The sequence below is a fragment of the Dipteris shenzhenensis genome, chromosome 21, assembly GCF_047967505.1.
Source record: "Dipteris shenzhenensis isolate YYH24624 ecotype China chromosome 21, Dip_SZ_1.0, whole genome shotgun sequence".
Taxonomy (NCBI): domain Eukaryota; kingdom Viridiplantae; phylum Streptophyta; class Polypodiopsida; order Gleicheniales; family Dipteridaceae; genus Dipteris; species Dipteris shenzhenensis.
Window position 1 is genome coordinate 26545879 of NC_141616.1, and position 127707 is coordinate 26673585.

The window sequence follows — 127707 nt, forward strand, 5'->3', positions numbered from 1 at the left end:
TAGGTAAAGCGATAACAAGCCCGAGGAAACAGGCATTACCTGTCTACCCAAACATAACTATGATGTTCTAACACCTAGTTTGTTTGGATGGTGGTAGGTAAGTGGACCCTAACCTCAGAACCTGCCTGAGGATTCAAGATCTTTTTTCAAGATTATGTTTGTCAAACTCAATATTATTAAAAACTCTTAATTTTGGTCAAAATGTTTGCAAACTCTAGTTCTTGCATTTTTTTAACTTAGATGTCTCAAATATTTTTTCCTTATATGTTTTTATTTTAAACTTTTTATCCAATTGACGAAATTAATTATTGTTGGTTCTTTCCCATGGCTTCCACGAGAAGAGCAGGGTATTCTCAGTTTGCAAGGTTCCGAGGCTTTTTGTCACCTACAGATATATTGAGGTTGTCGTTTGTAGTATACGTGTAGCTTAGGACCTCGAGTTGTGTTTCAGTGAGAGACGTAGGCTTAAGTGTGGTAAGCAAACATAATGCATCCATGTGTAAAAGGAACGTGTATCATCATGGTTGAGGTAATGAAGGCTTTCGTCTTCATTGGGGGTTGCAGAGTTTAGGAGGAGTTTAAGGGTTAGGAGGAGGTTCCAGGTGAGGTGATGACAGGGCAAGGAGAGAATCTGGGGACATGGGGGAGAAATATGAAAGAGTGTTAGTTGCGGTAGGGGGAGCAGAGGGGAGGGGTGGAAGAATTGGGCAAATGGTTTGAGCAGCTTGGTAATCCTCAAGGGTAGGAGTAGCAAGGGAGGGGAAGAAGCTAGGTGTGAGGGGCTCGTAAGTTTGTGACTGTTGGGTTAGTTGAAAATGGTGAGAGACATGAGCAAAGAGACGATGGAGGGAATAGATGTTAGGATGGAGCTCGGGGAAGGTTAAGAGGGTGGTAGCAGCAAGGGTAAGTGAGGTTATGAGGCTAGCAGAAAGAGTGGTTAGATATGGGAAGTTGGATGTGAGGCCATGTCATCTTCCGACACTTCTTTTTGCTGGTGTGATGGGATCATCGGTTATGTCGTGCCTTGCAAATAATAGTGATGGCCTTTGTAGCAATGGCAACAAACCTGCAAGAACCATGAGGGGAGGACTACCCATGAGGCATACATATGCAATGAAAGCATCCATCCTGAGTGCTATAAACCTGGCATGTGTAGACAGGTGGAAGATATTTTTCTCATCTTCGGACTAGTCTTGGCAAATTATGCATAGGGTTTTGGTCCCTATGGAACGTTCCCATTTGATTGTTGGATGAGCAGATATGATCCTGATTTGGAGTTGCTTCCGTTGGATAAGCACGCGTGCGTTGAGGTGATCTTCCACTTGTAGAGCAGCCACAAGCTCTTGGTACACCACCGTTGTGCATTGTAGTGGGGCTTCGTTGGTGTTGTCTTCTAATGCCTCATTGTTGTACATTAGTAATTGGAGTTCAAGCTTGGAGATGATTATCTTTTAGGAGTGCATCTCATTCATTTTTTCTTTGTATTGCTGGTAGATGGTTGTATATGCCTCCTTAAGCTTTCTCATTTGCAAGGTGACCTTTTCCTATTGAGGAATGTCTTCAGTGGTATTGGACCATTGGTCCAAGACTTGTGCTTGTGAAGTGCTGGCCTCTTGAGCGGTAGCAAGTTGGTCCTTTAAGATTCTGCATTCCCTTGTAAGCTCATCAATGCTGAAGGCACGTACTGCCAAAGATTATTTCATGTCTTCAAGCTTGTCTTTGCAATCCTGGAGCTCTTCTTCTTTGTGAATTAGAGCGAGTCGAGCTTGTGCCACTACCTCCATCTGTTGAGCATGTGCGGATGTCAAGGAGTTATAGTAGGTCTGTAGGATTGCCATTGCTTGTACTGCTGCTGTTAATTGTGTTTGACTTTGGTGGAGGTTGGAGGTCACATCCCTCACTGCCTTCTCTTGAGCTTGGAGAGCTTGGTTCATGCACACTTCTTCTACCTCCTTCTCATCTATTTGCGCCCGAAGTGCCTTGACCTCTATGGCGATTGCCTGGAATTGGTCTTCAATTTCTGTTGCAGTCTGTCTATCCAATTCTCTTGCATATTCTTCCTTGGCCAAGCTAGTGAATAGTTCTGACATTTGGATCATTTGGCTAGCTTGATGTTGGAGAATGACAGATGGTGATGAGGTCTGGCGATACTACTGATACAAATGGTGCCCATGTAGCCATCCTGATGACTCTATAGTACTTGGGGGAGGTTGTTCCAATGGTATTTCAGTCCCTTGTGTACAATAGTCATATTGTTGATCTGGCACTAGCTCCCCTTGGCTCATCGACTGGCATGGCATCGATGGGCAGTTCTAGTGATGATGTAGCCTCAGGCTCTGGTGCCGATCTTTCCTCAGGTTCTGGTGCTGATCTTGCCTCGGGCTCTGGTTGCTGCTATTGTTGGAGATATATTGGTTGCAGTTGTGCACCGAGCTGTAGCATCTTGTGGGGCAATTCCTCAATCCCGATCTCCAGAATAGGTATTTCTTCTAAGGCATCTGCATTATCAATGTGATAGTAGGAGAAGTTGGTGACGGCTCCCATACTGGTGAGAAGGGTATGTCCAACTCCTCAATTGGTTTTGGTGACTAGGGTAGAGTCATTTCTCTTTCTTGTAGTTCTTTTAGCTAATAAGTGTGGAATTTTACATTTTTGGCCTGATGAACCATCTAGTTTCTTTGTAAAGAAGATGACTAAGTGCTGGACCCAATCTTGTTTTAGCTTCCTACTTTAGCAAAACAAATGTGCAGAGTGGAAGGGATCGATTCTTGCCGCACTTAATCCCCAGGATTGTGGATAGGAATTGTGTTGCTTCCTTGAGGTGATGGTTAAGGATTGTGCGAAGCAATATGCTGTCCCTATGGAACAGTGTTCTCTTGGTGAGGAGAGACTGTACTTCGAGAAAATTTGCATCGGCAGGCCATGTAGGGTATTCGGCACCTTGTGTTGGTAGTGAGAAAGCCCTTTGAATGACTGTACTATCGAGGATAATGTTTAGTGGGCTCTGATGTATAGTGATTGTACCATACTTGCCAACCTTTGCATTGCTGGAGTGGTAAGAATGGAGAAGGTCCGTAATGTATGTGGTCATTGTAGGACTATCCTCCAAGGACTTTAGGCTTGCATGCAAACTGCCTAGACCCCTTTGCTCTAAGTAAGATGTTGCTTCCTAGGAAAGAGCATAAGTCAATGTGGGTGGCCAAACAAGTTCCAGTGACTGGGCCCCGTCAATGGTTGTGTAGGTCGGTGGTGATTGGGGTGGCATTTGTTCTTCTTGGTCATGCACTGAATCCTCTTCTGAGCTATTGCTCTGGACCACAAATGCCTATGGTCGTCGTGGTTGAGAGGATGTAGATGGCTGCGAACTCTGGAGGGGGTCTCGTGGTTGAGGCGATGGGCACTTTCTGCGCATCCTCTTTAGTGGTGTCATCTTTTCTGAACCTACATCCATGTGCATGTGGTGTACCATTGATCATTAGATTGGTTGGCATGCAGGTATGACCTTTATGTGTGTGTGTGGGAGATCTTATTTTTATACATGCTTTTAGAGTGTGGAATGAAAGTGTGTGGCACAATTATTCATGCAATCATCTGTGTCTAAGCGAAAGCGTGTGAGTGCACCTAACCTAGTAGCTAGGTAGGGACTAACTATATGCTTTTTTTGTTTGCTGGGATTTTAATAGGGCAGCTAGAACTGCACAACAAGATTCTTATATGAAAATGTGATCACCTGATTTGGATGCCCCATTGAAATTGTGTCAGATAGAGGCACACATTTTGTCAATGAGGTAATCCAAATACTCCTGTCTGGCTTCATGGTAATCCATAGAAAAAGCACACCCTACTACCCCCAAGGGAATGGACAGGCCGAATCCACCAACAAAATAATATGCATTATCCTCACCAAGGTAGTAGAACCACAGCATTCTGATTGGGCAGAGAAATTGAATGCAGCCTTATGGGCATACAAAACCACACTCAAGGTCAGTACAGGGAACACACCTTTTCAATTGGTGTACGGCCTTGAAGTTGTGGTCCCACTAGAATTTGTAATACTAAGCCTATGCATAGCAAGTACAGGAACGCATGGGAGACCATGAATCCTTGAAAGAAAGACTCTATCAGTTGGAGAAGCATACAGAGACAAGACTAGTTGCCTACCATGCCATGACAGCTTTTGGCATCGGCCTTTCTGACTACTTTAGCTTCTGCCCATTTTGTAAAGTAATCAGTGGCCACAATGATGTAGTGTGCCAGTGTTCCTTTTGCTGCTGGATGGATGGGACCCACATAGTCAATCCCCCATTTTTCAAATGGTTTTTGTGCAAAAACTGTTGTTAGGGGATTGAAGTCTTTCTGTTGTGGTTTAGTAGTCTGTTGGCATACATCACAACCTTTTATATATTCATAGGCATCTGCCTAGAGTGTTGGCCACCAGTAGCCTGCGAGGAGAACTTTTCTTGCTGTGGCTTCCCCTTGGAAGTGTCCTCCTGCAATGCCTTCATGGACTTCACTCAGGATTGGCATGATCTCATGAGGCATTACACATCTTCTTAATATCTAGTCCTTGCCCATCTTGTACAGTTGTCCTGTAATGAGTTGATAGGGTGCAGCCTTTAGAATCAATTTTTTGGCATCTACTGCTTTCATTTCAGGGGGTGGTCTTCCTGCCATTAAGTACCCAATGATATCTCCACACCACTTTGGAACAACATCTATTTGAAATAGTGTGGCGTCTGGTAAGTCGTCTTCTACTCTAGTGGCTTCTTCCCCGACTTGACACGAGACATGTGATCTGCAATGTAGTGTTGGGCACCTTTGCGGACCACTATTTTGAAGTTGAATTTTTGAAGCAAGAGGAGCCATCTAGTTATTCTTCCTGTTGTACATGGACGTTCACAAGATAGAGCAATGCTTGATGGTCGGTGTAGAAGACAAAATCATTTGCCAGTAGATAGTGTCGAAATTTCTTTACACTATACACCATTGCTAGGGCTTCTCTTTCTGTGGTGGTATAGTTGATCTCTGCATCATTGAGTTGTCGTGACTAGCGAAGTAGAATGGGTAGTCTTTCTTATGTTCACCAGGTTGACAAATCACACTCCCAGTTGCAGTCCCAGTAAGATTTAATAGGATTTTTTTGGAAGATCCAAGATTGTGAATTGAAGGGAAAAGCGGACTCCTGCGACCTTTGTGGACATGCCATTTACTATTCCTAGGGGTTTAGCCGGTGAATCATCGACAAGGCGTACCTTTTGCATTGGTGGGAGACCCCATTCAAAGGCACAGTAATGTTGCGTATGTCATCTCTCTCACCCATCCGCACAGGGATATCTTCGATGTCATTCATAGGTGGAGGGGGATTTGTGAGTTCCATCCATCCTTTGAAACTCTCCCAGAGATTGGGACAATTCCATCGAAGGATTCCGATGGGAATTGACACAGGGCAACTCAGGATGCTAGAGAATGCGGTTCCTTCAAGTTGACATGGCGGTACATTATGTTGTGGAGTTTGTTGTCGGAATAGAGGCTCGAGTATAGTATCAATACTTTGTGGGGCCAAGTCATGGATTGGGTCTTGAGCTTGTTTCTCAACCTCAAATTGAGCTTGTTCCTTTTGTACCTATTGTTGAAGTGCCTGAAAATGAGCCTTCTCCACCTCTGCATTTGGGTATGGAGCTTCTTTTATTTGAGGCTCGAGAGTTGATGTGGATGAGCTCAGCTGCTCATTGCTTGGCGGAGGTGGAGGCACTTGTGCTTTCTTTTTAAGAAGTCTCTTTGGTTGGATTGGAATGTTAGGGTCCTTGGTGGCCTCTTTATGTTGGCGTGTAATTACATTTAGAGGTTGTGATATTACACTTGCCGAACCCAGACTTTGATGGTCCACCCAATGATGCTGATTGGGACATCAGGCTTAACCTCTGTTTGTTGTGGGACTTTATTTTTCATGGGACAATCCATACAGGCATGTCCTATGCCACAATCTCCGCAGACTGGTTGGAAAGGAGGATTACCAAAAAGTGAGCGAAGAAAAGCAAGCAGCCCCAAATAAGCGAGCAAGATTAAATAGGTTTCAAGCGAGCGAGAACCTCATCTAGCATCTTATTCCCCTCAATATCATTGGAACAATTGATGTGATCATAAGCAAATTAAACATATTCCAACAATGAAGGCATGCCTGAAACTCACAATTAACTTCTCTTTCATCCCCATACTATCAATTTGAGTCGTTGTGGAGAGGTAGAGACATAACAATACATAAAATTTGCGATAAAAAAAGCAAACACTACTCAGATTGAACATCCACACATCAAGATAATGATAGATCACAAGGTAGAATATATGACTGAAAATATGTAAACATGATCATGTGCTACATATACATATCATGTCTTTTATGCTTGCAGAAGATCATCCATACATTCGATCCAAAAACATGGAAACAGAACTAACTATGTCAAAAGAAAAAAAACACATTCTCATCATAAGGATTAATTTTGCTTAGTGAAAATACCTATGTAATCTGGACAATACCATGCTTTAAAAAACTTAGGGAGCCAAAAAAGGATTTTAGCCCTCCATACTTCTATTATGACCAATGTCTGAATGATAGTTCTATCGGAACTAGAAATGAATGCATCTAACCACTATGTTGAGTGCTCATCCAGTATCCTATAGACTATTATGTTAAACTCAATACGTGACCACAAACTCAAGCATAAGAGGAGCATGATTCAAGTGAAATAATTGGCCGACACTCTGTAACTAGTATCCTGCTGCATTTAACAAAAAATATGCACTAGGCGTTAACAAGCTTCTATTTCCACCCCTATAAGCAAACTTGTATCCTGTAGTATGAAAAACTTTAAGGAAAACATTGCACTTAATGCATCAATTAAGCCAGTGGCTACTCATGATGCACAATCGAACAATCATCAAGGAAAGTCTAGTCAAGCAAGTTGAAGCAAAAAACCAAATATCTATTTGGATCTATGCCGTGGTGTATCCGCCAATCATGAGTAGCAAAAAAACCTATGAAAAAAGAAAAATAGGGATTATGCCACTCTACCATGATCACTTCCATGCTACAAATAAGGGAATACATAGTCGTTTTAGGGTACTTTTAGGGTTCATTCCCAACCACTAAAAAGAGAGCCAATGCTATCTATTTGTATTCATAAAATCTTTATGAACATTATGATGTTCAATATAAGGATAGGAGCTAGCTCAATGGGTAGTCTTAAACAAATATAAATACTATTCGAATTTTAACCTTATGCAAAGTAAGACTTGATTATACATATAGATGGGAATCAGGTCACCATTGTAAGTATGTATTTAGTAATTAAGTTGAAAATATTCCCTTAGAAAAATAGCTCAATCAACATAGTACCCATATTATATATCCAAAATTTATAAGATCTCATTCATACCATTAGATTGTTTTCATCACTTGTCATGAGTACTAACCTCAATTGGCATTATGTATTTGGGTCAAAATAGTTTTTAGTATAGGATATAATGGAGCAATACATTTATGTAATATCTAGTGATCATAGTTTCTAATATAGGATAAAATGGAGCATAGAGTAATCTTGTCATTCAAAAATGATAATATACCTTCCTTGACATATACAAGTATCATGCATTCATAAAAAAATTTAGTCATAAACTGCAATATAATGTGCCCATAATGCATGTACATTAAATCTTCACATGTTAGAATGTGAGAAAGGGAATAATTTAACTATGAAATCAGGGATCAATGTAGGAAATGGTCTTCTATGCACACATATATGCTAAGGGTCCATCTAATACAATATTGGAAATTGATGTGAGTATAAGTGTATGCATCCATCGGTGATGTATATGAGTGTATGCATCCATTTGTGATGTATATTGTTGTACTAATCCATGGTGCTTTACCGCTTGAGTTGTTTGTAGTGCAATTAATCACAACAATGTTGTATTTTTTAAAAGAAAAATGCCATAAAAATTTCATGCTGCAAAACACAAACAAAAAAATGGCATTTGTAGCATTAATCCAAGCATTTCCTACAAGCAATCTCCATCCCTCCCTTTCCTGCTTACTCTTTCGGCCACCTCCACCCTCTTGTTGCCCTTCAAGACTACCTCTTGCCTCCTCGCCTCCTTGCTTCCTCACCTCCTCACCTCCTTGCTTCTTTGCCTTCTCACCTCCTTGCATCATGCTTGTTGCTGGCAATTCCAAGGCTGTCCCTCCCCTCATTGGCCAGCTCCTCTACTCCTCACGTCATCCTTCTCCTCAATTTGATGTCTCCAATGAATAGCTTGGGGGTCTTGTTTTTGGAGGGGGGAAGCATAAGAATGGCAACACCTTAATGCACTGTCATTTTTCGTGCTTTTGCCACCCAAAAACAAGACCTACAAATCCCTTGCTTAAGCTTGAATGAGCCTCTTGATTTTGGGCGTGTTAAGCCATTTTTGACCATTATACCCCCAAAATCAAGAGGCTCATTCAAGCTTAAGCAAGGGCTTTGCAAGCATTGCAAGTCCAGTAAATGAAATCAATTAGATTAGGAATTGGCAAAGTCAATTTGGGAATGGTCAGAAATACTTTGTCTTTGAATAATGCCTTGGATCATGGGATGGGGTCCCATGAACTTGCTGCCTATGATGACGAATGGTTCTGCCCTCGACTAAAGGTGACGTGTGTAGTAGTAAAAGGATAGCCCTCATGGAATCTCTAAGGGTTCTTGATTTTGGCCATGATCTGCACATTCTAGCACTTGAGCCATACATCAATTTCCAACACTTGAGGCATATAGTGGCTTTGCCCACGCAACGTTTCCAGCTGCAATCCAAGCATCAAGCAATCTCATATTCTGTATCTAGAGACATCATGAGGCCCCATATGTATGCCCTTCAATACTACTTCTTAGTTATATTGTATAATAACCTCCATATGTACGCTCGTGAGACAACAAAAAGAGACCTGCCAACCCAAAAATGATAGCGCATTGATGCGCTGCCATTTTTGGGCTAGCAGGCCTCTTTTTTAATGTCTCCTGAACATAAGAACAAGCACTTGTGTTCCTTACCTTTCTTTCCAATGGGGGTCTTGATTTTGGGGGTGTATGCCAAAAATTGATAAACAACATTATTTGATGCATATAGTTTTATTAAATCGATAAAATAGGCATGAAAACATCTAAATTGGCTCTTGCCATTTGAATTGATGTATGACATGACCCCATTTGGATTTGTAATTCCAAAGATACGGGGTCTTAATTTTAGGGCTTGAATGCCTGAAATAGGCAGCGCGTCAATGCATTGCCTATTTCATACATTTAGGCCTCAAAAGTAGGACCCCATGTAGGACCAAATGAGGTCCTACTTTTGAGGCCTAAATGCACGAAATAGGTAGCACATTGACAAGCTACCTATTTTAGGAATTCAAGCCCTAAAAGTAGGACCCCGTATCTTTGGACTTACAAATCCCAATGGGATCATGTCCTATATCAAATCGAACGAGAGCCAATTTAGATGGTTTTCATGCCTATTTTCTCCATCAATCAAAACTATATGCATAAATATATACATCAAGGTATGCATCAATATATGCATCAATATATACATATGTATGTATGTATATATATATATATATATATATATATAGATACATACATACATGCGTGTGTGTATACACACAAACACACACACACACACACACACACACATATATATATACACATATAGATATATATGTATGTATATACATACATATACACATACTTACATACACACAACAAAATGGGGGTCTTGATTTTGGGGGGGGGGGGGGTATGCCAAAAATTGATAAACAACATTATTTAATGAATATAGTTTTAATTGATGGAGAAAATGGACATGAAAACCATCTAAATTGGATCTTGCCATTCGATTTGATATATGACATGACCCCACTCGGATATACAAGTCCAAAGATACAGGGTGCTACTTTTAGGGTCTGAATGCCTAAAATAGGCGGCGCGTTAACGCGCTGCCTATTTCATGCATTTAGGCCTCAAAAGTAGGACCCCATTGGCAACACAATGGGATCCTACTTTTGAGGCCTAAATGCATGAAAAAGGCAGCGTCGTGTTAACACGCTGCCTATTTCAGGCATTCAGGCCCTAAAAGTAGGACCCCGTATCTTTGGACTTACAAATCTAAATGGGGTCATGTCATATATAAAATCAAACGACAAGAGCCAATTTAGATGATTTTCATGACCATTTTCTCCATATATCAAAATTGTATGCATCAATATATACATCAATATATACATATATGCATCAACATATACATACATACATATATATATATATATATATATATGTATGTATGTATGTATGTATGTATGTACATGCATATATATACATACATACATACATACAAACATCAAAAGTAAGACCCCATTGGTTTCCCATGTCATGCATTTTGTTGTCTCATGAGCATAAGAACAAGCACTTGTGTTCTTTACCTTTCTTTGCAATGGGGGTCTTGATTTTGTGGGGGTATGCCAAAAATTGATCAACAACATTATTTGATGAATATAGTTTTAGTTGATGGAGAAAATGGACATGAAAATCATCTAAAGTGGATCTTGCCGTTTGATTTGATATATGACATGACCCCATTTGGATTTGTAAGTCCAAAGATGCGGGGTCCTACTTTTAGGGCCTGAATGCCTGAAATAGGCAGCGCGTTAACGCGCTCCCTATTTCATGCATTTAGGCCTCAAAAGTAGGACCCCATTGTGTTGCCAATGGGGTCCTACTTTTGAGGCCTAAATGCATGAAATAGGGAGCGCGTTAACGCGCTCCCTATTTCAGGCATTCAGGCCCTAAAAGTAGGACCCCACATCTTTGGACTTACAAATCCAAATGGGGTCATGTCATATATCAAATCAAACGGCAAGAGCCAGTTTAGATGATTTTCATGTCCATTTTCTCCATATATCAAAATTGTATGCATCAATATATGCATATATGCATCAACATATACATACATATATATATATATATATATATATATATATATAGATGTATGTATGTATGTACATGCATATATATACATACATACATACAAACATCAAAAGTAAGACCCCATTGGTTTCCGTGGTCATGCATTTTGTTGTCTCATGAGCATAAGAACAAGCACTTGTGTTCTTTACCTTTCTTTGCAATGGGGGTCTTGATTTTGGGGGGGTATGCCAAAAATTGATCAACAACATTATTTGATGAATATAGTTTTAGTTGATGGAGAAAATGGACATGCAAACCATCTAAATTGGATCTTGCCATTTGATTTGATATATGACATGACCCCATTTGGATATGCAAGTCCAAAGATACGGGGTACTACTTTTAGGGCCTGAATCCCTAAAATAGGCAGCGCGTTAACACGTTGTCTATTTCATGCATTTAGGCCTCAAAACTAGGACCCCATTGTGTTGAAAATGGGGTCCTACTTTTGAGGCCTAAATGCATGAAATAGGTAGCGCGTTAATGCGCTGCCTATTTTAGGCATTCAGGCCCTAAAAGTAGGACCCCATATCTTTGGACTTACAAATCCAAATGGGATCATGTCATATATCAAATCGAACAACAAGAGCCAATTTAGATGGTTTTAATGTCCATTTTCTCCATATATCAAAATTATATGCATCAATATATACATATATGCATCAACATATACATACACACACACACACACACACACACACACACACATATATATATATACATACATACATACATACATACATACATACATACACACGCACACACACACACACACACACACACACACACACACATATACACATATAGGTATATATGTATGTATATACATACGTATATACATAATTACATACATACAGCAAAATTAGGACCCCATTGGTTGCCTATTTCATGCATTTTGTTGTCTCATGAGCATAAGAACAAGCACTTGTGTTCCTTACCTTTCTTTGCAATGGGGGTCTTGATTTTGGGGGAGGTATGCCAAAAATTGATAAACAACATTATTTGATGAATATAGTTTTAGTTGATGGAGAAAATGGACATGAAAACCATCTAAATTGGATCTTGCCATTCGATTTGATATATGACATGACCCCATTCGGATATGCAAGTCCAAATATGCGGGGTGCTACTTTTAGGGCCTAAATGCCTAAAATAGGCAGCGCGTTAACGCGCTCCCTATTTCATGCATTTAGGCCTCAAAAGTAGGACCCCATTGTGTTGCCAATTGGGTCCTACTTTTTAGGCCTAAATGCATGAAATAGGCAGCGTGTTAACGCGCTGCCTATTTCAAGCATTCAGGCCCTAAAAGTAGGACCCCGTATCTTTGGACTTACAAATCCAAATGGGGTCATGTCATATATCAAATCAAATGGCAAGAGCCAATTTAAATTATTTTCATGTCCATTTTCTCCATATATCAAAATTGTATGCATCAATATATACATCAATATATACATATATGCATCAACATATACATACATACATACATACATACATACATACATACATACATACATATATATATATATATATATATAGATGTATGTATGTATGTACATGCATATATATACATACATACATACATACAAACATCAAAAGTAAGACCCCATTGGTTTCCCATGTCATGCATTTTGTTGTCTCATGAACATAAGAACAAGCACTTGTGTTCTTTACCTTTCTTTGCAATGGGAGTCTTGATTTTTGGGGGGTATGCCAAAAATTGATCAACAACATTATTTGATGAATATAGTTTTAGTTGAGGGAGAAAATGTACATGAAAACCATCTAAATTGGATCTTTCCGTTCGATTTGATATATGACATGACCCTATTTGGATATGCAAGTCCAAAGATACGGGGTACTACTTTTAGGGCCTGAATGCCTAAAATAGGCAGCGCGTTAACGCGCTGTCTATTTCATGCATTTAGGCCTCAAAACTTTCTCCCATTGTGTTGCCAATGGGGTCCTACTTTTGCGGCCTAAATGCATGAAATAGGTAGCGCGTTAATGTGTTGCCTATTTTAGGCATTCAAGCCCTAAAAGTAGGACCCCATATCTTTGGACTTACAAATCCAATTAGGATCATGTCATATATCAAATCGAACGACAAGAACCAATTTAGATGGTTTTCATGTCCATTTTCTCCATATATCAAAATTGTATGCATCAATATATACATATATGCATCAACATATACATATACACATATATATATACATACATACATACATACACAGACACACACACACACACACACATACATACATACATACATACATACATACATACATACATATATATATACACACACACACACACACACACACATATATATATATATATATGTATGTATGCATGTATGTATGTACATACATATATACATACATACATACAAACATCAAAAGTAAGACCCCATTGGTTGCCTATGTCTTGCATTTTGTTGTCTCATGAGCATAAGAACAAGCACTTGTGTTCCTTACCTTTCTTTGCAATGGGGGTCTTGATTTTGGTGGGGTATGCCAAAAATTGATCAACAACATTATTTGATGCATATAGTTTTAGTAGTTTTAGTACACATACATACATACATGTGTGTGTGTGTGTGTGTGTGTGTGTGTCCATACATACATACATACATATTGATGCATATAGTTTTACTAGATGGGGAAAATAGGCCCCAGATGTAAACTACATAGTCAAGTCCCAAAAAGTTGTGTCAATTCTTGCATTAAATATAGGGTGATGAATATATCCTATTTTATCATGGGGCCTGCAGAAGACGGAGGGAAAAAATTGAACCTCCAAAAAGACTTCTTTTATCGGTCTATGGGGCCTAGCTCTTACTAGCATTAAGAGTGGACAAGATAGCTACCGCTGGTGTGATATGGGAATCTCCAAGTCTCAAGTTTTGGGGTACATGAAATTAGATCATGCTAGCGGTAACTCTAAGAGGTTCCAAAGGCAGGCAATATTCTTCATCATAGCTAACTCAAATGCAAGGCAGTGAAAATGCCAGGAGAGTTGCTAGGTAGCATTGATTTTGGGAAAGGATATGATGATACTTTGTTGTGTTATGTAGGATATTAATTTCCATTAAATTTGGGACATTTTAGATATAACTTCATAAAATCCTAAGTCATGAAATTAATACATTACAAGTTCAAGCATAAATAATAGTCGTGAAGTTAATGCATTAAATATTCAAGCCTAAAGAAGAATTAATCAAGACCTAATGCACCGTACCAAAGACTTTGGCCTTACCCTCATTCCATAGACTTGCCAACATAAGGCCAAAATTTTCATTCTTAAGAATATGTGGAAAGACCTTACATTTGGCCCACTTTTGGCGAAAAAATTTCATTTTAAAGAATAGGTGGAGTGAAATTGTGTTTGATAAATACAAATCAATGCTCAAGTTTGGACATAAATAAAGGTATCCTTTTGAAGATATTGGAACACATGAGAGAAATAATATTGAAGATACATGAATTTTTAGACATACTATTAAAGACAAATGAACATATAATGGATGAAATCCTATTGATGATACATGAATTTTCAATAGAACTATTATTCAAAGATTTGATGGATTGAATGTAGCTTTAATACATTATCCCTTTTACAAGGGTGTTTGAGTTTGAGGCTTGAAACATAAGAATGAATCTGTGTTGAAGCCTAGTGGTTTGTTAAGGATATGTGAAACTTAAAGTAAAAGTACTTACAATGGAAGGGATTATATCAAGATCCTATTAAGGACATCTGAACATATAGTAGAATAATTCTACATAAAATCAGTGGATCAAACTTAATGGCTCAAAAGCAAAAAAGGATGATGGTGCAACCTAGGGGCTACTCTACGGCACTATGGCAGCAATCTTTGTAGTTACTATCAAAGGTAGTGTAACTTTTTTGTCAAGGAAAGAGACGTGAACCACTCCACATGATCTAGATCTGTATGACCTAGGTTGCACCGACTTGTTTCTTTCATGGATAAAAAGTGACCCTTAGGTGATGCTATAGCACTCCCTTTTTTGGTCCATTATTATAGCACAATTGGGGCCTTTTGACCTAATACTAGCTACCCATCAAATATTTGTTGTAGATGTTAGGGGTAATTACCAAACTACTAGTGGTAGTTTTATCACCACCATTAGTAATTTTATTTGAGTGTTCCTTAATGGTAGTTCTCCTACTACTACATACAATATTACCAATAGTAGTCCTAATCCCAATGATAGTACACATAATATTATTACGACCATCCAACTTTAATCATCATTATATCTATGAATGCATATATATAGGTCTATCTATATCTATACCTATTTATTCCTCATCCAATATGTTTGCATTTATTTTTGGTGCTTTGCTTACTTTGAAACTAAAGATAATGTGATTTCATTATTGTTTGCATTCTTGTCAAACATGAGGAGCTGGAATGCATAAGAGTTGGGAGGCACATTATAATTTCTGTGCAGATTTGAGCCATTGAATAGCCTATTGATTCTGATTGTTTTCTTTCTTATTAAATCCTTAATTTGGTTATTTCACACCGAACATCGCCATATCAATTCATATTTTTTTTGTTCTAGTAATGTCCTATCGCAGCATAGTCTAGGGTTGATCATACAAGATAAATGGGTGCTCACATTTAATATATTTTTCAGAGTCAGAGGATAGTGGATGTAGACTACAAAATCGTCACTTTGAATAAATTTAGCAAGATTATTCTGATAGAAGGAATAATTTCTATTGCATTAACGATGAAAGAAAATTATCAAAAGGCTGATACAAGGCTCAAAATCACACTGGTGCTACTAGGCTTAATAGTTGTAGGCTAGTAGTAGTACTAGTGTATTTACTAAGTAGTGTGTGTGCCTCTCCTCATTAAAATTCATAGTCTTCAAAAATATATAATACATAAGTCAAAATATTCTAATTAGTTTTATCATCCTAATGTTGAAACTGACTTAAATTCATAGTCTTCAAAAAGGTATAATACATAAGTCAAAATATTCCAATTAGTTTTATTGTCCTCATGTTGAAATTAACTTTCTCTTCCTTCGTCTCCTATGAGCTTCAAACCTTTAATCCATTAATCTCTCAAATAGTAAGAATGGTCTTGTATTAAGAGGCGATGATATCTAAAGTGATCTACAAATACTAAGAATGGTCTTATATTAAGAGGTGATGATATCTCAAGTGTTATACAAACCGTAAGAATGGTTTTGTATTAAAAGGTGATGATATCTCAAGTGTTCTACAAATAGTAAGAATGGTTCAAGTGTTCTACAAAAGTATTAGGTACCTCTTAGTGGCTGAAGGGAAGGAGTGATGATATCTCAAGTGTTCTACAAATAGTAAGAATGGTCTTGTATTAAGAGGTGATGATATCTCAAGTGTTCTACAAATAGTAATAATGGTTTTGTATTAGGAGGTGATGATATCTCAAGTGTTCTATAAAACTATTAGATACCTCTTAGTGGTTGAAGGGAAGGGGTTGGAAGTATGGGCAAAATCTCTAGGAACTATAGGATGGTTGCAAGAACAATTTTGAATGTCATAAATGACACTTGGGTTTTTCAACATACGGGTGAACTATTTTTAAACATTTTCTTTCATGGTTGATAACACTTTTAATAAGAAGAACCATTTTGAATTTTATAAGTGTTGATGCAATCCCATGCTATGAAGTCTACAAACAGTTTTTTTTCCCCGCATATGGGTGAAGTGATGTTTACGTTACTAAGTTCAACATATCAAGCAACACATTTGTTTTGATTATTGAAGGAGTTTGATAATAAGACCCATTTCAAATGCAAAATATTTGTTGTATCAGTAATGGAATCCGCTTTGGAGTGGAAATTCGGTTTCTTTCAAACCCACATATTATTGTTGCATGTAATGTGAGTATGGCTCCAATTGGAAGTTAAGGTAGACTATAATTCGCAATATTGGTATAGTTACACATAGTAACATAAGTTTTATTTTCGAGAATCTTCCCAAATAGTGGTTTCCACAAAGCTATGTTGAGTACCTCGATAAGGAAATTGTAGAAAAGCTCGCTCGCTTTTTTGGGCCCACTCGCTTTTCCTCGTTCGCTCTATCGACTACCTCGTTGGAAAGTAGCGGGGCTACCATGATGAGGGCACTCTGTGATCCGGTGATTTTTGCCACAACCGTAGCACTTGATTGGTGCTCGATATGTGTTGGGACATACTTGATTTGCATAAACTGGTATTAGACCCTCTGCACCTTCTACATAGTACACTGGGTACTCTGTTTCATACTTATATGATGAGTCTACTTCCTTCAGCTTGTAATTGATGTATTGGAACTGCCTGAGGAGTTGGATTTGGTGCTCTTGGATATGGTCATGGATTCGGATTCCTGAGTAGTTGTGGGACTTGTGTTCGAACAGGAACATAATTTAGCCTTGGAGCTAGGGGTGCTTGTGCAAGTGCCGGTTGCCTGTACACTAGCATGGGTGTCCCTTGGTATTGTTGAGGTCGAGGCGGGTTGTTGCACATGTTGAAGATGCAACTGTTTTCATCATGGCTGCCGATGACGCAGATATGGTACCACAACCTTGGTGGTGGATTTACTTGTGCAGTGATCTTGGCTCTTAGGACCGGGCACTCATTTGCTATATGATTGGCCATGCAATGTGGACACCAGACATTTTCTCGCCGTGGATATGTCTGAGTTGGCGGCTGCGACAAGTGAAGTTTTTGTTCCATGGCCTGCATCATGTCCTCTTTCAGCTTCATGGTCATGGCCTCTAGGCGATCTTCATTTGATGTTTTGGCAGTGGACTTGGATTTGCCTTTTTTTGAGCACTTATCTCATGTACTAGATTTGCCGTCATCACTGCTAGTGTCTGAGTCGATCATGCCATCCTCGATGTCAACGGCTGCCGCATGAGCAGCACTGAACGTTTCATAGCTGCTTATCTTTTTCATATCCTTTTGAATTTTCTTTCTTAGTCCTACAATGAACTAGGCCGTGAGGTACTTTGCATCGGGGCATGGGTCACATTTGGCGATTAATAATTTCATCTTACCCAAGTACGTGTGTACATCTTCTCGACGGCCTTGTTTGATCTTGCTTAGTTGGAGAGCGGGATCATCTTGTAGCCTCTCCATTTGAAAGCGTCTTTTAAATTTTGTTTGAAGTAGGTCCCATGTGGTGCACTCTTCCACTAGAAGGTCTAGGTAGGAAGTGAAATGATAAAGTTGTCTATAATAAAAAGAAAAATGACATGACTTTTGATGTTCATGTACTTAGTTATAATAAAAGCTAAAACTTAATTTAATGCAAAAGTAGGTACTGGGAACCAAAAAGTGAACACACCCAACCCTTTTTTGTAATGAGCAACATAAGGATAGGTGATGGAACTAGTAACAAGGATTGGAGTTAGTGGAAGGGTATCGGTTGAGATGTCGCATGGTGCTAGATACTAAATACATAGGCAATGGAAAGAACCTTATTTATTTTGTGCCTTGATTGATGAGTGTATCCTTCTATGGAAGTGGGCATTTTCAGTTAGCTATCAAAAAGCTATGCTACATTTCATGCATTGTTGCTTGGTTACATGGTAGGAATGCTTTTTACATGGCTAAGATTAATCTATCACTTTATTTTTTATTTTTATGGCACATTCTAAATAATCCAACATTCTCAAGATAAAGACATGATTCCCTTATGTCCTAGAGCCAATGCTACACTCCTTTTTATTAAGAACCTTGCTATTGTTAACAAAAAGACATTGATGAGTTCAATAGGTGTTTGCAAAAAGATAGATTGAACTTGTCATCGATTTATTAGGTAAAATTTAACCACCTAAAAGAAGTACAAGCACATTATTGACTTAAATTTTGAAATTCATTTCAATACAGCATTGTGCATATTTACCTTGAAATTCCTCCCATAACAAAAAAAGGCATGCTACGAATGTGTATACATGAGCATAAAATGTCAAGGGAACTTCAAGAAAGGGGCCAAATTGTAGTGGGATATTCATTTTATAATATGCATGATGATGCACAAATTTCAATGAAACTTTTAAAAGAAAACTCAAATTGTAGTCTATACAAATAAAAACTTTGCCTTTAATTAGGATGGACAAAAGTCTTTGCCATAGATTGATTGGATGAGTACTGAAGCTATGCTTTGCATGGGTAGAGATACATGACCATCCTCAACCACTCCCTATCTAAAGGTTGATGTTCCCTCAGCTAGCCAATAGAAAGCATTTTCTTCAAGGAGTCACGCTCCCATCGTTTGATCAATTTCTTATGTGAATGGTCTCATAACTGGCTTTGGCTTAAGAGTAATGCAAGAGGTTGCAAGAGTTTCACTTTGTGCATTGGAAGAGATGTAGGAACACGAATGGAGAAGATTGTGAGCACAAGAGAACAAGCAGTGAACACAAGTGAACTCCAACTGAAATGTTCAAATGAAATAATAGAACTACTTGGTATATAAAATACCCACAAGTACTGGTCAACCAAATAGTTGACTTATGGCCTACAACACCATATCATTGTAGAACTCTCTACAAATCCCCCCTCAATGATATGGCTAAAGTACTGTGGAGTCTAGTCTCAGTAGTACCTAAAGTACTGTGATTGCACAAATTCATCCACATGTGGATATAGAAACCTATGGGAGTACAAAAGAAAACAATGTCAGTTTACAACCCCCCTTGACATTGTTTGTATGTCTTGTATCCCGAAGCCATGATGATGTGTGAAAAGAGGTGTTGATAGGCTTTTGGTGAAGATATCGGCCACATTGTCCTAAGCAGAACAATATGTGAGGTCGATGAAGCCATCTGTAATACAATCCCACACAAAATGATAGTGATTCTCTATGTGTTTCATGTGAGCATGAAATATAGGATTGTTTCCAATAGCAATGCAACTCCGGTTGTCACAGAAGATCTAAGTTGTGTCACCATCCTGAAGCATGATGTAAGTCATGTTGAAGCTTCCTTAACCGCATACATTCCATAGTGGTTGAATTCACAGATTTGTACTCTAATTCACTCCTGGAGAGAGACAACTCGGTCTTGCTTCTTACTAAGCCATGAGATACATGTTGAGCCCAATGAGAAGAAATAGCCGAAAGTAGACTTGTGATCATCTATGTCCCCTGACCAATCTGAGTCTGTAAAGCCACTTAGAGAAATGTCACCATCTGGAGCATAATGCAACCCATAGGTAAGTGTACCATGTACATAACGGAGTACCCTCTTCATTGCATTCCAATGCATGACTATGGGGCAATGCATGAACTGAGATAGAAACCCTACCAAAATTAGCATCATCCTCAAACTAAATAATGTCTAGAGGTGTATCATCATATGGAGGCAACTCCTCACTAATGGGCTGCATGCTATCATGCTCTACAAACAAAACATCCTTACTTATTATTACTTTCCTTGTGGTTGAATCATAAAGCCTAAAGTCTCATCTTTCAGTGCTATACCCCACAAAGTTGCATTTAATGCTTTTATCATCAAGCTTGGATTGATTTTTAGCTAGTACCAAAGGATATGCAAAAGAACCAAAAACTCTAAAGTGATTCACCTTGGGCTTGTACTCATAAAATGTCTCAAAAGGCATCCTATCAACCAATGCTTGTGTAGGGCAGCGATTCTAAATATATGTGGTTGTAGCAATTGCTTCACCCCAAAATGCTTTTGAAATTTCAGCATACACTATGTCATCTCCATGAGAGTCCTGTTCTTCCTCTCTACAATTGGATTATGTTGAGGCATGTATGGCACTGTTTTGTGATGTTTTATCCCATGCTCTTTCAAGTACCCTTCAAAATCATGTGAAGTATACTCTCCCCCATTGTTAGAATTACAACCTGGCATGTTGACCACATGACTCTATGCATCACCTAGTCCCAGTTTCCCCTCCAGACAACACCCTCAGCATCAATAGCCCCCCTCCCCCTTTTTTTCCTTTCTTCCCTTTTTCCCTCTCAATAATTCTGACAACTATCAACCTGATGACCCGTTGCCTTCCTCTTATCTCGCCGGATCATTGCCTTCCTCCTATCCCACCAGATCATTGCCATACAGATATCTCGCTAGATTGTTTTCTTATGGATATCCCGTCGGATCGTTGCCTTACAACTATCTCGCTAGATGGTTGCCTTACAACTATCCCGTCAGATTGTCGCCTTACAGCTATCCTGCTCGATCGTCGCCTTACAGATAACCCACTAGATTGTCACCTTCCTCCTATCCCACCTGATCGTTGCCTTCCTCCTATCCCACCACCCCATCGCCTTATGCTATTGCCGCAACCATTGGGGTACCAAAAACTATAAAAAGTTACCCTATCCCCCCGGATCATCGCCTTAGCAAAAACTCTACCAAATTTCTACCAGATTTTTCATAGCTCCTTGCCCCTTCCCATTCTGCCTTCTAGCCACCCTTTGTGTGTCTTCATCCTCATCCTCCTCCACTGACTCATCTATCACTCGCCTGCCTTCTTTCTTCCCCATGGATCCCAACAATGAGTTTTCAAATTTGAAAGGCAGCTCGGCCTCCACCCCCCAAATCCATTGCCCACCAGCCCTTCTGAATCCCAAAGCACACCCTTAGGGACTATCAAAATGCCATCAGACATCTCGGCAGAGGAGCTTCAAACAAAAGATGAAATCTCGACCCTGACCTCCTTGAAGAACTAGATCTAGAGAAGAGGGAGGATAATAGCTACATGGAGGACATACTTCGCAATTGGATGTATGACTTGGAGTTGGTAAAGATGATGAATATTAATTTCCCTGGCTATCGTTTTTCCTACTCGGTTAAGGTACTTGTCAAGCTCACGATGTCGGTTTCTTTTGGTAGGACATGATGGTGGCACGAAGTTGTATAGAGTGCCAAGACCAGGATGAAGAGCACCCCGAGAAAAAGGAGGAGTCACCATGGGCATACAAGTCGATGGAGGCAAGCAAGTAATTGGTGGTTTGAGTGTGTAATGAGCTCTGCGATAGTGTATCAAACTAGCCTAACGAGCTGGGAGATGCTTGCTACAGAGAGGTTGATAAGATGGTTGGGAGTTTGGAATTTCCCTAAGCCGCAAAATGTCATCGTATTTTTGTTTTAGTAAAAACATTGCAGGCATTTCTTGGACTTGTGGACTTCTCAGGCTACCATCATCCATGATCTATGGTGCTTGTATTACTCGATTTTGTGTCAACTTGCTTCCATGTTAATACTTAAATGTCTCTGGAAAGACAATTGGTTTATTCTTAGTGTCAATAATATGCGAGCGTGATATTTTGTGAGCATATACGAATCATCTCATGTCTAACTGAGTAAACTATTAACCAATCTTATTTTACTCAACCAAAGTAAACTTGGATGGTTCTCAATTTAATACATGATTGCTTAATATACGAGGTGGATGAAGTGATGAAATAGGACTACTCTAATCTCTTAAGTAGCCTGGCTGAAATCTGACAATTAAAGATAAACAACCTAAAGGGGATTGTTTTAGTATAGCACTTTACAATGAATTTTAGGATAGCACAGCGGTAGTGCAAGATAAGTGGTCACCAACATGATGGTTGGATGCACACTAGGATATTATTAGCCACTAGCATGGTGGTTTGCTGAGCTATTATTACAAGATGAATGGCATATAGTTCATTCGGTTAGGATTTATGGATTAGTTATGGGATTTAATAAAACTAGTGCAGTGGTTGTTTGGGATATACTAAAAGCAAGCGTGGGATTTATCATTTGGGATTTACAAATACAATTACAAAAACAAGCACAATGGTTAGTTTGGAATTTATAAAAGAAGCTAGTGTGAAATACATTTTCCATTTTCCAAGATAAGTGGAATATTGTTTCCTTGCAATAAGACTACATTTTCTTAGTACTATCTTAGTTGTCCCCGTTCACTACTCTGAGACACCCAAAGATGTGCTCATGTGTGTCTAAACCCAATTTGAAGATACTCTTGCCCTTCTTTCATTGTGGCATAGGTTGCATCTGGGACTTAATAGCTCTTACTAGATGAGAGTACACAAAAGTTTGAGGACTCTTATGTAATAGAACCTGATTGTGGCCTCTCTTGGATGTTTTTTTGTACCAAAAGCTCAAACTACTACGTCCCACTTCTCGTAGGTTGTTCCCCAATCATTCTTAAATGCTTCCTCAACTTTGTGCTTAGGTTTTGTGCACTACAATACAAAGTATGGGTCATCTTCCACGTTCTCCCTAGAGGCAGTGATAGCTGCAAAGTTATCCCCCTCTTCCAAACAGCCAATGAGGTCATCAAAACTCTCCCCAAACTATGGCGAGTCATTGTTTGTCTCTCCATTCTTTGTCACTCCAGCTGAACGTAGCTAGGGAAAACTTGAACTCACTCCCATCTCTTCACAGTTGTGCATAATTTTCTGACAATTTTCATGATCTACTATGATGCACGCATTGCAAAAACAAGAAAATTATCTTGTTTCCATCAGGTGGTTGTTGGAAAAGCCCCATATGCTGAGCAAACCACGAACTCCTTTAATTTTCTCGCAATCATGCCAGCTTCTCCTTTGCACTTCATCCACTTTCACTTCATGGAACACTCTGCATACTACACTATTCTTAAGGCTTTGTTTACTGTATGTTGAATGCGTTGGCTGTAAGCCATGTCAGCATCAGGACAACATCATGGGCATCATTGAGCTTTTCTTGAGGTCATGTTAATTGGTATTTAAATAGATCTTGCTTAATAATAGCATCACATCCATCATGCTCACCCTTGCCATGGCAAGACCCAAAGAAATTCCACATCATGTCTACAGAGAGAGAGAGAGAGAGAGAGAGAGAGAGAGAGAGAGAGAGAGAGAGAGGGAAGACTGGTTTGCAAGGGAAACCACATTTGAGTCCATGATCTTTTTTTAATAAAACCTTGTCAAACTTAGAATTGTATCAAGATCTCGAAAAGTTTTTTTAATTTGTAAGAGTTTTTGATGCATAAAATAACATTTCTTGTTATAACATTTCCCAATTTTTTCTCTTTTTTCTAACATCCTCAACGTAAAATTGGTCATCTTGCCATTGGTTGAGAGCTATTTTTCACTTTGGCCAAAAACCCCAAAATGAACTCTGTTTTTTCCTAATGACATGTATACTAAAAATTAAAGTAGACATAAATACAAATTACTTGATCCCATTCCAAGTTACAAGTCATATAAGTATGTTCCTCATTTGGGACTTTTCATGTTAGCTTTGTTAATAAGAGAAAGTGTTACAAGGCTTGTGAAAGTTTATTTGCTCGTATAAAAATAAAAGCACAATATAATCAAAACTAGATCTGACAAAAAAGCTAAGTTTAACCATTAAGATTATAAAATTATAAATAAATTTAATGAAAATTTGTCAAAGCTTTATATAATAAATATCTATATTTGAAAATTTGCAAGTATATTACATATTCTCTTGGAAAATTAGCTTAGATCTATAAACGTAAGCACCAAAAGGATTCGTGCACAATCAAGTACAATTTGGTATTCACTTTCAATGTTTATAAGAATGATGATAATTTGTGGGTTTTATCTATTTGAACAAAATCCAAGGCAATAAATTGGATGTGTATATATCCAATGTCTCAAACCATGTGTTCTTAGCTCAAGCACTTTGTAACAATTAGAATTACCTATTGCTTGTAATCCATGTTAAACCATCTTTTATGCACTACCTATTCCTTGCAATCCATGTTAAACTATCTTTTATCTTTTTGTTTAAAATAACTTCATCATTCTTGACTCTAATATTTTTTAGAGTAAGGGTCCCAACAATAAGACACAATGATGAAGACACATACAAAAACATATTTAGAATAGGGATAATTTTATGCACTATTTTTAAACTAACAGTAGCTAGGGTGCATTTATTCCCAAAATATAAATAGAATTTTTTTTTGTATTTTTTGCCTTGAAAACATTTACATAAACCATCATTTTGAAATGTTCTTTGATTTGAGAAGGATTACCTAGTAAACCTTAATTTATATATCACCATTGGAAACATCAAACTCTTGGAATTCATCATGTTGATGACGTGCAATGCTAGAAGTGTTAGGGGTGAAACTTTAATGTTGAGTGACTTAGTCAAGTTTCCAAAAATCGATTAAATCTTGATTTACACATTGATTAATTTTTATTTTTCCAAGTGACAATACCGAATGTGTTCTAAATATCCATTTTCATTTTCACATGAAAATGGACTTGATAATACTATCATCAATATACATACTATGCTATAGGCATAAGGCTGAAGAATAAACTTTGCCTGTTTTTTGTTTCTCCTTATCTCACAGAGTGGGTTCCTTGCTCAGGAAAGTATGCAATGTGCGGAAACAAGTAGCTTTGCATTGTCAATCTCATTGAGAGCAAGCCTTGCTATAAGATGAATAAACCTTCTCCTCTCTTTTTCTATCTTCTTTAGTGGTAACATTATCATTGTGTGAGCCTCACAAATTTTCTCTGATAGTCACATTATGCAACACCAATTGACACTCGTTTAGGAAAATTCATTCCATCTTTTAACATCATTCTAGTGTGTGAGAACGTGGGAGAAGCCCTCTTCTTGGAGGTCAAGTCAAGAGTTGTGAGGGAGATTGTAGAGACTTGAGGACTCAAGGGTCTTGGTTAGTGACATTGAGGGAGTGTAGTTGTGTGCTTTTGACTCCTCTGTGCATCGAATAGGCGCGAGTGCCTCATATCTTGGTTTATTGTTGTTGGAAAAAATGGAGCTTTACTCTTTCTTATTGGGATTCTTCCTCTTATCTTGCATAGTGTGGGTGTTGCCATGTGTGTTGGCATATTTCTTTTATGGTGTGACATTGATATCTTTCTTTTATGAGGTGATATCATCTATTGATGTATGTTTCATTGTAGGACATTGGTTGTATGTTCACTTGCCATTGATTGTGTGTTCATTCACTCTTGACATATTGTCACCAAGAGGACCCTCTCTCTCCTTTGTGTCTCTTGACACTCATTATCACCAAGAGACTAACAAAGTGGACTATAGTTCCTCCATGCAAACACTTATTCTGAGGAATGGAAATTGGTAGCACTCCATTTGCATCAGAAGAAGTTTCATCTCATTTTGTAGCTCCGCCATGTAGAGGATAGAGTACTGCATCAGTTAGAGGAGTTCATTACACTAATCTTACCCAAGGATGTTCTTCCACCACCATGCTCATACCCTCGGCACCCTTTTCCTCATCCTCACATTCCTCGGACTCTACATCACTCTCCTCACATGACCAGGATGATCCATATTACGAGGATGAGGATGAGAGTGTAGATAACTCCCACTCCCAGTGTAGTGATGATGAGTAGGGCTCTCATGGTAATTAAGATGATATGTAGACTCCTCATAGTTCAGAGGCATCAAATGGATACGAGGAAATCCCACAATCCATCTAGCCTCATGGGATTTCCATCATGTAGCACTATAGTTATTTCACTTTATGCATTTCATTTCCATTTTGATTTTTTTCATGAGATTGTCCTTCATGGAATGATGTGGTTTTAATTATCATGTTGATTTCCATACATGTTGTGACATATTGTATCTCTTTTATCTTTAGTCATATTTTCTTGTAATGCAAATACCCCATGCTTGATTTGCCAAGGATAGTGAATGGTTTCACAGTGGGGCAACTATACATGGGTTTGGAGTTCTTCTCCTTAGATGATTTTATGTTTTACATATTTGAGGCCATGGTTGAGGCCCATGTGCACACATCTTGGTTGAGGCCCATGTGCCCACGTCCTTGGTTGTTCAAGTGTCCCATCCACTCCCCAAGTCCAAGACCAAGATTGCAATGGTCAAGGAGAGTGGGGGAGCAACCCTGATATGGATGTGGAGGGTTACATTGAGCATCATTATAGTGTCTGAGAAAGTAGGAGAGCCCTCTTCTTGGAGCTCAAGTCAAGAGTTACGAGGGAGATTGCAGAGGCTTGAGGACACAAGGGACTTAGTTGGTGATAGTGAGGGAGTGTAGTTGTATGCTTTTGACTTCTTTGTGCATCCAACAAGCATGATTTTGTTAGATCTTGTCGTATTCTTGTTGGCAAATACAAAGCTTGACTCATTTCTTAGTGGGATTCTTTCTCTTGTCTCGCACGACATGGGTGTTCCCGTGTATATTGGCACATTTCTTCTAGGTTATGACATTGATATCCTACTTTAATGAGGTGATATCATCTATTGACATGTGTTTCATTGTAGGACATTGGTTGTGTGTTCACTTGCCAATTGGTTGTATGTTTGCTCACTCTTGACATACAGTCACTGAGAGGACCCTCTCTCTCCTTTGTGTCTCTTGATGCTCATCATCACCAAGAGAGTAACAAAGTGGACTACAAGTATACTTGATCTAGAAGGTGTGGAGGTTATTTAAGAAGCTCTATCTGATAGAATATAACACAGAATCTCTCAAGTAGATGCAGTGAAAAAGAAGTTTGTATAATTGTATGTATATGCACGTCATGTGTGAGGGTTATGGTTTACACAATGTCTACACTAAACTCCACATGGTTATTTTTGGTAGGTTTCTTGACTACATGGTTGTCATGCATGCAAAATAGTAAATCATGATACACAATCATTTAATAGGCAGACCAACAAAAAGCATGCAACTTACATGACCACAAGGTCTACTTGCATGCAAATGCTTGCAAAATGACCACATGGTCATTCTAACATGAAAAGGAAAAAACAAAATCAAGGAATTTGTACAATGATATGAGAATGTGGCATGCAATTCTATACAAAACACCCACAAAGCCATTCTAACGTGTAATAACAAAACAAGAAAACTACATGAGCACATGGTCATTTTGTATACACCACCCTAAACAAACAAAAACAATTAAGGAAAACCTTTTGAAAAAAATTGGCCAAACTTTTTAACTTTTCCCCCTTCCAGCCTACTCCTCATCCATCCTACCTCGGTCGCCAAATGTCCCTCCTGCTTCCCATTCACGAATGCTTCTCCCTTTCCATTCCCCAATGCTTCTTTGTTCCCCTTCCTCCTCCCCCTTGCCATCCATTCCTTCCTCCTACTTGTTTTGCCCTAAGATTGCAAAAAATGAGGGGAAAGGAGAAGCATTGCCCAATGGTAATAGGATCTTGCACTCCCCCTTCTACTTCTATCTCCAATACCATCCAAATCATGATGGTCTATAAGCACTTTGTTTCTACCTCAAAAATCCATGCCCCAAAGTGGGAATTCAAGGAATTGCATGGGACTTTGGTGGCATGATCTTTGTTCTTGTCTACTGCATGGCTAGAATTTCAGGTGATTCTCTAGCTGACTGCCTAAATATAGATCTATCTTGTCTTCAACCTCCTCAAATCTAAGTTTATCGCAAGTTGATTGACTTAACATCCTCTTTTAGCTCTCATTCTAGTGCATTGCATCAATTTTTTTGTAAATGTTTGTGACTACCTTCTTGCCAGCCTTAAGCAAGTGCCTAGAGAATGGTATCAAAATCTTGATGCTTTCATTCGTTCCCAAGGTTTTAGAAGAAGTGAGATCCATTTCCCAAAAAAAAAAATTCAAGAAAAAGGGTCATTTGAATGGCTATTTGAATGACTTTTAAAAAAAATAGAATGGCTAAGCAGGGATGGAAGGGATTTAGGTCATTTTTAAAACTTTTAAAAAAAAAATTTGGGAGAGGGTGGTACCCACGAGATACTTTTTGGAAATGGGGACCACCTTGGGGTATAAAGAGGGTAGAATTCTTGCAAGTACAGGGCCCCTCCAAGTGGAAGATGGTGGAGCTGTACTTCTTGGGACCACCAAAGCCTAAGGAGATGTACCTTTTTTAGACTCATATGGCGGTGATGGGACCCTCTATAGGCCTTTCTAGTTCTTAATCAATTTTGCTAATCCACTTCTTATGAGTCCTTTTTTGAGTCCAAAATTTCCCTAATGGTAGCCATGTTTCAAATCGATATATATCAATTCTTGAACGTCACTCTTAAGATTGCGTGCACTAATTACTATAACTATGATTGTGATAGATTGCCATACCAATCTTTTGTTGCTTGGATAGTTTATCCTCTTAATTATAGTGCAAGGATGTTTATCAAAAGATGTTAGAAAAGTTTTCTACAAGATCAGTGGTATTGTCAGGTATGCTTACTATCATATCACCTTATATTTTATTCAATTTTGAATGATACACAATTTTGGAATCTTGTACGGGTATGTGAAATAGATGGATCTCCAAAAAGAGATCTCTTTATCGAGAATCAAGAAGGCTAGGGTACACTCTATCAAAGCTGTGTGCTTTCTTGAGAAGCACTTTCCCTCAAGCATTATGACAGCTTAGGTGCACTTGCTTTACTGATAGTAGAGGAGGTTGCCATTGTGGGAATCGTTCATAGTTTTGGATGTTTTTCCTCAAACAGTTTATGAAAAGTTTGAAGAGATTTGTAAGGCAAAATGCAAGACCAGAGGGAAGCATGGCAGAGGTTGGCTTGTGCAAGAGTCATTGGTATATATCATTGAGTTTTTACATCCATGGATCCTGATATGCCATACACTTGGCATAATAAGGATGATGATTTTATTATTGCTAAGGTTGCTTAAGGAAAAGGGATTCGAAGAAAGATGGGCAAAGAGCTGAGAAAAAAATTCAATAAGTTTTGTATCCTCAATAGCAAAGACATGCAAAAGAAGATTTAGATATATGAAGAGGCCAAAACAGAAAGAGAAAAAGTGAGGAGGAGATTTAGAGCCTTAGACATGTGAATGCAACCATATCCACAAGACCTTGGTCTTCTCCCAAAAGACATGTCACGTCATTGGCTACAACAAGCTCTTTGTAAAGTTGAAGGTGATGGAGAGATAGCTTAAGTTAACCATGAACACAATTGCTATAAAATGCAACCTCATTGTTTTATTTTACTTTTTGGTAGTACAAGTATAGTGAACTATGGTCATATGGATTTATGGGCATGTTTGGATGATATGAGGAACACTAGAGCCAAGGTCGCTTAGCAAATTGTGATCCTACCCCACGCGCAAGGAGAACTTGGCATAGTTGACCTTGATATGCAAAGCAAAACCCTTCTGGTCAAGTTATTGGCATGAGGTCTCGCCCCAAGCTCTAAGCATTGGAAGTCCTTGCTTCAATCAGGACTTCTCAGGAATACTCCCCGTATACGAGGGCAGCGACAATAGTACCATAGATGGATTTTCTTAGAGGCTCCCTTCATAAGGAAGGACTCCCCTTTGATGAAGAACCTCCACAGTGTTTGGCACTAATTGTATGGTAGACTCATTTGGGCCAGCCCCACATGCCCAAAGGAGTTTGAGAGGCAACCACTTATTTGACATTCAAAGGTGTGGGATCTAGAGGGACTTATACTAGGGAAGTGGACATATGTTTGTTGGGTACAATGGGACAGTGGCCCAATGAAGTGTTTTGGGACTTGGAAATGCCTTCTTGTGGAGGCAGAGGTATGAGGGCAGGCACTCTCTCATCTAAGGGGGGCAAGCACCCAATGATGGAGATTAATGCAGTGATCCCCTGGGCATGGTGGGAGGGATTGCATAGGGCCTCGGCCCCCACCACTAGTATGGATAGTTTTCGAGGATCAGGATGCCTCTCAGGATTGACTTTTGCAATAGCCCCTTAGCTCCTTCAGTACAAAGTCTACAAAGTAGGGCATGGGGGCCCCCTTTAGCTCAAGACACAAGGGACCTTAGGACGGACAAGGTTTTGGATACGCTCCAATGGTGGCTGAGGGACAGAGTAGTAGGCCACGTGGGCAAGGACTAGACCGTTAATCCACCTCCATTCTTGATTGGACAAGGGGTGAGGTGGCACCTTTGCTTATAGGAGGACCAACCTCTCCAAGAGATTCTATGGGATCGAAGTGAGCGGTTTTGGCCCGTTTGGTAGGAAACTCAGGTCTTACATGACTCAAATTGGGCGACATTTGCAGTTGGAGGTGGCAGCTTGGTTCCCCTTGAGAGAGTGTCATTGGTTGGAGTAGTAGGTTCCCCTTGAGGTTATCTCTCGTTTTTTCACATCTTTGGACCATCCTGTAGGCCTTAGAAGACATCATTTGTTCTGGATGGTCGTGCATGGAGGCTTACCCATTGGCCAATGATTGGAGCTAATACAAGTAGATGGTAGATGCCATTGTGCACAAACAAAGATCTGGAGACAATCCCACATTGTCTATGGGGCTTTCTGATAGTGTAGAGGATCTAGATGAGAGCTCTTTGGATTATGGCCAACACATAAAGGATGCAGCAAGACTTCACTTGGGGGATGGTGGCGTGGTTGATGGAGGGTGGTCATGTATTCTCATGGTGCTCGTAATACCTGATTTTGTATCGACCTACTTCCATGTTAGTACTTAAATGTTTTAAGTAGCCCGGTGGTTGAAATGCGACAGTTAACTATACCCAGTCTAAAGGGCACTAGCACTGTGCAACAAATTTTAGGATAGCATGGTAGTAGTTGTTGAGATATCGAGCTCCACTCGTGATATGCCAGGGTGACCGTTGTGCATTTATGTCATCGACTTATTAGTTGCAGATGCGGTTGGTACACCGCCCATGAATAATAGCTGGATGACAGCTATCCTTATCTACTCTAGTTCGTGGCTCAGTTAGTATGCCACCTTAGTTAGCTGAGTTTGGTTTGAGACCGTTCTTCTATTTCTTTGTACTAGAGTTCTTTTGGCTTACACTACTAAGAAGAGGAAAACTGTTTTCAGCCTCCACCTTTGTGTGTATTCCCCCATTGTGTATGTGAGAAAGCCGCAAGTGAGACTCCTTCCCTCTCTCCCACTATCTTCACATGGTATCAGAGCCTGGTTCGTGGTAAGGAGCTCAAGAAAGCAAACCAAGTTCACGGTGTCCTGGTAAGAGGACTAGTGTTGCTTTCCTTTTTCGAGTTTGGGAGAAAATCTCTGCAGGTAGCACAGACGGAAGTGCAAGAGTGCACTGTCTCAGATTGAGATGCTCTTCGCGGTGTGGCGAGAGGACAGTATATGCTGCGGGTTAGGGCAAAGCCCTTGGTGACTTTATTTTTCTGATTCGAGGCCATTTCGGGGCCCGTTTTAAAGGCGAAAGTTCTTCGCAGGCACTCAGAAAAAGGCCCGGTTTTTGTTGTGCGACCACTGCTCTGCAGGTCGGTGAAAAGTTGCCACAGAAATTACATCGTATGCATGTGCGCTGGGAGTTACAGAATCATCCTTATTGCCTGTTGATGCAAAATCGTCACTAGGAAGTGACTGTGTGGTCAAATACCACTTTCGTCAATTTTGCAGATTTGCCTGTGTGAGGTAGAAGCTGTGTTTTTTTCAGTGACAGAATTTTTTGCAGTGTTCTGTAATGGCTTCTGATTCTCTTTCACAGATTGTCACTGAAAAGCTTGACAAGAACAACTTCCAAGCATGGAAGTTTAGAATGACGAATTTCCTCATGGGAAAAGGCTATTGGGAGTTCATTATAGGAAATGAAGAAGAACCAGTTCTTCCTAATGTTCCCAATCAACAGGAAATGCAGGCATTTAAAGGATGGCATGAGAGAGCCAGAACAGTATTTCGGATTCTATGATTGTGCATATTCAGGATGCAAGTACGCCAAAGGAGGCATGGGATACATTGGCAAAAATGTACATCACAAATATGCAAGCCAGGAAAATGCAGCTCAAGCAGAAGTTGCACAATGTACAGAGAGAAAATATGAGCATCAATGACTACCACATGAAGGTGAAGAAAATTGCAGATGCACTTGCTTCCATTGGGTCGCCAGTGGAAGATGATGATCTAGTTTCTGTGACCTTGAATGGTCTAGGAAAGGATTATGCACAGTTCCGGACATCCATTGCCGTCCGTGAAAAATTTCCTGATTTTGAGGAGTTGTTTGCTCTTCTGATTTCTGAAGAGCAGAGAAATGGTGGTGCATCTTCTTCAGGAGGAACTTCAAAAGAAACTGTCTTCTACTCAAATGTTGGAAGAGGTGGAGGCAGAGGTAGAGAAGGCCGATCTGGAGGCCGTGGTAGAAATCAAAATATGCAGCAAACTCAAGAAAACCAGTCCTTTGGAGGAGGACGTGGTAACTCTAGAGGCAGGGCGAGCCAAACAGGTCGTGGTGGATGGCAGAGAGGCCAAAATGCAAACAGCAATGCTGAATGCTACTATTGTGGTAAAATTGGTCATATGGCTAAAGACTGCTACAAAAAGCAGAATGACATTATGAATGAAAATTTGCAGCAAGGCAATTATGCATCTTCTAGTAGACAGGGTGATGACAGAAATGAGCATCTATTTATGGTGCAGCACATGACCAATTCTGTGACAAGTGCAGAAGAAAGAAATGATGTGTGGTATGTTGACTCAGGTGCGTCAAACCACATGACAGGTCATGCAGAATGGATGCAGGATGCAAGGAAAATGGAAAGACCAGGATTTGTGAAGACTGGTGATGATACTGCACATCCTATTATGCAGATTGGTAAAATTCCTTTGTCTATGTAGGATGGAAAAAAGAAATACCTGTCTGATGTATTTCATGTCCCGAACATCACCAAGAACTTGGTTTCTGTTGGTCAAATGGTTGAGCAGGGCTTGCAGGTCAGATTTAATCCTCATGGATGCTTTGTTGAGGATATGAAAAATAACAGTCGCTTGATAGCAAAAGGAAAGAAGAAGGGCAGGATGTTTATGTTGGATGCGGACATGCCTGAATTGAGTGCAGCAATGTTTGCACATGGGACCGGTGTAGTTGCAGATATTGATATCTGGCATAAACGTATTGGTCATGTTAATGTACAGCGACTTAAATCAATGCAGGCCCAAAATATTATTGCAGGATTGCCTAAATTCAAGGTTGCAGAAATGCATAAGGTATCTGAAGCCTGTCAATTTGGAAAACAGGCAAGGAAACCATTTCCTAGACATGTTCAAGAGAGTAAGAAGCCATTGGAATTAATCCACTCTGATGTGTGGACTACTAAAGCTGCATCTATTGGAGGCTGTCACTATTTTGTTACTTTTATTGATGACTACAGTAGAAAAGTTTGGGTTTATTTTATGAAAAAGAAAAGTGAAGTGTTTGGGCACTTCAAAGCTTTTAAAGCTATGGTTGAAAAAGAAACAGGCCTGCAAATAAAATGCCTAAGGTCAGATGGAGGGGGAGAGTAACTCTCAAATGAGTTTGCAAGGTTCCTGCAAGAGCATGGCATAAAGCAACAATATTCATGCAGTCATACCCCATAGCAAAATGGACTTGCAGAAAGGAAAAATAGGCATATTGGAGAGGCATCTCGGGCCATGCTAAATGAAAAAGACCTACCATATTATTATTGGGCTGAAGCAGTTGCTACAGCAGTTTACATAATGAACAGGACTCCCACTGCAGCAATACATGGCATGACGCCAGAGGAGATGTATACTGGTAGGAAACCAGATATTTCTCATTTGAAAATTTTTTATTGCATTGCCTATGTTCATGTGCCAGATGAGTTGAGGTCCAAGTTGAATCCAAAAGCTGAGAAGTGCATCTTTATTGGTTATTCTCTACAGCAGAAAGGGTATAGATGCTATAACCATTCTACTCGTAAGTTTATAGTGAGTAGAGATGTTGTTTTTGATGAGATGAGCAGCTGGTATAAACCAGTAAATGTGATTGATGATGTAGATGCACAAAATGGTAATGCTGCATAGAATTCACAGCAGCAATCACAAAATATTAGTGGACCTGCAGTGTCCTCTAGCAGTGGTTCACATACTTCGCCATGGACAGGCAGATTGAGATCAGGAGAATCTTCGCAAAGCAATGCAGATAGTGGTATGCCGGTATCACGAAAAGAAAAAGAGAAGGTAGATCAGCCCATGTTTGATGCGAATGCAGGTCACTCTTATGTGGATAGTAAATCCAGTGGCTCAGAACATAGCATTGATGATGAGTTGGGTATTCCTTCTGTTGTTACACCTGGAGTAAGGAAGACCAGGGATGTTTTGAGAGCACCTAGAAGTGAGCCTATTTTGCGCAGGTCTATCAGAGCTAGATATCCTGTGTATAGGCTGAAATATGATGGATTTACAGCCATTCACTATGCCTATATGGTCAAAGTGATACAGGAACCAGAACCCACTTCTTTTGAGCAAGCCATGGAAAAAGAAAAATGGGAGAAAGCCATGGATGAAGAAATGGATGCCTTGGAAGCAAATGCTATATGGGAATTGGTGCCTTTGCCTAAAGACAAGAATGAAACTGGCTGTAAGTGGGTTTATAAGGTGAAGCACAATGCAGATGGTTCTGTGAACAGATACAAGGCAAGATTAGTAGTCAAGGGGTATGCACAGACATATGGCATTGATTATGAAGAAACATTCAGTTCGGTTGCAAGGATGGCAACTGTAAGAGCAGTCATTGCTATGGCTGCATCAAAGGGATGGTCTTTACATCAGATGGATGTAAAGAATGCCTTCTTGCATGGTGATTTGCAAGAAGAGGTGTTTATGGAGCAGCCACCAGGTTATGTTCATGCTGTTCATCCTGAGTTTGTTTGTAGGTTGAAGAAAGCCTTTACGATGTAATTTCTGTGGCAACTTTTCACCGACCTGCAGAGCATGGTCTGACAAGATAGGACAGTATCTTGTCACTATTGGCTTTCAGATTTCCAAGGCAGATTTCTCACTTTATGTAAAAAACAGAGAAAGGTATTATGCTGCTTGTCATTTATGTTGATGATTTGATCATCACAGGTGATAGTGATAAAGATATCCTTCATGTGAAAATGCTATTGAAGCAGAAGTTTAAGATGAAGGATTTGGAAGAGCTGCGTTATTTCTTGGGCATTGAGGTGATTAGATCACCAAGTGGGATACGGCTCTTGCAGAGGCAGTATGGATTGGACATGCTGTCCAAATATGGGATGACAGGCTGTAAGCCTATTTCAGTTCCTTTGGAGCAGAATGTGAAGCTGAGCGCAGATGCAGGTGAGCTTCTGGAAGACCCTACTATGTACAGATGCATAGTAGGAAGTTTGATTTATATGACTATTACCAGGCCAGATTTGAGCTATGCTGTTGGATTGGTAAGTCAGTTTATGCAGGCTCCAAGGAAACCGCATTTGGATGCGGCTAGACGCATACTCAGGTATGTGAAGTCCACATTGCAGTATGGACTATTTTATGAGGCTGGGGTTCAGATACAGTTGCATGGATACACTGATGCTGATTGGGCTGGTAGTATTTCAGATAGACGATCTACCAGTGGATATGTATTCTCTTTTGAGAGTGCTGCAATCACTTAGAGCAGCAAGAAACAGCCTACAGTTGCCTTGTCGAGCACAGAGGCTGAGTATAGGGGTGCAGCAATGGCTACATGTGAGGTAGCTTGGTTGCATAAGCTACTCTATGATATGCATCAGTCTACACATGGGCCAGTTGTCATTTATTGTGACAAGATGAGCAGTATACACTTGGCAAATAACCCAGTCTATCATGCTAGAACAAAGCACATTGAGGTGCATTATCACTATGTGCGGAAGAAGGTTTTACTAGGTCTTATTGATCTAATTTATGTCAGCACAGAGGATCAGGTAGCTGACATATTCACGAGGGCATTGGGCGCAGAGAAGCTGCGCAAGTTCAGAGACCTACTTGGTGTGCAGGAATTGGGCTCGAGGGGGAGTGTTGAGATATCGAGCTCCACTCGTGATATGCCAGGGTGACCGTTGTGCATTTATGTCACCGACTTGTTAGCTGCAGATGTGGTTGGTACACCGCCCATGAATAATAGCTGGATGACAGCTATCCTTATCTACTCTAGTTCGTGGCTCAGTTAGTATGCCACCTTAGTCAGCTGAGTTTGGTTTGAGACCCACATGTAGGGTTCTTCTATTTCTTTGTACTAGAGTTCTTTTGGCTTACACAACTAAGAAGAGGAAAACTGTTTTCAGCCTCCACCTTTGTGTGTATTCCCCCATTGTGTATGTAAGAAAGTCGCAAGTGAGACTCCTTCCCTCTCTCCCACTATCTTCACAGTAGTTTAGGGATAGCATGGCAATAGTGCAGGATTAGTGCAGGATAAGTTATCGCCAACGCGGTGGTTGATTGCACTAGAATATGAACAACCATGAGGATACAGGTGGCGTACAGACTGTGCATTCATTGGGGAGGCATAGGCATCAATCCCCATGAAGCAATGCTCCAACATGACCAGATCTCAAGTCATTCATAGCTTGCCGGGCCAGGTCAAATCCTTTGTGTTTTTTACAACAACAAACATTCCTGTCTTTCTCTATTGACCCAACCTACAAGATCCAGGGCCAACGAGTTTTCCAGATAGAGGCATATGATGTGACGACTCCTCCTCAACTTCGCGAGAGGATCCTATGTGGGAAACAATGTCCAACATCATTGCCTTGAATATCTGGGTTGCCCGCTTTAATTTTGTGATGGGAGGCCATCATGCTCCTCCATCAGCCACTCTCGTCACCATCTGGTCTTCAACCTACGTACAATTTTGGGAGAGTGAGGCTTCGGGCTCTAGGGCGACCGTTGAAAGGCATGGCCTGCTTGTATCTTTTATTTCATTATCACAAGAGGTATTTGTTGGATGCTACCCTGATTGTGAGCCCCTATTCCCTAGGCTGAGTTGGGTCAAGCTAGTTTTTATGATAGCTAGCTAGTTTTTCTCTTCCCTGCGCTAATTAGTGCCTTTTCAATTATTGATTTGTATAGTTGATTTTTCAATCACTAATAGAAGTAGTTTTCTCTAAAATCAAAATGAGGCAATCTTGCATAAGCCTTTGTGGGTGCGGTTAAGATGCCTTTCTTCACTCCTTGCACTACTTCGCCACAAGGGCCGATGTTTACGTGAGGCTTCTGTCAATGCAACCTCTCGCACCTTCCTACCATGAAGGATTTGGTGGACGTCTCTTTTTAATGCCACTAATGACACAGAATGCGGGCAACACAAGTGCTATGTGTAGACCGTGCACAAGAGATTCAAATCGCCAAAAAACGATGTCAGAGCTGGCTTTGTGGCAATTCAAGAGTATGTATAGACCTTGCACAAGAGATGTAGATTGCCAAAAAACAATGTCAGAGCTAGCTATATGTCACTTCAAGAGTCATGACGATAATGCAAGGATAAGGTATGCACCCAAAACTCAATTATAATATTTTCAAATTACAAGGATATGCACCAACACAAATAAGCAAAAGATTTTATCTTCAAGCATCTGAGACTAAGATAGACTACAAAGGCTTGATTTTAAGTTGGATTAAATTGAGTGAAGAAAAGACCACAAAGGCTTGATTTAAGTTGGACTAATTGAGAAGAGATAGAGTCCAAAGGCTTGATTTTAAGTTTGATTAGATTGAATTGAGTGAAGGAAAAAAAAAAAGAAACAAGGAGCAATGAGCATGTGGATAGTGTTGTTGAACCTGCAAGGTTATGCAAGGAATCGTTTCACCGATTACTGGTTGTTGAGTATTAGGTCAATTGTCTCCCTAGCTTTTCCTATAGTTGATAGTAGCTACTTTTTCTACTAGTTTTTTTGGTGAGCAATGAAACAAACTACAAGAGATACCTCACATGAGAAAGAGATCTATATGAGCACTAGCCAACAAATGGAGATGTCAATCCATTAAAATTCCACATTTTGTCTCACACGAAGGTTTATTAGAAAGTTTTATTTGCCCTACTAATTTACTATTATGTTGGAATTTTCTCAAAAGTCCATTGAATTATAATACATAACAGAAGCTTTTGTACTATTTTTACCAAAAACTGGTAGTGCTTTTGACAACTCTAAAGAACTAGGTTGTGTATTTCATCAAGATGCTTTCAAATAGATACACAAGTTTTCGACGATTACAAGCTCTTCGAACTGCATGAGCACTTGACGAGGCAGAATGAGAAGGATTAATTTAAGTTGGATTAAATTGAATTGAGTGAAGGCAAAATGACAAAGAAAAAGGAAGTAGCACGTGTATGCGTAAAGTGTTGCTAAGTCTGCAAGGCTATGCAAGAAATCAATTCACCAACCATTACATACCTAATTAATGGTCATTGAGCATTAAGGTCAATCGCCTCCAACGATTTTGCCATAGCTAACATAAGCTCTTTTTGCTACCTTTTCAAATGAAGGTGGCAACGAGATAGACTACCAAATATACTCTTACATGAACAATGGATGTTCACTACAATTAGGTACATAGCACATAGAATGTGGGAAGTATGTTGCAGACTACTTGAGAAAGAGACCTATAGAGAGCACTAGCAAGTAATGGCTAATGAGATTTTAATCTCTTGAAATTTCCATTGATTGGCCTTTTTCAGATTACTATGAAGGTTTAAAGTTCTATAACCTTCTAGATTAAACTACAACCAATCAAGTTGGATTTCTCTCTAAAGTTCATTGACCTTTCATATGTAAGAGAAGCTTCTATATTTAGATGGACTATTTTTAGTTGACTAGCAATGCTTTTGACAAAATTAATAGAACTTGCAAGTTTTGGCAAAGGGCTAATAGAATAGTATAGAATAAAAGTAATATGTCTATATGAAAGAATCACAAGGAGAATCTTCTATAACAAATAAATGAAACTCTAGTACCTAGAGATTAATTTCATTGGTAAAAAATTCTAATACAAGCTTTAACTATAAGGAAAAACCTCTATAAAGAGAATGAAATGAGAAAATCCTCTATAGGAAACAAAAGGAGAACACAACCCATCTTTTTTTGTAATAAACATAAGTTTCCACAAATGGCCTCTGTGTGTGTGAAGAGAGAGACAAATGGCCTCTCTGTGTGTGGTGCGCACGTGTGTGTGTGTGTGTGTGTGTGTGTGTGTGTGTGTGTACGCATGCACGTATACGTGTACGTGTGAGTATGCGAGCGTGCGCATGCGCGTGTGTCTACGTGTGCGGGCATAAACATGTATGTATGTATGTATGACCACCTACACTAAAAACTGGAGCATTCATGCAAAGATCTATCGAGTTTTTAGGCTTTTGGAAATGGCAACTTCTGTATGCAAGCAGCAACTTCTGTACCGCACGGTGTTTTGCAACATGCGTGACACCCATAATGGGAACCCAAAATGAAAAAACAGAGACATTGCAAATGGAATGAGAATAGAAGACAAAATGCCAATTTTACCAATGAACAAAATGAGAATCAGCCCCAAGTTAACGGCATTCGGCACCAAGTCCATATTTCTCAATACTCAAATGTAGCAAGTGCAAAGCACGTGGACAATGATGTGGTTTGATTATGAAGCAAGCAATCACATGTCACATTAAAAAGAATGGTTTACAGGATTGCATCTCAACAAAAATACAACGGAGAATGCAATCATGGGTGATAATACCCTGCACCAGTTATTTGTAATCCTTGCAAGAGAAGAGACCTGCATGATGCCCCAGATATAGGTGACTGGTTCTTGGCTATATACATTCGACCCCAATAAATTCTGCCCAAATTGGCCTACCCCATTTTGAAAGCAGCCTGCCCTTTATACAAAGGGCCTATGCGTGCTGAAATCAGCATCAAAACTATTAGTAAAGGAGTTGCATATGTCTGTCTTTATTGTTCCATGTCTCATCCTAAGTCTATAAATGCATAGCAGTCATAAGGAAACCTAGGCAGCAGAGTAGAATACATAAAATGTATGCCGCAACCTAGATAACCAACTCTGAACTTTTAAAAAGTCCAAAGTTCTGGATTATAACAGCTTCCCCAATACCAGTAAAATATGTGGCCTGAACCACCTTCTATTCATTCCAAACCTCTGCATAAAACTTTCAAATAATTTTGAATGGCACAGTACATACACAGATAGAAAACCAAGCAATGGCTACTATTGCTAATCAAGAGACAATAATAGTCTCTATATATCTAAACAGTCCTAAAAAGCCACTTTATGCATTGGCAGCACAGAGATGCAATTCACATCTTTCTTCCCCCTTGGGGCGCTTGGGCTTAGCACACTACAGCATTAGAAATGTGGATTCGTTCTTTCTTTTGAACACGTTCTTTAGCACTTTAGCAACCTCAATGGAATTGAATGCTCTCCCTAGTGAGAGACACAGATCGAGCGGTGTCAACCCATCCTGCAAAGAGCCACACACACAATAGATACAGAAGCCTTGTTCCTCCACCATGTGTCACAATCCAAGAAAAGAATTAAGCCTTTACTCGTTTTTTTGTTTGCTGTTTGTACTGTGTGTACATTAAAGAAAATATTCTCCTGAAATAAAAAGGAGGCCTAGAATTCTGTGAGTTTCAACTTTCAAGGATCTTAGAAGTAGCCAACCTTATTCACGAGGGTCTTATCAGCACCAAAATCAAGTAAAAGCTTAACAATGTCTGGCCTTCCAGTCAGAACAGCAAGATGCAATGGTGCCCATCCATACTGCAAGTTTATTCGTCATTATCAAAGAAAACTACCACTTGGTTTAAGAAAAGCATTACTAGAAAAAGAAGTGGGGATGTAAACCAAGGCATTAGAAAAAGAGATTAACCTTATCAGAAGAGTTCACATCAACCCCACGATCAATGAATGACTGTACCAGCTTCATAGATCCTGTTTGAATACTATAATGTAACAGGCTAGCCCCGTGCTGATATCAAAGAGAAACTCGTAAGGTTCTAAGACATTAAAAACTGCCCACAGGCAGTTTGACTATTAAATAACAGCAATTCCAAATTATTAACATGCTGGCCTTTACAGGCTGTCATGGGATAGGAAGAATCCACACGCGCAAAATGAAAATCTAGCTACAAAATCCTTAGTACATCTTCGCACATGCATGGCACAAGCAAAATGACGAAGCATTAAAGCTCTTTTTTTTCCTTTTAATTTACTTTCATGGCACAAGCAAATCCAAATAACAGTCTTAACTCACAATAACCTTACAACATGCACTCAAAGATCGAGGCATCACCCTAGTACTTCTAACTGTGGTCGTACAATCTATGGCCTCTTATACATAAAGAGGTGATCAATCCTTTTATATACTTCACCAATTCATTGAACTACAGTTGCATATGTACTACCACTTCTTATGGAGCCAATCCACTAACTACATCCCACAAGATCCTCAAACATATGTAAATCGATTTATGACATCTTTCCACGGTGTCCTCATCACTATATCGTCCAATCACTATTTGATGTAAAAACTATGCAGAACATGATAAGTAAACAGCCCTAGTCTTCATGCTTGTTACATTGGCACCTAAATCTGTTCATGCTTGTTGCACTGGTATCTGAACAGGCTAACTTTTAATTAAGGGAAGAGACTTTGAAATTTTTATAAAGAGAGGAAGAACCCATTTTTCCTTGGCATCATGTTATCTGTTTCATTGCAATTGCCCCTTTGCTCCCCAACAAATGCATCCTCCTTATAAAGGAACTCACTCCATCACATCAGGATCCACTCATCGGATGGCAGTTTTCTCTTCACACAAAAATTGCAAGACGATTACCAGAAACTACCATGAACAGATTTGACTGAACTTTGAGGTGCTGGTGAAGCAAAGAAGACGTGGGCTGGTCTACATCAAGGCATTTGAACTACATAAAACACTTCTCCAAACAAGTAAGATTCTCTTCCCTTCCGTTCTCTTCCCCATTAGTTGATTTGTTGTTTTTTTGGCATTCCTAGAGGTCAACCTTCAGCATTATTCCATTGCACAGTTCCAATTCCAGTGAAAATCTGGAATCTACAGCAAAAAATCATTAATGATTAGTGAGAACTACAGATGTAGCCTTCAACCACCCAATCGTCAAAATTGGTAGCAATGTTGGGATAATCCTCATTGTGGACTAAGGTTTGAAGGGGGGGTTAATGCCATGATTGTCATGACTAGCTTTTGGTGAGATAATTCAGCCATGCAAGTGGCACTGCATGAAATAACAATGTGAATGCATGGTGCATGCAATCACGTGTGGCTGGCCAATCAGTATGTGAGGTTTCACGATTTATGGAGACATGGTGGTGCTTAAGATCCCTTTCCCTATGCGCGGTGGCTTGTTCGTTATCTTGGTTGTTCCTCATGAGAGTCCGCTCACTGTGTCGGGGTTTGCAGTAGCTCATAGTCGAGTGTCATCAGCTAGCTGGGCTGTAGGGTCCTGTAGCTAATGAGTCAATTTTGTAAGCAGGTACCAACTTGGATGGGCTACGCTAGGAGTCCTTTAATATAAAATCTTTTTGTTGTCTCTACTACATTGCCGAATCTTCTTGCAAGTGTTTCTATTTCATGGTGATACGAGAGAAAGTGCAATCAGTGAAACTGTCACGGGCATCTACACAACCGTGGCCATGCTAGCTTGTGCCAACGCAGGCAGCCAGGTCAACAGCCACACAAGCGTCCATACAGCCACTCAGGCAGCCCTGCGTAATCAGCAATCAGCAAACAGTGAACGCCACGGCATCGCAGGTCAAAAAATGCAGAGTTGACTTTTTGGTCAAAAAGTTTTGGTCGACGTTGGCTTTTGAACTGACCTGGTCAACGGTCGGAGTTGACCAGCCGACCAAGGTCAACGGTCGGCATTGACCAAGTCGGCCAGGCTGACCTATCAGCCTATAAAAGGGCACCCTTTGCCCTCATTCTTCATCCACTCCTCAGGCCTTCAAGCCTTCAGAGCAGCACAGTCAACAGGCCTCCCCGCAGCAGACCAGCAGGGTAGCCTCAGCTTCTTCAAGGATCTAGTGAGGATTCACCTCCTCTAGGTAGTCTAGTCTTCCAGTTTTACAGTGAGGGTTTCAGCCCCTTCATATAGTTGTATTCAGCCCTTTGGGCATTCATTATTCAATTGTATCTATATTCCTCTTCGGAGGTCCACTACATTCTCTCCCTGTGATTCTCTCACTCACATCCACAGCATCACTTTGTGTATTGAGTGCATCATCTTGCAGTTGCAGTTAGTATTGAGCAAGAGAGAGAGTGAGGATAGTCTATCTCCCGCTACAGAAACGTTGAATTAATCTCAATGTTGTGCTCAGTTCAAAGTCTCTAAGGTCATTTTCAGGAGGTTGCAAATGGCTTCTCGCATGCCTCTTCCTAGCGTGGAGAAAGTGGGAACTTGGATGGGACTAGCTATCCCATCTGGAAGGTAAAGCTATGCAGTCACTTGGTTGCACAGCTCATATAGGAGATCACCAAAGGAACTAACGTGAAGCCCAAGGACGTGACAGATCCAATATAAGAGTCGTGACACCAGCGGATCTGGTAGATGTGCGAGATTGGACACAAAGAGATGTGGATGACTTTCCATGACAATCAGCACCACTATATATTTGGTCATACCCCATGTAGCACGAGATACACTGGCTCACTCTCTCTCCTGCTCAGTACTGATTGAGCTGTGGAAACGATGCACTCAATACGTTGGATGTGAGTGAGAGAATATAGCAGGCCTCCGAAGAGGAAATATATAACTAAATGTATGAATGCCCAAAGGGCTGAATATAATTGTATGAAGGGATGAAACCCTCACTACAAAATTGTAATGGAAACTAGAACTGTGTGAATCCTCACTGATGATCCCTGTAGGCCAAGGGCTACCCTGCTTTTGCTGAGCACTGAAGGCCCAGAAGTGGATGAGAAATGAGGGACCAATCGACTGCCTTTTATAGGCCCCCTTGGGCCTGGAAATGGCCGACTCAGGCTACTGCTGCACCAACTAAAGGTCTTCTGGTACACCGACTTGCTGCTGGGCCCCGACCTGCCACGTGGCTGCTGACGTCAATCCATGACGTGGTGCTTGTGCTGACATCACCGCGCTATTGCCTGCCTGCATCGCTGTCTGTACTTGGGTCTGCCCTGGGTTGTACAGCAGTCCACGTGGCTACCTGTTGATGTGGCTGGCTGCATGGCAATCAACATGGCTTCTTGTGTGGCTGTTGCTACGATGGCTGCCTGCGTGGCAGTCCAGCATGTCCACGAGCTTGCGGATGCCCGTGACACCCCACTCCAGCTTGCGAATATGGTGACAAAGGTCTAGAAGAGATCTTAAAGGATCTTTATGAAACAAACAACACATCACGCATCCTTCCCCTCCATAATCTATTGTTCAGTATGAGGACAGGGACAGATCTATGACCATCTCACTAAGGTGAAGGTTGTGAGGGACCAATTGGCTACAATTAGGCACAAAGTGGACACAAGTTGGCCATGCTTGTACTAGGCTCTCTCCTCGAAAGCTTCAAAGGGATCATGATAACAGGACAACGGTCTACTCCAATGACATTTGAAGAGCTTGGGCCTTAGCTGCTCTAGAAGGAAGCTCGAGAGAAGCAATACAACACAAATGTGGTGACAAGGCCTTCCTTGCAAGAGGGAAAGACAGTAGGAGTAAGCCCGACAAAGGCAAGCCCAAGGATGCTAGCGACTCGAAGGAAAACAAGTTAAAGCACAGTGGGGACAACAAAGAAGGAATCGGGATCCAAAGTGTTTCTACTGCCACAACCTAGTTTACGTTGAAAAAATAACACCAAAGAGGAAGGCAAGCAACAAATCCAAAGAAGAGTCAAAGTCAGAATTCAGCAAATGTTACAAAAGAGGAGCTCTTCCTAGTCATAGAGAAATACTCACCTCATGCAGTGAGTGAGGACATTGATGGCTAGTCTGTTGATAGCGGCACCTCGAGACACATGTCCAACAACAAGAATTGGTTCAAGGTGCTACAATCTGTACATCTAGATTCTAACTGTAGAAGACAACAGGAATTGCTTAGTAGAGGGGTTGGGAGCATTCCATTCACCACAGATTCAGGTGAGGTACTTACAAAAGGTTCTCTATGTGCCCGATCTATGCAAAAATCTGCTTTTGGTTAGATAAGTCACAAAGAACAAGATGAACACAAAATTTGTTGCCAAAGAAGACTTGATCCAATCGAAGGATACGTGGCACAAGGATGGAGAAACATGGGTTGTTCGAGGTCAGGGCATTGTGGGACCACGTGGATGGAGACAATTCAAAGTTGTGGCACGAGATTTTGGGCACATCAACTACGAGACATTGTAGACAGTGGAAAGGTCTGCCAACCTTGCATGAAGGCCAAGCAACACTCAGTGGAATTCTCGAAGGAGGCTACACGCCAAGCCAATGTTCGGTTGGAGTAGGTTCATTCTGACATATGTGAGAATATGTCTACCACATCATTCTCCGGAGCTAGGTATTATCTCACTTTTATTGATGATTTCAATGAATGACGTGGGTCTGTTGTTGGAAATATTATAATATGAAGGTGTGGCCAATGTATTAATTAGGGGGGTTATGAAACCTTTTCCTTCTAAGGTTTCTTTCCCCTATCCACAATTAGTAGTCGAGTTTAGTTTTGTGTGAATTTTAACCCTAGTCTAGGTTAACCTAGGTTTGTACGGTTTTGTCATGTTGACATCCCTTTGTAACTTCATTCTTGCAACTTCATTTCAATAGAGCTCCATGTTTTTTCTTGCTCCACCATCTCCACCTCTTGCATTGCTATCAAAGCCTCCCCGTGATTCTGCCCTACACTCCCCCCATCTCTCGTATTTTGGAGCATTCTTGCTGTTTTCGGGGCACTCTACATTATATCGGTGCTGATATACCTTTAAAATCTGCTCTGCAGCCTCAGTTCTGGTTTTGACCTGCTGTGCTCCAGCTTTTTGGCTGTTTTCCACTTCTGCAGGAGTTAGGGTTTTCAGACACGCTGCCTACAACCTCAAAAGCACTCGTGCCAGCCAGGCCCTGCTGCTGGAGGCCATTTCTGCAGCTTTTCTCCAGATTTTGGACTGTGCGCAGCTATTCAGTGCTGTCCATGCAGTTGCAACCTGCTGCAAACTCATTTCAAAGCAAGCAGCACCCATTTCAAGGTCATACTAACTGTGTAACAGCTGTATCTGCCTGCTGCTGTCATCTGGATGCCTTTGGAGCTGTTTTGTTCAAGGAGTCTACAGCAAACAGTGCACTTTTGGGGCAGTTTTTGATTCTGCACAGATCTTACTCTGAAGCTACCTAAACAGAGGTCAAAAACCCTGCTTTTGTTCAGGCTTTCTAGCTTCATTCTTTTTTGGTACTTTTGCTGTAGAAATCAGAGAAGCACTATAGTGTTTTTTACCTGTTCCATCAGTTCAGTCCTTTCAGTTCTAAACTGCTACAGTCACAAAGCATTTGCCTCGCCAAGCATTGGCTTGTGGAACAATGATTTTTGTTGGTTCAGTATAATTCACAGCACATAAAATTTTTTAGGGCTTTTTATCTCTGAAGATGGCTCAAAATCAGAAAATCAAAATCTGGGACAAGAGGATCAATTGGATGGGACCAATTATTCCTCGTGGAGTTTTATGGTAAAGAATATTACAAACACAATCTTTGGCCCATCCAAGAGATGCAGTCCTTGCGTCTAGTACACCTCAGCAAGGAGGTAATCCCCCTGATACACATGCGGTAAGCTGAGGTGAGGCCAACTACACTTGCTGCTCCTACTCAGGATCAGAGATCTCCAAGCTTTGTCACTCGTTGGCTTGGTTCATCATACCTCACATCCGTTCTTATTCAATGTCAAATCATTCCACTAAGGAATCTTAGGACGGTTTTCTTGATAGTCATCTTCTGTCCTACAACTCTGAATTCTTTGCCAGAGTCTTATTTGCCTTTTCATACTTCTATATGGCTAGTAGTACAGTCCACTCACTTTCATAAAAAAAAAACCCTGAAAAGAAGAGGAAATGCCATTATTGCAAGACGCCTGGATAGCACATCAATAAATGTACGTAGAGGTTAGAGAAAGAAAGGAAAGAGAAGGAAGCCCAATGACAGTATCAGTTCATCATATGCAAACAAGGGTAGTCCTTTAGCAGACTTTGTGGGTGAATATTGATCCTTTGTTGTCTGCAGTTATGATGCCTAGTGTGATGCCAATCATAAGGTTGCCTCACTCAGTCTGAGTGACGCTCCAGCTGCAGTTTGAACTTTGATAGTGAGGCTTCCGGGCAGATTACTTCAAAGAAGAATTTGTTTACATATTTACAACCTGCTCCAGTTGGCAAGACGGTGTCTTGTGCCAACAATTCTTCATACCCTATGAAGGAAGTTGGGAGGATTTTGTTGTCATCAATTGATGGGAATAGAAAACCCAAGTTGGACTACCTTAAGGCGTTTGGTTGCACAACCTATGCACGTATACCTAGTCAATTTGAAAAGCAAGCTGAATGATAAGGCCATTAAGTGCATTTTTGTTGGCTACATGTAACATGCAACGATAATCTGATTGTGTAATTCGTAGCAAGACATTCTTTAAACCTTTAGCAAGGAATTAGCGTAATCCACCATACAGAGAGAAAGGAGATGAGGGTAGAGAGAGAGTAGAGTCGACAACCAATTGGATCCCTGTACCCACTAAGGACTCCCTCCCCCAATCAGGGGAGAATTTGCTTCATACTTGAAGAACTGAGAAATACAAAGAACACTCTTCGAGAGAGCACAGAAACGCGCTTCTAAAGAGCTCACTATGTACACGTATAGCAAACCACCCAAAGACCTGAGAGGCAATGCCGACCAATACCAAGACCTTGATGCTGTCCACACTGACGATGTAGGGCGCTTCTGCAAGGTAAGGGAGAGGCTTGTGCTGTCCACCGGAATGCAGAGTTACTGCGTGAGTGAGAGAGTGAAATCTAGGAGTGATAGATCCTAGAAGAGAGCTGAGATATGACTGAAGTATAGAGCTGAGAGTGAGCTGTGTAAAACTGTTAAAGATAACTGAAAATAGCTGCTGAAACAGACCCCAAACCTTACTCCGTTCGCTGTCCCGACTCCCCGTCTAATGCGATGCATGAACACCTTCCCAGAGGGCTGAACTGATGCCAAAAGCTGAGGCTGGTCAGAGGGCCACTGGGGGTGAGTGTCAGACTGTTCAGAGGGGGCAGAGGAGGAGCTGTAGGAGGCTGAAGTGCTGGGACAACTGAATGAGAAATGAGGCAAGGGGCTCCCCCTTAAATAGGGGGCTGGGGCTGAGCCAACCTGCCCTAAACAGGCCGACTTCTAGTCGGCTGTTTAGGGCTGGCTTTGCAGCCCTTTTCCCCATAAATTCCCACCTTCGGTGGAGGGCAGGGAAGCCTATATAAGCAGCCCATTCCCCTTCATATGTTCCAGCCCTGAGGGGGCCCAGAAGGGCTCCTATCCTAGGCTGGACCTAGACCTATCACTAAACCTAAGATGGAAACACTAACCTACTGTTCTCCAATGGGTACTAGTCAACAAGAACTGATCTTCTTACTTGACCTAAGGCTCAGAGACTAACTTACGTAGCTTGTGCCTGACTGTCCCTGGACAAAGGCTCACAAAGGGATCACAGCAATTTGAACACGAAGTGCTCCTGCGAGCTTCCCCTCCCCCCCTCGCCGTTAGCCCTACCTCCCCCTAGCTCCCCCCTCGCCGCGACCACCTCCACCCCTCCCCCTCCGCCCTCGACCCCGTCCCCCCTCCCCCCCCCCCGCCGGCCACCTCGCTGCCCCTCGCCTCACCTCCGCTCCTTCCCACCCCCCCGCTCCAACCCGCCCCCTCGCCTCCGCTCCATCCCGCCCCCCTCCTCCAACCCGCCCCCTCGCCTCCACTCCAACCCGCCCCTCGCCCCCGCTCCAACCCGCCCCTCGCCGCCGCTCCAACCCGCCCCCTCCGCTCCAACCCGCCTCGCCCTTGCCTCGCCTCCGCTCCAACCCACCCCTTCGCCTTCGCTCCAACCCGCCCCCTCCGCTCCAACCCGCCCTCGCCCTCGCCTCGCCTCCGCTCCAACCCGCCCTCGCTGCTCCCTCGCCATCCACCCCGCTCCAACCCGTCCCCTCGCTGCTCTTTCACCCCCTCGCTTCACCCGCCCCCGCCTCATTCCGCTCTCCCCGCCCCCCGCTTCACCCCTCCACCCCCGCCATTCCAACCCCGCCCCCCCCCGCCCTCCCGCGCCCTTCCGTACTCCCCGCACCCCGCAGCCTTCACCCCGCCCTCCGTTTCGACCCCCCCGTCCCCTCACTTCGCCTCGCCCGCCTCACCCCCAGGCTCCACATCCCGCTTCATCCCCTTCTTGGGTGGCAGCCTGTTTTTCCTCATCGGAAGCTTGCAGTTAGTCTTGGCGGTATGGCGGCCCCCTGCCCGGATCCGGAGGCCCAGTCGGACCCTCCCTCTCCAGATGCCTACCGCGTTATTCTGACAGAGCAACAATAATCTCGTGTTCAGGAGGTAGCCATTGACTTTGCTCGTACCTCTGTTTACGGTAGAGTCATTGGACACTCCCCCTCCAGGTCTACCATCAGGGACTGGCTCCAGTCCACTCTCCTGCTAGAGGATGGCCATATTGAGGAGGTGGCCCTTATGGGAAGGGGCATCTTCTGGCTCAAACTCTCCAATGAGAAAGCTGCGAGCAATCTGATTGCCGGTTCCCCCACATCGGTGGATGGGAAGATCATCATGATAGTCCCGTGGTACCGTGGTTTCAGCGCAGCGGATTTCGATGTTCGGTTCCGTATACCTCGCCACCCAGTGACACTAGTTTTTCCAGGGCTTGCTACTGAGCTGCGGCCGATTGTCAGGGACTTGGGCTCCCATTTTGGCTGGGTTATGCACAACACCTTTGCCGACGCGGTGACCACGGCAGGAGCTCCCCGAGTCCGTGTGGCTGTGGCGGATCCTGCGACTCTCCCTGCAGTGATCGAGATTGTGACAGGTGCCGGCAGCATCACCCAGAGCATGATAGTCACCGGACAGCCAGGTCAGTGCCTGCGGTGCCACGGCTTTGGGCACTTGGCGGCTGCTTGTCCACGCTTCGCCAGCTCGTCTCGACCATCCCCGCCCCCGCCCCCTCCGCCCCCACCCCCCCCCCGGACAGCCACGTCAGGAGGAGCCGAGGCAGTCGGAGCCTGGTCCAGAGGTAGTGGGCGGTTGGACCGAGGTTCGAAGGAAAAGAGGAAAGAACAAGAAGATTTCGGATAAAGGCAAGGAGGCAGAGGTTACCCTTCCTGCAGCAGCACTCCAGAGACCTGACAGGCAGTTGCCCCAGGGACCTGGGAGAGCTTCTTCTTCGACGGCAGCCCGCCCTCCACAGCCTCAGATCCTCCTCTCTCCCACCCCCCAGCCTTCTCCCCAGTTTCCCCCCCCTTCGCCCGACCCGCAGTTTCAGCCCCCGCCTCCTCCTCCTCAGTCTCCTCCTCCTCCCCCTCAGCCCCAGTTCCAGATGCATCCCCATCCCCCTCCCCCCCCTGTCCCCCTCGCCTCTCCTACAGAGTTAGCTGCACCGTCGGCTTTCCAGCCGAGTGCAGCCCCCGCTCCACCTCCTCCACCTTCTCCGCCAGTCGCCTCCGTGGAGCCCGAGTCGCCTATCCCGCAGCCTCCTCCCCCTCCCCCCCCGATGGCAGGACACCCGGAGTCTATACCACCAGTGGAGCAGGCTTCCCTTCCCGCTAGCCCCTCAGTGGCAGACTCAGCTGGGTCTCAGCTCCAGGAGAGAGAGCTTCCTCGAGACTTTTACAGATCTGGCCCCTGGGACTACCTGGATGTGGCCGACCTTGGGACCTTCCCGGCTTGTCTCGACATTAGTATCTTCCTGCTCCGCAAAGGGGCGGATGGGAAGATTGCTGCCTTGGCTCCCAGGGATGGCCCTAGCTTCGCTTTCACGTTCCTCAGCGATGGCACCGAGACCTGGACAGACGACTCGGTCTGGGAGGCTCTCAGAGAGCAGACACACGCCCAGATTTGCTCTTGGATACGCCCATCCGGTGGGCAGCTCCTCGAGACTCAGTGGTCCGAGGGCGATGTGCGCTTGCGGTGGCGTTGCGCTGCCAAACGTTTCCGACTGATTGTGATCCTCAGACCCCCCCTGTCATGGCCTCTTCCCCAAGATGTCAGAGCTTGGTCCCAACAGAAACTCCGAACCTTCTACGGGATGACCACTTCAGAGATCTCGAGCTGGCTCGAGAAAGCATTTGCTCATGGCACCAGAGGCCTCTCGCCATTGCTGAAGGTGTTGAAGAACGGGCAGGACGACCCCGTCTCCCCCTCCAAACCTTCTCATAAGCGGCAGCGCCTCCACTCCGATATGTCTGATTCTTCTTCGACTTCGACCGCGAGCAGACAGCTGTTCGCAGCCCCCCATCCCTCTCCATGAGCCTACACCTTGTATCCTGGAATGTGAACGGGTTTCACTCTTCGGGCACCCGTGGTCCCAGGAAGCTCATTTTGCGACAGGAACTTCAGCCTGCAGTGATTGGTCGATTGGATGTACTTTTGCTCCAGGAGCACAAGCTTTCTGCGGCTCATTCCCGTAGCTGCGGGAAGGTTCTCCCTGGACGCTCCTACACTTATTGGGAGCCTTCGATCGGCGCACAGGGGAGGAGTGGGGGTGTCTGTACCTCCGTGTGCGAGCAGTTAGCCCAGGAAGTTTTCGGTCACGGCACGTTGATCCCAGGCCGAGCCCTTTGGGTAGGCCTGAATTTGGAGGGATCCAAAATAGGAATCCTCAACATTTATGCTCCCACAGACCTCCGGTGCAGAGCCACCTTCTGGAGAACACTTACAGGGATTCTTTCAGACATGGATTCCTGGATTGTTGGAGGAGACTTCAACAACCTGGAGACCTTGGAGGACCAGCAGGGCAGAGATCCGGAGTTCACAGGTATGGCTCAGGCAGAGCAGTCAGCTTGGGACTCTTTCATCTTCGCGACAGGAGGGAGGGACAGTTGGAGAGACCCGTCCTTCCGGCGTTGGCACGGGAGCCTGGACTTCTCTTGGGGCTTCCGCAGGGAAGGAGGCAGACTCCTGGAGAGGCTTGATAGATTTTATGTCAGTGATTGGGCCATCAGCAGAGGCGGCCAGGCGGGTATAGTTCCAGGGACGACACTCTCCGACCATGCGCCTGTGCTCCTATCATTAGATTCGGCAGCCCAGACTCTCCCCCCCGATCATGCAGGATTCCCGACTCCATCTTCTCGAGAGTGGACGTGCGCAGCAGCATTTGCAGTCTTTGGGACAGAGACTGGGGGGAGGGCGTGGATCTGGTAGACTCGGTCGCGCAGGCTCTGCAGGAGTCCAGCCAGATCTGCCAGCTCGCAGCCCTACAGGTTCGACAGGATTGGTGGGGCACAGAGAGAGCTCTTCGGAGGGACCTCGCCTCCATTCAACGACTTCAGCAGGCTTCCCCGGGCTCGGAGGAGCTTCGGATCCAGGCCCTTCGAGCCAGAGCCCTCCTGGAGGAGACCCTCCAGCGTCGCTCCGAGTTCTCCTATCACGCCTCTCTCTCCTTCTGGGCCCGGAAGGGTGACCGGATGTGCAGGGAGTTCTTCAGGACGCACGGCCAGAGAGCTGCAGGTGATCAGCTTCGAAGTCTCAGGACAGCGGATGGTCACATCGTTACGGATCCGGGGGAGGTCCTGGGGTTGGCCACTGACTTCTACAGGACCCTCTTCCAGCAGGAGCCGCTTGCCCCTCGTGCTAGTCGCGCCCGTGAGGAGGTGTGGAGGCACATTCCATCCCTGGTCCAGCCTAGCATGCAGGCGACGTTGTTGGCGCCGTTCACCTCGGATGAGATGTTGGAGGCCTTGATGGCTATCGACGGACAGAAATGCCCAGGTGAGGATGGGCTATCCCGAGCATTTTTCACCTCCTTCTGGGACCAGATCCATCAGCCCCTCCTTGCAGCGCTGCAGGGGATTTTCAGCAGCGGTCAGATGCCAGAGAGCCTTTCCTCAGGACTGATTTGCCTCATCCCGAAGGGAGGAGATAGACAGGAGATCCGCCAGTGGCATCCGATCACTCTCCTTACCACTGCCTACAAAATCCTCGCCAAGATGATCAGTGCCAGAGTTCGGCCTCTACTTCCAGACCTCGTCCATGACACTCAGACAGGCTTTGTCCAGGATCGCAGTATCCTGGATAATGTCTTCACCTTTTCAGAGGCGGCGGAGTGGGCTCAGTACAGCGGATCACACCTTGCCATTTTACTTCTCGACTTCGAGAAGGCCTACGATCGCGTGGACTGGTCCTTTTTGGAGGGGACTCTGGAGCGGCTAGGTTTCCCGGCAGGTTGGATTCAGGGTATATCAGCTTTGTACAGGACAGCGTCTAGCAGAGTCATCATTGGAGGCAGGATGGGTGAGCGCTTTAGCTTGGAGAGATCAGTACGTCAGGGCTGTCCCCTGGCTCCTTACCTGTTTCTCTTCTTCGCCGAGGCCATGACTTACTACCTTCGGGCGAGGTCCACAGGGCTCAGGGGTGTTCGCCTTCCACTCCGGGAGGACACGGAGCTTCTGGACTCGGAGTACGCAGATGATACAGCCCTTTATGTCCAGGACGATGAGAGGATGCTAGAGAGGGTGCGGATGGCCCTGGAGGTTTTCTGCTCGGCCGCTGGTGCGAAAATCAACTGGAACAAATCAGTTGGTTTTCTCACAGACCCAGGGGCGTGTTCTCAGTGGGGGCGATTTCTGGGTTTCAGATGGATTCCACGTGGACAGACAGCTAGATACCTTGGCTTCCAGGTTGGCCTAGTGTCACCACAATGTAAATATCCTAAGTCAAAGTACAGTTGACCATTTATTTGATCTTAATTAAAGAATGTTATATGTGTTAATTACGGTCAAAGAGTCATTTTAATGGTCAAAGGATTGACTACGGTCAAAGATACTTGACTCCAGTCAAGTAAACCTGACTACGGTCAGAGAATGTTGACTTCGGTCAACAAGACTTGGCACGCGCCAAGAGGGATTAACCTCGGTTAACCAAGATGTGCCAACCTCGGTTGGAGAGACTTGGCTATAATTAAAGCGCCTTGACCTTTGGTCGAAGCTCTTTAATTATAATCAAGAGTGTTGACCTCGGTCAACCAGAGAAAATATATATATATATTTATTTATATATATATTTGTTTAGATGTGCACATGTGTTCAGTGGGGACGCCCACCGTGACTAGGATTAGTCCACAGTGTGTTATTTGCATGCAAAGCGCTAACAATTAATGGGTACCATGGTGGTGCGCTTTAATTAATTGTTGCAGGTACTAGGAAGGATTATTTTTCCTAAGCGAAATGGGAGCCTGACAAGCACCTAGGAAGCGGTTCGTGTGACCGAGAGCCTTGAAGACTCCAGAATGGCCCTAAGTGGCTTGTAATAAGAGTTAGTCTAGATTTTAGACAAGTGGCATGTTGCCAAATTGAATGGGGCTTGAAGCTCTTGTAAGTCAGGAAATTCTTTTCAGGTTTTAGGAGAGACTTACGTGACAGCTCATGCTGAACTCTGTAACAGAATTTCTGAAAAGTAATAAAGACCTTCGGGGGGGTCCAGCCCGACAATTTGTCCTGGGCCCTAGTGTTTGTTCAGAGAGAGGCAGTGAGGGAGAGCCTTTGGAGCATGTAATTCCGTCGATGGCGTGAAGATATTGCTGTTTATTTCCCACTCTCAGTTTTCGGTTTTATTGGTATCAGAGCGTAGGCTCACAGCCTCTCAAGGCTGTGACGATTCTAGCAAAGGACAGGAGCTAGCTGGGAGGCCTGGAGTCTGCAACGAGACAAAGTAAGGATGCGCCTGACGGAGAGCATATGGCGGGAAAGTCGTCATCGATGCTTAGTTAGGCAAGAAGCAAAGTGATGTCGTGTTCTTTCGGGAATATGAAAGACTTCATATGCAATTTGTATTGCCTTCCAAAGATGCTCATAGAGATCGCCGTACAATACTTGTACGCTTACGGACGACCGACGGAATGCCTATATTAAAATCACTAATGAAAAAGGCAGTCGGACAGACGGGAGCGACAGGGTGAAGGTGTTCTTTCGTCGAATTCCCTGCACGGACGTAGGTGCTGTAAAGGTCATCAGGATGCGGGCGCGACGCGCGATGACTCTTGCATAGCCAAGGTTTGAAACCTTTGGCTGTGCTGATGTGGCCAGGGTGCCACCTAGGCAGACACGTGGCATGCACAGATGCTGACGTGGCAGACACGTCTGGATGCTGACGTGGTAGCATGTGCAGGCTGATGACGTGGCAGTACACGTGGCACACTGACACGTGGCAGCCAGGCTGGCAGACCTGTGGTTAGTGTGACCTTATTCAAACTAACTGCAGTTAGCTGACCCTGGTCAGGGATTTGGTCAGAGGACAGCCTAACCAGACTGGACTGGTGCAGTTACCCAGTTTGGTTCAGTTAGTGGCCAAGTTACAGTCATCTAACCAGACCAGAACAGGACTGATCTGGTTAATGTAACCAGTAGTTACTCATCTGGTTACTGTTTTCACCAAAAAAAAAAAAAAAAAGAGACAGTTGCAGAGACAGTTTTGGCTATCAATTTTCTCTTGCCTGTCAGGCTTTTACTGTCAGAAAAGTAGCAGAAAACCAGAGAAAAGCAGAGAAAACAGAGATTTGCAGAAAAAGGAAAATGCATGCCTTTGAACAGTAAAAAGAGGGAAAAACAGATGCCTTTTGAAGCCATCTGCAGCAGCCAGAAAAGGGCAACATAGTTGATGATGCTTTGGCAACTGTGTGGGTACATGCTTTGAACTGACAGCCCGTACTGGCATAGATTGTGAATGCAAAACACCTCTTGTTGAGGTACCTTTTCTGTTGGAAAAGCAAACGTAGTGTGCATTAATTACTTGCACAGTGTGAGAAAATCTGCAGATCTCAGAATATGGATCAATCACCTATCCAGTGGGATTCTCAAGATAGGGATGTGCATCCAAGACAGAGGAATGTGCCACAAACTCAACAAGAATTTGAACAAATGGTACGCACTCGTATACAAGAGCTGGAAAATCTTAAAAGGGATCCCAGGGCTCAGCATTTGTTTCCAGCAGAGACTATGCCTAATCCAGTATATGACGTGCCAATGCCAGAGGCACACTCCCGTGTACAGTCTGAGAGAGAGAGAGATCTCATAGATCTCATAGGAGACGGTCCCATAGTAAAAAGAGATCGAGGCATCGTCACCGATCTCCTAGTCCATCACCGTCTACCTCGAGTTCGACTTCTGTGTCTTCTTCTTCCTTATCAGATAAACCATCCAGGAAAAGAAGGAAACACGAGAAGTCTGGGAAGAGAAAGTCTTCCAAAGCGACCAGGGAATTTAAAGAGGGAGGAAAATCTGTCAAGTTTATGACCTACAATGGACAGTATGGTCATACAGACAAAGCATTGCAGTTTATCAGACAGTTTGATGCTGCATTTGGTACAGAGAAATTTTCAGAATCCTCCAAATTAAGAATGGTCAGCTTACACTTAACAGCAACGGCTAGTGCATGGTGGAGTGCACTGACTACAGATGGGTCAGCCCCAAGAAAGTGGAAGGGCTTCAAGAAAGCCTTCTACCAGCAGTTCATGCCTAAACAGTTCAGAGACCATGTTCTTCAAGACTGGGACAGCTTGCACATGGATGCAGGAGATACAGTGGATGGGTACAACCAAAAGTTCTGGGATGCTTATTTGCAGGTTGCACCGTTCAAAAAGATCTCCAAAGGTACCCAGATGAGAAAGTACAGAGCAGGTCTCACTCCAAGAATTCAGGCAGTAGTGAATGCTTTGGGGGCAAAGAATATTCAAGATCTTATGCATTCAGCCTCAGTAGCGAGTCTTGTACCGCTACAAGATCCATCTACAGTGCCATCCTTGCATGCAGGACGTGCTGATAAAAAGAAATCTGATTTTATAAAATCAGAAAAGAAAGAGTCCCCTAAGGCTGAAAAGAAAGGGTTTCAGCCTCAGAAGCCGAGGGGTACTCAGTTCTCAAAGACCTATAAAGGCAAATCTATTTTTACCCCTGAACAGATAGCGGAATTCCGTAGAGATGGGAAATGCTTCAGGTGCGGTAAAGAGGGGCATGTGGCTGCCCAGTGCCCAGAAAAGCCTTCATCATCGAAGGGAAAAGAGGCAGAGAAGCCACGAGGACCGCAAAAGCCAATGGCGGGGGGTATTCCTGATATACTGGGTCATGCTTTGAACCCAGAAGAACGAGAATTGCTGCTATCATGGGGCAAAGTTAGAGACCAGCAAGCGCTAATTTTATTTGATCCAGGGGCTACTAATAATTTCATATCAGAGGATCTAGCCCTGAGGCTGGGAATAAAGACGGAAGAATTAGGCAGGGCTTTGGATGCCGATCAAATGTTTTGTGGGAACCCTGTGCCAGTTACTCCCTTGATAGGGAAACTCCGTCTACATGTTCAAAGTTATGTGGATCAGGAAGACTTCTTCATTTCTCCACTGAAACATTATGATGTAGTTTTGGGGATGCCTTGGTTTCACCGCAAGGCAGTGAAGTTGACTCTTCCTGAAAGAGTGCTGGAATTTGTACATAGGGGGAAAAATCAGCGTGTAATTGCCAGGAATAAAGGGGACACTATCCCCATTGTATCTGATGTTTCATGCGGTAAAGCAATAAAGTCTGCAATTTCTGCGTACATGGTTTTTGTAAAAGAAAAAGAGACTGATATGCATGCTGAAATGAATGATGCAGACAAAGATAAGTTTCAGTTTTTGGTAAACTTTAAAGATTGCTTTTCTGATGTTCTGCCAGGGGAGTTACCCCCAGAGAGACCAGAAGATCATCAGATAGAGTTAATGCCTGGTAGTGAGCCACCAAACAGACCCCCTTATAGAGTCAGTGCGACTCAGAGAGAGGAGATTATGGCTCAAGTACAGGACTTGCTGTCCAAAGGCTTGATTCAGCCCAGTTCGTCTCCTTTTTGTTCCCCTGTACTGTTAGTACAGAAGAAAGATGGTTCATTCCGTATGTGTGTTGATTATCGCGCACTGAACAAAATGACCATCAAGAATAGATTCCCTATTCCGCGTATTGATGATGTCTTGGATCAGTTAAATGGAGCTTCAGTTTTCAGCAGGATAGACTTGAAGAGTGGCTACCACCAAGTGAGGATACAGCCTCAGGATGTGCATAAGACAGCATTCCGCACAACATTCGGGTTGTATGAATACTTAGTGATGCCTTTTGGGTTGACAAATGCTCCAGCCACATTCAATAGAATGATGGATCGCATCTTCCGGAAGTACAGGCATTTTACGGGTACTTTCTTTGACGATATCTTAGTTTTTTCTAAGACAGAGGAAGACCACAGAGAACATCTTGCTATAGTGTTTCAAGAGCTGAGAAATCATCAGCTCTATGCAAACAGCAAGAAAAGTGAATTCTTCCTGGAAGAAATCCACTATCTGGGGCATATAATATCCAAGAACGGGATACAAATGGATCCAGCGAAGATCCGTGCCATTCAGGAATGGCCAGAGCTGAAAACTGTGCATGAAGTTCGAAGCTTTTTAGGCTTGTGTTCTTACTACAGAAGGTTTATCAGACATTTTGCTGATATCGCAGCTCCATTACATGACCTCACTAAGAAAAATGCAGCCTTCACATGGGGATTATCACAGAAGAAAGCATTCAATACACTCAAGGAAAAGTTGACTATAGAGCCTATTCTGGTAGTTCCGGATCTGTATCAGTCTTTTGATGTGGATTGTGATGCTTGTGGAGAATGTGTTGGGGCTGCATTGCATCAGAATGGCCATGTAGTAGCCTATGAAAGCAGACGACTTCGGGATGCGGAAAGATATTTAGGAATCTATGAGAAAGAGTTATTGGCTGTAATTCATGCCATCCATACTTGGAAACACTATCTTTTGGGTGCAGATTTTACTGTCAAAACAGATCACCAAAGTCTGAAATACTTTTTGACTCAGACCAAGCTTTCAGAGAAGCATATGAAATGGGCAAACATGCTGTCAATGTATCATTTTCAGATTGTCCATACTCCAGGAATTCGGAACAGAGTGGCAGATGCCTTGTCCCGAAGACCCCAGGTCAATAATGTAACTATTGCTTATCATCAGGACCTGGAAGGCATGAGGGAACAATATGTTCATGATTCTGATTTTGGTGAAATTTTACAGCAGATGCAAGAAGGGCAACCCACCAGTCACTATTCCCTGAAAGATGGGTATTTAATGAAAGATGATTGCCTATGCATCACCCAGGAGATGAGGAAAAAGATTTTGGGGGAATGCCATGCACCTCCCTATGCTGGACATAGAGGAATTACAGCAACAACTCTAGCACTAGAGAGGTATTTCTTTTGGCCAGGAATGCGCAAAGATATACATCAGTTTGTTACTGAATGCCTTACGTGTCAGAAAATGAAATATGATAGACACAAGGCACCTGGCCTACTTATGCCTCTTCCCGTGCCTCAGGCACCATGGGAAAATATTACAATGGACTTTATTTTTGATTTGCCAAGATCAAAGTCAGGGAATGACGGGATTTGGACTATCATAGACAGATTCAGCAAGCAAGCTCATTTCCTTCCGGTTCGCAAAACCATAAAGGCAGATCATATGGCTAAGTTGTTTATGGCACAGATCTTTAAACATCATGGTATGCCTAAGTCCATTGTTAGTGATCGAGATCCCAGAATGACCAGTCTATTCTGGAGAGCTTTATTTGATAACATGGGGACGAATCTGAATTTTTCTTCTTCTTTCCATCCCCAGACAGATGGTCAAAGTGAAGTAGCAAATTCTACCATTTTGGATATGCTGAAATGCTACGTGGGTGACCAAAGTTCAGACTGGGAAAAGTACCTACCGTTAGTAGAGTTTGCTTACAATAATACAGTACATAGCTCTACAGGGAAAGCCCCTTTTGAAGTCATATATGGGAAGGTGATTTTGCCACCTATATTGAGGACTAAAGATGAAATATTTGCAGCTGATCAGTTTGTAAGAGACCTCCAGACAGCTTACAGCCAAGTCCGGACAGCAATTGAAAGGTCTCAAGAGAAACATAAAAGAGCTGCAGATAAACATAGGAGACAGTTGGATCTCAAGGAAGGGGACTGGGTACTTTTAAAGTTTGAAAAAGCTAGGCTCCGCAAGTTTAAAGGCAAACAGAAAGTGTATGCAAAGTTATCTCCCAGATACTATGGCCCTTTCAGGGTTACAGAAAGAATAAATGAGGTTGCATACAGATTAGCATTACCAGAGCATTGGAGGATTCACAATGCATTCCATGTGAGTCTTCTAAAGAAATTTCAAGGACCAGAGCCTACAGAACCAGTATCAGAAGATCCACCAGAAGTGGATGAGCTGGAGGAAGTCCTTCAGCCAGAGCAAATTGTGTACCATACTGTACGTAAAGGCCCTCAGGGTAAGGAATTTTACAGGTATCTTGTAAAATTCAAGAATTATACGGCATTAGATGCCAAGTGGATGGACGAAGACATGTTATCCGATCATCCACAGCTTTTGGATGTTTACAAGGAAGCTTTTCAGTTGAGGTCAACTGAATAGAAGCCGAGGGGATGTCACCACAATGTAAATATCCTAAGTCAAAGTACAGTTGACCATTTATTTGATCTTAATTAAAGAATGTTATATGTGTTAATTACGGTCAAAGAGTCATTTTAATGGTCAAAGGATTGACTACGGTCAAAGATACTTGACTCCAGTCAAGTAAACCTGACTACGGTCAGAGAATGTTGACTTCGGTCAACAAGACTTGGCACGCGCCAAGAGGGGTTAACCTCGGTTAACCAAGATGTGCCAACCTCGGTTGGAGAGACTTGGCTATAATTAAAGCGCCTTGACCTTTGGTCGAAGCTCTTTAATTATAATCAAGAGTGTTGACCTCGGTCACCTCGGTCAACCAGAGAAAATATATATATATATTTATTTATATATATATTTGTTTAGATGTGCACATGTGTTCAGTGGGGACGCCCACCGTGACTAGGATTAGTCCACAGTGTGTTATTTGCATGCAAAGCGCTAACAATTAATGGGTACCATGGTGGTGCGCTTTAATTAATTGTTGCAGGTACTAGGAAGGATTATTTTTCCTAAGCGAAATGGGAGCCTGACAAGCACCTAGGAAGCGGTTCGTGTGACCGAGAGCCTTGAAGACTCCAGAATGGCCCTAAGTGGCTTGTAATAAGAGTTAGTCTAGATTTTAGACAAGTGGCATGTTGCCAAATTGAATGGGGCTTGAAGCTCTTGTAAGTCAGGAAATTCTTTTCAGGTTTTAGGAGAGACTTACGTGACAGCTCATGCTGAACTCTGTAACAGAATTTCTGAAAAGTAATAAAGACCTTCGGGGGGGTCCAGCCCGACAATTTGTCCTGGGCCCTAGTGTTTGTTCAGAGAGAGGGAGTGAGGGAGAGCCTTTGGAGCATGTAATTCCGTCGATGGCGTGAAGATATTGCTGTTTATTTCCCACTCTCAGTTTTCGGTTTTACCTAGACATCACGCCAGCTCAGCAGTTTCTCCCGGTGCTAGATTCCATCCGTCGGAAGCTGGCTTTCTGGAGCACTGCTAAGCTTTCCCTTGCAGGTCGTGCCTTGGTAGTTAACCAGGTCCTCCTAGCCACGGCTTGGTATGTGGCTTCCTGCTGGTGCTTCTCGAGATCCAGCGTGGCACAGCTCAGGAGGTTGGTTCGGAACTTCCTTTGGTCTGGGGAGGATGGGCATAGAGATACCAGAGCCAGGGTTGCTTGGCAGACAGTCGTTCTTCCGCAGGCTGAGGGTGGTCTGGGGGTCATTGATCCAGAGCTTCAGAGTCAGGCCTTGTTAGGCAAGCTTATCATTCGCGGTTTGACCCCAGGGGGACAGACGTGGAAGATGTTACTTCAGCAGGGAGTCGGCTCTTGTGTCCCGCGCCGAGGTGGAGAGTGGCTACCGTCCCTCAGGTGGATCTTCACTTCCGCCCCGCTCACTCAGCCCCGCTCCCCACTCGTTCGTAGCCTCCTCATGGTTTGGAGGCGGCTCCGTCTCAGTCTCATTCAGTCCCCTCCCAGCTGTCAGGAGGAGATCGATCGACAGCCGCTTATCTGGAACGGTCAGGTCAGAGATGCCGTGGGTCTTCAGTTGGGGGAGAGATCACATATCAGGTGGGACGGCTGGATGAGGGGGCCAACCCGATCCCTTCGTGTTTGGAGGGATACGTACAGACATCTGGAGATGACTGATCTTGCAGACGCAGCTGGAGGTGCACGTGGAGCCCAGGCGAGACGTACGGAGATCGACGGTGCGATCCCAGCTGCTTGGTTGGTTCCACCTGAGCATCAGATTCTCATGCCTGGTGACACCCGTTGGCTGGGACAGTTCACCCCCCGCGGCATTCCACTGGTGATCGCAGGACGTTTGGATGACTCTTCTATCTCCTTCTTCGCGGTCTCTGGGGATGGCCGACTCAGGAGAGAGGGTGCGCTCATCGACCCCCTACTCCCGTGGCAGAGGGTTCGGGTCGTAGGCCTCTTGGGGAAGGTCTGGCGTACCGACCCTAGCATCGAGCAGGACCAGGTGCAGCTTTGGCGCCTTTGGCTCTGGGAGGGGCGGGCCTTGTCAGAGCTTGAGTGGGACCCAGGAGAGTGGTGGTGGCCAGAGATTGTGACAGGACAGGGGCCGACCTCCTTCTTCGCCTACAGTACGACTCTGGGCAGGCGAGTTCTCGGGAGGATGCAGAGCCGCCCCCCCACCCAGCGACCCAGCTGGTACGCACAGGGTATTTCCAGGTTCTTTTTGCAGGCATTCTGGAAGGCCTTGTGGGAGAGCTGGCGGCCGCGGAAGATCTCATACTTCCTGTGGCTTCTTGCCCACAAAGGTCTTCCAGTGGGGAGCTGGTTGAGGCAGATAGGCCAGGACGGTTGCTGCCAGATTTGCCATGCGGATGAGGAGACACCAAAACACTGCCTGTGGAGCTGCACGCGCGCCCAGGAAGTGTGGAGGTGGACTTTTGGGATTCTTACTCGCGCAGCACCAGAGCTAGGATTGATCACGTGGGGCGCGTTCTGTTGGTGCAGCACCGCACCTGGTCTTCATCACTTATTCGAGGCATGCCAGCAGGACCCCACTTTCCTTATTACACAGGGGACGTGGGGACCGCTCGAGGGCATCCCACAGCACCTAGCAGAGGCTGATACAGGAGTCCGGGAGAGGCAGCCAGTCTGGGAGATTATTAGCAGCATCACAGGGTGGCACATCTGGACCTCGCGCTGCGCGCAAATCCTAGGTGGCACCTCCTTATCTACTGCCCAGATCATGGCGGAGATTTGGAGTGAGATTATTCATACTCTCAGAGGCCAGTGGGACCAGATTCAGGGAGACTCCCGGGCCGGTCAGGAGAAGCGGAGACGCTTCCTCCGAGCTTGGGACACACAGGGCCTCTTCTTCGCGCAGACTACGCAGGGCCTTCGGTGGCATTACTCACCACCCCGATGGCTGTTCATTCATACTCGTCTTATCCCTCCGTGAGAGGATGGTTTATGTTTCTACCTTTTAGGGCTGCGTCCGATTTGTGAACGCAGCCGTCAGCTATAAGCTGACCTCTTGTATCTTGTTCTCGAAGTAATATAATTAGCACTGTTTTTTCGGCAAAAAAACAAAGGGATCACAGCATACGACAAAATTTCCTATTAGGGAACTATTACGCACTTGTCGATGTAGCCAGTGTATCACTTTGCACCCAAGTGCAGGGGTGCATGTGACACTACAACTATGAGAGCAAAGCTTACCTACAATCCTCAAATAAGGATTTAAAGAAACAATTTTCACTGGTGGAGTGTTTGGTATTTAATCCCCATCCCAATTTGAACCACATAAAGCGGGCCCGCCAGAGTCACCCCTTGGTAGAATAGACAAAGAGATTGAGTAACCGTCTGGGTGTCAAAACAGAAACTCCTAAGATAGTCCTCCAGCCACCCATTGACCCTTTTTGACTGGCAATCATTTGTGGGTGGTCAGCAGTGCTTGGAGTGAGGAGTGTCCCCATTGCTTTGAACAATTCTTGCCAAAACTAGCCCATGAATTTGGTGTCCCTATCACTCACTATTTCTTGAGACAAACCATGTAATTTGAACACATTTTCCATGAACTGAACTGCCACCATAGAGGCTGCCTGGGTAAGCCTATCCACAACCACAAAAATACTGTTCCAACCCCTAGCTATCACAGGTAGTAGGCCAGTGGATCCACTTGCCCCTAGAATGGGAAGAGGCTGAAGCAACCTTGCTGGTCTAAGGTTCAACTCTGTGTTTTGTTGGCAGGTCCTACAACATTGGACAAACTTGTATACATCCTTCCATAACCCCTTCCAAATAAAGCTCTACCTCACCCTATCATAGGTCTTAAACAGTTCCATATGTCCAGCCATAGGTGAGGAGTGCATCTCCTGCAGGACCACCAGAATGTAGGTGAAGTTCTCCACAAGAACGATCCTCCCTTTGTACCATAGTAATCCATTGTACAGCTTGTAATTGAGATGGTCTTCACAAGAGGGGTCCTGCAAGATGGCAGCAGACTCAGGGTCTAACAGAAATTCTTCTTGGTCCCATGAATCCACTCCTTCTATACTTCAGGGATTGAGCTTAGGGTTGCCCACATTCTAGATAGAGAATCTGCCACAATATTCTTCTTCCCTGCTTTCTACTCAATGTCAAAGTCATAGTTTAGAATGATTGAGAGCCATCTCCTTTGCTTGGGGGAGAGATTAGTTTGGGACAGAAACTACTTGAGTGCTCTGTGGTCAGTCATTAGCTTAAAATGGCTGCTATATACATAATGATGCCGCTTTTCAATGGCATGGAGTTGAGCCAACATCTCCTGGTCATATATGTGAAAAGTAAGCTCCTTGGGATCCAGCTTTCTACTCTCAAAAGCAACTACTCCATGGGGCTTCTTTAGGACTGCAGCAATGCCTCTCCCACTAGCATCTACCTCAATGGTGAAGGGAAGAGAGAAATCAGGGCATACCAATACAGGTGCTGAGGAGAGGGCAACCTTTAACTGAAGGAAGCTCTTTTTTGCCTCTAATGTCCACATCAAGGAGTCTTTCTTAGCATGTCAGTGAGAGGAGCAGCAAACTTGGCAAAGTGCCTAATGAATCTCCTATATAAGGAGGCAAGGCCAAGAAAACCCCTCAACTGAGTAACATTTGCTGGTTGTGGCCATTCCACAATGCATTTCACTTAGTTGGGATCCACCCTCATTCCAGTCTTGCCCACAATGTGTCCCAAATACTCTACCTTATTTGCCATGAAGGTGCCTTAGTCTTGCTGTAGATCAGAATATCATCAAAGAATACCAAGGCAAACTTGTAGAAATAAGACTACAAAATTTTGTTCATGAGGGTCTGGCAGATAGCTGGGGCATTGGTAAGGCCAAATGCCATCACCCTGAGACTACAAAATTGTAGAAATAAGACTACAAAATTTTGTTCATGAGGGTCTGGCAGATAGCTGGGGCATTGGTAAGGCCAAATGCCATCACCCTGAATTGGTACAATCCCATTTCAGCTCTAACGGCTGTCTTTGGTTCATCCTCCTCTTTCATCCTAATTTGATGATATCCAGATCTGAGGTCTATCTTAGTGAAGAACTTAACTCCCTTCAATTCATCTAGGAGATCATCAACCCTAGGTATAGGAAATCTGTTCTTTATGGTCATTTTGTTCAGGTTCCTATCATCAATGCACATACTGTAGGAACCATCTTTTTCTTCACCAAAAGGACAGGTGAGGCAAAAGGGGACTGGCTGTGAGTAATAAAATCTCTATCAGTAGCTCCTTCACCTGCCTAGCCACCTCCTCCCTCTCTACTCTTGACAACCAGTAGGGGACATTGTTAACTGATTCGGAACCTGGCTCAAGAGTGATGGAGTGGTCAATGTCCCTTTGAGGTGGGAGATGATGGGGCAAATCAGCAAACACATCTGAAAATTGCTGTAACAGCTCTTTCATCGCTTAGTCCTCAACCATAACCCCCCTTGTGTCCTCAGATTTGGAAAGATGGAGGGCATAGATTGCACAAACATCCTTGAGGTCTCTTGCCAACTTTCTGGAAGAAATGACAGCCAGCTTAAGTGGTTCATGGCCCCTATAGACAAATCTCATATACATGTGATTGAATTCCATGGTAATCTCACCAAGAGCTCTCAGCCATTCACAGCCCAGTACAATGTCTATTGGCCCTACCAAGGTCAAATGGGAAAGGACGTTCCCTCTTAGATCCATGAGTAGCTTGAGTAGCCTCCACCTCACCTCGGTCATTGTTTTCACACTCATGGAACTCTAATTCTGTTGCCAGGTCATGCTGCATGGGATCATCCTCAATCTCAATGATCATTGGCTTTGCACACACTTCGATGCTCAAAGGTCCATTTTTCTCCACATAGACCTGCTATGCGTACCCTCTATTGGTCGATTTCTAACAAGGTAGCCTCCATAGGTCTCTTTCCCTCCTGGATTTGGCTCCTTTTGAGTTGGTCAAACCCTTTATTCATGGTTGAAGATAAGTTTTGCAATCTCTGGTCCAGCCTTTTGTTGTCCATCTTGTGCAGCATAGGGGCCATACAGCTTTTTATAACCTGCTCCTAAGTGAGAGACATTTGCACATGAGGGGCTTCCAAAGGTCCCCTGTGTGTCATCATGAGCATCATTGAAATCAGCTCCTTCAGCATGATCACCATCAATGTGGCCAATGTCAATAATGGCCATTCCTCCTGACCTTACAGCATCACCCACAGCTTCAATATCAGTGTTAGGATCAGGGTCACCCACGGAATGCTTCCTTATTGAAAAGTGTCTAATGTCACTGTGTACTGTACAGATACACTATTTTGGATGTCAAATAACAGTATGCAGAATTCAATGCCAATGCTAGTAGTAGATACACTGCTAACATCGCTAATTCACAGTTTGCCCTAATTCTGAGTTTTGGGGCTCAATCACAAATGATTGCTTAGAAAGCCCCAATATCCATGGCCTGTAGACAGAGAAATCCTAATTTGTACTAGCCATTAGAAATTCACTTGCTGGAATGAACGGCTCTCAGCGATTGCTGAGTTGTTATAAATGCAATCTCTTTTGTTTAATTTTTGCTCCATGAGGCTCTCAGCAATTGCAGAGTTATTACTTTTAATAAACTATCTTTGGATGTAGATGTAATATCTTTTGTTGAATTTGCTCGATGAGGGTCTTAGCAATTGCGGAGTCGTTATAAATTATCTTTGGATGTAATCTCTTTGTTAAAATTTTGCTCTTAGCAATGGCTGAGTTGTTATACTAACCGGGTGTAAGTTTCAACTTTAATATAAATAATACTATCATCGTAGTCGTTACTGGTAGCGGTCGTTGTTGGTTGCAATCATTACACAAACCATTGGTATACAACAAAACAAATTTTCCTTAAATTTACCCTTTTAGAACTGAGAAAGAGAGGATGAGAGAGTAAGTCAGGGGCTAAACTTACAACAGGTCTTGTGAGGAGCTGCACAAGGACAAAATGTAAGGAAGGGAAAGGGGGCATATTTGGTGAAGGGGCCAAAGATGGCAAAAAAGAGGGAGAGGGTAGGGGAAAGGTAGGAGGAGGGAGAGAGAGAGAGAGAGAGAGAGAGAGAGAGAGAGAGAAAGAAAGAAAGAAAGTTTATTAAAGTCTTCGGAAGACCGATGGGTCTATGAGACTGTGAAAATCCTGATACAACGAGCTGTGGTAGTGGAGCTACTAAACGAGCGTCCATACCAATGCAAAATGCAAAATGCCAAAAATGCAGAATGGCAGTACTAAGTCCTAAGTACAACATAGTGATGTCGGTGGTCGACTATATATCAATCTCAGCATCATCATCAATATCATCATCATCCCCAGCAACAGCAAGATATCAGGATGGATGAGAGGAGAGGAAGGGGACCAGGGACAGGAAGAGAGAAAAGGGTGAGGAGGAAGAGAAAGAGAGAAAGAAAGAAAGAAAGTTTATTAAAGTCTTCGGAAGACCGATGGGTCTATGAGACTGTGAAAATCCTGATACAACGAGCTGTGGTAGTGGAGCTACTAAACGAGCGTCCATACCAATGCAAAATGCAAAATGCAAAAAATGCAAAAAATGCAGAATGGCAGTACTAAGTCTTAAGTACAACATAGTCATGTCGATGGTCGACTATATATCAATCTCAGCATCATCATCAATATCATCATCATCCCCAGCAACAGCAAGATATCAGGATGGATGAGGTAGTGAAGGCATGAAGTCGGCAATAGAGTACTGTCGGCCACTCAGAGGTGCGGTCCTGGCACGTCTCCTTGTCGTAGCTCTGCGTCTAACCAAGGCTACTGTGACCCCCGTCGGTCGGGCTCCGACTCTAAACAAGGAGGGGATGTCTCTAAGTGTGATCTGTGTGTCGACCCTCTGTCTGAGCTATCGGGTCACGGGCTCCGGGTCACGGTCCTGTCGAGGCCTCGTCTCATTGGGGTCCATGTGATCTAGCTGAAAGAACTCCGTGATAGAGCTCTGAGAGGGATCAACCGAGGTGTAAGAAATCCTAGAAATACTACATTTAGAAATGTGCTAAGGAACAGAAAGGAGACTGAAATAGCAGAGAACAAGGAATATTTGTATTGCTTGAGTGTCTGTAGTGTCATCCATACAATTGGGCCTCTCTTATATAGAGAGTGAAGAGTCACACATGAAAAGGTGTGTACTCCAAAGTGTATGTGCATGAAGAGGTGTGTACCCCTTGTGAAGGGTGTGACCCTTGATGAGAGGGTACATTACAATAGGGGTGTCTCTTCAATAGAATGTCTCTTGTGAAGGGTTGTGCCTTATAGGAAGTGTCCCATCGAAAGGGCATACCCTTCCACAAGTGTCCATTGATCAAACCATCCATAAGTCTAAGGTATAGAGAAAGGAATACGTCACAGATCGTGACATCCCCTCCCACTCAAAATAAGACCCTGGTGGAGATAATGAGCTGATGTAGAAAATATCACGGTAAATTCTGAAAATACTACCGTAAAATATCAAGGTACTGCTGTAAGTCTTCATCAGATTGCCAAGTGGCGTCGGAGTCGTCCAGATCTTGCCAAAGAACAAGGAATTCTGTGATAAGTCGATGTCGAGTCTCTCGCTGTCGATGGTCCAAAATACGCTCAGGAATAAGAAGAACATAATCGTCTTCGATTTCTGGGACATAATCACCTGCAAGAGGAACTGCTTCATCGCCTGGAATGTACGTCTTTAGCCAAGAAATACAAAATGTTGGATGGATTTTACCCCATGATGGTGGTAATTCCAATTTGTAACTTAAAGGTGAATTTTTCTTGACGATCCAGAAAGGGACCATAGTATCTTGGTCGCAACTTAGGAAACACAGACTTAACCGTCTTATAGCGATGTGGGGCTACAAATAATAGCACCATGTCACCAGTGTCAAATTCCAGGTGACGTCGATGTTTGTTGGCAGACCATTGATACCGCTCTTGCGCTTTTCGCATATGATCCCTGACTTGGAGTAGAATGTCTTGCATTTCTTGAACCAGTTGATCAACTAGGACCACTCGATGTTGAAGTACAAAATTTGTTGGTACGATCGGAGTGTGTCCATAAGCTGCTTGAAATGGAGTCATGCTGATGGCACTATGGAAAGAGTTATTATAAGCAAACTCAAGGAGTGGTAGATACTCTTCCCAAGCTGCTAGGCGTGACTAAATATAATGTCGAAGCATTTCTTCCAAAACTTGGTTGACTCTTTCAGTCTGGCCATCTGATTCTGGGTGGTAGGCTGAACTGAACAGTAGAGTTATACCCAAAGATTCGAACAGTGAAATCCAAAAGTGACTGGTAAACTTAGGATCTCTGTCGGATACGATATTCTTGGGCAATCCATGGTGTCGGAAGATGTGTTGTATGAAGAGTTTGGCAATGTCCGGAGCCTGTGCACTGCTTTTGAAGGCAACAAAGTGTGCCATTTTGGACAATCGATCAACAATTACCATAATCTGAGTGTTACCTCGGGAGGATCGTGGTAGTGTTGTAATGAAATCCATGGAAATAATTTCCCACCTTTCAGTTGAAACTGGAAGAACCTGAAGAAATCCCGCTGGAAGTCATCGGCTTGCTTTCATTTGTTGACAAGATAAGCAAGATGTAACCAATTTGATGACGTCGCTTTTCATCAGAGGCCAATAGTATGTTGCACTGAGTAACCTATAAGTCTTGTTGATGCCTGGATGGGCAGCATAAGGAACTACATGATGCTCTTTTAACAAAAGACGTCGAACATCCTTGTCATGTGGTACACAGACGCGATCTTGATAATACCGAAGGTCGTCCGTATAAGAATAGGATGAGAAAATCTTATGTTCGGAAGTCGAAGGTTGATCTTTTAAAAGAACTTGTACTGCTGTGCCGAAGTCTTTGACAAGATAAGCAAGATGTAACCAATTTGATGACGTCGCTTTTCATCAGAGGCCAATAGTATGTTGCACTGAGTAACCTATAAGTCTTGTTGATGCCTGGATGGGCAGCATAAGGAACTACATGATGCTCTTTTAACAAAAGACGTCGAACATCCTTGTCATGTGGTACACAGACGCGATCTTGATAATACCGAAGGTCGTCCGTATAAGAATAGGATGAGAAAATCTTATGTTCGGAAGTCGAAGGTTGATCTTTTAAAAGAACTTGTACTGCTGTGCCGAAGTCTTTATCATTGAAATACTTCCCTTTGAATGAATTCGGAACATCCACAGATAATGTAGAGATTACCATAGCTGATGCTAGAGTTAACCTGTTGAGAGCATCTGCAACTACATTGCGTAGTCCTGGAATGTACTCAATGGTCATGTGAAAGTTGGCCAGAAACTCAACCCAGCGTGCTTGTCGAGCGTTCATGACTGCCTGAGTAAAGATATACTTTAAAGAGTGATGGTCGGTCTTGACCACCGAGTCGGCTCCCATGAGATAATGTTTTCAAGAGCGATAAGCATGTACAACTGCAAAAAACTCCTTATCATAAACCGGGTATCGGGTTTGGATATCAGAATGTTTATGGCTGTCAAAAGCAATAACTCTGCCTTCTTGCATCAAGATTGCTCCTGTAGCGATGTCGGAAGCGTCGGTCATGACCTCAAATGGAAAGTTTGGGTCAGCAATAGCCATAACTGGTGTGGTAGTGAGTGCTTGCTTGAGTTGTTGGAAACTATACTCTGTTTCGGGAAGCCACTGAAAAACTGATGTGCTTTTCAATAATTTGGACATAGGAGCTGCGATTTCGGAAAACTAATAGACCTTTGTATGGTAGAAGTTTGTCAATCCGAGAAAAGAGCGGACATCATGAACATTCTTAGGAGTAGGCCAGTTTCGGATTACCTCGACCTTCTTGGGATCCACAGAGATGCCTTGAGCTGAAATAACATGTCCCAAATATTCGAGTTGGGTCTTGAAGAACTCACTCTTCTCAATGTTGATGTAGAGAGAATTTGCGCGGAGAACTTCAAAAACTTGGTGAAGATGTTGTTTGTGCTCATGTAGGGATCTGCTGAAAATGAGGATGTCATCAAGGTAAACGATGACGAACTTATCGAGGAAAGGCCTGAAGATGTCGTTCATTAGTGTCATGAATGTGGCCGGGGCATTGTTTAATCCAAAAGGCATGACCAAACATTCATAGTGTCCATACTTTGTTCGAAAAGCTGTCTTGTACTCATCGCCTTCTCGTATGCGAATTTGATGATAACCTGAACGAAGATCAATCTTTGAGAATTGTGTTGCGTGTAGAAGTTGATCGAAGAGGTCATCGATGCGAGGCAATGGATACTTGTTTTTTATAGTGAGCTTGTTGAGGGCTCGGTAGTCGATGCAGAGACGCATTGACTTATTCTTTTTTTCCACAAGTAGTACAGGAGATCCGAAAGGGCTGCGACTGGGCCGAATGTGACCTTTGTCAAGTAGTTCGGTCACATGTCTTTGGATTTCTTCATTTTGAGTGTAAGAAACCCGATAAGAAGGTTTCGACGGTGGATTACTGTCGAGAATAAGTTTGATTGGGTGATCCACTGGTCGTCGAGGTGGTAACTGCTTTGGCGATTCCTGTGGAAAAATATCCAGGTAGGGCTAGAAAAAAGGTTGGTTGAGGTATTCATGAGGATCCTTTGTTGGTGTCTCCTCTACTGCCGTAACCAACAGAAGCGAAGTCTTTACTTGACGTTTACGAACCCACTTCTTTACTTGTAGGGCAGAGACAACTGGGGTTGAAGGAGAGTCCCTAGAACCAGTTAGCTCAATAAGTTTTCCCAGGTGGACAAACTGAATAGTATGGATGCGAAAACTGATTGATGGATCATAGTCGTAGAGCCATTGTTGTCCAAGTATGACATCGTACCGAGAAAGAGGCATGATGTCGAAGTTCAACTTGTCCGTATAATGTTGGATGCGAAAAGACAAGGTTTTGATCTTGGTGTTACACAAGAAGGTAGTTCCATCTGCGAGTTCAATCTGATAGTCCATGAGACTAGGACTGGTGGTCAACCGAAGTTTATCGACCATAGAACTAGCTAGGAAGTTATGAGAGCAGCCACTGTCGATGAGGATAGTGACCGTTGTTCCACGAATCAATCCTTGAACACAAAGTACTTGAGTGGCCAAGGAAGGTTCGGGGTTGCTGGCAAGGCTCAGGTGGATGGTATTTGCCATTCGAACAGCTTTGCCTTTCTTGTCTTGTGCTGGGGTAGCATCTTCTGTTTGGGAAGTGCTAGGTTCCATATTGGAATTTTGCTTTGGTCGCTTGGGGCAATCGAACCATCTATGGTCGCCTGTACAGATGGTACAAAGTCCTTTTGTGCTGGAGTTGTTCTTCTTGTCAATGGCCGCACCTTTATGTTGGGAATGACGGTGATGACTTTGTGAAGAAGAAGAGGCGCAATCCTTGGAGAGGTGCTTCTGTTGGAATCCAACATATGATTTCTGAGACTTCTGGGGATCTTGAGACTGTCGCTGACCTTGATTACCCGAGTTTTTTCTAAACCTGGGGTTATCTTGAGGGCGAGCACCTTTAGCCATAGTAGAGTTCTGTGTTCTATTAGCACTCTGCTTCCCTGTGTTTTGGAAATCTGTTATGCGCTCTGCGTAAGCAATAGCGCCAGCTGTGGTGGTGATGTTTGCTTTAAGGACATCAATGCGTAACGAGGGATTTAGGCCTGAGATGAAAGCATGAAGGCGATCATCATCAGTTAACCCATCAATCTCCAGCACCAATGTGGTGAATTGAGAGATGTAGGAAGACAGGGAGCCTGTTTGCTCCAACTGTCGGAGTTTTGAACGTGCTTGGAAGTCCACATTGGCAGGTATGAACTGCTTACGGAGCACGTGTTCAAAACGTTCCCAAGTTAACACACTTTTACCGTCCTTTAAGCGTCTTTGCCACCATAGGAAAGCTATATCCTTGAGGAGGGAGGCTGCCAAGGCAATCTTTTTGCCTTCAGTGAGGTCAACAGTATCAAAGTACATGCGCAATTTTGCGAGCCATTGATCAACTGTTCGGCGATTGCATTGACCAGTGTAGACTTCCGGAAGTTTAATATCAAGTCTTTTAGTTTTGGAAGCTTGGAGTAAACGATAGAGGGCACGGAGTTCAGTGTTTTCTACCTCTGGTGGGAATGAGTCCACATAGTCGTCTGGTTGCATCATGTCATCCTCTGTATGTGTGGTACTGCGAGAATCTTGGAGTTGTTGGACTTTCTAGACCAAGTCGAAGATGCTGTCCTGAAGTTGGAAAATTTGAAGTTAAAGCAGTGCTTCGCCTTGTAAGTTGACTTTAGGGGTCTTTTTTGGACTTGAGTCGCTTATCTCTGGAGAGGCTGCACGCGAGCGTTGCGACATATCTGAGGTCCCCGTGAGAAAAGCACGAACTTGCGCTCTAGTTTGTACCATTCCTGGAAGAAGATTCGGGCTGCTCCCTGAGGTTGCTCATGTTGGAGGGGGCAGGCGAGGCAGGATGGAACCACCCATGGAAATCTGGTAAAGGAGGTCCTGTCTGAGGTAACACTGGTGATGCCGAAATGGGTGTTACTGCTCGTGAGAGTACAGGGGTAGGTTGCAGAGTCCACGGATCTGAGAAGGGATAAGGAGCTGTTGTCGGAAGTGGAGGATATCCAGGAGAAGGAGTGCCTTCAGAGTGTAAATACTGTCTTGGGGAAGGTACAACCTGTATAGGAGGATATCTGGGGGCTGAAGGAGGTGGAGAGTACCCTGGAGATGCTGAAGCTGAGGGGTAAAAATCTCTCCAAAGATGGACAGCAAACTCGTGAGGAATATCGGGTTCTGGGTATCTACGTGTCTCGTGAAACACAACCTGGACTGTGCTGAGGAAGTAATGTAACTGAGGTGCCTCACGCAAAAGGTATAGGATGTGGTCCAAATCACTGGAAGGGCACGTGACAGAGAAGAACCACGATGCCAAAGCTCCGAAATGGGCTGGTTGTGCAATCTGAACACGATATTGTGTGGTAGATGATGCCTGAGGTGTCCTTGAAGGGACAGGTGAATTACCAGGGGTTTCCATGCTTTAAGGAAGCATCTTTCATTTGCTGTAATTTGATAATGACAAGAGAATCCTTAGAAGTAGAATGGAGAGAATCCACCTGGCATTGATTTAATCTGCCAATTTGTTGTGTAGAAAAGGCCTGCAGATTTCTATCCGGAGGTCCATGTTGCAGTGGGTTGCGAGGAGCAGATCTAGGCCTGGTTTCAGAGAGCTCGGTTGTGGGGAATCATAGGCTCATAGCGTACTCACACGAATAGCCCCCTCATTCGCTGCCACAGTTATTCATTGTGGTCACTAGTAGATGGGCTTCTCCACACGATTTAGGTGAACCAACCCTTCCAACTGAACTAGGACGAATCAGCAAGCGCATCATCTTTGCAGCAGGACTATGCTCACATGTGGTGGTGGTATATGAGGGATTCACCTCAAAGGCCAACCACATGGAGGGGTTTTAAAGAAATGATGGTTACTACCTTCGTATCCCCACTCATCTTGGATCGATACTTGGCTAAATTCTATGCATTGTCACAGACTTGTACAGTCCAAGAGTACTTGAGCGCTTTGGGAGGCTTTCCTTGTTTGTACAAGACGTATTTGAGAAAGGAAAGTTGTTGCGTTTCATCCATGGATTGAGTCCTTCGTTGGCCACAGATGTCAAGGCACATAACCCTCAGACTATTGAGCGGGCAACCCAGCTTGCAGAAGCATTTGAGCCAAAATATTCCAGCAAGTATAAGAATGTAACGGGTAGCATGTATGGTGCTGCGCATGAGGTTGAGAAGAAGCCTAAGTTGGGTGATTGGAATGGTAGGAAATATGCAGCATCACCCTTTCCACGGATCATAGGACACTCAAGTACTCGCTTACACAGCGCAATTTGTCCATGAAGCAGAAGAGGTGGTTGGCTGCAGTTCAGTCCTACGATTTTGACATCGAGTACAGGAAGGGGAAAGAAAATGGGGTTGCCGATGCCTTCTCTAGAATGTGTGCTTGTAGTTAATCTGCCATTTCCACCATCTATCAGGAGTGGATTCATGGGATCTAGGAAGAATATATGCAGAATTCAAAGGTAGCTCCCATATTTATGGAGTTACAGGAGCATTCAAGCCAAGGGCATACTGAATTTAAGCTGCATAATGGGCTATTGTACTGCAAGAACATAATTGATCTTGTGCTGGACTCCAAGTATATACTGCTGGTTTTGCACGAAATGCACTCATCTCCTATGACAGGACATGTGGGTATCACTAAGACATATGAAAAGATAAAACAGAGCTTCGTTTGGGATGGCATGTGGCGGGATGTGGTTAAATATGTCACTGAATGCTTGCCTTGCCAACAAAATAAGGTGGACAGCCAGCTACCCGCAGGTCTTTTACAGCCATTACCTATTCTAGAAGCCATGGATTTCATCACAGGTTGCCTTGTACAGAGAGGGGATGGGATAGCATTATGTTGTGGTGGATAGCATGACAAAACAAGCTCACTTCATACCCACTAAGACCCAGTATTCAGCATCATAGGTTGCTTGGCAATTTATTGAACATGTTTTTAAGCATCATGGCTTCCCTCTCACCCCCTTTACAGCTAGATGCTGCATTTCAGGTCATCACATATCTGTACCGAGTTAGGGAATATGGGGATTATACCTCGGGGCGTAGCAGGCTACCATGGATAGCTCTATCCTCTTCTATGGCACTTGCTGGTATGCACGTACAAAGAGATGGTTTGAGCGACTGGGGCTCCACATGGATAGACTACCTCCCTTCCAGTATAGCATGGATGCTCCGTTCTCTCCCCTCTTATCACACGAGGTCAACCAGGTTATCCGTGAGAATCTACTACAGCTACACACTTTTCGGACCTGGTTGGAATCGAGTGAACTCCCAGTGAAGCTTAGCTTCTACAGAGATCACTTCTTACGTATCACAGCGGAGGGTTTCATTGACCCACCAGGATACACACAGATTCACCTACCCCACTCGATGAGGATCTCTCTTGGACAGTTCCGGGTCTCTTCACACAGACTTCGCATTGAGAGCGGCAGAGCAAAGCGACTACCCAGGGAGCGGCGCATATGCACACTATGTGACATATAGGAGGTTGAGACAGAGGAGCCGGATTGGAAAACAGCAACAGCGCGCGTTTCATAGGGAGTCTGAATCGTGTTAAAGGGGCTGTACCGCTGCTGATCTGGCAAGTAAAATGGCGAAAAAGAGGGGGCAGACTGCGTATGGCGAAACAGGCTGCGGCTACCAATGCTGGATCGCGATAGAGGCTGGCGAAACAGGCTGCAGGCTTCCAAGGGCTGGATCGCGATAGAGGGCTGGCTAACCAGGCTGCGGCTATCAAAGGCTGCGGCAGCAATGGCAGGTAATCTGGCGCTGATCTAGCGCTGCAGGCTGGCAGGGACTGGCAGGAAACCAGGGCAGCAAACCGACGAGGGGGGGGGGCTGCATATGGCATGGAAAGAGGGCTGCGTAGGTAGGCGAGCCTGCTTGACGAAATCCGTAAGGGCGTCAAAATGGAGCGTCCCTTTTTTTTTCGTTTGTGGCTGCCTATGTTGGGTGGTTGCCTAAAAAATTAAAGGGTGGGTTTATTTAACCCATGGGTAGTCTAGGGTAAGACCTAAGGTATGGGGCTGGGTTTTTTTCCTTTTTAGCCCCTCTGGGTACCCTTTCTTTTATAAGTGCTTGGTGCCAAAAGGTGTGCCTATTCGAAGGGGTGTGACCCTTGGAATAGGTGTACCTTTTCATGAAGTGGTGTGACCCTGTTTTTAAAAGGGGTGTCCCCACATGAAGAGGTGTCCCCTTTTTTCCACGATGGGGTGTGTCCCTTGGGTGAGGAGTCAAAACTCTTCATCAAAAGGTGTGTCCGATGGTGGAAAAGGTGTGTCCCTTGATGTTGGGACAGCCCAAGCACATGAAAAGACACGATTTTTGTCATGTCCATTCACATCAACTCGTGATGTGTGGGAGATGGAGAGGCCATTGATGACTTTAGGCAGGGTTGGCGCTAAAAATTTTTACGCTCATTCTCTCCATCTCTTCTATGCACAATGTGCACGGATATCCTTCTAGCGGAAAGAGATGTATCAGATAGGCGCTAGAAGGTGGGGGGGCATTTCCTACAGGCAGCAGCAAAATTTGCTCTGATACCACTGTAAGAAATCCTAGATTTACTATATTTAGAAATGTGCTAAGGAACAGAAAGGAGACTGAAATAGCAGAGAACAAGGAATATTTGTATTGCTTGAGTATCTGTAGTGTCATCCATACAATTGGGCCTCTCTTATATAGAGAGTGAAGAGTCACACATAAAAAGGTGTGTACTCCAAAGTGTATGTGCATGAAGAGGTGTGTACCCCTTGTGAAGGGTGTGACCCTTGATGAGAGGGTACATTACAATAGGAGTGTCTCTTCAATAGAATGCCTCTTGTGAAGGGTTGTGCCTTATAGGAAGTGTCCCGTCGAAAGGGCATACCCTTCCACTAGTGTCCATTCATCAAACCATCCATAAGTCTAAGGTATAAAGAAAGGAATACGTCACAAATCGTGACACGAGGAAGAAGTCTGCTCCTGTCTCCGTGCTCGGAGTATCCTCTCGCGGTGTCTAAGTGCCTCATGAATGAAACCTGCCAAACACCGCTGGTCTGGGTAGGAAAGGAAATGGGCTAAAATCCCATAACTATCTCTGAAGAGGCAGTGGAAACGTCCTCGGATCTCATAGTACACAGGACACCTGAAGCTGATTCATGCCTAATAGTGATGATAAGAGCACTCATTTGTTGGCATTACATCCATTACATGCTAATCACTTACATCCACATGCTAACCAAGGCAATATTATACCATTTTGCATACATATTGACTGTACATCTACAAAGAGTATACATATCCACCAATGTATTTCCATATGTAAAGCTCTTGAAATACTACCAAGATGTCTTTTCAAGTAAGCCTAGCCTCCTTCCTTGCCCAATACATATTCTCCAAGTATGTTGGAGGAATGGATATGAGGTATAATGATCCTTTTAATGGACAAGGATACCTGGTGCTGGCCTGACAGCTAACCCTGGTACAGTTAATCTTGGTTGGTTGACCTGTGGTTAGTGTGACCTTGGTCAAGTTAACTGCAGTTAGCTGACCCTGGTTAGAGATATGGTCACAGGACAGCCTAACTAGACTAGACTGGTTCAGTTAGCCAGTTTGGTTAAGTTAGTGGCCAAGTTACAGACTAACTAGTCTGTCAATGTAACCAGACCAGAACAGAACAGTCTGGTCAGTTTGACCAGACAGTACCCATCCAGTTACAGACCAGCCAGACCAGAACCAGTCAGTCTGGTTAGAGTAACCAGTACTTACCCATCTGGTTACTGTCCCAAAAAAAAAAAAAACAGAGACAGTTACAGAGACTGTTTCTGCTAGCAGTTTTCACTTATCTGAGAGAGTATTTACTGTCAGAAAAAGCAGAAATCAGAGAAAAATCAGAGATTTGCAGAAAAAAAAGAGAAAATGTATGCCTTTGTGCTCAGGAAAAGGGAGTCAGATGCATTCTGAGTGCTTTTTGCAGCAGCCAGAAAAGGGGCAATATAGTTGTTGATGCCTTGGCAACCTTGTGGGTATATGTCTTCAGTTGACAGCCCGGTACTGGCATAGATTGTGAATGCAAGACACCTCTTGTTGAGGCAATTTCTCTCTTTGAAAAGCAAAGCTTGCGTGCCTCAGTTGCATACACTGTGTGTGTGAGAAACTTGCAGATCTCAGACGAGTTGTAAGAAAATGGCTCAATTACCTATCCAGTGGGATTCACAAGATAGGGATGCACATCCAAGACAGAGAAGTGTGCAACAAACCCAGCAAGAATTTGAGCAGATGGTACGCACTCACATGCAAGAGATGGAAAATCTCAAAAAGGATCCAAGAGCTCAGCATTTGTTTCAAGCAGAAACTATGCCTAATGCAGCTTATGATGTGCCAATGCCAAAGGCACACTCCCATGTACAACCAGAGAAAGAGAGATCTCATAGGGGACGGTCTCATAGCAGGAAGAGATCAAGGCATCATCACCGATCTCCAAGTTCTTCGCCGTCTACCTCGAGCTCAACTTCTGTATCTTCTTCTTTATCAGATAAACCAGCCAGAAAAAGAAGGAAACACAAGAAGTCTAAGAAGAATAAGTCTTCCAGAGAGACCAAGGAATTCAAAGAGGGAGGTAAATCTGTCAAGTTTATGACCTATAATGGACAATATGGTCATACAGACAAAGCATTGCAGTTCATCAGACACTTTGATGCTGCATTCGGTACAAAAAGGTTTTCAGAATCCTCCAAGTTAAGAATGGTCAGTTTGCACTTGACAGCGACAGCTAATGCATGGTGAAGTGCACAGACCACAAATGGGTCAGCCCCAAAGAGGTGGAAGGACTTCAAGAAAGCCTTCTACCAGCAGTTTATGCCTAAACAGTTTAGAGATCATGTTCTTCAAGATTGGGACAGTTTGCATATGAATGCAGGAGATACAATGGATGTGTACAACCAAAAGTTTTGGGATGCTTATTTGCAGGTTGCACCTTTCAAAAAGATCTCCAAAGGAACCCAAATGAGAAAGTATAGAGCAAGTCTCAGTCCAAGAATTCAGGCAGTAGTGAATGCTTTGGGGAGAAAGAACATTCAAGACCTTATGCATTCAGCTTTAGTAGCTAGTCTTGTGCCGTTACAAGATCCATCTACAGTACTATCCTTGCATGCAAGACGTGCTGAAAGAAAGAAAACTGATTTTTCAAAATCAGAAAAGAAAGAGTATCCCAAAGTTGAAAAGAAAGGGTTTCAGTCTTAGAAGCCGAGGGGGACTCAGTTTTCAAAGTCATATAAAGGCAAATCCCCATTCACTCATGAACAGATAGCTGATTTTCGCAGAGATGGAAAATGCTTTAAGTGTGGAAAAGAGGGGCATGTGGCTACCCAGTGCCCAGAAAAGCCTTCAACTTCGAAGGGAAAAGAGGCAGAGAAGCCACGGGGACCACAAAAGCCAATGGCAAGAGGAATTCCTGAAATACTGGGTCATGTTTCAAACCCAAAAGAACGAGAATTGCCGCTATCATGGGACAAAGTCAGAGACCAGCAAGCGCTGATTTTATTTGATCCAAGGGCAACTGATAATTTCATATCAGAGGACCTAGCCCTGAGACTGGGAATAAAGACGGAGGAGTTGGGCAGGGCTTTGGATGCCGATCAAATGTTCTGTGGGAACCCTGTGCCAGTCACTCCCTTGATAGGGAAGCTCCGTCTTCATGTACAAAGTTATGTGGATCAGGAAGACTTCTTCATTTCTCCACTGAAACATCATGATGTAGTCTTCGGTATGCCTTGGTTCCATCGCAAGGCAGTGAAGTTGACTTTTCCTGAAAGAGTGCTGGAGTTTGCACATAGGGGCAAAGTATATTGTGTGGTTGCTAGGAATAGAGGGGAAACTATTCCCATTGTATCAAATAGTTTTGTTGGAAAAGAAATAAAGTCTGCAGTTTCAGCTTACATGATTTTTGTAAAAGAGAGAGATGTGGAAATGCATGCTGAAATAAGTGAGGCAGATCAGCATAAATTTCAGTTCCTTGAAAATTTTAAAAATTGCTTTTCTGACACTTTGCGCCACCCCCTGAGAGACCTGAGGATCATGGCATAGAACTTATTCCTGGCAGCGAGCCACCCAATAGGCCCCCATACAGAGTTAGTGCAACTCATACGGCATTAGATGCCAAGTGGATGGATGAAGACATGTTGTCCGATCATCCACAGCTTTTGGATGTTTACAAGGAAGCTTTTCAGTTGAGGTCAACTGAATAGAAGCCGAGGGGATGTCACCACAATGTAAATATCCTAAGTCAAAATACAGTTGACCATTTATTTAATCATGATTAAAGAGTTTTCTTATGTGTTAATTATGGTCAAAGAGTTCTTTTAATGGTCAAAGAATTGACTACGGTCAAAGATACTTGACTCTGGTCAAGTAAACCTGACTTCGATCGGGGGGACTTGGTTTATTACCAAGAGGGTTAACTACGGTTAACCAGAGAACCACAGAGCTAACTACGATCAAAGAGTATTGACTTCGATCAACAAGACTTGACATGCGCCAAGAGGATTAACTACGGTTAACCAAGATGTGCCAACTTCGGTTGGAGAGTTGTGCCAACTTCGGTTGGAGAGACTTGACTATAATTAAGGCGCCTCGATCATTGGTCAAAGCCCCTTAATTATGATCAAGAGCGTTGACTTCGGTCAACCAGAGAATGAATATATATTTTTATATTTGTTATGTGTGCACATGTGTTCAGTGGGGACGCCCACCGTGACTAGAATTAGTCCACAGTGTATTATTTGCATGCAAAGTGCTAACAATTAATGGGTGCCATGGTGATGCGCTTTCATTAATTGTTGCAGGTACTAGGAAGGGTTGATTTCCTAAGCACTACGGGAGCCTACCAAGAGTCTAGGAGGCGGTTCGCGTGACCAAGTGCTTCGAAGACTCCAGAGTTGCCTTAGTGGCATGTAATTAGGAAAGTAATGTAGAATTTGACAAGTGGCTTGTTGCCAAGAAAGAGAGCCTTAGAGCTCATGTAATGATATTTATTCACGTTTTTGGATATGTATGAACAGCTTCTACGCTGAACTCATGTACTTGATTTCTCTCTGATGAATAAAAACCTTCGGGGGGATCCAGCCCGACGATTGTCCTGGGCCCTAGTGTATCTGTTGAGAGAGGGAGAGAGGGAGAGAAAAGAGAGTGTCTTTGCTGTCCTTTACGAGTAATATTTTATAGAGAAATGAGAGAAAGAGGTTTCAATTTCATCTCGCCAATGAAGCGTATCCTCTGCCCAAGCGTGCCTGCATCGCAGATCTCATAGTGAAGATGGGTCCGGAGAAGACAACCCCAAGGTACATGTATGATGAAACTATCTCAACAGGTGACCCATCAAACGTGAACTGCTCCTGGCGCATGATGGCTCGAGATGTATTGAAGATCATAACCTTGGTTTTACCTAGGTTGACCTTCAGATCGTGAGACTCACAAAAGGATTGAAGTGCGTCAAGGTGTCTCTGGAGTCCCTCTGTAGAGGAAGATAGAAGAGCCACGTCATCTGCATAAAGCAATATATGGATCAACATGCCAGTAAGAGAGCAACCATCCCCTCCTAGTGTTTGCATCACTGTCTTGAGCTCGTCCATGTAAAGGCCAAACAGGGTAGGTGATAAAGGACACCCCTGTTTGACCCCAATAGTGCTCATGATCTCGTCTATCCACCCAAATTGGACCCTGCCTGCGACTCTCTCGTAAAGTGCCATGACAGCCCAAATGATCTCCTAGTCATAACCCAAATCCTGTAGGCGCCGTATGAGGCGGGCTCTCAAGACTGTGTCAAACGCCTTGCGAAAATGCACAAAAGGGTGAGGGGAAAGAGAAAGATAGAGAGAGAATGGGCAGAGAGTATAGGCAACACATAGGAGGAAGGAGGTCGGAGTAGATAGGATTAGATGTCACATCCAAAGTGTACAATGAGGGGTGGATGGGGACAATGGCATCAATCTAGAGCCTAAAGTACAAAGTACAAAGTACAAGGCTAATGAAAAGGCTACTAAAATACCACTTTTGTTACAGATGGTGTGGCTCCAATTACTTGGGAGGATTTCAAACTGGAGTTCTGAAAACATTTTTTACCTTGCTTCCAAAGCATGGGACAAGTGTAGATTCTCACGCAAAAAAACTTATCAATAGCTAAGTATATTAATAAATGGCGAGAGAGAGTTATGAAGATCCCCAAACCTTTAGCCAAGTTTGTTCAAGTCAAAGACTACATATTTCGCTTGACGGATACAATCAAAATGAAGTCAAGGGTAAATATGTCAACACGTTGAATGATGATGCAATAGCGATTGTGTTGAATTACAGGACAAGATTAGTGGTTTTGCACCCACTAAAACTCAATACGAGTTTTCAAAGCCAAAGGTATGAAAAGAAAAGTATCCCCTATGGCAGCCCGGGCTTGGTTGAAACCTCCCTTTAACTTTTGAGCAGAAAGAGAAAGTAAGGAAACAACGTTTCTTTGGGATGCCTTCAACCACATTTGTGCAAGAATTGTCCGAAGAACCAATCGTCGTCGTGAAATGGTAGTACACCTATGATAATCTCTCCAAGCCACATGTCATTTTGTACTACCTCATTGATATGCATAAAAATTTAATCATATACAGGACAAAACTTAGAGGGATCATGTAAACATGGCAGCTAACCTCGCAACTCACACCAGTCAAATTACACCTATAAGCCATGTTAGGTCAAACTCACCACATAGATGGGTCACAATAGGTGAGTGATGGAGTCTTAGCTTCAGTTCATTGGACAGGTTTTACACTATCAAACTGGTACGCATGAAAATTTGTTCGAACACATGCCAAAACATGGCAGCTAGCCGTGACTCAGCTTTGTCAAATTAAACCTATTAGCCTTGTTTAGTCAAAATAACCACAAAGATGGGTCACGATAGATGAAAGATGGACTCTTACTCAGCTTCAAATTCAACCTTCTTCTTATTGGACAGCTTTTACCATGATTTCTAAAGCCCAACTGAAGTTGCATAATAGGATAATAACAAAGAACAGCACAGTTTCCCACCTTTTATCCCTAATAAAAAACAAGCTGTCCATCAAGCACATGAACCGGTACATTGGACAAAGGAAATCACTTCAAATTTTAAGAAGGTTAGAAGCACTTCATTACCGATGATATCATCACACTACTAATACTCGCAATTGGCTCTAGTGGTAATATAGAGAGAGTTTAAAAAGCAGCATTAGAAAAATCACCTTTTTCACCCGCCTTAAATTTACCAGCTAATACATTACTTACAAGGTCACAGACAGTTGCATCAGCTCCTGCTCTAAGAAGTTGATTCACTGACATCTCCTTCTTAGCCAGCACTGCCTTCTGTAGTGCACTATATCCATCCTGCCACAACTGACTATCAGATCAACAGGAACCAAGGGAGGTTTCATTATGATTTTTTTTGAATCAACAGAAACAGTACCACAATAAAGTTTTGCTTTAGAAATGGTGGGAAAGAAAGTAAAAGTACCTTATCAACCATGTTCACATCAACTCCCTGGTTTAGAAATTTATCCAATTGAAATGCTTGCCCTGTAGTCGCCAATGTATGCAGCAATGGCCACTTTTCCTGCAATAATACAACTGGAAAGTCATTCTTAGGGATCTTCTCACTTCATCCTTTAATTTTCAATGATCAGGCCGGACAACCAACCACTGATTCACATGCACCCACACATTCTAACACTCATGTGAGCGTGCATCCACACACATTGTCATACAACCACCAACACAGCAATGTGCGCACATGCACACATACACACACACAAAGACCAGACAGAAAAATCTTTTGCTCCTACTCTCGGGACTACTGCTGCCTTGTGGATGTCAAAATGCCTTTTGACCTTGTCACCACAAATATGTTCATCCACCTCTAAATGATTGACCTTTTGGAAAGCTGTATTCTTACCATTATCTCAATATAGATGAACAGATAAACAGTGGCAACTAAACCTTTAACCCCGTCTCCTCTTCTTTTGGCACCCTTGCGATTGATGTTTTAGAAGAGTTTATTGCTGTTCATTTAAAGAGGGTAAGAATAGAAATGTGATAGGTAAGGTAAAATGGAAAATGGATCAATGGGCAAGCAATAAAGAAGTGGTTTTAAGACCCTTGAAGCCACATTGGAGGTCCTTGCCCTATCTACGGCTATTCTTTTGCTTGTATGCTTATCTAACAGGCAATGAAACACGATGTCAAAACTGTTCTTATGTGGAAGCATATTTACAAGGAATTATTTAATTAAAACAAGAAAGTTATAACCATTAACTGAAAATCTATACCACCGCACATCATGCATCACACAGTCATAAAACTGATGAAATCGTCAATTCTAAAGCAGAAAACTGTGCCCACAGTTATAAAAATGTCAACCAGGAAGGGAAAAACTCCTGCCTCTAAGGCACTATGCTCAGATCAAGCGAAAGAGTATAAAGTCCAAGCTCTTGAGTGTGGGCATCTAACAGCTCAATCACTTAAAACTCCTTGGCCAGGGGCTGAGCAAAGATGAAATGAATTGCACACACTTGAAAATACAAAAAGTGAGGGTGTTATAAGAGCAACCCTAAACCCTAAGTGAGGTTAAACCTAGCGAGACATGTATCGTACCACATGTATGGTCCTAAAAATTTAGAGGACCCTAGATACCTCAAGCTTAACTGACATCACGTTCTAAATGAGAAGCCTAGACCTAGAGCTATGGGACTCTGATTTGAGAAATGGAGATGGTGAAGCAAGCAAAAACATGGAGCTCTAGTGAAAAGAAGTTGCAAGAATGAGATTACAAAGGTTTGTCAATATGACACAACCCTAAAATCCTGCATTAATGGACCACTAACTATGGTTAGGGGAAAAACGTTAGAATAAAAGTGTCCCTAACCCTCCTACTAATTAAGACATTGGTCATTGCCTCAACTATTACAACATTCCAACACCCCCCTGCCGTGACAATATCTTGGTGTACAAGGGGTGATCTCAATCACCAAATGGAACTAAGCCCAAAGCTTTGCAGAAAGCTTCAGCTTTTCTTTGGATAGAGCCTTGGTGAAAAAATCTGCAACATTCTGATGTATAGAACAGTAGATCAAACATGCCACTGCCATAGTATTGAAGTAGATGGCTGCAAACCACCACAAAGATCTACACATACACATTCTACTATAGGTGTGAAGGCTACCCTGTACTCCGCTTCACAAGATGATGTTGCCACATTGGATTGTTTCTTGCTCGAGCAAGAAATGTATGAACTGTCAATAGAACAACAAACCAAAAGACTGAGTACCCTGCAAATATCTGAAAACACGCTTTCCAGTGCAACAATGCTGTGTCCTTGGGCAGCATGCAAATACCTGCTCAACTAGGATACACTGAATTGAATATCTATGAGTATTGTAGAGAATATCTGGATGGCAGCCTAACTGCACATAAAAGAATCCAAAGGTTCATCTCCATCATGCATGGACAGCCTCAACCCTAGCTCCATGGGAGTTGAAATAGGCTTGCCGTGAATGTATTTTGACAATTTGAGCACAATGCCCTCATCTGAAGGCATAAACGAATGCCCAAATGATAGTCTAACAGACCCAGATCAGAATATCAAACGAAGCTTCAAGATCATTCTTTACATCTGCAATTTTTTCTTGACTTGTGCCTGTGATTTGCATATCATCCACATACAGGATGACTATCAACAGATCCTTCTTCTCCTTCTTGACATGAAGGGTACTCTTAGTTGAACTTTCGGTAGACCCTCACTGGTATTTATTGGGTATCTATATCCTCTTTTGCTGAGAATAGCCATTGCCAACCAACCTTGCCTTGTACTTACCAATGGTACCATCTGATTTTCTTTTGATTTTGTACACCCCTTTGTTCCAAAAGCTTTCTTCCATATGGGCAAATCCACTAGTTCCCATGTATTGTTTTTCAGCATAGAATCCATTTCTAACTCCATGGCTCGAATCCAATGCTTATTATCTAGAGCATCCTCAGAACTGTTAGGTTCATCTATATCATACAGTGAACTCATCCAATCTGTATCAGCAAAGTTTGCTCCTCTTGTTCCTCTCGAACCAGCCCTTGTGCTACTAGAGAGAGGGGCTGAAAGTCTGATATCCTGCAGGGTTTGTAACAGTTATCTGCAGACTATTCTAGCTTCCTGTAAAGCAGTTCTTGTTGGATATACCCTCTTGGGTGCCCCTTGTGTGGTTTGTATGGTTCATGGCAAATGGGTTAAATTTGGCTGATTGAAGGAGCTTTGGACACGTGGATTTGTGGCATATCAATCCCATAAGCATTGTTGGAGGTTGAATGCCTTGGATATAAAGGTGGATCTAGAACTCTCTCTCCCATCCCTCTGAGACTTTTTGGGGGAGAGAGAGAGACTAGCACGGCTATGGGGCGCGGAGTGGGACCCCTGCACCCACGCACTTCCGCTTGCCACCCATGGTGTCTTCTGGTGAGTTGACATGGTGTCAGAGTAGGTAGGTGGCTGTCCCGCGTTTGGTCTCTCACAAGATATGGCGACCTGTTGATAGCACAAAACCTGTATCAAGTTTTTTAGCACTGTATATAGCTGTGGGTAGGCACATAGTTGTACACATCTAGGGTAGGTGTGGGCTGTTGGCATTTGTGAATTTTTCTTTCACAAGCATGATGGACTGATGTATACTTTTTTGAGATAATAAAGTATGTTTTGCAGGGACTTCATGGGAAATGATGAAATGCAATGTGGTTGTACCAGACTTCCAGAGTAAGGGTGTCCAGTGTGTGGTCAAATGGAATGTTTTTAGGGTCATGTAAAGTCAACTTTCAAGTCATGAAGGGTTTTTTTTTTATTTTCCTGAGTCAATGTGCACTTGCATGTTACAGGAATTTGATATGTTATGGTGTCCATGTCAAGGGGCTTTTCATGTGTGTGCACGGGGGTGCATGCAAGCTTTAATGTGCATGCTAATGTGTGTGGGAATTGTGTGACTAAAGGTCCAAAATGTGCATTTAACGTGATTTGGGGGAAATGTCGTGAGAGTGGTAAAATGTCACTGATGAGGTGGCAGATTAGGCTGAGGTGGCTGGACTGATTGGGAAGGCATCTTGCTCATGCAAAGGTGGCTACGTGAGAATGAAGGAGGCGCTTCTGGATGGCAAGGTGGCGGCTGGGCGTCAAAGGACGGGACTGTTGCTGAAAGAGGAGGGTCGCGACGACTACAGGAGGAGTGGAGTTGAAGAGGGGTGTGGGAGAAGCTCGCAGAGGAATTCTGAGAGGACAAGCAGCTCGTGGAGGGAGTCCGGCTGGGTGTGACAAGCTGTGTGGATGGAGGCCTCTTGATGAAAGGGTCGTCACATGTAAAGAGCAGAACTCTTCAAGTCTCTGTTGAAAAGTGAGAAGCATTACTGCGAGTGGAGAAGAGCTCTGAGAAAAGGTTCAAGCATCATGGGCATGCAGGTCGCTGCTGAGTGGCTGAAAGGAGCTCAGACGCGGGGGGGCTAGGATTGCGCAGAGGAAGGCATACCGAGGACCTTGGAGAGGAGACTGAGTCTGGGAGCTTGAGTTACTAGAGGTGACTCGATTGCAGGAACTCCATGAGCGAAGAGAGGTGATCGCGGGTTCTGTGAGCTGGGGGTCGTGACTGCTCAGACCAGGAGACAAATGAATAGAGGGGAAGCAGAGGGTGTGACGGTTGCCTTGGAGAGGAGCTTCTGAAGTTTGGGGGTCGAGAGCTTGAACATGGCCTGGGAAAGATGGCACAAGGAGACCGTGAGCTGCTGGTTGTAGAAGGACGTCTTAACTACGGAGGCCAGAGTACTTTGAAGGGCGACTGAGAGCTTTGGGATTTGGCTGGGCGTGGCTACTGCGCGCTAGAGGATTTTGGACAATAGAGGGAGAGCATACACCATGAAAAAGAGAAGCTGTGAGTTGGCGCTGTTTTCCAACGGGCTGTTTACTCTTACTGGAGTGGTGGGTTTCTTGGCTGTGAGAAGTATAGCTATCATGGAGGTTTTGAGCAAAATATCTTGAGTGACGGAAAGCATACAATACGGGAAATAGAAGAGGCTGAGGCTGTTGCTTGAGATGTCTTCCGTGTGGGCTTGTAGATGACTGATTATGAGCTATTCCTTAGTAAAAGCTTGAGGCATAGCCGTGGTATCAGTTCTGCTGACTGGAGGACTGTTGGCGACATGAAGCTATGAGTGTGGAGTACTCTACGAGCAAGAGAAAGATACAGACGCTGGATGTAGTTGTGTAAGAGCAGAGATGATTGATGCGACCTGCTAGCCAGTCCCTTTCACTGTTTGGTTGTTTACTGCAGCTTTGGGGAGAGTTAAGGAATGCTGGAGCTCGGTGTTTGAGAAGGAGATGCTGTGGAGCAGTTATGATCACGTCAAGAGTTACGAGCTGTTGCTCTTGATGGAGGCTTACGAGTCTTGGCTGTGGGATCTTGATTGTGGGTTGATGTCTTGAAAAGTCCCAAAGATAACCTTCATGTGGGCTGTGGGTTCGTAGTATTTTGAGGCTGATTGTTCTCTGAGTTGTTGAGGAAAGTTCAGTTCTAAAGTCTAGTTGTCTCGGGTTGTGTAGTCCTTTGGTTCTCTCTGAGTCCGTGTGATTTATGTTCAGTCAGTTTTTTATGGGGGTTTGTCTCGGTGCCTATTACAAAGACACATACTCTGGAATTTGGTTCATAAGCTCATCATGTACGAGCCCACATTGCAGTTGATCCCTATGAAGTCTCACCTATCTGACGTGGTGAAGTATATAATTCCTGGTTGTCTTTCCATTTTTTCCTTATCACCGTGCAGACTGTTTGGCGACCGACTTTAACTACACGCGGAGGTGTCGTGATCCGTGTGTGGCCGCTACATTAAGTGCGACAATTTCGGGTGGCGGCAGTTCGCATGCATCGGCAGCTGGGTGGCTCCATTTGTGGTGGTGACACGCCTTTGTGCAATTTGGGAGGACTTTGGTTCATGCAGTTTGTCGAGTCCCCCTCTAATTTATGGGCAAGCCTTTGATTTGGTCATGTCTACCTAAGGTGCTTAGCCGACGGGGGGTGTTGGATATGGGCTAACCCCCTTGGGTGCCCCTTGTGTGGTTTGTATGGTTCATGGAAAATGTTTAAATTGGCTGCTTGAAGGCGCTTTAGACACGTCTTTCTCAATATGCACCCTCCATAGACATGTCTCAGAGGGGTCTCCAAAGAAGGCATGTGCTGTACCATGCCATGTCTTTGCACTAACTGCAAACTACCACAGTTCACATAGCCATATCTTTCATGCCATAATTTGTGTTTTGCATCTTTGAAGTAACTGTTGCCACACATGCATTTGACATACTGCCGTCATGTTTGTCCACCTGGTACAAACCTGATTTAAAATCTCATTCCATATCTCTGCATACCTACAAATTACCATAGTTCACACAGCCATTTCTTTCATGCCATAATTCTGCAGTTTTCAATTGTTGACACACATGCATTTGACATGCTGCTGTCATGTTTGTCCAGCTAGTCGAAACCCTGATTTAAAATGCCTGTAGTGACTATCCGATAGTCCTTCTCTCTATCCCTCACAATCCACATACCATCGTCAAATGACAGCAAAACCTCTTTTCCCAAAGAGGAAACTGACAGCAAATTCATAATCCCTGGCACCATGAAGGACGTCTAGAAGGCATAAATCAGTCCCATCAACTAATGACAGCAAAATCCTCCCAATCCCTTCACAAGGTATGAAGAATTGTTGGCACAAGACACTGTCTTGCCATTTGGAGCAAGCTAAAAATCAGCAAACAAATTGTTCCTGGAAGTTAAAAGGCCCACTATCAAAGTACCAGATTGCAGCTGAAGCATCACTCGCACGGAATGAGGCAACTCATGGTTGGTTGGCATCGCACCTGGTATCATAACTACAAAGCAAAAAGACCAATCTTCAGCCACAAAGTTTGCTAAAGCGCTATCCTTGTTTGCATCTGATGCATTGGAATATGAAACTACCGTTCCAACTTCCTTCTTTTTCCCTTCTTTCTCCAACGCCTTCTTGCATTCATTGACATGGTGTCTAGGCTTTTGGCACTAATGGCATTTACCCTTCTTTTTGGGTTGACTGCATTTGGAGAGATTTTCTTGATGGCTGAGCTGAATCCGTCCTAGACAAAGAGCCACCAAAATTAGGCTTGTTTTTGCCTTTTTCCAACAAGGCTTGATCACCATCATACACATCAACGGACATATTCTTCATTGTCTGTTCTTCTTAAAATACCAGCGTCACTAGTTCCTGAAGAGTGAGTAAAACTGTACTACCCCTCATAGACAGATTCAAACAAGTATGAAAAGACAAATAAGACTCTGACCAAGAATCCAGAGTTGTGGACAGAAGCTTCCGATCAGCAATAATCTCATCAATATTAAGCAATTGTTCTTTAAAATCCTGCATCTTAGTCAATTGATCTAACATTGAATCACTTTTACGCATCCTAACATTGCCAAGGAGTGGACTGTTTGAGGAGTCCAAAAACACTAATGCCCTTCAGCAGCAAAAGCACCAGAAAAGTCTCCTCCAAATCAAGCTAGAAAGCCTGGACAAAAAAAGAGTTTTTTACCTCAATTTTGGCAGCTTCAGAACAGCATTAGTGTACAATTAAAACTTCCCCAAAAATGCAATGTTTGCTGTATGTTCCTTGTTCAGAGGCAGCTCAAAAGGCATCCATATGAATGCAGAAGGTAGAAACAGATGTTTCACAGCTAGCATGGCCTCCAAATGAGGGCTGCCTGCTTCGAAGTGAATCTGCAGCAGGCAAACTGTACACACAGCACTGAATAGCTGCACGCACCCCAAAATCAGCAAAACAGCTGCAGAAATGGCCTCCAACAGCAGCACCTGTCAGAAAGAATTCTTATGAGGCTGTAGGGCAGCGTGTCTGCAAAAAAAGGCAAGAAACAGCAAAAGCATGCACCACATGAGGCAGGATGCTGTCGCCCTCAAAGCAAATGCTGCACGGCAGCCTGAGCAGGGATTCGACCACCGAAACAGCTGTAGACTGCCCCGAAAACAATAGCAAAACCTCAAAATCTGTACCAGACCAAGTCACAAGGATGCAGAACAGCTCTACAAGTGCACTTGAGCAAGCGCACAACTCCATACAGGTGGCTGAGGAAGACAACTGCAGGAAACAGCTTGACTAAATCTCTGTGTGGAGGCTTCCTGACAGAATCATCTCCAAGGCTGGGAATGGAGTGGAAAGTGCAAGGGCAGGATCGCAAAGCAGGCTCTGACACCAGAAGTGAGAGATGGAGATGTTGAAGCAAGCAAAATGTGGAGCTGAGGTGAAAAGAAATTGCAAGAATGAGATTACAAAGGGCCATCAACATCACAAAACCCTAAAACCATAGGTTAACCCAGACTAGGGTTAAAACTCACACAAACCTAAACTCAACCTGGTTAGAGAAAGAAACCTTAGACGGAAGAAGTGCCCTAACCCTCCTAACTAATTAATGCATTGGCCACTAACTTAAATATAGCAATATTTCCAACATCTGAACACTTGTTACACAAGTCTCAGGCCTAGTAACCAAAGTAACCTTCCGTTTGACAACCAAATATGATTAAAATGATTGCAATCAATGAGAGCATTATCCGAGCATTCCCCCTCACCAAGCAACCTTTGAAGCCAAATTGCTTTACACACTGCTGCAGTAGCAGCCATATATTCAGCCTCTATGGAAGAAAGAGCAATTGTGTTCTGCTTTTTACTCAACCATAATATACTCTCATTGTTGTAGACTTCCTACCCTTGCTGTCTTCCCAATGACTGTCAAAAAAACCTTGCAGCTGTACAGTTTTGGATCTGCCATTAAAAAACCCAAAATTCACAGTAGTCTTGATGTATCTTGATGTACTTGAGGATTATTTTAATTGCAATCCAATGGCTGCCTTTGGGATGTGCCATATACTAATTGATAAGACATACTTGACCTGGTTGTCGTCAAATAAATTGGGCTGCCCACAAGCTGCTTATAAAGAGTAGCATCCACATCTGCTTGCTCCAAATCTGCATCCAGTTTTAGTCTTGTTTTGCTTACTGCCTTGTATTGGCCTGCCAACTGACTAGTACCCGCCCATACTGCCTATAAATAGGCTGTATTCTCCTGCAAAATTGCACTTGTACCACCTGCTCTATCATGTGCCTGCTCCAACCATCTGTACCTGCTGCTGCTGACCAGATCCAAGCCACTGGCATAGCCCACAGTACGTGTAGTTCTATAGCCATACAACTGTTGTACTGACTCACTACCCACTGCCAGCCTATTGCAGCCAACTGTGCTGTTGTTTCTGGTGCACACATGGCAGCCTGTATGCCGCCCACATGGCAACTCTCTTCTAAGATCAAGCCCTCATGGCATCTCTGTACTAACTCATTCTGTCTGCCCCATGGCATCTCTCGGATCTCTTGATCTACATGCAGGTCGTCCTCCCCCATGTCCACTTCATTTGAGTGGGGGCTCACAAGTGGGGAGGTGACTACTATATTCCAACATATGTGCCACATGGGCACTACATGGAAATCTGCACTTAAATATGACAAATCATCAGATCTTGATTTCCATGGCTGTACCAAGACCTTGCTCATGGCTAAAGCTTGAGGAAACCACCATCCTTACTATTTGTTGTTGGCTTGCTGTCTGAATTAATGCCAGTCTTTGAACCCTCTTGGCCTGAGTTGTCTCAAGATTCTTATTTTTTAGGGGATTTTGTGAAAGTGAAGCGTAATTGTGAACTGGACACTGAGAGCAAAACAGCAAACTCAAGCGTAATTGTGAACTGGACACTGAGAGCAAAACAGCAAACTCACATGCAAGAAAAGATGTGATGGAGGTGGAGAGATCCAACACCAAAATCAAGAGAAATTTCCCTTTACTGATGGGCAAAAACCTCGAGAACAAGTGATGAAAAGAGGGTGGACTCCCGGGGAGCCTATATATACATATGGTCAGCTTCCTTATGCAGGCCAACCTGGAGGTTGGCCTAACCCAAACCCAATGGGTCGGGCCCTGTTACGTCAACCATAATCGTGGAAGCGTTCAGCTTGGTTGTGGTGAGGCAGGAAACCAGAGGGCTCGACGGTGCTTGCATTGATCGGGGCTTAGATGACTGAGGTCTAGCATTAATCCTAGACTTAAGCATTATTGAAGTGGTGCAAAAGGAAGCCATATTGAGAGGGCTCTAAAGAAATGTTCTTGTAGGACACTTGGCACCAAATGAACAAGCCAAGTGGCAAGGACTCAGCAAGAGGAAAGACTCGAGAGAGAGAAAGAGATGCATCTGAGAGGTGAAAAGGAACTCAAGGCTGATTTCACAAGAGGATGACTCCGACAAAGCTCTCTTTTGGGTCTTAGTGATCAGTGCTAAATGTTGAAGGAGCCCTCCTTGTATGTAGAGATTGTAACATTGGTATCAAAGCCAAGTCGGTTTGTGGGAAGGGAGCAGTACAAAATAACCTGAACATGACAGAATCTACGACCAATTTCACAAGACTAGCAAAGGTTTTGCAAGGTTCTATTTGCGTGGAATGTAGCTAGGAAGTAGCTGCAGGCGCGTCTTTTTACTTCGCTGCCCAATCTCTTTTTCAACGCAATTGCAGCTGGTCCAAAAGAGGATGTAGCTTTTCTTTGATCTATAAAGAGCCTATAAATCACCATTTCAAAGGCCTGCTGAGCGAGATTGTCCATTGTCTATTGTTGGGAATTCTCAGTTTGAACTTTGCAAGTTATGAATAACTATTTACTATGGGCACTAGAATGTAGTTGGTATTCATTGAGTTTTTAAAGAAGAAACGAAGGTATTCTAGAGGTGGACATCCATTTACAGGTTGAGTTCGTGAGTTAATTCCAACCCTTCATGATCAAGGAAAGAAAAAGCTAGGGAAAAGCTCTTTGCTGGAGAAGAGAGGGCGATGCGACTTGCAAGCATTCCTTGAATCGATGCGCGATTTCACGCTTTGAATCAATTTGTGAGGCGCCAGAACAGAAGGCAACCAAGCCATCATATATCTGTGGGCTGAGACTATTTCATTGAAGACGCTGAGATGATTTGGTATGATCAGGGGCCGAATTCCTCAATCTACAAAGAAGACCGCGAGAATATACAGAGAACCCAAGAGTCATACAAAGGTCATACCACTGTAAAAAGCCACGTCACACTATTTCTTTTTACCCCCCTCTCTCTCGGTTTTCCTGTGTATTTTCCAAGGTCTTAAGATCCTAAGGTACTCTGACCATTGGCTTTGCCAAATTCAAAGCAAAAAATCAAGACTGAAATCGAGGAGATCGAGTTTGTGGACGAAGCAAATTTAAAGAGCGGGATCGAAAGCAAAGACTGCAAAGCAAGGAGAGAGACGACTATGAAATTAAATTCCAAGACCTCGAACAAATACCAGGGAAGTGGGCATCCCATTTTTCTCTCTCTTATAAATCTTTGTGCTTTATAATATCTGGAAAATTCTCATTTTACAAAAATGGCAAGTCCAAAAAGAGATGAAATGATTAGGGAAAGCGAGGAAAGGTCTGGAAAAGGTAAGGCAATAGTCAAAGAAGAAATACATGGGGAAACTCATGAGGATATTATGGAAATGGAGGATATAGATTATAGTGATTACGGAATTCTGTATTCGAAATTCATCAAACTAGAAAACTAAATAGTAAATATATAAAAACAATTAGGGTCTATAAATGATACATTGAAGACCCTACCTAAAGCCATATCCAAGATGTCCGATTCTCAATCGGTAACTCCCATGGCAAAATTCTTCTCCAAGTCAAGTTGAGAGGTCTACCGAAACAAGGACGTGATAAATACGTTCTTCCAAAAAAGGCAAGACTTCCAATGACTCAGAAACACCCCTCTTGAAAATCAAGTTGTGGAGGCGAGTCTTTTCCTTGGAAATAAGGCCTATGAACCGTGGTTGAGCCTCGGAGAAAATGATAGGATCCCTATGTATTGGGCTCAGTTTGAACAAGATTTCTTAAAAGAATTCTTATCTGAATATGAGCTAGAAAGGGCTGGGAAGCTTGGAACAATTGTAACATGGGTAAGAATACTTTAGTCCAGTACATACTATAGAGAGACAGTCCTTAATTTGAAGGGAATTGATGAATTTCAAAAGATAAAGGGTTTCGTGAGAGGTCTGAAAGACACCTACCATAGTTGCCAGACGTTTGGAAATGTCACGTTTGGAAACGCGTTTCCAAACGTTTGGAAAATTTTCCAAGCGTGTTTCGATTCAAAAATTTCCCCAGGCGCCTGTTTTACCAAAAATTATATGCCTACTATATAAGTACACATTCCTGGGACCTAAAATGCATGATTTCATGCACTAATGACACCCAAAACACTGAGGAACATAGAGGAAAACATTTCAGCAATCTAATATGTTCATACACTTAGAAGTGAGCTCAGGAAAGCATTTTCCAACAAAGCGTGATGGCGATAGCTCCTTTGACTATTTTGATAAAAAATAGGGCCAAAAATTGACCTTAGGGTCTTTTGCCCCAAAAACCCCTGTCAAAAAAACGCGTTTTTTATTTCCAAACGTTTGGCAACGTTTGAAAACGTTTCAAAAAATAAAAAACGTGTTTCATTGCAACTGTGACACCTACAAGGTTGAAGTGAAAAGAAATTCTCCCAAGACCTTTAAATATGCCCAAATATAAGACGACACTAGGGGGAAATCGAAAGCTGGAACTTCGGAACAAACTAGTTTGCTTCTAAGTTAAATAAATTTACTAATCTTAAAAGCAACGGACACTTCAAGAAATAGGTTTCTCAGACACTCCCAAAGACCACCCAAGAAACCTCAAACACAAAGATATCCTCTTCTGAAGAAAGAGGATTATGAAAATGCCAAGCAAGAAAATCTTTGCTTTAGATGTTAGGGAAAGATCATGCTACTTGAAACAGCCCTAAAAATAAACAGGCGGGAGCTAAAGTCCCAAATAAACCTCCATAAAAACAAATACACGCGGTGCAGGTGTTACCACGTAAAGGTACTAAAAAGCACACTGAGGTAGAGGTTTGTCATGAGGATAGCATGTAGAGAAGGGGTAGGGACAGATTTGGAGAAAGGGGGATAGAGGAGCAGAAGGGAGAGAGAGAGAGGGGAAGAGGGAGAGGAAAGGGTAGGAGAGAGAGAATGGGGTAAGAAAGAGAGGGAGAGATTGAGAGGGAGTAGGAAAGAGAGAGAGAGTGAGTGAGCGTAGTTAGGAAGGAGGAAGGGAGGGTAGATAGGATTAGAAGTCACATCAAAAAGTACATAGTAGGGGATGAATGGAGACTTATATAGTCCCTCCACATTTTCCCCCTAAAGGGCCTCTAACTTGGCCTCTTTTTCCCCTTCATTACAGCCATCCCTTCCCATAGAATTTTGCCCTCAAAATTTCATATGCGGGCTGTTAAATAGGTGTAGCAAACAGCAAATAATAATCAGCCCGGTAGGAGATAGGGGTTGACTTGGACAATGCTCTCTGGCTGCCATGAGTTCTCATCCTCAGGGAGTCCTTGCCACTTGATAAGATACTCAGTGTAGACTTTATTTCAAAGTACGTGATCCCTGAAACCCATGATGCGCTCCGGAACATAGAGTATGTGGCCCTCCTCATCCATAGGTGGTAGCTCAGGGAGGACTTGGACATGCTGTCCGACATGTGGCTTCAGCAAGGACACATGGAAAACATTATGAATCCTGGAGGTCCTAGGTAGCTCCAACTCATACGCCACCTCGCCAACTCTGCGGATGATCCTGTAGGGACCATAATACCTGTGAGCAAGCTTCGTGTTGGTGTTACCCTTCAGCGAGGCATAACGGTTGTTATGGAGGCGTAAGTGCACATAATCCCCTTCTTCAAAAGATAGATACCTCCTGCGTTCATCCGCATACTTCTTCTGCTTGGCTTGGGCATCCTCCATATTCTTTTTAGCCAATTGCAGAAGGGCATCCATACTCTCCAAGTCATTTCTTGCTTGCTGATTTTTTACAGCCATGTCTGCAACTACAGATGGCATACCCACTGTGCATCCAAAGTCAGTGCCCTTCATGGCTCCAGTGTCAGGAGCCTCATCTGTATCATGTGTATTTGCCATCTCATCATGAGACGTTTCCAAAGACCCTAGGGCATCAAACAAATCCTCGTCATCTGAGAGGTCAATGATCATGCTGAGCTTGGTAGTACCACTGTTGCGCATCTTGCACACATTCCTGTGCTCAGGAGTCCATTTCTCGCCACATTTAAAACATAAGTTGGCCTTCTTTCTGGTGTCCATTATTTCCCGTGTATGCTGTTTTATCTCAGCCTGCTCATTTCCAGCAGTAGGCTTGCCTCCCGACTTGGCATCAGGATACCTGTAAGGCCTAGCATACGGCATCTTACTACCCGAGACAGTAGGAAAGCGAGGAAATGGTGCTGCTGCAGATTTCTTGTCAGTCCACTCAGCAAACTTAGGCTTCATACCCAATAGCATGCGAGCTGCCCATGGCATTTCTGTGCTTGCCAGCATATTTAGGCTCGAATACTTCTGCAACCTGAGCTGCCCTCTCAATTGTTTGAGGGTTATGTGCCTTCACATCTGCAGCGAGAGAAGAACTTAACCCATGGATGAAACGCAGCAGCTTTCTCTTTTCAGATACGTCCTGCACAAACAGGGAAAGCCTCCAAAAACGTTGCAAGTACTCTTGGACCGTACCGGTCAGTGACAAGGCATAAAATTCAACCAAGTATTGATCCAACACAAGTGGAGATACAAATGTAGTGACCATCAATTCTTTGAAACCCCTCCAAGTGGTTGGTTTCTTAGGCGAATCCCTCATGTATCGCCACCATGTGTGGGCATAGTCTTGCATATGCATACCTGCAAAAATGATCCGCTCCTCCTCAAACTTGGGGTAGAAGCGGAAATAGTCTTCCAGCTTCATGAGCCACTTCTCCAACTCGTTGGGAGTGCGAGTGTCCCCTTTAAACTTATGAACTGTGAATTTGTCCTTCATATCCTTGGCTGCATAATTCTTGTGTGTGTAGCCTCCAGAAGTGCGGTCATCATCACGCTTGAGGTTCACATAATCAGAGAAGGGCATCTCAAGTTTGATGGCCTCAAGTAGGGCCCTGTATGAACGTAAAGAATCTGCCAACATGCCTTCAAAAGTGGCATATTGCCCACCACCAACCCCCTACTGCATAGAAGCTGCTGCCATCTCATGCACTGGCTGCATCTGGCTATATGTGCTCGCTGGCGGAGCGATAGGTGCATGAACTCCGGGCTGGGTCTCTCTGCCAAATGCATCTTTCTAGAATGATGGCATACCAAAGGGCTGAGAAGAGGACTGACCTCTCTCCCAGGGGTGTGGGCTGCCATATAAACCCAAGCCAACTCCAGGCATACTTGCTGGTGCGGTGAAAGGAGCACTAGCCGAATGCACACCAACGGATCTGCCCAAAAGAGACGGCTCAGCTTGCATAGATGGAGAAAGCTGAGAGCCAAAAGATGGCCTAACATCCTACAAGAAGGTGCTCTGTGGCACAGAAAATGCATCATCTATGTCCAAATAATCCCCAAGCTGGGGTACATGCAATGGTCCAGAAGACTGATGCTCATAGGCACGACAGGCATCTGCTATAAAACCCCTACGTGGAGCAGAGAAAACATCCTGACTGTCTGAATGGTCCCCTTGCTGGGGTGCGGGTTGCTTACCCTTATCTTGCATAGCAATGGCAGATGTGATTTGCTGACCAATCTGCTGTCTCAACTGGACAAGAGCCGTATCCTGCATAGCCATGGCTGTAGTAAGCTGCTGGTTGAACTCCTGTCCTATCTGGCAGAAAGCACCTGTTAGAATTATAGATATAATTCAGCAGTGACCAATGTAATTTAATAAGCTAGTTAGGGGCACTTTTCCCTCTTTAAGAGGTTTTTCCCCCTAACCGCAGTTAGTTCACTAACTATGGTTAGTGACTACTAAGGTTTTGTCACTAGGACAAAACCTTATCTCTAACTCTTTCTGTTGTACTCTTTTACACTCTTCTATTGCAACCAAGCTATCAAGCTTTCAGCTCTCAAGCTCACTCTCTCTTGCTCTCTCTCTCTCTCCCCAAACTCTCACATTTGGTATCAGAGCCTCGTTCAGCTCCAACCTACAGCCCACGCTCCTGCTGCTACATCCCGTCCGTACAACTCGAAGCAATCAAACGACTATCCGTACAGTCCGTACGACTATATGGAATCTGTACCATGCACGTACCGTACCAACTGCATCATCGCTATTCGTACCTGCTCGCACCTGCAGTCTCGTCGACCGTACGGCTGTACAGATCGTAGGCCGTACTGCACGTGTGGCACCGTACGCTGTATCGCCGTACCAACCCTGCGCCATATTCCGTACATCTGTCGTCAAAGCTTCCGTACAGCTCCTGCGTACAAAAAACGTACCTGCTTCTGTACAGCTTCTGCGTACAAAAATCATACCTGCTTCCGTACAACTGCGTACAAATATTCCGTACCACACGTGTGGCACCAACCTGCATCGACCGTACAGTACGATCATCCGTACTCTGTCGTACAGTCATCGTACCAGCAGATCTGGTAGTGTTTGTGCAGACATTTGCAGTCTTTTGCAGTCATTTGGGTATCTTCGGGTTCGTAGTTGCTTGTGAAGCAGACATTGTAAGCAGATTCACAGGTTTAGCCCAAAAATTTGGGGCTTTCTGCTGAAATTGCAAAATTTGGAGCTTTCTGTGCTTTTGCCCCTTTCTGGTTGCAATTTCAAGCTCGAAATTTGGGGCTTTCAGTTTTGCAGTACAATTTCTTGCAAAAATTTGGGGATTTTGTGATAACAGTGCAATTTCGCAGTGAAATTTGGGGCTTTTGCAGACAGAGCGCAATTCTTGCAACATTTGGGGCTTTTGATCAATTTGCCCCTTTCCAGTTGCAATTTCGAGCCTATTTTGGGGCTTTTGTGTTGGGAGAGCAATTTTGGAGATTTCAGTTCATACTGTCTTTCTTGAAGTGTTTTACAGCACTTTTGGGATTCTGAGAGTTTTTTATGCTTGGACAGATTTCTGACAGTGCAAGTGCAGAAATCTGAGTTGCATTTACAGCCAGTGCTTGGCTGTGTTTTTTGGGAGTTGTGCATTTCATTCCCAGTAAGGGAATTCAGTTTTGTATCTGCTTAAATCTCTTTCTCAGATATGGCCCAACAAAATCAGAATGACTTCCAGTTCGATGGTCTTTCACAGGAAAACAAGTTGGATGGTAACAACTACTCCCTCTAGAGTTTTATGGTACGCAATATTCTGATTTCTCGCAATTTATGGGATTATGTGAATGGGGGTGAGATCCGACCAGCAGGTATGGCACCTAATACCCCTCCTCAGCAAGGAGGTGGAAGAGATCGTGCACAGGGTGCAGCTGTAGAACAAGTTGTTGGTGCAGCTATAGCCACTACTCCAAAGCAGAAGAGATGGGATTCACAGGATGCCTTAGCTTTGTCATGCATCTCTCTTTCAGTGAAAAGATTTATCATTCCGCATATCCGGTCGTGTAAGACCTCGAAGGCAGCGTGGGATATCTTAGAAAGCATGTATGCAGACCGGAATGATGCAAGGGTATCTTTCTTGAAAAGAGAGTTAAGTAATACACATATGGAAGAGGGTGACTCCATGTCAGTCCACCTCACAAAGCTACAGGATCTCAGAGAGCAATTATTGAACATAGATGAGATTATTCCTGATTCAGAGATGATTACTACCACTCTGAATTCTCTTCCTGAGTCTTATCTCAGCTTTCATACCTCGCTGAACTTATCATTGAGGGGGGGTGCAAATCCTCTCACTTTTCATGAGTTGATAGGACTTCTGCTTCAGGAAGAGCAGACCAGGAAAAACTTGGCTTCACGTGCAGGTGAACAAGCTATGCTCTCAAAGTTTAAGTCAAAAACAAAGGGACAGGCAAAGACATCAGTAAATCAGCCTTCTAGTGGGTCAGGACAGCCTTCACAAAAGGCTAAAAATGATGCAAGTAAGCCCAAGAAGAAGGGTTTTTGTCATTACTGCAAAAAGCCAGGTCATCACATTGCAGAATGCAGGAAAAGGCTTGCAAAAGAGAAGAAAAACAGCTCCGGTATGGCTGTTTCAGATTCAGCTCCTCATGCATCTGACAGTGGGGATGCTGCAGCCAACTTTGTTGGACAGGATTATGCCTTTTTATCTTGCATTTCAGATTCTAGGCTGGATAGTACAGCCACTTGTAATGATGATACATATGCATTTTTGACTTGCAGTTATGACTCTTCTACGGATGCATCTGCTTTCAGTGTCAATGAAACACTGAACACTTGGTATTTTGACAGCGGTGCATCCAAGCATATCACTTCTAGGAAGTGTCTTTTTACTTCCTTGCATCCACCTCCCGTTGGTAAGAAAGTCACTTGTGCCAATAACTCGTCATATTCAGTACGTGGCACACGAGAAGTTGAGCTTCTGCCATTGATGGCTCAGTTTTCAGACTTTCATATGTCTTATATGTGCCGGTATCACCAAGAATCTTCTTTCAGTGTCCACTCTTAACAGAGCTGGATTTCAGGTCATCTTTGAGGATGACAAATGTGCTGTCCAAGACAGGGAAAATGATTATGCCTTAAGATTATCTGGTACTCTGCTGCGTGGGCTTTTCAGCTTGACCTTTTTGAGAAAAGAGCAGCCCATGCTCTTGCAGTTTCTACCCCTACTGCTGCCATGCAGAATGCAGAATTATGGCATGCCCGATATGGCCACATGCATTATAACAGCTTGATGACACTTCAGAAGCACTCTATGGTTGATGCATTGCCACCTCTTGAGATACCTCCTCCACATGCCTGTGAAGGGTGCATTTTAGGCAAGATGCATAGATTCCCCTTCAAAAAGGATGGTTCAGTTAAAGCTGTCCGCAAATTACAGCTTATACACAGTGATGTCTGTGGTCCCATGAGGACTCCATCATTGGGTGGTCATCTCTACTTTGTTACCTTTATTGATGATTACTCCAATTTCACTTGGGTCTTTGGGCTGAAGCGCAAATCAAAAGTGTTCATGGTGTTTAAACACTTTTCAGCCATGGTTGAAAATGAAACCGGACTCAAGATACAGACATTGCGCACAGATAGAGGTGGGGAATACTTGTCTGCAGATTTTGATGCTTTTCTGAAAGGCAAGCGTATTGTGCATCAGCTCACAGTGAGGCTGACCCCTCAACAAAATGGCAAAGCTGAGAGGAAAAATAGAACTCTTATGGAGATGGACAGATGTATGCTGAAAAGCAAACACATGCCTCACAAATTCTGGCTTGAAGGTCTGATGTGTGCCAACTACATTTTAAATCGGGCTCCCACTAAGGCTTTGAAAACAAAAACTCCCTATGAGGTCTGGAATGGGAGAAAGCCTTCAGTGGATCATTTCCGAGTCTTTGGATGCCTTGCATATGCTCATGTGCCAGTTGAATTTAGGCACAAGTTGTCAGATAAGGCAATTAAGTGCATATTTGTTGGGTACAGTGCAGAAAGCAAAGGGGTACCATCTCTACAATCCTGCTACACGCAAGATCATTGTCAGTAGAGATGTGATATTTGCAGAAAATTCAGCTCACACTCAGGCTGAATTTCATATGCCTTCTTCTTCAGAGGATGTTTTTGAGGGGTTGCTACCCATTGCCTTGGGTTCCCCTCCTGATATTTCTGATGCAAATCAGAATTTACAGCCACCTCCCGATGCTTTAGTTCAGCCACAGGATGTCTTGCCACCTCCACAGGCAGTGGAACAGGTGGTGCAGCAAGAAATTGCAGACATACATGCAGCAAAAACAGTCCCAAACTGGCTGTTACAGACTCTCAGGGAGAGTAAGATTGATGCTCCATTACCTGGCAGGACTCGCAGTGCAGCAAGGCACATGGAAGGTGCTAATTCAGTGGAATCAGCATATGCAGGTACTCTTCTTGATGAGGAGGAGCCTGCAACATTCGAAGAAGCAAAGGACAATGTGCATTGGATGAATGCCATGCACGATGAGTTGCAGTCCATTGAAAAAAATCAGACTTGGGATGTTGTAGACTTGCCACCAGGTAAACATGCCATTGGCACACGATGGGTTTTCAAGGTGAAAAGGAAGCCAGATGGCTCCATTGACAGATACAAGGCAAGGCTGGTTGCTAAAGGCTATGCTCGGAAAAAGGGCATAGATTATGAGGAGACTTTTGGTCCTACATCCCGGATGACCACCATCCGATCTGTTATTGCAATGGCTGCACATTTTGAGTGGAATGTTCATCAGTTGGACATAAAAACAGCCTTCTTAAATGGAGACTTGCTGGAAGAGGTGTATGTCAAACAACCTCCAGGATTTGAGATTACAGCAAATGCACTTCAGGTATGCAAGCTAAACAAAGCTTTGTATGGGCTGAAACAGGCCCCTCGTGCATGGTATGCCAAGATTCATGCCTTTTTTACCAGCAAGGGGCTGCACAATAGTCCTACTGAGAGCACCTTCTACATCAAGATGGATGGGGGGGAAATTTTAGTCATCCTTCTTTATGTCGATGACTTACTGCTCACAAGGTCCAATGAAGATAAAATTGCAGATTTCAAAGCTGATTTGCATACCACTTTTGACATGTCAGATTTGGGGCTGCTTCACTTTTATTTGGGGATCCAGTTCTCTCAAGAGAGACGTGGCACTGTTATGTCTCAGTCCAAGTATGTGCAGAAACTCTTGGACAGATTTAACATGCATGATAGTAAGCCCATAGCCACTCCCATGGAGCCGGGGCTGAAACTCACAATGCATGATGCAGGAGATTCAGTTGATGCCACATCTTACAGTCAGGCTGTTGGATGCCTCATATATCTATGCAACACTAGACCTGATATTCACTTTGCAGTATCTCAGGTGAGCAGGTATATGCACAGCCCAAAAACTATGCATTGGCAAGCAGTTAAGCGCATCTTCCGTTATTTGCAGGGCACGAAGTCTTTTGGCTTGTTATTTCCCAGGGGGGGTGACTTGCAGATGCATGCCTACAGTGATTCAAATTGAGCTGGTGATTATGACACTAGGCAGTCCACTAGTGGCAATTGTTTCTTTTTGGGTAAATCTTGCATTTCCTGGCTGAGCAAGAAACAATCTACAGTGGCTACCTCATCATGTGAAGCTGAGTACAGGGCAGCTTTCACAGCAACAGTTGAATGTGTCTGGCTGCGACGTCTATTTGCTTATCTTCATCTGTCTTTGGAGGGTCCTTCTCCAATTCTCACTGATAGTCAGAGTGCCATTGCAGTGGCAAAGAATCCAGTGTTTCATGCTCGCACGAAGCACATTGAGGTTCACTATCACTACGTCAGAGAGAAGTTGCATGCAGGAGAGATCAGTATGATCTTTGTGTCCACACATGACAACGTTGCAGATATTTTCACCAAAGCACTACCACGTGAAAAGTTTGAGGCATTTCGCAGTGCCCTAAACTTATATCCGTTTGGTGATTGATCAGCCTTGTACATGACATTGGCACTGCAAGGGGGTGTTAGAATTATAGATATAATTCAGCAGTGACCAATGTAATTTAATAAGCTAGTTAGGGGCACTTTTCCCTCTTTAAAAGGATTTTCCCCCTAACCGCAGTTAGTTCACTAACTATGGTTAGTGACTACTAAGGTTTTGTCACTAGGCCAAAACCTTATCTCTAACTCTTTCTGTTGTACTCTTTTACACTCTTCTATTGCAACCAAGCTATCAAGCTTTCAGCTCTCAAGCTCACTCTCTCTTGCTCTCTCTCTCTCTCCCCAAACTCTCACAGCACCCTGGAGCATAGAAGAAAGGGCATCCAAATACTGCGTCTGCGCTGCTTGCACTTCCTGAGATGTACGAGAGAGAGGCTGAGTGGAAGGAATCTCTGCACCACCAGTGGATGCAACCACTGTGGCAGGCACTTGCTCCTCATCAGAGTCATGCGATATATCACGAGGAGCACGCTTCGGTGCCATTGTGACTGGTCCTGGAGAGAGAGCTTGAATGTAGGCAAGGAGAAATGGATAACAAAAACCTTGCTGTAATGAGCCCCTGAGATAGTGTGTGGAAAACACAAAAATGTCGATGGAGAGGCTCAGAAGAAAGGTCGTTAAAGAAGCTTCAAAACAGAGCCAAAATGGCCCCAAACAGGCTCTGAAAGACCCCTAATAGAAGCTGAAAAGTGGGCTTTTTTCTCTCTTCTTTTTTTTTTTTAATAAATAAAAATAAATTTAGGGGGGTCCCTAAGTCACCTAGGATAGTTAGTACAATTCTAAACTAAGACCTTTAGGACACTGTCTTAGACCAAACTGACCCAACCTTTAACCTTAGTTAGTACTAACCTAACCTACACCCCAACTAACTAAACCTAACCTAGCTAACCAGACCTACTAACCTAACCAATCCCAACTAACTAGACCTAGCTGACCTACTAATTAAACCCAACCTAACCCAAACCTCTAACGTAGTTAACCTAAACCCCGGCTAACCTACAAACCTTAGCAATTACTAAGGTTCTGTAGCCGCGCAATGCTAATGTAAGGCGGCGGCGTCGGGCGCGACGTGGCGCAAAAGTCATGGCGAGGGCACGCGTGACAACGATGGCGACACAATAGCACCATGAGCAACTGAAATGGCAGGGCGGACTTGGCAATGGGAAAACTAGATTCAAGGCGGCTTGCGAGGCAGCAGCGATGGCGTAGCAATGTTGGTAACACACGCACTGGGATTTGACGAGTCTGGCAGGGCACGGGCAAGGTGTCGATGAGCCAATACTCCTTCCTTCCTTTGCCTCGTCGGCTTTCTCCTTCAGCAAGCACCAGCTCATTAGCTACGGTGAATTTTGGGAAGTCTCGCCTGATGAGCTAGTTTGTTTGCAAAGAATAGTTGATGGCCAATGTGTCTGATGTACGAAGGGGTGTTGACTCCACCATTCATTGCCTTGACGATGATGCTGCTTGAAGCCACTCATTTACGTAAGGAGAGAGAATGGGGTAGGAAAGAGAGGGAGAGATTGAGAGGGAGAGTAGGGGATGGATGGAGACTTATATAGTCCCTCCACATTTTCCCCCTAAAGGGCCTCTAAACTTGGCCTCTTTTTCCCCTTCATTACATAGCACCCAGATGTGTTGCCTATCATCGGTAATGTGGCAGTCCACTTTTAGTCCTGATGACTTAATGACCATGCATGGAAAAATCAAGCGGCAGAAAGTAAGAATTATGGTCAATGATAGTGCCACACACAATTTCTTTAACTATTCATTAGTTAAGAAATTGAAATTGCCTGAGAGTCCAAGTAGTGATAAAAAGGGACAGAATAGATCTTCTTCTTGGTCGAGAGTGGTTATATAGTCTTGGGCATAGTTTGCAGCAAAGTTACTTAAATAACTCCATTATATTTAAAAAAGATGGTAAAGTCTTCCAGATTCAAGGAGAACATGATGTGCCCAACTCTCCCCTTATTTGTTCAATGGAATTGGAACAACTTTTACAACAACAAGAATGCGAGGTATATCTTATGAACTTACTTTTATGGGTGATTTTATTTCTACTACGTCTAAAAAAAATAGATTTTCTTTTGATCTTATTAAAAGTATAAATACTCTTTTAATGATTTAATGGTTGAATTTAAACATGTTTTTCCGTCGGATTTGCCTGATAGTTTACTCCCTTGGCGAGATGTAGATCATAAGATAGACATAATTCATGGATGTATGTAAACCATAGTATAGACTTAGTCAAACGAAAGACGCGAGGTCGAAAGACAATTATTTGAATACCTTAGGAAGGGCCAATTCAACCTAGTAATTCACCTTGATCGTCACCAATTTTACTGGTAAAGAAAAAAGATGATACTATGCCTTTATGCATAGATTACCGAGTCTTCAATAAAATCACAATAAGAAACAAGTATCATATGCCTCGCATTGATTAGCTCTTTGATTAATTGCAAGAGGCAAAATGGTTACCAAAATTGACTTAAGATCAAAATATCACCAATCGTACTAGATACGGGCATTATCAGTTTAAAGTAATGCCATTTGGATTTAACAAATGCTCCTGCAACTTTTATGACCCTTACGAATAGTTTCTTGAAGCCATATTTTAGAAAATTTGATGTAGCATTCTTAGATTATATCCTCATACAAGGAAAAAGCATTTGGAACATTTGAGGAAAGTGTTACAATTGCTTAGAGATAACTCTCTTTTTGCAAAAGAATGCAAGTGTGAATTCTTTGCAAAAGAAATAAACTACTTGGGATATATTATATCCCAAGAAGAGGTTCGTATGGATCCAAAAAAGGCAAGGGGCATATTGGAATGGCCACATCCTGTTAGAAACATGGTGGAAGAGGGGAGAGAGAGAGAGAGAGAGAGAGAGAGAGAGAGAGAGAGAGAGTTAGGGTGTGAGAAAATAATGCTCCAATGAAGACATGAAGAAGGCTTTCATTCATTCATCAAGTATGACAAGACAAGTGAAGTACAAGCCCACTAGCACCTAGTGCATATGGGATAAGTCCCATGATGACACGTGGCACTCACACACATAGACTAGTACTAGATCACCTAGTACTACACATCAACACTTCACACCAACACACTCTTTGACTATGATATCTCCAACACCCCCCTTCAGAGCAAAGAGGTGTGACACCCAACACGCAAGAGTTGACCGATCCCCCCTCTACTGCAATACTACAAAGAGCAAGTCCAACTATCCAACACCTCCCGTGTGATAGTGACTTCTCCATCAGCTTGCGACCGGCAAGGGCAAACCATCACTCGTCCTTACTCTGAACTGGGTGGTCAATACCATCACCCAAAGTAAAACACAATACAATCATTTTTGGGGGACAACCCAGGGCAGAGAACCTCTTATTGACTCCAAATACATTCAATTTAGAGGGACAACTCAAGGCTGAGAACCTTTATGTGACTCAACACAAACACACATAGCATAGGGGCCTAGAAAGCTCAATCCTGGTCGAATGCATCCTCGTTGTCAAGAGAGAGGCCATGAACCTCTGTTGTAGTTGCATGTATCTCCTCTAGAGGCGCTTCAAGTTCAGCTTCGTCTTCAGCCAGAAGATTGGCATGATGCGTCTCTTGTTCCTGTGCTTTCTTCTTGAAGCAATGGGCTTCAATATGTCCTTTCCTCTTGCAAAACATGCAAATGATGTTCTTGTTGGTCTTCCATTTGCTTGTGAATCACAAGCAAATGCATAATCAATAGGAGAGGCAAGAGCGGCTTCCTTATTGCGACGATCCTTCTCAATGAGGAGGGCCACCATATCATCAAACGTGGTAGTGGCAAGACGAAGGATCTCAAGAGTGTGCTCAAAGCGAGAAATGCCATGCATACTCTTCATAAGGACAGCCATCTTATCTTCATCATCAGGGACACTCTTCAAACTTGAGAGTTGTTGAACAAGAGATTGGAACCGAGCAAGATGATCACTCAACTCATCACTCTCTTCCATTTTCAGATCATAAAGTTTGAGCTTCAGAAAGACTTTAGAGTTGGTGATTTTATTACCAAAGAAAGTCTCAAGGCGACTCCAAATCTGCTTAGCGGTTGACTTGAAATCCACATGATGGATGAGAGAGTTAGCTAAGCAAAGACCAATGAGGGCAATGGCCTTTGAATTCTGCTGCTTCCAAATCTTTTGATGTTGTTGATCAAGTAGCTCAACCTGGTCATCCTCAACAACATCCCAAACTCCTTCACGCATAAGCAACAATTGCATCTTGGTTTGCCATGTGGGAAAATCTTCCCCCTTAAACTTCTCAACAAGGATAGAGCTTGAAGACAAAGAAGTAATGACTAAAGAGAATTGCGTGAAGGCGGGCAGCACCCTCGAAATGAAGTAGAACAGCTTTGAAATGCTAAACTCACTGTCCAAAGTACACTGAAATGCTGCACCAGGTCTTCAAGGAAAGAATCGGCTGATTTGTATGAGCTAGAGGGCTGGAAACACCTCGAAAATGACGTTGTTGCAGGCGGATATGCAGCAGCAGCACCGAAACCTGGAGTTCGGCGATGGAGAGCTCTACACGTGCACCGAAATGTACCGACCAGCTAGGCGCAGCTTGTAGGAGCCAGAGTGGTACGGCGCAGCTTGCAGGAGCAAGGAGAAATAGTACGGAACAGTCCATACAGCCAGTACGGACTGTACGGCTAACTGTGGAGGTTCTAGGTGGGCTGAGAGAGGCGGAACTGAGGCGAAACTGAGGCGGCTGCAAGAGGAGGCCGTGGAACTGAGGCAGCTGCAAGGGCTTGAGCTAAAATGACGATTTTAGGGTTAGGGCAAGGGTGACGTGGCAGCTATGGAAGGTGGCTCTGAAACCATGTTAGAAACATGGTGGAAGGAGAGAGAGAGAGAGAGAGAGTTAGGGTGTGAGAAAATAATGCTCCAATGAAGACATGAAGAAGGCTTTCATTCATTCATCAAGTAAGACAAGACAAGTGAAGTACAAGCCTTATATAGGCTACTCACTCGCACACTAGCACCTAGTGCATATGGGATAAGTCCCATGATGACACGTGGCACTCACACAAGACTCACACACAGACTAGTACTAGATCACCTAACACACTCTTTGACTATGATATCTCCAACACATCCTACAAACCTACAAAAATTGCATACATTCTTAGGTTGGTTTGGGTTTTATACGAGATTCATCCAAGGCTATGCTAAAATTGCTCACATAGAACAATGAATCTGCTTAGTACTTATTACTTCAAGATTCAAAGTTGAACCTTGAAACTGAGAAGTAAATAGACCGTAGAGAGCCATCAATCTAGAGGTGCCAATGATGAAATACAATCTTAAATATGAATCAAACCTTGTTTTTATTTGTGATTTTTGTTCATACATCTAACAATGCCCCATCACGAAGTGCATCGTTGCAATACTAAGAATCCAAGCAATTGGATATTATTAATCTCATGTCTCTATTATCTTTAGAGTATGTGGGGATAACAATTCTTACAAAGAATGTTTGTCTCCTCCCTATATCTAACTTTGCAATTATCAAGTCTAAAATATGTTCCGATGATGGACCAGCTTATGGGGACGGTTAGTATCTTCATATGGGACAAACCTCACATCTGCTCCTGTCTTAAAGGTAGTGGATCCAATGAGCCATTCATGGTTGAAACAGATGCTAGTGATTTTAATGTTGGGACGGTACTTTTACAAAAGGGTCGACCAGTGGCTTTTAAAAGCAAAAATTAGACCGTGACCAATGGAATTACTCGGCATATGAGAAGGAACAGTATGCTATAGTCTATGCTAATTGTGGATCAATTGACCAAGATGGCTCATTTTATTCCAACCAATGAAGAGGTTTAAACTCCAGAATTAGCTATGCTATTTGTGAAGCATATTTATAAATTGTATGGGCTACCAGCCAGTATTGTTAATGACCGGGATAGCAAATTCAACAGCCATTTTTGGAGGGTTGTGTTATGAGGTTGAAAACTTCTTTGAATATGAGCACCGCGAATCATCCACCGAATGATGGTCAAACTGAAAGGGTCAATCAGGTCATTGAGAATATGCTTCAAGCATATGTAAACAGCAAACTAAAGGGAAACATTATTTGCCCATATTAGGATTTGCATATAACAATGCCAAACATTCAGCTATACAAGTTTTAGTCCATTCATGATGATGTGATTTCAACCTAGAGCCCCAGTTACAGTGGGAAGAGAAGGTTCAAGTGGCCAAAGACTTTATTGAGGATATCAGATGCTTAATTTAGCTAAAGATAGCATCAAAAGGACTCAAGATAGAGCAAGAAGCTATGCAAACCCCCACCATAAAAGGTTGGAGTTTGAAGAAAATGAGAAGGTCTACCTCAAGGTACCTGAATCTTTAGAATCTCTAAAGACATGTAAATGTCCAAAGTGTCTCCTAGGTATTGTTGACCATTAATAATACTTAAGAGAATTTGAGAACTAGCTGCTTATAAATTAGCCTTATCAGAGGGATGTAGGGTCCATCCAGTTTTTCATGTAAGTAGGCTAAAAAGAAAGTTAGGAGACAATGATAATCTCATTGGAAATTAAGGCCTAGTTAAACTAATTGAGCCTCTTACTTTACCACATGAACCAAAAAGCATTTTAGACAGACAAGACAAAAGAATGCGACATACAATATGGCAAGAATGTTTGGTTAATTGGAACATGGAAAAGGGTAAACAATCTCCAAAGTAGGTTTCCTATTTTGTTTTCGAGGACGCAAACCATTCTTAAGAGGAAGGGGATGTTACATCAACCATAATAGTGGAAGCGTTCAGCTTGGTTGTGGTGAGGTGGAAAACCACAGGGCTCGACAGAGCTTGCATTGATGGGGGCTTAATGAAGTGGAGCAAAAGTAAGCCATATTGAGAGGGCTTTAAAGAAAGGGTCTTGTAAAACACTTGGCACCAAATGAACAAGCCAAGGGGCAAGCACTAGGTAGGGGGGAAGACTCTAGAGAGAGAGATGCATATGAGAGGTGAAAAGGAACTCGAGGGGGATTTCACAAGAGGATGACTGCGACGAAGCTCTCTTTTAAGTCTTAAGGCTCGGTGGTAAATGCTGAAGGAGCCCTCCTTGTATGTAGAGATTGTAACAGGCTTGGTCGAGGTAACCGACCAAGTGATTGGCTCGGTAAGCCCCCAACTTGGCCCTAGTCATGGCGCCTATAAGGCGGCTCAAGGCCGACTGCCAGGGCAAGCCACAAGAACCCTGAAATACCCCCAAATAGAGCCGTATCAGGCCCCAAATCTAGCCATACCAGTCCGTACCTCCTGTTGTACCCTGACGCAGTCCTTGGCATACTGAATCAGCCCTAGAAGTGGTTGTATCCATCGTGACACCATGGCTGTACACATCACCCTGGTGCATGTCCATCCCTCCCCTAATCTATCCTCACGTAGGGCACAAAGAAGCCCTCACTCAGTAATGTACATTAGGAGATGTCAAACTCTACACCCCCTCTCACCTCCTGGATGTTAAATCAACCTAAGTGACCTGGAATGTTATCGAACTAACTGCTATGGTAGAGGCTTGGTAAATAGGTCTGCTACGTTGTCCTCCGTTGGACAGAAGGCGAACAAGATCTCCCCATCAAGTATCTTCTCGAGAACAAAGTGATATTGGATCTGAATATGGTTAGTCCGAGCGTAGTACATAATATTGCAATTGCTATGCAGCTCTAGTTGCTCCGCATAATCATTGATGATCCGAGGGTGAAACAGTTTCCTGTAGTTGATCTCCGTGTATCCGAATCTCCTTCCCAATTGGAGTCATCAATCCCAACAGCTGGAAGAATTTGCTTTATTGCAATTGCTATGCAGCTCTAGTTGCTCCGCATAATCATTGATGATCCGAGGGCGAAACAGTATCATGTTGTTGATCTCCCGTGTATCCGGATCTCTTCCCAATTGGAGTCATCCGACCAGCTGCTTGGTTGGTTTGGGCTGGCTGGTTGAATCCTTTGCCCCATAAAAGGCAGCCTAGGGAGGGGCACAGGGCAGCCTATAAAGGCAGCCCTTCCCCAACCCATTCTCCCTTGATGGGAACTCATTGGTCCAGCCCTGAGGGGGCCCTTCTGGGCCCTATCCTAGGCTCAGACCTAGACCTACCTAGAATCCTAAGACAAAAACACTAACCTACTGTTCTCCAGTGGGTACTACTGAACAAGGACTGACTTTTCTGACTTGACCTAAGGCTGAGAGACTGACCTGCGTAGCTCGTGTCTAGCTGTCCCTAGACAAGGTCACAATGGAGTCACGGCATATGACAAAATATCCTATCATAGGAACTATTTGCACTTTGTCGATGAATCCAGTTGTCACCTTGCACCCAAGTGCAGGGGTGCATGTGACACATGTTGAGACACAGATCCATTGGAGAGAAAATGGGTTGCAATTCTGCATGTCAAAGGCCTCTAGTAGTGTTGGAGATATCATAGCCAAAGAGAGTGTGAGATGTGTTGCGTGATGTGTTGTACTAGGAGATCTAGTAGTGGTTTGATGTGAGTGCCACGTGTCACCATGGAACTTATCCCATATGCACTTGGTGCTAGTGTGTGTGTGTGTGTGTGTAGCCTATAAAGGCTTGTCCTTCACTTGTCTCATTTGATGATGATGATGAATGAATGAAAGCCTTCCATGGTGTCTACATTGAGTATCACTTCTTCTCTCTCTCTAGCGCCTCTCTCTCTCTCTCACCATATTTCTAACATGGTATCAAAGCAAGTTAACCCTGCCATAGCTGCCACGTCATCTCTGCCCTAACCCTAACCCTAATTCTGCTCAAGCTCCTCCCTCTTGCAGCCGCCTCAGTTCTGCATTCATTTCTGCCTCAGTTAAAGCTGTCTTTCTGCTCATTTCTGCCTCCTTTAAGCTGCTCCTGCCTGATTAGGGTTTCTGCACAGCCGCCTTCATTGCTGCCTTCATTCAGCCCCTTTTGTGTTCATTTTTGCAGCCAGCCGCCTCCATTTCTTGCTGTCGGTACCCTACAACCACAGGCGCCTACACACGAGCTGATTTGGAGCCCTTCCATTGCCATTTTTAGGGTTTGCAGGCTGCTGCAGCAGAAATCGACCATCTGTGAACTTTATTGCAGATTTTCGTGACTTTTGGAGGCTGTTTCGACCTAGTATTGAAGCTGCTCTTGCATTTTCGAGTTATTTTGGGGCTGCTGCTGCAGAACTGCCTTCAACAGAGCCATTTTAAGGGCTGTTCTTGGACTGGTGACCTGCTGGTGCATTTTGCTACACCTATACCTCTACTACAGCATCTCGGTATAGCTTGGAGCTGGTTTGCTAAGGCGCTTCACAAATTTCAAGATATATCATTGCATTTGGCGCCCCCTCCAGCTACCTTCTTGAGGATTTCGGACCTGCTACAGCACCTTGAGCAGTCATCAAGCCCACAAGTGCTCTTCCCTTGGCTCATTCTTGCATTTCAGGGTATTTACTTGCTCTTATTTGACTTGGGTTCACTCAGTTCTGCATTTTGAGGCATTTGGAGCACCACTAGACACCTATATCTGCCTGATACCAGCCCATTTTTTTGCTGGTCCTTCATCTCAACTTGCTGTCCGCCTTCATCAAGGTCTTTGCCATCATGACTTCATTGTCTTCTACTTCTTTGCTCGTGGAGAAGTTCCAAAGGGAAGGTTTTCCCACATGGCAAACCAAGCTACAGCTGCTCCTTATGCATGAAGGTGTTGGGGATGTTGAGGAGGACGACAAAGCTGGATCAGCAACAACGCAAGCTTTGGAAGTAGCAAAATGCCAGGGCCATTGCCCTCATTGGTCTTTGCTTGGCCGACTCTCTCATCCATCATGTGGACTTCAAGTCAACTGCTAAGGAGATTTGGGATCGCCTTGAGACGTTACTTGGTAATAAAATCACCAACTCCAAAGTCTTTTTGAAGCTCAAGTTCTATGATTTGAAAATGGAAGATAGTGATGAATTGAGTGATCATCTAGCAAGGTTTCAATATCTTGTTCAACAACTCTCAACTTTGAAAAGCGCACCTGATGACGGAGATAAGATGGCTGTCCTTATGAAGAGTATGCACAGGATATCACGATTTGAGCAAACTCTTGATGTTCTACGCCGTGCCACTACCACGTTTGATGATATGGTTGCTCTACTCATTGAGAAGGATCGTCATAATGAGGAAGAAATTCTTGCCTCTCTTGGTGATCAAGCCTTTGCTTCCACAAGCAAATGGAAGACCAACAAGAATATTATTTGCAGATTTTGTAAGAGATTAAAGCTAATTGCGTCAAGAAGAAGTAACAGGAACAAGAGAAGCACCATGCCAATCTTCTTGCTGAAGAACAGGCCGAACCTGAAGCGCCCCCTAAGGAGATACATGCAGCCACAGCTGAGGTTCACGGCCTCTCTCTTGAGAAGCCTTAATGACTCGGATCCTTGGGCTTTCTAGGCCCTATATGCTATGTGTTTTTGTGTTCAGTATATAAAGGTTCTCAGCCTTGAGTTGTCCCTCTAAAATGAATGTATTTGGAGTCAATAAGAGGCACTCTGCCTTGGGTTGTCCCCCAAAAATGATTGTATGGATTTTTACTTTGGTATGATGGTATTGACCACCCAGTTCAGAGTAAGAGGGGGGGGGGGGATGAGTGATGGTCTACCCTTGCCGGTCGCAAGCTGACTGAGAAGTCACTATCACACGGGAGGTGTTGGATAGTTGGACTTGCTCTTTGCAGTATTGCAGTGGAGGGGGGATCGGTCTACTCCTTACGTGTTGGGTCATACACTCTTTGCTCTGAAGGGGGGTGTTGGAGATATCATAGCCAAAGAGTGTGTGAGATGTGTTGTACTAGGAGATCTAGTAGTGGTTTGATGTGTGAGTGCCACATGTCACCATGGGACTTATCCCATATGCACTTGGTGCTAGTGTGTGTGTGTGTAGCCTATAAAGGCTTGTACTTCACTTGTGTCATTTGATGAAGATGATGAATGAAAGAAAGCCTTCCATGGGGTCTACATTTGAGTATCACTTCTTCTCTCCCTAGCCTCTCTCCCTCACTTTCACCATGTTTCTAACAAGCAGCTCATGGACGTACCGTTTCTTAGAGACAAAAAAAACCCCTCTTCGTCTACCAGATCTCCAAGCCGAGGAAAAAATAAAGCAATCCTAGATCCATCATCTCAAACTCCTGTGATAGGACAGCTTTCTCGGCTGTGGACCATATGGCTCCTTGTCAAGATGAGATTGTCAACGTAGATGATGGTGACAAGATTCTTCTCACGGAAGATATACAGGTTAGGATAGGCCATGGACCTGTGAAACCCTTCCGTAGGAAAAATGCATCGATCTTCTGGTTCCATGCTCGTGGTGCGTGTTTGAGACCATACAATGCCTTGCGCAACCTGTAGACCATCCCTACTGAGTTCGGAACTTCAAAGCCGGGTGGTTGCTCTGCGTAAACCTCCTCCTTCAGGTCTCCATTGAGGAAGACTGATTTCACATCCATATGAAAGATGGCCAATGCTTGTAAGTCATTGTCTTAATTGTGGCCATCCATGCAGTGGGAGCAAAGGTATCTTGATGTCAATTCTTTGGGGAAAAAAAAAGGTATCTTGATGTCAATCCCGGGGCGATGTGCGTATCCTTTAGCCGCAAGTCTTGCTTATGCTGCCCTCACACACACACAGTAACGTACATCAAGAAGTGTCTAAGAGCTTTGATATATCGCTACATCGGAAAATGTCAAGGGATGTTAAACTCTAACAGACTCAAGGTCCACCCTTGCTCATAAACTCAAAAATTACGAACAACCCCATAAGCTCTATCATAGTCCTTTAACTTGAAGCTTTGGACAACCAACCGAATGTCTAAACCAATACCATGAAAAAATGTGCTGATCCTATCTGCATTTGCTATCTACAAAATGAATAGCCATCCATGAAACGTTTCATGTAGAAAATTGACCAACTTTGTTGTTCCCTGTAAAAACTCGACGAACTACCCTGGAGACAGTCCATGTACTACTGTGGCAAATTCGGGCTCTCATATCCTTGATGAACAATGTCATGCATTAACTGGTACTATTGAATCTATTGAATTCTAGCTATGTCAAAATTTGTAGTGGTTTGTGTGCCACTTGAGCCATCAAGTGGGGCACAAAAGTGGGAACCAAAAGTGCTGCCTTTTTATTACTATTTAGATTTTGGCCATATGTACAATTGAGCTTGCTCCTAATTATATAATGTCGATACATGGAAACACAGATACATAGATGCAGATCATTGTCTTGCAGATATATATTTCCTCCAGTGGAAACAATGGATCCCTTTCTAAAAGATCCTTCGAGAACATAGATAAACTATATCCTCATCTGTAATTCTAAGCTAATTATAATTTCTTTTAAGTACCATTTCTGGATGCCTCTGAAATCCTTGACAAGGACCTTTGAAACCAAAATCTTTTCTGACAGATCTATCCATCCTCGCTGGCTGACCTGGGATGAGAGAAGATCCACGTGTGCGTGCGTCACACCTAGTATGTTTAATACACACACTCTCTCAACAGAACTTGGAAGGCTTGAGTACGCTAACTTTATTGTGTATGGCCCTGGCAAATAAGCATCAAGCACACGAGGGTTACAACTGAGCCTCTAGGGGCCTATAAAAGATCTCCCACCCTCATTCTCTCCACCAGCAATCAGCAATCTCAATCCCATCTGGCAGCAGCTCAGCCTTCATCAGCAAGTTTGACCTGTCCCACTGGTGATCCCCTATATGAGGAACACAAGGGGGCACGAGACCTGAACAGAGCATGGGTGTAAGAGAGGCTGCCATGTGGGTGCATTATATTGGAGCCACAAGCAGGTCTAGAGGCTGCCATGCATGCAGCAGTATGGCTGCCACATGGGCAGCACAGCGTGCAGCACATCATGCTGGGGGCTGCAGACATGGCACAGGCACAGCAATTGGAAGTGACTTACTAAAGCACTCGTCCAGGAAGGCAGCGCTAAAAAACGAATGCAGATTGGAGCTGTACAGTTAGTTCACTGATTTGTGAACAATTACATCTTAGTGGGGACACTTCCCAGGTTGAACGTGAGCTTTTAGGGAACCAAGCCCCTTCATATAACCACAGCTTGATGCCACATCTGTTGTCAATCCAGCGGGTTCAGGAATTGAGGCATAAGTTTCTCTTTTCCCATTACCTACTAGCCTTCAGAAAAAACCCCAAAACACTGCTCTTCAAGTTTGCAAAATACTGTGCAGCTAAAATTTACAAAGACGAAAAAACGGTTTTCCTGTGTTTTTCAGTTTGAGGTGTGCAATTTGTGACTGGCAACTTACAGATGAAATTTTGGCCAAATCCGGTCTGCTCTTTTTCAGACAAGCTTTCTCCGCATTTGTCAACACTGGACGAGGTTTTGAGACGTCCTACAGCGTTAAACAATTTTTTAGAGTAGAGAAGGACACGCAGCCAAGAGCAATAGATCCAGAAGTATAAAAATTTGGCGTGATTACGATAGCTTTTGTAAAAGTGTTTCACAATTGTTCCACACAGGAATTAAACCTAGACTGTACCATCTCAGATTCTTGATGCTTAACACTAATAATTTCTTCTAAATTTTTGGCAACATCCTGAAGTGTTGCATTCCCAATATCAAGGCGAGGATTCCTTGGCTCGGCCCTCTGCCGTTTAGACAACGAGCTGGACCTTGACAAAACGGGTTCTTCTCGCACGACCATCTGCTCATTTTCAAGAAGTCCACCATCAAAGTCAGCATCTGCGATCTGTCCTCTTTCCCGCCGCCTTTGTTCTTTCTGTAGTCCGAGTTGCGGCACATTCGGAGCTTTGAGTTCGTCCGTCTCCAGCTGAAATGACCATTTATCATCTTCCTTGTATACGTTTCCTTCTTCTGATGAGCTGAAACTGTCGTCGGATAGCCCTTCCTCAGAAAATGAGCCCTCCTCCAAATCAACGTTTGGAAATGCATAACTTATTTGTCGCCTAGCGGATGCCACCGATGTCGAGCAACATTTTAACGTTGAACCCGGCGACAAACGACAGCTCCATTCATAACCCTTTTTTTGAGGAAGATTGGCTGAGTTGCAACGGTACAAATCACACTCGGGAAACCACAATTTGGCTACCTGTCACAAATATAATCAGCCGGGTAGAGCTAAGGACGCCACCTCACGTACAACAAACTAAAATAAGAGAAGAGCTCTCTCTCTCTCTCTCTCTCTCACACACACACATTCATTTGGCCTCTGTGGACGATATTACAATCATCAATATCATCATGATAAGCTCTCACGGATTGTCCAGGGAGAAAATGCAGCATGTTTCATCAAAGAGGGAGTAGTCGTTCAGCTTGGACTATCTGACGGATTGTCGAAGCAGAAAATGCAGCATATTTCTTCAAAGAGGGAGAAGTCTTGGCTAACACAACAGATGAAGAGCTGTGCATCGATGCAATCAGAAAAGGAAGAAGGGAAAGAGGAACCTGAGCTGTGGTTACAGCAGCCATGGCGGAAGAGAGCCTCCAAGGCTCGCCAATGGATAGAACCTCCTCTCTCGTTGTTGTACCACTTGCTTCGATTTAATAACTTAAACTTCGAGATTTTCAAAAGACCTTAGAGAGCTTCCTTTCGTATCATAGTGGGGCTATCCCCACTAGGAGGCACGTTTCTATGCCAGCATGCTGAGCTCTCATTTCAACTCCCCGCCGAGCGTCCTGAAATCTCAAGATTCTAGCTCGGCATTGCAATTCCCAGAATCTCAAGATTCTAGCTCGCCTTTGCAATGCCCAAACATGCTCATTGCCCCAAAACAATCATGGATTTGCATTTTTTCAGAAGCTGGCTGGGCAACGGTTTCAACAGTATACTTATTGTCGGAATGTCAAGATGGTGGTGATGTGTGCCATAATGGTCTCCACATACATAGTAATACATATGACCAAAGCTTATAATGATGAAACGTGAAGCACAACTTTAGTCAAAGGCACCAATTGAAATAGGCCATCATGTCACATAATTTTCATCTCAAAATGGGACCCTAGACCCAAAAAATAGGTACCGAATTGAGTGATTAGTTCCCCCTTAAAAAAAGGACATAAGTGAGGCCAAGAAACTCGGTTCATATATTGGAGGAGGTTAATGGGACAACGGACATTACTGAGAGTGCAATGGGAGGAAGGCTCACCCTTCCCCACCTATAGACAAGGGCTAATATTTTTATACTTGCTTGTTAATACAGTGTAGTCTTTCTATCTTTGTGGTACGAATCCTAGAGTATAAAAGGAGACCTTTAGGAGACATCCCTTTTTGGTGGTCCACTCAAAAATTAGTTGGATTCCTCATATGAAAAATAAATCCCTTCTCTCACAATATGTGGGGGGAAAAGGTTCATCAACCAATCCCAACAAGAAATCAACTAGCTGGTTTACGATTAAAGGTGTAGAGCTCAAGGACCTAGCTATTGCTACTAGTGATAATTTGTGTCCTTATTGTTGCTATCATGTTTATTTGATTTTTCAAATCAGTTGCATTTGTGCAACCAATTGAAGAATGTTCGCTAGAAAAAACACAAAAAGAGAGATGATGCTGATGATGATGACCATGTTAACATCATGAGGAGCACCACCATTTAGATAGCTGAGGCATTGCCAAAGAGGGCCTGAACGAAGCCTGCCCGAACCCTGTCAAATCAAAGGAGCAAGGTCTTGTTCCCGTCTGTTGTGCGAAATCTAACGCTGTGGAGATGTTCACGATGTTCTCAAATATGTCTCTCCCCTTAATGAACCCGTTCTGTTCCCTGTCACCACTCTCGAGCAAATGTCCCTAATTCTGAGGGCAATGGCCTTAGCCAGGATCTTGTAGGAGTAGTGTGATGGGGCGCCAATCACCCAGCCGAAGTCTGGATTGCTTTTTAGAGAATAGCTTAACTAAACCCACATTCACGTCACAAGAGAGGGACCCTTTGTACAGCCTGCTGGACCATGGCAGTATAATCCAATTTAATCACATCCCAGAAAGTCTGAAAGAATTCAGCCCCGGTAAGCCATCAGGGCCGGGAGCTTTCTCATTGAGGCAGTCCAGTGCTTCCTTAAGTTCCTCTACTGAGAAAGGTCTGCTTAATATTGCCCTGTTAGCACCCAACAACTGAGGGAAGGAACTCATGAGACCTGCATAGCTAGGGCTGGTCTGAGATGGACTATTCCCCCTATACTAAAGTCCCACCCAAATGCTCCTCTAAGCTGGCTGGAGAGCTTTAAAGGGGAGTCAATACCAAGGGGTGTAGTAACCACATACTTGGGGGCCCCTGGGCCTCACGCTCAAGCAGAGATTTTTGTGGTTCCTCTCGATGAGATCAAATTGAAACTCTTAGCCTGGGGTAGTCTAAGCCTAAGCTGGAATTCAAGGTTTATAATTCTGAAGCATGTCGTGTCGGCGTCAACCACTTACCTTGCCTCAATTTGGTGTTTCAACAAAACGCAATGGGCCATGCTAGAAAGGTTGTTCCGCGCCTTCCTCTGGGTGGAAAACATTGAGAGATGCCGCTGGCACTATATTCCTTGGGAGGCACTGAATTCAGGCTATGAAACTGGGAGGCGATTAAGCACATTAGTTTATAAGCTAGGGTTCTTCTGAACTGCTATATTAGGACCTTACCTTCATGACAACCAACCCATTTTTGCCATTCTTGCAAGCATCTCTAACTTCTCTAACTTCATGAAGCTCAAATGCCTTCAATGTTAATTAATAAGGGGTCAAATCCTCTGTTATCCCATGAATTAGTGCCCTTGAGGAGTCTAGCTTGATGGTGGAGAAGAGTCATACCTAACATCTCTAGTCATGAACATGAGGAAAGCATGATTTTCTAGGGTTCATTGGTATCCATCCACTTCCTCCATGTTCCACAAGTACGTGGGCTAGGTCTCTTTATGGTTTATTGCAAACTCCTCCTCCAAGGAGTGCTCCTTCTTTCACCACTCTTGTAGACCTTCGATGCACAAGTTCAATGCTAGTTCCTTCCCCTGGTTCTTCTCCCTTAGCTAAGAGCTAATCTATTATGCTACTTTTGTGTCCACAATGACAGTGACTTCTCCCTTCATGGTTTGCATTTTGAATGTGACAAGTCCCTTGATGGTGGAGGTGAACCCTTGTGATTCATCCTACTATTCTTATTGTAACTTGATCGCCATGGTGGAGAAATTTGAGTTCACCCTACTATATGTGATGCTTCAACTCCAAATTCTCATGTTGCAAACATGATGAGCTATTCTCGTAGAGCAAGAGGAGGAGAGACAAATTTTGAGTATGAATGCCCGTCCACCTTCTCTATTTGTAGGTCCTTTTGTTGCCTTTCTTACTATCTTCCTTGCTACAATTTTTGTGTAGTGACCTTAGAGGATGAGACTATGTGTGTTGTAGCTCTCTGACGAATGAGTCTGCATTTAAGGCTGGTCAAGGAACAATTTCTACCATGGGTAAGGTTATTTAATGTGGAAGGTCCAATTACTGCTATGTGTGATAATATTGATGTTGAGCATGCATGCCTACGCGCGCACATGTGTGTGTGTGTGTGTGTGTGTGTGTGTATAAGACATTACAACACCCCTTTCCATAGTGAAGAGAAGACAATTTAGAGTAGGAATGAGGAATGTTTTATTGACAAACTTTAAAATAAATAGAAAATCCACTATGAATGAAGTAGCATCACTAGAGGGTGAACATTTTTTTAAGGAAAAAGGAAATGTGAGAAGTTGAGCTTTGATAAGTCGTTGGCAGCATCATTTTTATTGAAGACGGGAATCTACCTACCTGCCACCATCGAACAAGCAAAACATTACAGGACTAGTTCAAACTTTAGTTGGGAAGACAGGTGTCATAAACACCCCTCCCTTGTTATCGGAGTCACAATAAAAATAAACACTTGGCCATACGCTTATCAAGCTTAATGTAAATTTTGTTTGGGTAGAGGAATGAGTTTGGAGGTTACAGAGAATAAAAATTGGAACTTAGTAGAAGTTGGAACTTAGTAGAAGGTGTAAGTGAGAAGAATGTGGAAGGGGAGGGGTGCATGGAAGAGGTGTGGAAGAGGAATAGTGATGCTAGTAGATGTAGTTTTAAACAACCAAGTCAAATTGCGTTAAAATTAAAGGGAAATATAATACAAATTAATAGAAGGAAAAGGGATAAAAAAAGAGAAGGGGAATTGATATAAAAATAAGGGGGAGGGGAATTAATGAAAAAATAATGGGGGGGAAGGGGGTAATTAAATGTAAAAAGATGTGGAGAAAGAGATAGGGGGACAAGGGCCAAGGGTTTAGAGAAACTAGGATGAGTGGTTTGAAAAAGGGAATAAAAGTACATGGAGGCTAATAAGTTTAATAGAAATGGTGTTAGGGAGACTCTAGTCATAAACTATTATAAGTTAATACAAAGGTTAATAAATTAAGAGATAGGAAAAAGAGAGGGGGGGCAATAAATCAAGCAAGGTAGAAGGACATGGGAGTCCACAGTACGCGGGATGGCGCAAAAGAGGGAGTGTGTGCAAAGGACAATGGGCTAGTGGCTTACTGCAGAGAAGGTAAGGGATGTGAGGCACCAAATCCAAGGCATTGAGAAGCAATCAAGCCACATTGCTCCGTGAGCAGAGCAAAGTAGTCCATAGTTGTCATACATGCGAGCGTAAGGGGTACCTGGTAGTCCAAGACGGTTAAATTTAAGTAGAGGGTAGACTTCAAGCCGTGCATATGTGGGAGGACGAGCCATGTCAGCATCAACATCTGGGATAGGCAGCCCACAAATCGGGGTAGGGGCCAGACTGTTGGGCGGTAGTCAGCACGGGGGATTAGAGTGGGAGGTGAGTAGTACGAGAGGCGTACGCGGGCACTCCATTTGTGGAAGCTGTGGGCTCTAAAGGGGGGAATCGTGTGTGTTCTCTATGGGATGAGGGAATGCCATGTCAAAGAATATGTGTGAGTGGTCAACTCCTATCATAAGAGGATGTACTACAAGATCAAAAATCTATGATGTGAAGACGAGCGATCCCAAGACATAGTCCACTAGATTGTGGGAAACACAAAGATCGATCTAACCCTAACCACCTCTATAATTTGCTAGAGATGGGTAGCTTCTTGTTGGTGCACGTTTAGCAAATATCTCCCCTACAGTGTGGCAAAAGATCTAGTGTGGGTGTTTGAGTCGAACATGAGGCTACACTCTCTAAGATAAAGATATGGCAATGGAAAAGCACTCCTCAAGAAGTCCACGATCCTATTCCAACCTGTGTGTCCTTGATCCTAGCATTGAAGTACCCAATGACTAGGAACTACTCTATATGTCCTCATAGACTAGCAAAAATTGTGAAGTATTCCCTCTCCTTAAAGTGATCTTAGAAAAATTTGATGCATGTGAAGGGAAGTATCATGTTGCAATGTGCAAGTCTCTGGAGTGGGGTCTCCTGAATCAGATACACATATAGCAAGCATGCTCATCCATGCTAGTGATTATGATATGTGCCTATAGGTGGGAGCAAAAGAGCACTACCACTCTACTTGATCCTTGTAAGCCTTCATCTATACAGGTGTCTGCTCATCAATACATGCACTATCGCATGCAAGTGTGCAATGGTAGCCGCTCTTAGGGTTATAGAGTGTCTTAGTATACACCATGATATCCTTCTCCTAAAAGGTCTTGATGAAAGTACTTGGTGAGGATCAGAGGTTCCCATTCCCACCCCAAAAAGCAAGTGATAAATAACTAGTGGTCCCATAGGCTATGGATCCATATCTTCTCTTGATTTTGCCTTCCATCACCTTTTTCAGGCCCTATTTATGTTGCTCTATCTAGATATGTGGGCGTTCCTCATTAACAAAGACTAGGATACTGCTTTGTTTTGCTCACTTTGCCAAACTTGATGTCCATAGTCACATCCTTGAACTTGACAATCAAGAGCTTCTTCCTTCTCTTATCCTTCCTCGTCTTCCATGCATTTTCCAATATGGTTCATGTCCACCCCAAGTGTGGCATGCGTGAAATTCCCTAGTTCTTTCCAGCTAGCTGATTGCATTCTCTCTCTCTTCCCTACCATATCAGGGTTCGATACTGTGATTTTCCTCTTAGCACCCTCCTCAAACATTTATTGGATGACTTTCATAAGTTTTGCTCAACCACTTATAACTAATACTAAGCCTCATTGGAGTTCTCCTCCATCTTAGTTGTCATTTTCTCCTCCATCTTCTTGAATTCGACCACGATTAGATTTGAGCCCTCCTAGCATAGTTTGAGTGTTCTCATTTTCATGTTTCGGAACAATCCAAAGCTATTTTCTTGCCTATTTTAAGCTCATGCATCTCAAGTTAAAAGGCTTTTATAAATGAGGCTTGGTCCTTCCATAGTTCCTCATTCTCATTTTTTATTGTATCCAATGTAGCCCCTTGCCCATCTATTTTTTGTATGTATGGGCTAGGCACTTTCCTACCTCCTCCACCTCTTTAGTCTTGTCAATGTATGTTTGTAAAAGCCTCTTCTAATGCCTCCATGCCCCCCCCCCCCCAAAACCTTTTAGCATGTCTTGTCATTCTATAAATCAAAGACATATAGTCCACCTATGTACAAAATGTAAGCCAATAAAAATACGTATCTTGTTGTCTTTTAGGGCCAGAAAAAGATCATCATAGAATTTGGGAAAAAACACATATCTTCTCAAAGTTTGTTAAGTTCCATCCATTGAATTGAGTTAATGTGAGCTTTAACCAACCAACTACCATTGATAAATGTCATTGATAGCCCTATGGTGTTGTTGTAGGTGGGCTACATAGAAAACTCTTTTCCTTTCTCAAATTCCTCATTTCTCGAATTTCTATCAATGGCTATATTTGAACGAGTTGAGGGGGAGTTCACTTTTAATAGGCCTTGGGGGGCTGTGGGGGAGTGAGGGGAAATTGTGAGGGGTCCCTTCTCTAGTCCCTATTGTTAGATTTCTTAGGTGGAATAATCATTATCTCTTCTTGGGCTTATCCATCTAGCTGGGGGCCCTTTT

At 43.5% G+C, this 127707-nt stretch overlaps 1 protein-coding gene across 1 annotated transcript; it reads right to left on the reverse strand.

Moving 5' to 3' along the window:
• Positions 1–40419: 40419 nt before the first annotated feature.
• On the reverse strand, positions 40420–121269 carry LOC147888693 (uncharacterized). Its single transcript, XM_087392690.1, has 8 exons — positions 121160–121269; positions 120234–120803; positions 120000–120086; positions 85552–85650; positions 85326–85424; positions 41612–41710; positions 41404–41502; positions 40420–41200 (listed from the first exon to the last, which is right to left on the reverse strand). The coding sequence occupies exons 1-8, from the start codon at positions 121181–121183 to the stop codon at positions 41078–41080; spliced, it is 1200 nt and encodes a 399-aa protein (XP_087248816.1). The 5' UTR covers positions 121184–121269; the 3' UTR covers positions 40420–41077.
• Positions 121270–127707: the final 6438 nt, after the last annotated feature.

Excerpts from the sequence above, each read along its gene's own strand:
- LOC147888693 (XM_087392690.1), bottom strand. The coding sequence starts at position 121,183 with ATGGCTGCTGTAACCACAGCTCAG. Across the intron at positions 85,651-119,999 it reads ATTTGGCCAAAATTTCATCT|GAAAAGTGGCCATTGCTGCA; the intron begins GTAAGTTGCCAG and ends GTATTATTGCAG. Across the intron at positions 85,425-85,551 it reads ATGTGAACATGGTTGATAAG|GATGGATATAGTGCACTACA; the intron begins GTACTTTTACTT and ends CAGTTGTGGCAG.